The following is a 144,179-nucleotide window of genomic DNA, read 5'->3' on the forward strand; positions in this document are numbered from 1 at the left end:
CCAAGTAGTCCTTCGACTGTCACTCACATGAAGAAAGGCATTAACATGCACATGTATGTGTCCACGATACAGGAAAACCTCTGATTGGATTTTGAAAAAATATTTGCAAGAATGTCATGGTGGCATGAGTTTCAGTGGATCTTGAACTTTCACTCACCTTATTAAACCACATCTGATCTGTTGAACACACACTATCTTCCTCCACTAGGACCAAATCAGGGTCATCGCAGTTTTTCTTTTCTTCCTAAAAGCAGTAAATGATGCATTTTGCCATAATGCCCAGCCATGTCCTATTATCAGTTTTCTCATTCTCAGAGATGGGATGAGATAGAGGGACTCCCAGAGGCTCCACACTTTCCACCACTGTCTCCTTTTGATGGGCTTCCAGTGATGGATGAGGTGAGCCTGATCCAAAAGCACAGAAAATGAAGCTTTCATTAGACAGCGTAACCAAGCAGTTGTGAGCCATATCCCGAGTCCCTTTCCCAGCACTCAGACACATTACCTGCACCCAAACAACAGCACCTCTTAGATGGAATCAATGTGTTGTTCTCTTGCAGCCACCTCTGCACTTTCACACACTGAAACCTTGAGCCAATTTCCAGGGCTGTCTGCGAGAGGAAAGGAAGGAGACTGTTTAAGCTTCGCTTGCCCACTGATTTCTGCTTTGTGAGGGTCTTTAATGTTCTTCTACTGCTTGTTTTAAGCACCTAGGGACAAGAAACCTAATTGCATGTATGGCCAATGATTATTGATTTATAAGAACAAGATCTCCTTTGGGAAAACAATCAATCTGAGAGGAAGCAAAGCGTAAAGCAAACATTGGTACCTGTAAATCGAAGATAGACTAAGGGCTTAGCTTTATGTGAATTATGCTCTCTGCAGGGGTTTGAGAGCAGAACTGATGTAACCTGGTTAGGGGCATTCACACGTAAAAAACGAGGAAAGTTCACACTGTCTGGCGACACCTCTGTCCCCAGGGCTGTTTCCGTAACTCGGGTTGTAGCTGCCGACGGTTCCTCCCTTTCCGTCTGTGCACAGTTTGGGGTCATGTTTTATTACCACCTAACACTTCATGAATGAAATATTAATGCGATGTTCTCTTGACAGCCTCATGGAAAAGTTCCTTGAGTTGAGTCGCGGTCCCTATACGCCTGTATCTCTGAGTGCATCACGAGTTCAAGGTGTGTTTAGTAGCAGTTTCAAAGAGGGAGGAGGAAAGACACATCTCTAAACATCCGGGTGGACTCATTGACGTTAGAAGAGAAGAGAAGAGAAGAGAAGAGAAGAGAAGAGAAGAGAAGAGAAGAGAAGAGAAGAGAAGAGAAGAGAAGAGAAGAGAAGAGAAGAGAAGAGAAGAGAAGAGAAGAGAAGAGAAGAGAAGATGACCCTGTATTTCGGGGGATGGAAATTATAGCTGTTTAATTGCCACAGCCGTGATAAAATATTTAGCGTATTATAAAAAGGCTGAAACCACATTTAGAGAATCTCTTTACTATTCTGTCTCACTCTCCTCACTCTACCCCCCCTCTGCCAGACAGCCAATAAGCCATGCTTAAATATTGATGGAAATTTTCTATGATTTTCCTGATTTATAAACACCTTTGATCTTCGTTCATTTGCCCTCTCTTGTGCCTAATTTGCTTTGCCTCTGGAATTTGGCATTTTCAATGATGAAATATTGTACATTAACAGTAAAAGTCAGTCATGTATGAAATTTAAACTCTGTAGGTCATGTTGACATTATGGACATTTATTACTTTACTGAATTCCTCATGTACAGCTGATGCAGTGTACATTTGTGGGAGTCTTTGTGTGGGTCTTAAATCATAGTGGTTGTTACAGAAGCAATGAGGCGGTGTGGCCCTGCCTCCTCCTTATGGGTCAAACCCATTTCAATCAGACCCATTTAATCAGCAATGCACTCACAAGCAAGGACTCAGTCTGTCAACTCCGGCTATCGCAGACAAGACACCTCACAGTAGAATTACACACAAAGACTCTGCACATATCAATAACTCGCATGAACACCAGGCATCCAGACCGCACTCCACAACCATAAACAGTGTCTAATAAACTTCAAGGATACATACACTGTGATGATGGAAGTGTTATAAACCGCACCCATTCAATCGCCCCAATGAAAAGTGACGCACAGCTGCAGTTTAATGCAATGTGATGCATTGCATTTAGCAATAATGAAATAAATCTTTGCAGTGTACGGCCACCCATAGGGGCTGGATACCATGTTTCTGTAATAAGGAGTGTTTTATGTTGCAGAACAGACTATAGGTCACCCTGTGGCTGCACACATACATGCATCCACTTTAGTAATTGCTCGGAAAAAGATAAAAAGGAGGAATATACTGCCGTTGTAATAATGTAATGGATACTACATAAAAATATGTAGTAAATCAATACAAACATACTTAGAAGAGCAACCTCTCTGTCCTCATCACCAGGCTGTTGCTTTTCTCCTCTACAAATCCCAGCCTCACACCAAAAATGTGTAATAGCCATGTTGGTTCACAGCACAAAATATATAATTTCCACAAAAAAAGGTTGTGAAATTATAGTGGGCTCACAGTTTTGGCAGGACTTGTCATCCTGGCAAGCAAGAAAACCACTGCAGGTTTATGGTTAGTATCTGAAACCAACCTGTGGTGTTTTCCTTCGTTTTGAGGTGTAAACAAAAGAAAACTGTGACGGAAAATGACAGAAAAAAGCAACACAACGAAGCCCTAAAATAATCAGAAAAAAGATGGTTGACTTTTATGGACCATGTTGATGTTTTTACATGAAAGTTTAGAAAACCTGGGAGTCAGATGATGAGATTGAAGGCCAGTAGTAACAAATAGACCAAATTATTATTGCAAAACTAGTACATTTCCCACATTTTGGTGTGAGACATTGAGTTGCACCAGCTAATCGGAAACCCATTACAGAGATTGTATATGTATTCATTCTTCCGTTCTCATTGACATTTAGCTAACTTCAAACTCCTGATTTAATAATCAGGTTACACCATTTCAAAAAAAAAAAAAAAAGGACACAACTGCAGCAGGATCGACAGAGAATTACGGAGTGTTCACATCAATATTTAACTCTTTGATCCTAAATGTCACTGTTTAGGTTCAGTGGCTAATGCAAGCAGCTGTTCAGTGAAAAGGCTTTGAAAATGATACACTGTCTGCTCCGGTGGGTGCAATGAGTGAAAGGCTGGTGAACATGGTGAAGCATTTAGCAGCATAAGAGGATGATATTTTGCTCATGAGATCAAAACAGACCAGAATATTTGATTTGCATTCATCAGGTGTCCTGAGATGTGACATGTGTAGTTTGCTTTAAAGATAGCAAACATACACCTGTTTAGAGTAAACTATTCTAAAACAACAGATGCTGACTGTAAATCAAATTACAGTTGAATCTCTGTGATAAGCAAGGTACAACTGTTTAGTATATTGAGATGTTTTATTGCAAAGCTCAAATTTACAGTAAATTACCAGCAGCTGTGGTTGCCAGAACTTCACCAGAAAAAATACGCCAATGGTAATGTAGAACACATTACGGTGTGATTTTATTTTTAGCATTTTGTAACTGCTGTGTGTTTAAGGTGAATTTCTGTGAAAAATATCTATTTTATCCATTTTTAACAACTTGTAAACCCCTCTAATGCATATTTATCACAATGACTTGGTGAAGGGTCACCTTTTGAAAGTGCTTTTTAAAAAACAGGAACATTTAAAATGCTTGTTCAGTCTAATAGTCTAGATTTACAGCTATATTACAGACATACTGGAATGTTTTCTCTTTCTTTTATGTTACAGGCTGATGTGTAAATGAAATATTTAGACTGAAGAAAAGAGCCAGTGAAATCACAGGAGAAGCTTCCTGGTCAATAGATTATTTATTAATAATTTAGGATCAGGGTACACTGTAAGAACAGCTTTTCCTTTCACTCAGAAAAAGTTTGAATATGAAGGGCTGAAACTTTAACTAGAGTCTCCTGGGTTTGGTGTTTCTTTGACATAAAAGACTGACACTTCACTGACAGAGCAGCATTTTGCAGACTCCAAACTTACTTGATGAGTTGCTGAACAACACAAAGACAACACCAACCAAAAAAAAAAAAGCATCCATAAAATGTTGGTTTTCCACTATGCATGTAGTCAAAGGGAGTTTAGTTGGTTAACTCTCTTTTGTTGTTGGAATCCTTCCAGAGAAAGGTGGAGTTGGGATTGACAACAGTTCCTTCATACACAACCTTCTTGATGCTTCCTCTATCAACCTCTTGTGCTCATGTACAGTTGTTCATCCTGCAGCAAAACATGAAGAGGGACACACTTGAGTGCTAAAAAAAAATACAAAAAAAAATACAAAAGTTTGTTGTGAACAAAATCAGAAAGACAAGAAAAGGCAACTGTCCTAAAGACCTGCAAGAACCAAAGTGTTTTGACCTGAAAGTGTGCAAATCCTATGTTAAAAGAGGTCTTCAACTTAACAGGAAGGAGCGTTAGCTAAAGTTTAAATACCCATGTAGACATACATGCTAAATACCAGAGTACAAGTGAATACTGGTCAACTAAAACTTTTTATAGTTTGTATATATTTCTCTCTGAAGGTGGAGCTGAAATTAAAGTTTGGCTCGTAAAACACAAAGTTATGCAAATGTTTGAGCACAACAAAAGCTTTTGCACAACAAACTGAACTGACATTCTTTGAGATTTATACATTAATAGTTGGGTGACAATCCATTCTACAGCCATGGCCATAAGTTTGGACACAAGTACCATGATGCTTGTGAATCTTAGAAAATACCACAAAATTGTCACTTACAATACAGTACACAACTCCTGAGAACTATATTAAGTTTCATATTTTAAAAAAAAAACATCAAAAGAGTTTGGTGTCATTTTGTTATTCTTACAAATTCGGTTGTGAAAGTACTGCATTTTTTTGTTATTTTCTTCTAATATTATGTTTTGGGAACAAAGTTGTTCCAATTGTTGGAATTTATTGATAATATTATATCCCTTGTTGATTTGTTGACTAATTAAACTGGTGCTGTCAAAAAATATTAGTTATGTTCTGTAATAGACATCAAAACAGACATAGTAAGTCATGCTGTGTCCAAACTTATGGCCATGGCTGTATGTTGTATCTTCAGTTTTGAAAGGGGCTATAGGTGCTCACTGTCAGAACTGGACTTCATCATTTAGGTATCTAATAAAATAATCTATAGGATAAATTCACTGAGCTCCCAGCTGGGATACAGTGATACTGTGAGTGTAGATGTTTTAATCAGTTCATTTCAGAAGAACCCCAGCTTAGTCTGTAATTCCCAGCAGATATGTGACATTAGATTTTTACACATTCTCACACAGTATGAAGCAAATTATTAGCTGACAAGATAAATGTCTTATAGGGCCTCCTGCTTTACTACCTGATCCTGGAGATGACTCCTGTCAAAATCTCATTTTAAAGAAAGATTTTAAGACTTTCACTGTTTAAATATTTTTCTTCCATATTTAATATTATAAAATTGAATCATTTATTCAGCTGTCAGAGCATATCTAAAACCAGGTTTTATTTCAGCACAGAAAAACTGGCCCGGGCCCTGTTTATGGGGACATTTTACAGGACAGAAGCACTCTATGGATTTGAAAGGGCCAGTAGGCTTATTAAACTCATTTTCTTAACACTCAGTGCAATTTTTCCCACCACATGTGTGTATAATTGCACTGTGATCTGCCGACTAAAACCATGACAACCAGAGTGCAAAAAGAATCTTTGCACGTTGAGCAGAACGTGCAAGAAAGCTGGAACCTTCATACAGTGTCTATGCTGCAGGGACGATCAGGTCTCATAGGTGATTCTCATATTTTGTGACAAAAATAAAGTTTATGCCAAACTGCTCACAGTATAATCCTCCAACAACAAGAGAATCAGACATCATTACTAACAGGAAAGACTTTCCAGACTATACTGAAACCACTGAATGTGTTAGGATATTAGTCTGTTCAGGTCTGCTGCACTGTTTATTCAACTCATTTACAACATAAGAACATTTTGGTTAAATTCTTATAAATTCTCAAAAAATGCACAGCTTTACTTTATCATAACTCCAGTTTTAATTTCTTTTCTTCTTACATCAAAATGTGAAATGAACTAAAGTAAAGGTTGTGTCTGTAAAATCTGATGAAATGGACAGAATGTGTGAGGGCTTTTTCAAATCACAATACGATCAACTGCAAAGTGTGTCAACTTGTGGGACTGTAAAAGGATTTTGTAAAGTCAGAAGTTCAATGCATAATAATGACATTATTATGTGTATCAATGACTATCTCTAAAAAAAATTCAGACCCAAACACTGCCAACCTTCCCTGGCAAAAATAAGACTAAAGTGGACCGTCATTACAGAATTTCTGCTCAGGTGTTGGATTTGGTGGGCTCCGCTCTCCAGCTATTCACTCTACATGTTGGCAGTTTGGTCACAAATGCCTCTGTCCACCATCCAACTTACTGATCTGCCAGCAATGTCAAATGTGACCTCCAGCCCTCCGCTGAATTAGGACTGAAGTTGCTGGTGTTGATTAGAAAGAACACCAACAGTATTAGAGCAGGTTTTGATGTCCTTTGTTTAATCCAAAATGTCTTAGTCAGAGTCAGTCACAATGATCTCATGTTTTGTCCAAGTAAAAACAAAAATTTAAGGAATGTAATGAGTGATTCAAGCATAGGCGTGAGTTTAGGGGGGGACGGTGGAGACGTGTCCCCCCCACTTTTTGTCAGGGGTCATTTTGTCTCCAACACATTCAAATTCTTCACATGTAAGCCGTTGTAAACCCAATTATTTTCAGTAGTATAGAAAATTCCGACGCTCCTGAACGCACCTGATGCTAAATTTGCGCCTGTGCCAAGTGGAAGCTCCGACCAGAGGCATGCAGGGGCAAAATTTTGGCCCGGGAGAATTAGTACTATACCGGCCTACAGACCCCTCTACCTGTATATACTGTTAGCTCAACAGCTTGAGCCTCTGCCTTTGGTGTGGTGGTTGTGAGTTCGAGCTCAGCTTGTGGCATTTTGCCGCCGTTCTTCGACATTTTCTCAAAGTGCTGTGGTCTCCACCCCCCCCCACTTTTAAAAACAAACTGACGCCCTTGGATTCAAGCTATATAGTCACAAACATGATGAAAATTCTAGTTGTATGCTTTTTTATAGCAATAATTTACTGTTGAAAAAGCTGAGCAAGTGGCCACAAGGTAGCATGAATAAAAACAACAGGATACAGCTCTTGAGGAACTTCACATAACAGGGCAGTGACACATAATTACTGATGAGAACATTAATATATCTGACAGCTATGAAAACAAACAAAGCATTAGAGGGCAGCACTAGTTGCAAAGATGATCAATTAAATGTCCTCACTGACGCTGAGCGCTGACACTGGTGATGATGAATCACAGTCCAGACCATCCTGGATTCCTGTGAAGTTGGCAGCCTCACATTCTCCAACTGAAACATGCTGAGGAGAAGATTAGATTCATTTTTATTGCTTAACAATTCTACTGCTGGAAAGTTACAGGAATCTATTTTTTTTTTAAAAAGGAGCATTAAAAGGGAATGAGCTGAGATTTTTTTCTATCAACAACTGCAATGCCCCACCACCACCTGTAGACTTTAAGGCACTCAGACAGTTGTGGTGGACAAAGCACCCCCAGAGGGAAGCAATCTGTTGGTTTAAGGCAATTCTCTATAAGGATTTAAATGTCTATCCATCCATTTTCTGTGCACAACTTAATCCTCAGCAGGGTTGTGGGGGGTTGGAGTCTATCCCAGCTGACTGAAGGTGAAGGCAGAGCTCACCCTGGACAAGTCACTAATCTATCACAGAGCTACATATAGAGAGACAGACAAACAAGCACACTCACATTCACACCTATGGACAATTTAGAATCTCTAATTAACCCTTTAACCTGCGGTCAATTTTCCCCTGAAATTTCTACTGAAGATGTACAGAAAGTAAATTGAATGCTGTTCTTGAACTGTTTGGAGTACAGGCATGGTTGGGGTCTCCTTTGAAAGCTGACAACCTGCATTGTCACCCAGTGCAGTCAGAATTACTCTAGGTGCTACTGGCACAGAGTTATTTATGTTGAAACACACTGAATTAGGATGAATTTTATTCTCGCCTAAATTTTTTCCCTAATAAAACACCTGAAAATTAGTGTGGCAGCACTGTGACAGCTTGAAACACAACAAGGCAACAGCCTGGGGTCTTACATAGTTCAGGACAAAATTTCAGAGCAATATTACAAGAAATGAATGTTTCACACGTTTTTGTACTAATATGCCCAATTATGTCAATTTTGGACACCCTATGTACACCCTGTGCAAAAATGGTATATGGTCGTTTATTAGCCCTTTTTCACACTATTTTCACTCCAAAAACTCATAAAGAACTAAAAAAATCACTTCAGATAAGCTTCAGTGTGGATCTTGATCTGAATCAGAGGCACAGACGGAGACAGAGAAAAGCTGCAGCTCCTGGCCGCAGCAGGAGAGCAGGAGGTGTGAAAAAAACACACTGGGCCGCTAAAACCCGCCTCTCGGCTATTCAGCAAGCTCATTGGCTACATGCCCTGTCAGTCAAACGTTTCCTCCGACGTGTTTTGCATCAGAATTTACTGATGAGATGAGGGTCACCAGATCCATCGGTCTGGGCAACGGTTGGCTGTTCCGGGTTCGGAGGCAGCGATGAGTCACTTGATTGGTTGAAATGCGGTTGGAATCGAAAGCAGAGGCTTCAGTCGCCATTTTCTGACCGAGATCGTGTGGATAACAGAAAGCTTCATAAAATTATGGATAAAAATGCAGTGAATTATGGAACGCGCAGCGCCACCATGCGCCACGTGGACGCGCACGGAGCCGAGCTATTTGTGGATTATTTACTTATTTCTAGACATGTTTTGGACAAAATATGATACTTGCTAGTATTGTCTGGATGACTACTCTTGGATTATGGCCAGTTTTTGTGGATTATTTTCATCGTTGACCGGTAAAAGACCATCGAAAGGTGAGTTATGCCCTTTATGTGTCACTTTAAATTTTTGTTGTTTGTTTTAGAAATGTGTTTATATTACCCGCTGTGGTAATCACATCTGAAAGTGGTTTATACCGGCGAATTCATGAGACTCTAAGCTTTCCATGGATGTATAGTGTTTCTATCATCGCGTTTGAAGCTAAAAATGCTTTTGCCGTTAAACTTCAGCCGGCCATTTTCGGCCCGAATACGGGCCCGTGCAGCTTCAGCATGTTTTTGGACTGTGGGAGGAAGCTGGAGAACCTGGTGAGAACTCATTTAAGCACAGGGAGAACATGTGAACTCCACACAGAAAGACCCCAGGCCCAGATTCAAACCCAGGACCTTCCAGCTGTGAGGCAACAATGCTAACCACTGTGAGTTAAATGTCTATAATAATAAATTATATAAATAAAGAATACAATCAAAAGTAATCAATTTCTGAAAAGATTCAAAGCTGCTGAACAAAGACACTTGGATGGCAGAGACTGATGAGAAATTAAAATCACAATAGCTGGTGCAATGCCTAGATTTAGGTCCTGTTTAACATCACGGATTGTACACAATGTTTGAATACGAAGTAGCTAATGTTACTTGGAAAAAAGGTTTCAAAAGCCTCTTTTTGTTAAATTTACACACACCGAACAATACAAAGGCTTACCCCTTTCCATCCATGACAAGAATAGAATCTGATCAGAAGAGTGGACTCACAGAACACCAACAAGGTTGATGAGGTCTTTGTAAAATACAACCACTGGTAGACAGAAGAAAGAGCAAGGAGATAAAAGAAGAAAATGGGACCTACATTACATCAGCTCTTTTGGACATTTTTTAATGCACAGGTGGACTACATTTACACTCAAAAACATAAACAGCTGGGCCTCCCAAGTGCCTCACCTGGTACAACATTTAACATTTTAAATGTCACTGTACAAAAAAGAAGAAATGTCAACAACAACAAAGATTTTAAGATAAAGCTTGTTTTTAGCATTTAAAAGAATTAGAATTTCACCATTTTTATTGGTGTCACAAAGGTCAGCAAGCTGTTTTCTTCAAGTCCACTTTCTCTCATTGGAGCTTAAACGCAATGTCTAAAAGGTGGCAGGAGTGAAAGACTACCCTTTTTTTTGCAGTTACTCTAAAGACAAGATCACTTATACAAGAGCAACGTGTATAGAAACGCACTACAATATAGTTTATACCCTAAAACACCCAAACAACCACCTTCACTAAACACAACACCCCAGAAGCCGTCTTGTGCGCCTCAGTTTTTACATTAGTAAATTTGAGGACTTTCCTCAAGGCGTTCATGAGTCCAGTCATGAACAAATACTGAGTTTTGTGGTGCCCCAATGACTCTGACCGTTGACTCTCTAGATATTTAAAATCACAACTTCATCATTTTCAGTCAGCCGTCAGGTCATCCAGATAATCATGTGTAACGGTGTAAGGGGTGTATCTGTAGTATTTTTATATACATGATGCTGAGTTTCCACATTGACATACAGTTTTTGTTTTTAACTAACGTAATAATGCATTGCGCTTTTATTTCACTTATTTATTTATTTACTTACTTACTTATTCTTATTCTTCTTTTCCTTTCGGCTTTTCCCTTCAGGGGTCGCCACAGCGAATCAACTTACTTACTTATTCTGGATGTTTAATTTATCTGGTTGTTTATTGTATTAGTGGTCTGTGTTGTCTGTACAGCAGACCCCTCTGTCTAAGACAAATTTCTCCCAAGGGAGACAAATAAAGACACCTTGACCTTGACCATTTTATCCCATTAGACATTTGTGTGTGATTTTGTCACAGTGTATGCTGCCTTATATGTTTCAAGTTTTCTGTGAAATCATCATTATTTAGCAGACATATAACATTTTAAATTTCTTGTTTCTGTAGAAATGAGGACATGTTTTTGTTGAATGCGGTGAAAGGTTTTAGACTAAGTTTATTGCATGCAGTATAACAATTTGCAATTTAGACGGAGTAATGCTGTTAAATTTAGGTAATTATTCATTTGTCCCATTAATTTTACCAAGATTTTACATTTTCACTGTAAAAAAATATGTTTTCTACATCACCTGAAAATAAAAAATTAAGTCATGGCCGATATTTTGATATAGATAAGTCATTATAACTACTACGGTATTATACTATTTCGGCTTTTTAATGGCATATTACTGTTGATATTTTACATTTTTTAACTCTACTTTTCTATGAATATTTTTTACAGTGGTCCCTGCACTAATCCTAGATCCGCCCCAGTCAGGGTCAGTTGTAGCCTAGCCGCGCTAGACAACCCACGGCAACAAATTTAATTCTCTGCCAGGGTGGGTCTAGTTACCCTCCATAAGGCTCGAGGCTGGATTCTCCTAAAACTGGCCGGACCAATCACCATGAAGTGTAGAGTCAGAAGGCGGGCGTAACTAAGTGACGACAGAGGCGCGACGATTCTGACAGAAACAACCGGCGCACAATAAACAGTTATCTTTCGACTCGGCTTTGACCACAGCCCTTAAAGATTTGAAGCTAAAATTCAATTTGAAAGATAAACAAAGGACGGCACTGAAGTGTTTCATTGAGAAGAGAGACGTATTTGGACTTATGCCGACGGGATATGGCAAATCCTTAATATACCAGTTGGCTCCGCAGCTCCGCTGGTTGGGAAGCTAATGGGACTTAGCCACAATCCGCCGGTGCTCTCGGAACTACGTCAGCCTATTCGTTGCGCTGATTGGTTGTATACCTACCCAATTGCTGCAGAGGGATTTGATAGACAACCTTTTAGCCCGCCTCCCTCCCTGTCGAGCTTCCCTAGACCCTTGTGCCGTCAGAAACATGGGTGTAGCATGGCTAGGCTAGGTCAGTTGTCTGTTCATCTGTGATCCAGTGTGACATGGCTACAGCAGTCAGTTTGAAACTAGTGTCAATCAGGTTTGTGTCCCAGCTTTTAAATAAGAGTCAGGTCTGGTTTGGGTCCATATTGTAAATTTCCAAGTCATTTTGGATTCAAGCACAAATTTTTGTAGCTGTGAAGACATCTGACTGCAGTCCTTTGTAGTAGGTATTATTTATTTGTATTTACATCATACAGAGATCTGTTTTTCAGAGGTAGCAGTAGGCCAATCCCACACTTTATAACAAATGATCATGATAAATGTTTAGTATGATGTCATCAGTACTTCTAACTAATTCTGTAATTTGAGTTTTGCCTCATTTGTGTAAAATGTCATTTCAAAATATCCCAGATTTCTTCATTATGAAGCATAATTTAGAAAATGACTCCTATTTATGTTAATGTCATTGTAGCAAGCCAACATTAACTTGGAAGTCACTGAATGTAATTATTCCGTAACTGCTAATCTCCACTCAAACTCACTAGTTTGTGTTGTCACTCATTTTAATTTAGCGATGTCTATAGAAAATCTCCATTTCCGAACTGCTTGTACCCATGAGAGCAATATGTTGCACAGCTCTCTCTTTCTTTCTGCTGTGTGAACTTTTGTGGCTGTTAGATGTGAGCAGCTGGTAGAGTGTTAGACTGATGAAAGAGGGATGACAGCGGGACGGAGGGATGGGAGATGGAGGCGAAGTGGAGAGCAGGGGGGTTTGTATCAAACACTAGTCTAATGAGCCATCTGTAGTGGCAGCCCTGTGGAGGCCACTCTGACCTGCTAACTTCAAAAATTGCTCACTACCACGTTACAAGACGACACCCACACACCACTGCATGTATTCAGCGCTTGAGTTACAACATGGCACAGTGCTACATGTTAGATCAATGCATTTTAGTGCAGTACAAACAATAAAATCAGCCAATGTCAGTTCATCCATAAAGCTGACACAATTTTGTTTGCGCTTTCACTTTAATCTTTGAAGCCAATAACACAACTAAAATGTCCCTGTGATGAGCTTCAGTGATAGTGAATAGCACTGCAGAGGCTTTGTACACATTGTTTGTAGAGAAACATTACATCTTTTGTCTTTTGAGAGTGTTTAACTCCTAAATGCAAACCTTAGATTTTTGGAGATATATTTTTCTCATTTTCTTCTGTTTGCTGTAAAATTTTCTGGTGTCAGAAGGTTGAAAATACACTGACAGTCAATAGAAACTTTGAGACCATATTTTTCAACATAATTTTTATTTTGAAGCCCGAAACTGGATTTTCTTCATATGAATCATTTGTTTAGCATATTGGCATACAGAAACAAAAATCTAAAGTTTCAGGAATGATTTCAAAATAAAGAATTTCACAAAAGAAAATGGCACCTGCCAAACACAAAGTCACAACAGTCAATACCGAGTATGGCCTCCATTTGCTTCGATGCAGGCAGCAATCCGTCGGCGCATGCTTTGGACCAGGCTTCTGATTGTGGGTTGGGAACAGCCCATACGCCTGGCAACATCACTGTAGCTCAAACCGGCCTCCACCGTACCCAGTGCCCGGAGACGTTGTTCATGTGATAGACGTGGCATGATGCTGTTCACTGGACTAACAATGGTGGCCTTTTTTGGGCCTTTATATAGGCCTTCAAAACCCATTCTCAAATTGTGCAGATACTCACTGAGTATTGCTTGGTGTGTATTTGGTTCACTTTTGCAAAGTGACCAACCCATGTGCAATGAATCATGACAAAATGGCAACTCATCATTATCTCAACTACCAGGGCACTAGATCATCAGTAAATCCACAATGAATAATTACAACCCCCCTACAAGTAGAATTCTGCGTACATTTCTACCTCAAAGTTTCTACTGACTGTCAGTATACTTTCATGAAGCTATACATGGAATGTTTTTTAAAAAAATCTTTTTTTCTTGTGTGTTACACAGCATCATATTTCAACATAGATAAACAGTTTTTTTGCAAAAGTTTAGCCCCCCTGGTATTTCTGAAGTGAAAAGAAGTAAATACAGCACCCGTAACAAACACACATTAAAGAAAATAAGACACTCCTCAAATGTTAATGCAGTGTTATTTTTTTATGTCAGTAATTTCAAATAGAAGTAAATTAAACATGCAAATGTTTGGTCACCGTTCGACTTGTAGCCTCAGAACTTCATTAACTTGCTTTAATTGACTCATTAGGATTTGTCATGATGCAGGAGTGGTGGTGCACCATTGTACCGTGCACTGCTGATGCACAAACAGCGTCTACATAAAAGTGTAATCAGAAGGAAACATTAAGATGGTGAGGTCGTGGGGTTTAATTCTGCAACCTGGGAAAAGTAAAGCTTTCAAATCTGCAAAGCAACATTTGTATAAACTAGAGTCATTTTTGTAAACAAGCATTGTTAATGAAGGTAAAGACGACATTCATATTGAGCTCTCTGGTCACAATCAACAAAGTCTGGAGAAATTAAGATGCAGCATTTCAATATGAAAGTGGAAATATTCTTCTTTGGGGTTGTGTGGCTACCAGTGAAGGGAAACATGCACTAACATCTGCAAATTCGGTCTGGAAATGTAATGCAATTAGTCCAGAAAATGCTTAAAGAGACAGTCTTCAAAAACAGCATCAAGTAACACAAGCTAAAGCTTCTGGAGTGACCCTCACAGTCCCCTGACCTGGACATCACTGAAAATACAAATATATTTTAAACCAACAGTGTGGAACGTTTGTTCCCACTTTCTGGCAGTAAGATTAATTAAACAAACTCTGTCAACAGATGCAGTGATGTATGCCTGTAATCCCTCCTCTGAACGTTGAGTTTCTTTTTTATGTGGAGCATTAGAAACTTTTCTTGGATGTGTCCTAGGTTTCTCTGTCACAGAGTTGCTGGAGCCTATTCTGTCTCTGTTGCGACCACTGCAGATGCATCACAGTTGAAGCAGCACTGTAGGAGTGTACACAGATTTACCTGGTAGGCTGAATCACCAATGTGTAAGTCCATTTGGCAGGGGCTGGAATGTAACAGGTGTTTATATGTAAAAGTCCCACAGTGCAACTTTAAACATGCTTTACATACAAGAAAGACAAAAAAAACACCTGAGAACTTGAAATAATTGGGAAAGAAGAGTGGCTAAAAATTAGCAAATAACCTTCAGTAATTGAAAGCCCACATAAGTGTTGTGAGATCTGCCACAGAAAATAAAAGTTACAACACATTAAAGGGGAACTTCGTTTTTTTTCAACCTGGGGTCTGTTTTCATATGTCATTTCATGCATGTGAGTGATGGAGAAATGAATTTTCGACATACCTCCAGTATTTAGCCAGGCAGGCAACTCAGCTAGCAGCTCAGCTAGCGAAAAGTATGGGGCAACTTGCCCCCCTGCGTCAAAGTCCGCCCTAACGTACTTTTTTTCACCACACTGACAGGCTCGGATAGTCTCAACGAGTGTCCCACAACATACTAGAGATGAGAAGTGAACGAAAACCTCCACATTACTTGGCGATCGTTATTTGTTGTGGTCTGTATCCAAATCTCGGGATGCTAGAAAGCAAATCTCGTACCGAAATTGCGCGATAGCTCGCGCCAAAACACCGGTGGGGCAAACAGCTGTTTGCCTCAGGTGAGGAGAGACGAGTGGAGCGATTTTGTATCGGATAACAGAACAGTTAGTTTTTTCTAAACCTGGTAAAACTAATGGGTTGTCAGTGCGCATTTCCGAGTTGTGGCAACAGAATGGTGCGCTACACTTCGCGCAGCTTTCACAGACTACCGTACTCGGAGAAGGAAACGCTAAAGTTGTGGCTAAACGTTTTACAAATGGACCCTGAAACTCCAGTTGATGCACTTTGACGTAAAATTTCGGTAATCCGACACAAAATCGCTCCACTCCACTCGTCTCTCTTCACAAACAGCTGAAAACAGACCCCAGGTTGAAAAAAAACGAAGTTCCTCTTTAATGTGTTGTAACTTTTAGTTTCTGTGGCAGATCTCACAACACTTATGTGAGCTTTCAATTATTGAAGGTTATTCGCTAATTTTTAGCCACTCTTCTTTCCCAGTTATTTCAAGACTCCAGGTTATAAAAAAACGAAGTTCCCCTTTAAGGTTAAGAAAAAAGTCATTTTTAAAAATCTGTATGTTGCAGGATTGTATATACTTATTTGTCATAGTTTTTATACAGTTTTTACATTACTTTGCACAAAAATGTATGTATGTAACAATAACCTCTGACATTATTGTATTAAAATATGATTGTAAAATTACAAATGGAGGCAAAATGTGCTTTTAGGGTATATATCAGTGCTGACACTTTGACTGATTTTTAATTTACATATGATCAATTTAAGTAACCTAAGAAATGGGTCTGTAAAGACTGAAGGTATCTAGACATGTTTGATGAAACACACACACATTCAAAATATGGACAGTTTTTGCTCACAGTATGAGTTATGAAACTAGCTGCATAAAAATGTCATTCAGATGAAAATGCATTTTGTCACCTGTACATAAAATGACTTCTTGTCATTGAGAGCAACCCTCCTGTCGTCATTACCCAACACAATAAGGATAATGCACCAATTTATGTGAGCGTGGTGGCAACTCTATACGTTATACCATTCATGAAATCAAAGAGAAATATTACTAGCTGTAAATGACTGACTCCCTTTTCACTGTAAACCTGCCATTTTTTCCCGTATAAATGACATACATCATTTACTACCTCCTCTTCACTCCCTCATATAGAAACTACGTACAGTGTATCCATCAGTTTAAGTGAAGCAGGGTTGCAACTCACAGCCAAAGACTCAATTGCCTATTAAGGTCTTTATAATGACACTCTGGAGCATTAAGCTGACAGAACATGATATAGACAGAAAGACAATTGGTTCTCACCACACCTAAGGGCTTCTGAGAGGCTCCTGGTCAGTTAGAGCAGCGTGAACCCACCTTCACAGACTGATGGTCATGTAAGTCACCGAGTCCAAGTGGACGAGGGCAGTGGGTTAACTTTAAATGTGCCAATTTGGCAATAAATTTAAAAAATACTATTTGCTCCCTATTGTATAAGGTTTAAAGTGACTGTCCAAAGAGTGAAGCAAAGGGGAGAAAAATTCCATTTTACTACGTTATTCAAGCTCTTCACCTGGTAGGTTTCTGATGAAGAAGAGCTACTGATGCATCCAAATAAATATCAGCTGTGTCAGCCCCACTTTCATTCAAACATGGTTATCAGCCGTCCCTGCTGTGTATGTGTACAGAAGCAGAAATAAGCATCTTTTCACAGGGAAGCGAAATGAATGGAGGCCAAGCGATGCTGAGGAGGCAAACGTCGACCTCTCTGCTGATGCGGGGCTGAACACTTAATGGAATTACTGTGGTCGACGGCCTCCAAGAGCAGCCAACTGTCCCGCTATCAATGCTTAGGTTGAACAATCCGCTGCTATTTTCTGTCCAAAGGCTGAATACCCCAAAGCTATGGAAACAGAGGGGGGGATTACACACAATGTGACACAAAGGGAGTGAGAGTGTTCTCTGCTTTCATGTGGAGCCAGAACCAGAGAGGGAGAGGAAGAGGGAGGAAAGGGTGAGCTGGAGGCTAAGGAGTCGATTTGTCAATTGGAGCACTGAATGGACGCCTCATCGATTGAGGAATTGTGATGATTACAGGGTTCGCTGCTGTGCGGTAATGCAATAGGCAAAGCCGTCACAGCCTGTACTGTTATCAGGCCGAATGATTTAGACCCTGCTTCGTTAATGATGGCCATCCATCCTGTTCAAACGGCTGGGAATTTATCTAACATGAGTCCGTGTCATGTGAATAAACAGGACAACGTACACGTCTTTTTAGAAAATGAACATGACAAACGGATGCAGTCTTTCCCAGTCCACAAAGTCGTCATCAAGTTTTAATGGACAATCAGAGACATTTAAAGCAGTTTCAGGGCAGACTTGTGCGTTTTTAATCGGGCCATGTCTGCACATCCACCGAAGAACCGTCCTAACTTTGGTAACATATCAGGGTCAGGATGGAGATGAACAAACCTCTCACACTTTAACACAAGCTGCATGATTAAACACACATCCATTTCTTTAACAGCCTCCCTACAAATGAATTACACCGACCGTCAAACAGTGTAAGTGCTCCCTAAAGAAAGATGAAGGAGGTAGCAGAGTGGAGGGCGTCGAAAAAAATGACATACTTGCCGCATTGCTATTCATGGTTTTTCGCCCGTCCATTAATTACGCTCCAGAGCAGTTCTCAAAAAAACGAGCTTGCGTGAAGAGCTTCTTCATGTTCGACAAAAAAAAAAGTCCTTCTCAGGATAAAAGCATTGACTCGCCACGGTCCACAAAGTAATTAAGGCTCAGACATTAATAACTTTGGCGAGAGGGAGAAATTTAATGAAACACAGAGAGGATTTATTTTCCCATTCCAACTTACACAGAATCTTATTTAAACTCTTTCACGCCGGTGTCTATTTTTATAATTCCTCTCTCCGTTTCTCACTTCCTCTCTCATTCTGAAGCGCCTTTAAGGAAAAGCCCCAAACATTCCTGATCAATAATGTGCCAGCGGAAAAAAATTATTTATTCTTTCTTTTTCTGTTTTTCGCCTTTACTTGAAGTTTCTCTGCTCAGATCGATGGATTTCAATTCCAGCAGACAGGTGTCTTTGTCTGGGACTGAAACACTCCCACAGTGGGGCCAGCAACACAGGAATATAGTGATATTCATCAGGAGTAATGGCCACTAATATGATATAGAGCTCCATATATACTGTAGTGCCCAGTATTAGTGCAGAATAAACGAGTCGCTGATAGTTTTGCCCTGAGGGTTAATGACCAAATCTCGCCATCAACACAAATGCCCCCTCCTTACCATTACTTTCATATTCCTGCTGAAGCACCTTTATTACTGGCGGGGTAATCGAGAATAATGCCGGCAGCGATACTCTGTTGTTGCTCCCAGAGAAGGTGGGAGTCAGTTATTATTTTGGGAGCAGTCACAGGGTACCATTAGCATTCCTGTGGTGGTGCTGGCAGTGATTAGAGGTGGGGTGAGAGGGTGGCTGGGGAAAATGGAGGGGTGGCTCAGAGAGGTAATGGGTGCTGACTTACAGCCAATGATGAAGGAATGACAACATTAGCTGACAGAAGGTCTGGGAGGGAGGCCAGCTCCATCTGATCGGAACTCACATCTGGCTGTTCCACCAACTTAGGGATGTGCAGGTGAATCTGGGGAAGTTGTAGAGGATAAAATCTTCGAAAATGCTGACTTGTCTCTATACGTAACATTACGGCGATAAAATAGTCAACAAACAACTAAACCAATTAACACATTTTGTTAGTGTGCTTACATTATCCTAAAATCAATCAACACACACACACACACACACACACACACACACACACACACACACACACACACACACACACACACACACACACACACACACACACACACACACATACATTTCTTCAAGGGCACCGTTGTGCCACTACATAGTCAAAATCCCTGATATTATAATTGCAATTAAAGGCTAAATACCTGCAGGCCTATTCTATAATTCTTTAACAAAATAAAGGCATTAAGCATTTTAAAAATTCTTATTTGTCAAAACACCCTGCAGTTTTGATGTGTAAACTTTATGTCAAATTATGTAACTGTAGCAGCTGAGTGCACCCCAGTCACTGGAGGTTCATTTCCTCAGTCGCATGAGCTGCTCCACTCCCAGGCCACACCAAACATTTACAGGAAGAGCTACATCTGTTGTAAAGTGTCCCCTAACATATTTTGTTATAGATGTGACCTGGTCTACAGTGTATTTTAAACAGTACAGAATGTACTGAATGATCATAGGAATATTTAACAAATATTTTAGGAATACTGCAGGCAGCGTTGTGTCCCTATGATCCTTTTGCCCTTCTTTGAGCTACACATTGCTACTTTTCAGTTTAAACGTGAAGGTGACACTGCTCTATAGAATATATACAGTCTGCTTCAGAGCATATTGTAGATACAAGACGGAACTGACAAAAGGGTGGAACTAAGGGAAAATTGCAAATCCATCTGCTACTTCAGCACCACAGACAGTGCTGTGGATTTGTTAATACGCAGCAAAGTTATCTTAAAATAGAAACGTCAGTCCATGTTCAACCCTTTCACCTCAGTCCCCACCAACCCATCTGGTGCTGCTCTTGGGACGGTGTCACCGGTCAACACCAGATTGAAATGTTAATACATAGATGAAATTTGCTGCATGGACTAATTGCTTCCAAATGGTGAATCTTATTGACTGCATCACATTTTTATTTTAGCCAAACAGGCTCGGAAAATTCTCTGACATAAAGACTGCAGACACCCACAGATGTTTAGTTGTTGTATCACAATGGAGGGCTCATCTCATACATGCACAGTAGATCATATCAACATTTTCCACACATGCACACTAAAGGTGAACATGCACATTACTGTACTTCTTGCATAACTATCACATGGACACAGATTTTGGGCTGCAGATAAGAGACTTCTAAAGGACCAAGTCAGGCAGATGAGACTAACATATTCCACAAAACAACCTCTACTGCTGCACTCTCCCTGCTTCTAGAGGATGTGTTTGAACATCACGACTGTATGTAGATGTGACATGATGCTAAAGCTGCAAGAATCAATAATTCTAAATGAACCGAGAGATCGAATGACAATGTCAGAGGTCACTCATAATGAGAGAACTACAGAGAATTATCACCAAACCGCTGCAGCTCTTTAGCTCATTGTTTTAGATCTACAGTCTCCTCAGTGTTGCTTTTGATGCAGCAGACAGCTTTTTATCAGCCACCTTCCCTTTACTGAACAGCAGTCAGACACAGTTCACAGCTATCCAGTGAACATAATGAAGCATTAGTTACTGAAAGGCCAAAGATTAGAGCTGAAGATGCAAAAGAGATCCAAAGTATTGATATATTAATACTTATATATAATAATATATCACATATATCCATCAGGTGACAAGAAACACATCTTCAAATAAGTGCTAGCATTGTTTTCCATCTGCTGTGTAAATAGGTAACTGTTTGCTAATATTTTAAAGATTGCTATAAAACATGAAGTCAGCTGCAGGACACCGGTTTGTTTCCCATGCCCCTAGAATGGACTAAAGAATCGTTAATACATTAATGATACATTTTAAGCCCCTTTGAATATTAGAATTGGATTCTGAAGTCATTCCTATTTTTAGAAGGTTTATAGTGAGTTCACCCTGAACATAAATCTGTGAGTGGGATAATACACTCTTGCTAATAATCCGCAACATCCCTTCCAGAAAATCATGTTGTGAGGATAAACAGCTATTCAAATGAATAAATGTTTTAAAATCCATCCTTTCAGTTTGTATGAGAAGTGATACTCCTCTTCTTCTTAGGTTATACCAGTGTTTGGTAAATAGAAAAAAAGCTTCAAATCCTTCTGGCATTGATTAAACCTCTAAAAACTTATCTTTGTGAATCAAAATTACATACTTAGAAATTTATTCCATGAAAATAATCCTTCCATGCCTTTAAACAGCTTAGATGTAGCTCTACACCTTTGCCTCCTCTAGTTTGCACAAAACTATGAATATTTAAATAAGGCTGCATGTGTATCTCTAGCCAGAACCTGTTTCAGGGCTGTTTTTGTAGGGAAGTAAAAGTACCTTCTCCAGGTTAGGGACGTCTGAGCAGCCCTAAAAAAAACTGCTGAGCAGGGCCTGACTCTGATTAACTCAGGCAAGAATTGGTTATATTTGGAAAAGACAACAAAAAGCATTTTTCTGCTCTTTCAGCGTTCTCATGCAGTAGCAGTCTTCTCCACTCAAACATCACCATCAACAATATAAAATTTAATTTATAAGCTAACATACTAAACTTGTATTGTTTTATTTCTTGTGAGCCTATAGAACTGGAGTTGTATCTAATAAGTACAGTTTGTGGTTGTTTTTGGTGCACTCAGAGTTGATGTTGCAGTCAAAGCTGTCACATCTTACATCACAATGGAAACACAAAGACTGAAAGGTCTGATCAGGAAGCTTTTCCTGTAAATGTTGACACCGCCTCATTCTTGCTGAGTTAACATACAATGAAGCATCACCATGTGGGACCATCAAAAGTGTGGCTGTCACACAAGGAGGACACTTGTAAAACCAATAAGAACACATTTTATACCTCATGTCAGACATGCTACAAAATATACAGTCTAAGTTCCAGTTTTTACCATCTGCTAATTGCATAATTTCATATTGCAATTTGACTTGAAATCAGTTAGCTGTTCAGCCATAATAGATAACACAAACATTTGACTTGTCAGCACTCAACAATCAAACAGCTATAAAGTCCTGCAATTCCTCTGTTTGCGACTTTGCTTCTGAAAACAAAACACAAATCTTCTTCTTCACTACTTCTCTGAGGTGGTAAGCCCCATCCTGGAAGCTGATGGGAATAGGTCCCTAAATGCGCTACACATTAAATCTAATGGGTGTGAATCTGTGTTTATGAGACTGTCATCAATACACTGCAGTTTCAAACTGTACATGCTCAGCCATGACGGCTTATTTCAACATATGGCAACAAGGTAAAAAACTTAGTTTTCACTGGAGAGGGTCTTTAATTTAATAAAAAAGAGAATGGCCATGTCATGTGTAACCAGACAACACAGTGACTCAGCAGACATTTAAAATGAAAAATAATCCCTCATATATTCAGTTTGTCCATATGTGTTGGGTTTTCTTTGTTTGAAGCCTTAAATCCTCTCAAATTCAAGGGTAAATATCAAAGTAGGCAAACATTATCCAAGTGTGTAACTTTAGTCATCTTTTTTCTAGCAAAATCCTACTGAGCCAGAAGATAAGAGATAAATATATATGACTGCAGAGCTGTACTTTACATGCCTGCAGCAGAACCACCTGGCCTTTGTATTTGAATCAGTTTCCATCATCCTGCACTATGCAACGAGTACACTGAGTCCTCCCCTTGTGAACATCATAAAACCTTCTCATACTACAGTCCATGAGGACACACATGGAGGCATACATGCATCTTTAAGTATATCAGTCAAGCAAGAACTTCAGTCATGCTGGAAAGTCCATAAACAGATGCTTCCTCTGACACAGACATCATTTATGGAGTACCACAGTAGAAGGTGTGCTCCATCACTGAGTTGGAACACAAAGAGCACATTCACACATTTTTAAACAACAGACATGCTTCATTTCCCCCAGTTTGTCTGCTGCTTCATTGGTTCATAAAATTGCACCAATGATCACAACTACAGCTGATCAAATCGCATTAAAATTCTACAAGGTGCCAAGAATGCAGAACAGCTTAAAGTCTAATGGAAGTATTTTATAGAATATTAAACATTCCCATTTTAATATACAGTAAAAGAGTGCTTTCTTTTTGATTTTTGTTCTGGCAGAAACAATCAGGATGCATCAGCACATCACTCACCAAGACAGTTACTATGATGGTGAAATTTTTTTATAACATTGCTATAAAGTGACAAACTACATGAAGGGAGGTGGTTTGGTGGATGGAATGATCAACCAAACATATGTTCTGTTTCCAGTCAAGCCTACAGCCAACACTGTCTGTTTTGAGTTAATTATGTTTTGAGTTTGTTTTTTTTTTCCCTTTGAACTTCTGTCAATGCTGTATCATGTATTTGTATTCTCATATTTATTCTTATTTCTACTCTTGAACTGTGGTTCTTCGGCTTTGTCCCTCGGGTGACATCTTCTATTTTGTATGAAACCTGAATAGGTTTAAGAACCATGGTTTGAGAATTGCTGATATTCCTGACCAGGGGTCACCAATCTTGGAAGCCAAGGGTTAGTTTGTCAGCAGCACCAAGTTGTGAGAGAGAGAAAGGGGGGAAAAAGGAAAAAGAAGGGAAAGGGAAGGGAAGGGGAAGAGGAGGAAGGAGTAGAGAAGGGGGGAAGTGGAGAAAGAAAGGAAAGAGGGAAAGAGGGAGAAGAGAAGGGGAGAAGAAGGAAGGTGAGAGGAGGGAGGAAGAAAGGAAGAAAAGGAGGGAGAAGGGGAAAAAAGAGAGCAAGACAGACAAATAAACAAAAACATCTCTAAAAGGCTATCTGGCCTCATTGGCACCGAGTTGGTGGCACCTGTTTTAGAATTCACTGAGGATTGGGGGGTGAGGGAACAAAGGAGCGTGTCTGTCCTGTGTGTGTGTGTGTGGGTATGTGTGTTTATGTGTAAATGTGTACACTTATGTATGTCATTGTAAATTGTGTTTATATATGTATGTGTTTATGGACCCCCTTGAAAATGAGATGCTACATCTCAAGGGGCATTCTATTAATAAACTTTAAACTTAAACTTTAAACTTAAACTGCTATTACAGTCTTTCCGTGAACCTAAATCAAGCCCTTATTTTCAACAGTTTTGTATGTTGCTGCCCAATGGACACCAAATCACAAAACATTTTTTGTGTCTTCTAAGGGAAAATGACAAAACAATCTGTTTTGCCTATTTGTTGATTAGTGTAAGCGTAGGTAAACTTCTTCACATCCTACACATTTTAAAAGGAATGATTAGGCCTTTTTTACAGATTGAATATGTAACATTACTTCTTCATCAGTGTGGTTAACAGGCAGTGCTCTCTCATTTAGACATGCAGTAGGCCACTTCTATATAAATGCTCACAGCTTCATTCAGACATACCCACCATGGCGACAGAACGTGCTTTTTTGCACATATTGTGTCCAATATTGTATTTATTTGAGCTGCTTTTTTATAAACTGTGACTCTGTGTGTGACAGTTCACCTGTTTGAGATGAAGGACAGCTCACAGTGTGACTTCCTGTTAGATCCTGATTGATCCTGTCTTCATGTTGGGATCATTTATAATTAATTGAGTAAATGTTCACGACTCCCTCTTTAGAAAGTTCATATGGATCCTGCTGCTATGTGATGCTGCAGGTATTTAATGAAGTCAGAGGAAAGACTCCTGCAAACAGCTGGAAGCAACAAATAAAACTTCTCCTCCTGTTAACATTTTGTCAAAACCTGGAACAGATTTTATTACGGTGACTTCATTAATCCAAGCTGTTGATTTCTGTTTTCATGCATGCAGTTTTATATTTATGGAGAGTCATCTCGGTAATAGATGTATAATCGTAGGCAAAGTGAACAAGAAAGGTGCCCTGATTTCGTAACACAAACAGTGTCTGTTGCTCGTTATATTAGATGAAAAGCCTTCCCCAAATTGCGTCACACAACTGAAAGTGAAATTGTGATCTTGTGCATACCATTCTGTTAATGTGACAACATGCACTTCAGACTTGCGCTGTGCTAAAAGTGATACAGAAATGTTAGCTGTTATATCTAAGCTAGTAAGAATGCCATCTCAGCTTTTACAGAAAACTGACTGCGGTGCTCGTTCAGTCCTAAAGCTGACATATACAGTTGTTGTCAGCTCAGTGGAAAGGAGCACATATCTGAAGAGGCTATAGATGAGAAGATTCATACCATACACCAACAAATAGCCCCAGACATAAAACCCTGTAAAACCTCAGCCTGCCATTTCTATACTTCAGAATATTTTTTACATGAAATGCTTTAAGTTAGCTTTAAGGGTGCTTTGTTGTGCCCTTGGACACAGGAAAGCTCTCTGTGTAGATTCTCAGTCATCCAGGTGATGGTTTACCAGGACACAGAAAAGCTGCTTCCCACTGTTTATAATCTTAATGCTAAGCTATGTTAACCAGCTCCTCTGGTTATATTCCCACATGTTGATCGAGTCCTTTAAATTACAGTGTGAGCTACAGCAGGTCTAAAACTAAAATACATTATTTTGTACTTAAAGACCAGACACTGCAAATGGAGAGACACACAATGTCAATATATCTTGTGCTGTGGGGAAAATAAGTACAATAACTCCATAAATAAGTTATTACTATTGAATTGTGCAGTTTAAATAAGGACAATTTTACACCTATGTTTTTGTTTAATAAGTGGAGGAACTTGGAAGAGAATTTTACATCATTCATCATTATCTTCTAATAATTTAAGAAAAAGCTAGATGTGCTATCATCACAAGCCTTTATTCTACAGCAAAAGTCCCATGGACTCAGAATAATCCAATTTATAAAGTGCTACCGCTTCTGTTTGTTCATCGATTGTCACTCTGAACAAATGCAACTGAATTTCCTTTGACTCACGCTGGCACCTTTGTGTATGACTTCCATCAGCAGCAGGTTTTCCCTTCAGGCAGTGGCCTCTTGGCGTTGTGTCACCACAGCACAACCTTCCGCTGGACTGCAATTAAATGAAGCTGGGCAGTGCCGCAGGCTTGATGAAATCATTAAACCTGCTCTTCTCTAATTGCTAATATGTCATTAGGCTTTGCCAGCTAAATGCTGCGGGCATTGCAGCTGGGGGAGGAGAGCCAGCAAGGGTTAGGTTCAGGTCTGTGAGGATGTGGGAAGTGGAGGGATAGAATTTGCACTCATTCACTCGCTCACAGTAGCTGATATTTATTCAGATAATGTACACACGTGGACAAAATTGTTGGTACCCCTCAGTTAAAGAAGGAAAACCCACAATTCTCACTGAAATCACTTGAAACTCACAAAAGTAACAATAAATAAAAATTTATTGAAAATTAAATAATCAAAATCAGCCATCACTTTTGAATTGTTGATTACATAATTATTTAAAAAAACAAACTAATGAAATAGGGCTGGACAAAAATGATGGTACCCATAACTTAATATTTTGTTGCACAACCTTTTGAGACAATCACTGCAATTAAACGATTTCTGTATTTGTCAGTGAGCGTTCTGCAGCTGTCAACAGGTATTTTGGCCCACTCCTCATGAGCAAACAGCTCCAGTTGTCTCAGGTTTGATGGGTGTCTTCTCCAAATGGCATGTTTCAACTCCTTCCACATATGTTCAATGGGATTCAGATCTGGGCTCATAGAAGGCCACTTTACAATAGTCCAACGCTTTTCTCTCAGCCATTCTTGGGTGTTTTTGGCTGTGTGTTTTGGATCGTTGTCCTGTTGGAAGACCCATGACCTGCGACTGAGACCAAGCTTTCTGACACTAGGCAGCACATTTCTCTCCAGAATGCCTTGATAGTCTTCAGATTTCATCGTACCTTGCACACTTTCAAGACACCCTGTGCCAGATGCAGCAAAGCAGCCCCAAAACATTACTGAGCCTCCTCCATGTTTCACCGTAGGGACAGTGTTCTTTTCTTCGTATGCTTGGTTTTTGAGTCTATGAACATAGAGTTGATGTGCCTTACCAAAAAGCTCCAGTTTGGTCTCATCTGTCCAAAGGACATTCTCCCAGAAGCTTTGTGGCTTGTCAACATGCATTTTTGCAAATTCCAGTCTGGCTTTTTTATGAGTTTTTTTCAGCAGTGGTGTCCTCCTTGGTCGTCTCCCATGAAGTCCACTTTGGCTCAAACAACGACGAATGGTGCGATCTGACACTGATGTACCTTGGCCTTGGAGTTCACCTTTAATTTCTTTGGAGGTTGCTCTGGGCTCTTTGGATACAATTCCAACGATCCGTCTCTTCAATTTGTCATCAATTTTCCTCTTGCGGCCACGTCCAGGGAGGTTGGCTACTGTCCCGTGGGTCTTGAACTTCTGAATAATATGAGCCACTGTTGTCACAGGAACTTCAAGCTGTTTAGAGATGGTCTTATAGCCTTTACCTTTAAGATGTTTGTCTATCATTTTTTTTTCGGATGTCCTGGGACAATTCTCTCCTTCGCTTTCTGTTGTCCATGTTCAGTGTGGTACACACCTTTTCACCAAACAGCAGGGTGACTACTTGTCTCCCTTTAAATAGGCAGACTGACTGATTATGAGTTTGGAAACACCTGTGATGTCAATTAAATGACACACCTGAGTTAATCATGTCCCTCTGGTCAAATAGTTTTCAATCTTTTATAGAGGTACCATCATTTTTGTCCAGGCCTGTTTCATTAGTTTGTTTTTTTAAATAATTATGTTAATCAACAATTCAAAAGTAATGGCTGTTTTGATTATTCAATTTTCAATAAATTTTTATTTATTGTTACTTTTGTGAGTTTCAAGTGATTTCAGTGAGAATTGTGGGTTTTTCCTTCTTTAACTGAGGGGTACCAACAATTTTGTCCACGTGTGTACATAGTAGCCAGCCCCGTGGGAGCTGTTTGATTTGTAGGCAAAGCCATTCCAAACTCACAGGTGAAACCATTTTTCCTCGTCATCGATCCATTCGAGTGATGTGTGGAGCCCATCAATAAGGCACCACCCATCAGGTCTCCATCTGGCCCAGTGGCCTTCTGACATGGTGAGGAGGAGGCTTGTCCATCAGTGACAAATGTCTCGCTGTCACCTGCCACTCTTCAGCTGGAGAAGCAGGTGGGCTCGTATCGTGGCATTTCCACAACAAAGCACTCACAGGAATTCAAAGAAGCTCTATGTATTTAGATTTAGAGCATTAATTCAGTGTTTTCTTTCCTGTATCTCCTATGACGCTGAATGTCCTCGTGTCTAAGAGTATGAACAGGAAAACAGTTTCAAAGTAAATCAAGCAGATCACTGACGCAGCTTGCAGGCAGAATTATTCCATGAATCCTTTTCTATGCTAAAGCTTTATCTTTGGTCACTCTGAAATTGCATCTATAAAGTTCTCGGCTCTGTCTTGGCGGGTGTCCTTTGAAGAGCAAAAGATAAATGAACTAGAGCGATGCCACTGCCAGCTTCTACTCACCTCGTCTTGTCTTTATTTTTAAAATTTTAGTGTATTGGAATGTAGGCATTGCCTCTGGGATGGCAGTCAGTGTTTTGGTTGTTCCACTACTTTGGTAAAGACAGAAATGTTGGAATATCTGAACTATTTGATGAATTACTATGACTTTTCCTCTCCGTACAACATTAGGTCGACATTTCTGTGGATAGACGAGGTGGTCATGGAATTTGCTACACATATACATGTTCCTCTCAGGAGGGTATGTAATAATTTTATGATTGCAAAGAACTTTTTCATTGAGGCAATCATTGGGTCGAAAATTATTCCCATCAGTCTCAGAAGCATTTTAACCAAAATGCTAACAGGCCAAAGCAATACAGTGAACATGATAAAAAATAAAATCATCTAAACGTCACCGTCTGAGCATTGTTAGTGTGAGAATGACAGGTAGCCTCACTCAGCCACTTACAGGGCTGTAGAGTTCTAGCCTTGTTACTTGTTTTAGAGTAAATAAGCCACAGCTTTGCGCTGAATCCCCCTTTGAGTCAAAACAATATCACACTAGGCTCATCTTACTTCACTGTTTCCAGCCTCCTTGTCTCCTCCATCTGCCTGCCTGTGACCTGAAGATTAATCTCAGCACATCATTTTGAAGGATATTTCAATTCGTAAAATGCATCTGCTGGAGTGAGGAGCGAGGAGGCTTGCATCAGTAGCTATGAGTGAAGATGCACAGGTGTATGTTTTTCCCATTTGTCCAGTGTCAGATCACAGTGGCAGCAGGTTATCCCAGATGTCCCATTCCTCAGCTACATTCTCAGCTCCTCCTGTGGGATTCCAAGTCAGATGATATCTGTAATCCCTGACGTGAGTTCTGGGTCTGCCCTGTAGTCTCCTTTTAGTTGGATGTGTTTAAAATCATCCAGGAAGTTGCCTGAACCACCTCATCTGGCTCCTTTAGATGCTCTAAGGCTGACATCAGCCACTTTATGCTGGAAACACATTCTGGCCACCTGTAATCCTGACCTCATTGTTTTGGTCACTACCAAGAGTACATGACCATAAGTGAGGGTTGGAACATTGATCAACTGGTAGATTGAAAATCTGCCTTCCGTCTTAGCTCCATCTTCACCGTGATACTCTGGTGCAACGCCTACATTTACTGGTGACGCTGCACATGTCAGTCCCTCATATACTCTGTTGTCCTGTCACTTTAACCAGGATTAGAAAATACTCCTTTACTTGGAGAAGCAACTCATCCCCAACCCAGAGGGACCAGTTTCCAGAATTTGAGAACCTTGATATATCCTCTGTACAAGTCTTACCATCACCTGTTTAAATGAAGTATGACACACAGCTGGAATATACAAACCATGTCAGTAGCAGGCCTGCCAAATGTGTTTATGTCATTTATATCACTCCATAATTATATATGTCACTCTGTATGGTGTGTCACACCTCTTCTATACTTCACTGAACATGTGTCTTAAAAAAACAGCTTTGACATCCCTACATTCTTGTCATATTCTGCTATGTTGCAAATTGAATTACATATGAACATATGCTGTAAGTTATCATGAACACTATTGTGCTCATCTGACAGAGATCATACAACAAACAATGGACATATACAGCTGTGCCACATGTTGTATTTAGCTGACATGACTTCTGAAGAATAGCTCAGAGGCAAAAATGTTTCATTTAGTAAAGCTGCTGTTGCCTTCACTTCTTTCTCTTTGTGTCTTTTCTTGACCTCCTCCATTAAAATCTCTGGTGGAACAGACTAAAATGTGGGGCAAAGTGTCAAAGAAAAGAATCAAGGATATACAAACAGAGAAATGAGAAAAGTGGCATATGTGTCCTTTCCTTTTACAGATAATCCTCCAATGCAGAAGCTTTGTCCTGAAAATATCCTGCAGGCTGGACACCTAACAGAGGTCAGTGACCATGAACATGTGTGAATATTAATGCAAATGGAATAATTCTCCCCATGAATTTGAATATTTCAGAAAGCAGCTGACTTGTCGGGGTGTAATTACAGCTGAACTGCACACATTCATCTATGGTGGACTTTATGGACCTCATCCTTTCTCCATAGACACTTCACCCACCTGTCAGTCAAGCCAACCTCATTTCCAGCTTCCTCCTCGTTCCCAAGATGCTCTCCCACGTGCCTTCTCCTCTGACTCTCTAGCCTTTTCCATCCCATAAATCATTTTAAGAGTGTGAGAAAGTCTCATCTGCACCACAGACAGATATAGTGTGTGCCGCCCCCTCCATGTAATCCCCCGGTGAATGGAGCAGCGCTAATCCTGCTATTGTGCCACATGAATCGCATGGGAATTGTCCACACTATCACATGTTCAGCCCTGTGTTTCCTGTCTTTCTGTGTCTTTGAGTGAAACCATGGCATGCCTCTTATATAAATATAGTCTCAATAAGTGCTTTAAAATCCAATGCATGTGGTTTCTTGGGAACTGAGCTGATGAAGGTTCTTCATTGATCTTTATCAGTCACAGCAGACTGTTAGATCACTTCAAGTGAATGTTGCATTTGGCGGAAGAATCTGATTCTTTTATTGACATGGATCATTGAATTCTCTTGGAAATGCGGTAGTTAATATGCTGCACAAATGCACTGAGATGATATGCATGATAGAGAATTGGCAAGAGAGAAAAGGGATTGACAGACAGGCTCAAATAATTTGCTTGAAGAATGGCAAATTTGTCTTTCTTGTAGGTGATTTACAGCATAACTTGAGGCAGAAAACGGTCAGTGCTTCTGTATAACTTATTCAGATTGCAGAAGAGCGGCATTTCTCTATTCAAGCTGAAAAAGGCTCATTCTGTTGAGCTTTCCCGCCTGCAGTGCATCGTATTTCCCAAGCTCCAAAATAGTTCATTTGCAAGTGAAAAACACTTAAGGAAGCAAGTTTTTGTCATTAACTCTGCCGAGGATAGTGGTTCACCTCTCACTGGAAGCAATCATGCTAAAAATGCATGCTTTAAGGGTTCTGTAATGCCGTACTGTAAGCCACATTAAATCACACTAAAACAGTCTCTGGGTTAAAAAAAAAAAAAAAAAAAAAAAAAAAAAGCCGCTCACAAAAATGAATAGCAACCACAGAAAACTGATGCTGCTCACTTTGCATTTCCACTGATGTTTTGACAATGAAGATACCCAAATGCAGCTGTTTTTGAATAAAGCGAAGCATTAAAAAATAAGACTGTGGTTGGTATTCAACTTACAGGAGTTGCTGTCTTCCTGCCAAGTGGGACTCTTAGGCAGATTTAACGTTTTTTGACAGGCACCCCCGGCTCACTAAAAGCTGCGTTTGTTGTGCTGACACATCACTTTCCAGTTTAGATATTTTACAGCCAGCCCTACCTTTTCTGAATACTTAGAAGAAGAGTTGAAGTTTTGTTTAATGCCAAATAAAGCACGATCCAAATTGCAAAAATTTGCTGCTCTGAAGTGATTTTCAAAAATCCCAAAATGGAAGCTTCTTGAAGTGTTTGCAACCAAACCGAGTGGCTGTGCTGAAATTCCCATAAGAACTGGACTGAATATGGTCCAGGCTGGTGTTATCCTACCTGTTTATGATGCTGCCTGTCCTATAGTAACATCTGCTGCATAGGATAGTAACTCTAATGCTAATATAGATTTAAAAACCTAGCTTATTAAATATTTTTTGGACTAGACTTAATGCACATTTAGCCTGTCATGTACAAACAGAACTTTACAAAAACCAGAGGCTGTGAACTATATTTTTAGCTAACTGATTAACAGTGCATTACATGTTCTCTATTAGTTTGCATACATGGTGCTCATGTGTAGTTGCACAGTATGCATTGTTGAAGTAGTGAGTCTGAGCTCTGTGTTGTACTGAGTGAGGTACAGTGTATGCTGCTTGGGGCTACCAGATGGAGAAAGTCCTGGACCAGCCTGCCTGCTAATGAGTGCAGAGTAGCCAGAAGACACTGGCAGATGCTACATTGAGGGGGCAAAACAGTTTTGGGCATACACTTCATTTTAATGTCCCCGCATGACCGGACAGCACTCAAAGGGAACAGCAAGGGTTTGTCAGACGGGCTGGTTAAAGGGCACATATGATGCATATTTACAGATTTAGAAACTTGCTTTGGGGGTTTATTAAAATATGTTTACTTGTTTGAATATTCTAAAAACGCAGTGTTTTTCTCGTACTGTGCATTGCTGCAGTTCCACTTCTCACCCGCCATCTTAAACACTTAGTTTTAGCTCCTGTTTTCTTTTAGACTGTCCTTTATTGCTGCTTATTCTTTGTTTAAGCGCCAAACAATATAGGAGTTATGAAACTGTTACATGGTCACATCGATGCGTATCAGATGAAAAGTCTTGACTTTATGTATCCTGTCAGCAGATTTTTTGTTGTTTTTTCAATTTGTTTCTGTTTGTTAAGAAAAACTTAAGTGCATGACATCCCATCCTAATTATACACTTGGTTGTGCACATGAAGTAACAGTGAACACAGTTTTGCTTTGCTTCCTGTAGGTCCTGTGGGCTTCTGATTCCTTCCCCTGAATATTTAGTACAGAGCCCTGCATATTTCTCCTCCTCCAAACTAATGTAACAGAGAGGAATTTAATGTGGAGGAGAGGGAGGAGAAAATATATTGTTGCATATTACAAAGCTGATATGGCAGAGGGATATATTACAGGTAGTAAAGTTACTTCTTACTGTGAGCGGAGTAGTTTCCAGTGTTTCAGACTTCACTTCACTTTTCTGCACAGAAAATTGTCCAAGAATGAAAACTGAGGAGTTCATAAACTGCAGTTTGAGTGTCTTTAGTCAGGAGAGGTGCAGACACACCCCTGTAACATCACATATCAATTTTTATGTATTTTTCCTTCACAGTATGGTACAGTACATCATCGTGATGCAGCTGGACACGTCATCAGGGATGTTTTTTGGGCTCATTGGGTGTTTTGAGTCTTTCTACCTAAGACATCGTCACCCAGGTTACCCAGTTGGAGTTGGTCGACCCTCCCCTTGCATCCATGCCACCGACAGGTATCAAAAACATAACATACTAACAGGTCTGTCAGAATACAGCTATTACTGTGACTAAGACAGATCTAAAGGCAGAGCAAGTTTTATAGAAAGTTTTATTTGCATAGCACCCTTCATTTCCAAGACAATTCAAAGTGCTTTACATAAAACAGTAAGAGCATTACAGTGAGGGGCATATAGTTAAAAGATACCATGCAGATTTCATGCATAGGCGCATGAGAAAAGAAATGCTTTTAACCTGGATTGTCCACATTTGGTGAAAGTTTAATCTCCACTGGCAGTTTGTTTCACTTGTTTGCAGCATAACAGCTAAATGCTGCTTCTCCATGTACAGTCTGGACTCTGGTCTGGACTAGCTGACCTGAGTCCTTGGATCTAAGACCCCTGGTAGGTTTGTTTTCTATGAACATATCACAGATGTATTCTGGGTCTAAACCGTTTGGGATTTGTCAACCATCAGTAGGGTTTTAAAATCTATTCTGTGACTGGCTGGAAGCCAGTGTAGAGATTTTAGAAGTGGTGCGATGTGTTCAGATCTCTTAGTCCTGGTTAAAACGCTAGCAGCAGCATTCTGGATGAGCTGAAGCAGTTTAATGCTCTTTTTGGGAAATTCTGCTAAAATACCATTACAGTAATCCAGTCTACTAGAGATGAAAGCATTGTAATACTAACGTCTGAAAAAAAATGCTCTGGTTTCAACTTTTTAAATGTGTGATAAGTATATTTATACACATGACACAGCAGTGGCAACTTCATGAACACAGGATCTGGCTATAAATAAGTTCTTTAATAGATGAGAGACACAGGTCAGCTGTACTGCAAAGATTCAGGGTTCATATGGTGGGATAATTTGTTCCAAAGCTTCTCTAAATGGATCCCAAGCTCCATCAGAGGTGTCCGGACAGTTTTATTAAGATCGGCCTGTCATTATAAGTACAAAATTACATTTCAGTGTTACATCAGTGTTATGGGAGTGGAGTTAGAGAAGTGTTTTTTTAGCTGCTCATGTAAACCTGATCCCTTGAAGATTACACTTCTGCCCTTTGCTGTGGACTTTGGACTTTGTACATTAGTGGATCTTTTACATGCAGATAAAAAAAAAAGCTATAACACATGAAAGGAAATGTTGGATCAGATATTCAACAAAGCAAAAATTCCCCATGACACTAGTCAAGTATATCCTCATCTGTGATGCATCACACTGTCATGTTAAAGTGTTAATATTCTGCACACAAAACCTTATCTCTTTACATCACATACTGTTTTCATCTCCGTGCACTATCTGCAATTTGCCAAACTGGCCTCTTACCTCAGAATAAAACCGGTGGGTTCTCCCTCCCGGTGCTGGATTAGATTTAGCCCGCCATGCCGCTCCCGCTCATAAATCATTTGCTTTATCATTTCTCCAGCCTCAGTAAAACTCCTCTAAATGGAAATGCACCACCATCGTCGCAGGGGCTTACTTTACGAGAATAACCATATAAATCAAGTTTGTTTAAAAAGGGAGCGTCACAACCTGGCATAAAGTTCTCCGGCCTGCAGAAGATCAGAAGCACACACAGGAGGAGACAGCGAGTTTTCCTGCTCCAACCTGACTGACTTCCCTCTGGCATCTGTCCATACAAAAATGAATTATCTACTGGGAACTCAATCAGAGAGACAACACATGGCTACAGGGAAACTCTTATGAGTCTGTGAACGTTACTGTGCATTTGTGTACGAGAGGGGAAGAACAGAGACTATATTTAGACCCACAATCTGGCATGAGGTGGGGCAGGGTGTGTGGTGGATTGGGGTTATATAAATGATTAATATGGTCGATTATACATTGAAACTGTGCTGTAAGTAATATTCTTCAAGGCCACTTCCCAGCGATTTCCCCCCTTAAATAGATACATCCCATCTAATTACAGTTTCTGAGTAACTCATCAGATGAATGTATTCGTTCAATCTGGACCTGTCTAAATGGAAGAAAAACCATCAACTTTAATGCCCATATAAAACTCTGTTAAAATACAGGAGTTCACGATCACTCCTCTTATCTTAAATATGACTTTCCCTGTTGATGCTGAGCACAGAATGAGCTGCCTCTGCAGGGATATATACATTTTGCATATGTGGAATGAGGGATTGCAAGTGTGCCGAATGAGCCTCCAAGCACTAAAGAACCAATCAGTTAGAATGAGAGCTTAATACAGTTCTGGCATATAAGAAGAAAGATCTCCCAAAAGGGAGAATAATTCACCACTTGACCATTTATCACAGAGCTGAATGTTAAAGTGGTCAGATCGTCTCAACCGCTAAGTCCCGTCCTCTGAGTGTGCCCAATATGGAACAAAAGAGCCACTTTCATTAGGGAAAGAGTTTCTTTATTAGTACAAAGGGTCTGCGCTTGTACTTTTCCCTTGTTTCCTCCTCTTTCTCCTCTTGCTGCCCTCCATCCTCTATAGTTCATTAGGCACCGGGTGTTGATGAAATGACCGATCCAGGCTGAGTCGTGGTCGAGCTTCGAACCGGATGCTGCCAGAGGGGCTGATGCTTTCAGAAGCTGATTAGACCGGTGTGAAGGTGGCGTCTCCCAGGACTTCAGAATAGACGGTGCTTCATTAGGAGGATTGAAGCAGATGGCAGCAGGGCGATGGGCAGGCAGGTCAGGAGCTTAGAGATGACCAATCACAAGCAAATCCAAAGCTGCTCTTTGTTCTAGCTCGGGGGGAAATGTTTTGCTTCTCAAAGATGCACTTGAACAAGAGAACTTTTGATGGTGGAATTACACCGATGCACGGATTTAACGCGAAGATGAATCACTTCAGATCAAATAGGAAAAGCAAATCTCAATTCACCACAACCTAATGCGGCTTTGATATAGCTGTCAGAAAACAGGACCACCAGGCATCAAAAGAAAGTCCTTTGTTTGACAGACACCCTCATTAAACCCAGTGAGTCACTCAGCCACATGACACCGACAGTCTATTGAAGTTTGGCTTTCCGGTGCTTTACAGACAACAAAGACAAAGATACCCAGTGCATCAAAACTGGCATGGCGACACTCTGATGTGATGCAGGAAATCATTCCTTGTTTATGATCAGCAATTCTTAAGGACTTGGATGTTGCCTCCACTTGGTTCAGTTACAGTAGTGGTCCTCTCACAGAGTCAGCCAAAGGAGGTCACTCAGGGCTAGCCTCACTTGGCTGCCAAATTCCACTTTGCAATTGTGTCCCTCATCATTCACACAGTAGTCGGAGTGCAGCACAGTATATTTTACCAGTGACGTTGACAGGTTGACAGCCCGGCACACTATTTCAGCAACGTGCCTTTTAGTTTTCCTCAGTGGGTTGGAATGAGTGAAAGATTGATCGCCTGCCTCCTGGACGTCATATCTGCGCTGTTTATGACTCATAACAGACGCAGATGTACTTGTGGCAGTTAAGAACGGGCTTTGTTATCCATCATCTGCTAATGAGTACTTTGTTGAGCTTGGACACATTAAATAAGATGTACATCATCTCTGCACTGATCAATCTGATCAAGCCCAGATACTTCACTTTCTTAATTGCTTCAGCACTTCTGCTGTTTATTTGCATATTTCTGAAGGACATTTCTTCACTTAATGGAGTAGGGGAAGTGCAGAGATGTATGTTTATGGCACTAACAGGCTTTAAGTATATTGGTGCTGTATTTGAATTAAAGGCCCGAGTGCCAAAGGGAAAGTTCAATCAGTGAAAGACATTTTACTTTCAACTGCAGTCTGTCACTTAAAAGTTAAATGGTCTGCAGATATGGATTTTTTTTTCTTTGTGTCTTTCTTCTCAGGAGCTTGGGCTCCATGTGACGCTTCTCTGTGTGGAGCGGATGGTACACAACAGCTGCTACTGGACCCAAATATCACAGCCTGCGTCACACTGCTCGGCCTGTGAATAATCATGTGTGTTGCAGGTTGGAGATGGTGATGCTTCCTGTGACAGTTTTTCTCTCCTTTGTGTTGTGTTCTGTTTTATACAAAAAAAATGTTTGCAAGGTGAAAAAGAAAAATGCACGTGTGTACTTAAATTAGCACATGAATGCATGCTTTTAAAAAAATCTATTCAAGTGATACACATACTTAAATATTCACACGTCAGACTGGAGTCTTGACATAATTTTACTGTAAAATGTCATTTTTGCTTTGTCATATATATTTTTGTAGTGATATGAGTAGAAAAAGTCCTTTTTCCCATTTGAATTTAAAGTTGCCACTGCTGTCGGTCCACATGCATAAATGTGTGCAACTCTCTCATATAGATCCTGCCACTGTCTGGTGTTTCAGGTATTTAATTAACTTCAAAAGAAAGACTCTTTCAGAGGGGAATCAGGAAAGGACCCAGATGCAGACACATCCGGTGAGTAAGTTGCAGCAATAAAAAAGGACATTTTAATCAAAAACTTAGTTAAACAAGACAGATGGATGAATAAGCAAAAGTTGGCTGGTAATCCATGAAGAAAAAGTCCCTAACAGAAAAAATCCACAAGGAACATAATCCAAAAAACATGATGGCACAGAGGGCTGAACAGACAGGAAGGTGAACAAGATCCATGTACTGAGTAGACAAACAGGTGGCAATCAGGCAGGCAATCCAGAGGAGAAACAAGATCCAAAGAAACTAAATGCACAAACCGAGACACAAGCGAGGAACATAAGGGCAGGTAACAGGAAGGGAAACACGAGGATAAACAACAGTACCAACTGGCAAAAGACAAGGCAAGACACAGAACTAATAAGCAAACAAGACACAGGTGAAACTAATGTGCCGGCAGACAATCAAAAAAGGAGGGAAATCACACAAAGATCGGAAGCAGCAGAGACACACAAGGTAAGTAACTTCAAAATAAATCAGGAAGGAACTGAAAAGGAACATTGAATATAGACATAAACATGGCCTACCTGCTAATGTGACAACACAACCTAACAGGATTGTTGTTGCAACTTTTACAGAAAAGTGATCAGGGTGCTCACTCTGACAATGAGTGCACATCTGAAAGCCTAAATTAGTAGGTGCTAATGTATCTTTCAGTGAGGATGAGGATCTCACTTCTTTCTAAATCCATGATTACGTGGACATCTGTGAACAGCACAGGTTCACAGTTGTTTTAATTATACTTTCTTGTCCACTTCAGGACTCATCACATAAACGCACACCTACACATAGACACTACTGCCTTTATAGCATAGTTGGTACACAGACACAACTTAGGCTGAATTCAGAGGTCCATAGAGGAATTTGTGTGTAATTTTGCAGACTTGGGCAGATGGCAAATATACGTCACGTGGACTCTAGTGGATCTTGCAAATGTGAAAAGTATAACATTGGCCTAACTCCAGTTTCCGCCCCAGCTGACACAGACTCGAGTGACACTTGAGGACATTTATTCAACTTCTCGCATATACAGTTTTTAAACATATGCAGACACATTCCCCGACATGTGAACTGAATTTAAAGTCCCCCTTTAATGCTTGTAGCCTGGTTTCATTTAGATCCACATGCATCAAAGGGATCTGTCAATGATGCTGACCCAAATTAATGCAAAAGGCAACACAAACACAAACATAGTCTATTACTTTCTTTCTTCCTCTCAGAAATCAGATGTGCTTTGCTTATCATTATCTAGAAAGTGCGAAATCATTCATCTGCTATGAAAAGGACCGCAGCTTGGAGTTACATCTCTTCTCTCACATTTGAGTAAATCAAATTGACTTGAAAATCAATTGAAGCCTTTTAACACTGTAATCAAAATGGATGGGATTACTCAGCTCTTGTTGTTTTGCTTTCCTGTTTACCATATGCATGGGCTGGTCCTTTATAGTGCCTCCAAAGTTTTATGCGGGTTGTGTGTTCACGTTTGTCACACACAGATGGCTGAGCCCCACAGTGTGACCCTGACTTCCACTGACCTGAGCGCTCAGGTTCATCTTACGCACCCCTCCATATCCTCCTTTTTGTTCATCCCTCGCTCTGCGGTCGTCATCATCAGTATGTGTCACCTCAAGAACAATTGTCGTCCTCTCATTTTTCACTGTCGCCCACCGTCTGTGTGCATCCATCACTGTCTGAGGCCCTTTCGTCTCTCTCTGGATGCACTTCTATCCTCTTTTTGGGCGAATCAAAATCTGTGTTTTTGTCCCATTGTCAACTGAAACGCTTTCGCTCCTTTGTTCTCCAGCCAAACAAAGAAAATTATTTAGTTGTTAATGCTTCTATTCTTTCCGTCTCTCTCAGCTTCTGGACACACACACACACATCATACTGCTCGAAATATAAAGACCATTTATTGTGAGTGTGCATGTGTATGTGTGTGCATGGCGCAACATCAGAGAGGAGAGGCTGGAGCAATTCTCTGTGGCCGTATCAGCACACAACAGGCAGGTTTTAGTCAACCCCATGCTGAATAATGTCTAATAGGAATAACCTGGGGGACACGGAGACAATGAGAGAGAAAGAAAACGACAGAAAGAGACAGACAGCGACAGAGAGAGGTACAAAGAGAGGCTGGTTGGATTAAAATCAGCAGGAGAGAGTGTTTGACCTCATGGTGAACCAGGACAACATAATTACACGGTTTACCTTTTTACACAAAAAGCACGTGCTTATCACCGAATCTAAATACAGTCTGTTCTCGAATAAATTATGTAAATGATGTTGCAAATGTGGAAAAAGAACAATAATCACAGGGGAAATAGAGACAGGATGTTAAAGAGAAGGATTGTTAATGAGAGAATGAAAGATGCGGAACAATGACTAATAATTCAGAGAATGCATAGGAGTGATCAGCCCTGGAAGTGTTTCCTGTTAATTAACATTAAAATCAGTACTTCTGGTGATTAATGGCATTAGTCATCAAGATGAATGGCTACATCTTTTTGCAGACTCAAGAAGTTTGCAACAGAAGTTATGGTCACACACATTTTACATTTCTTTCTGCCTGAATATCATCAGGACATGAAATTAGTTGGCGATATTACCGTTCTCTGTTCAGTGGATTTAAAGAAAAAACCTTGTGATAATCTAGTGGCTTCTTCTGCAGATCAGTCAGTCACAACCTGTCGGCCCACTGCACTGGCCCAGAATGGCATATGTTAACAACTATTACATGGATTGTCACCACATCTGGAGTGGACACCCATTGTCCTCAGAGGATGAATCCCAACTTTGCTGACTTTTCATCTAGAGCTATGATGAGGTTTGCAATTTACTGTTAACGTCTCTACTACGCTGAAAAGAATTTCAAGCTAGTTCACCCATTGTAAGTCCTATTTTATAAGTTTTTTTCTCCATAAAAAAGCATTCTGGGAAGTCTGCAAATACGTTAATCCAAAATAATGCTTTCCATATTCACTTAATTTTATTATTTCAGTGAAGTCTCAGCACTACATTCATGCAGCTCAATATATAATGTGAAACGAGCCAAACTGACTAATTTTAACTACTTCTGAAGTGACTGAAACTAGACATTTTAAGTTAAATGAACTGAAAATTAATCAAATATAGTTTTTATGTTAAGTTAATGTGAAGAAAGAGTCAAGTCTTATAGTGTACTGATCAGACTGCTGTGAAATAATGCTCACTCCAGGATTAATTGTTATAACACTAGTATTCCCTTAATTTTTCATTAGGTGCCTTCATCAAGTCAGAGTTTATTGTGTCCAGTAATTGTGGTAACAACTATAAACCCACAAAACTGATGACACAGACATCAGCCTCAGGTGTGCTTCATCCTCTGTGCAAATTAACCTTACACTTCCCAAACCCTATGCTTCCTCAAATCAGCATATTAGTCTTGTCTTTGGAAGCATATTAGGATGCTGACATAACTGAACTGTCTAAAAGCTTCAGAGAATTACTAGCACTCCAAATCGAGTTGTTTTTTTTGTCAACAAATTGCATAAAAAGACAAAACCTTCATTTCCAACGTACTTCTCACTGCCTCATCGGTGACTCTCAGCCCAGACTTTCTGTATTTCTGAAGACATTAATCTATGAAAAACAGGTAAAAAAAAATACCAGGTGCAATCAAAAGTTTGCAAAAAGCAAAAACCATACCGGATTTAAATTTTCTCCCTGTTAGAGCAGTGTCCTTGTACGGCAACACACCGTTCCCACTGCTCCAGCTACGCTTTGATCACTCCTGTCCTGTTGTGTGAGCTTGTCAAGCACCACCTGGAATGCATGCTGGATTTCTTCCACAGTGTCAAAATGGCAACTCTTCAACTTTCATTTCAATTTAGGGAAGAGGAAAATGCCAAATCCGGTTGAATATGGCAGGTGTAGAACAACAGTTGTGTTGCTGCAGCCAAAAGACTTCTTTGTTTTCGGCACACTGCGCTTTTGTTGGCATAACGACATGTGTCACAGTTCAGGTCATTTGCACCAAATGTTGTTTTTCAGATGCCTCAAGATGTGACAGGAGAATTTGCCATTGACAGTCTGACCCCGAAGAATGAATTCACAACCTTGTGACGGTCAAACAAAAAGGCATGCATCGTATTAGTTGCACTGATGACCTCATGCACCTTTATCAGAAGACCTCTGTTTGGTTTTTGGATGATGGCCATAAACCACACTCTTGTCAGCTCTGATGATTCTCGACATGAAGACTGGGTGATTTTAGCATTGAATTTGATCTTTTATCTCTGCAGATGTTTGAAATCAGTGGTGAAATTGTAAATGCTTACCTACCAGTGGCCAGAATGGGACTTCCTAAACGTGTGTCAGGAGCATTGGGAGCAGTGTATCGCTGCAAAAAGACTACTTCAAAAGGAATAGCAGCCACATTTAAATCAAGTATAATTTTTGCTTTTTGTCTGAACTTGATGATGACACTTCATGCATAGTCTCATTGTTAAAATGCTAATTAATTTCCTAAACAGCAGGGGAGTGTAGATTCAAGCAAACAATGAGTAAATAGACTTTTTAAATGGAATGGGTTTGGTCTGTAGTTGAGTATTTATGGCTTCAGGTAGATTTTTCTTAAATATTCAGCCCTCTGTGAGACTGCTGCCAAACACTTCTATATGAATAGCTCCTACTAGTAGTAGTACTACTACTGTGCAATTGCGAGCAACTTAAGTTCAATGAAGGATGAACAACAGGGTGTTAGAGAGTGTAGGTGTGTGAAAGTGACCTGTTACATCAGAGGCTGGACTGAGGAGGCGTTTGGAGGGAGAGAGCCTTTCGATTAGAGGGCAGCGTTCAACTCACACTTTGAAGAGAGCATTGCTGCTTTGCCCGCTGCAGCTCCCCAGTGGGCTGGCTTCCTTGAATACCCAAATGCTTCCATCTCTCTCCGTCTACTACACACACATCAACAAACACATGCGTGCTGGAGCATACCGCTGTAAGCACCAAAACAGAAAGCAAAGCGAGGAGAGGAGGATGACAGGAGATTCTAATATCATGAGACAAATCACATTCAGTCACAGTGAGAAGCTATTCAGGACATGTTATCAGACACGAGTTTCGTTTTGGATTCAGCTCAGCTGTTTGACTGATTTCACACCAGCTCAAAGTCCTGTTGTTTAAACTCATCGGCACACTGGCTTTTCTTCAATTCAGCCAAAAACTGTGCCCTGTTTAGCCCACATGAGATTTTCCACGGTTAGACAGCCATGAAAAGATCAGTGTCACTAAGGCTTGTAAGTCAGGTTTGCTGCTCTGATGTGACAGTTGTAGAAAAACACACTAAAACATATGAACCAAGCAGCCCAACAAACACAGATATACATGCAACTTGACTGTATGGCTTGGCCCTGCGAATGCACTGCCGCTGCCGTCGAAAAAAATCTCTCCTCGGAGATGAACACTAGTGCTTAGTGGTCCATTTAATTGAGAGAGGCACTGAGTGACAGGTGAAAAGGATGATGGGGAGGCTGCCACCAGAGCGAGGTGGGATGTGCGGGGTTCTTTCACCACGTAGATGCACTCAATTTACTGACCTGACACTGCTGCAACACAGGGAGAAATAGCAAACAGATAGTTAGAGGCTGCTTCTCTGGCTTCTTTTCTATGTGGAGTGAATTTTTATTTGCATCATGCAAGTGTGTGTCAAGGAATGCTGAGTATTTTAACATGACTAAGTCAAAGAAATTAGTATTAAAATGCAATAAGTGCAACTAAAATTGCAAATATAGCTCCTCTAAGCTTCATAAATGATGCTAAATCCATTTTTACATGCACATTTGTGTGGAGGACAGACAAGGCACCAGCAATACAATATGGCTGATGTGGGTGATCTGTGTGTATGCTAAATTATACTACCACTCACTACATTAATGCTTGAGATAGAAAAGAGGATGAGATGAAGTGAAAAGGCCGACAGAGTGAAAAGGGCGGCTGCCAGAACACAGCTGCAGCAACATCCTTGCAGTGTCTTACAACAATAGGCCACAGAGAGCAAGACACACACACACACACACACACACACACACACACACACACACACACACACACACACACACACACACACACACACACACACACACACACACACACACATACACACTCACGTACACAAAGGGCAGTGCTGCTTTGAGTTTTTTGGGCAGCACATCAGCTCAGCAGGAAGACAAAGCCTGATTTTGAGAGAGGCATCCTACAGCAGCCCATGTTGCAGGAGGCAAATGAGCGCCGTGGTGTGTCAGTAATTTCGTTCCTCAAGCCCGTGAGTCCGCCCCCACAAGCTCAGTGCAGCTGCTTACAGTGCAGCATGGAGAGTGCATTTCTATTCTCCTGATGCTATAATTTGTGTTTATTCCTCCTGTGTGAGCACACACCATCCCAGTCTTCTCCGTTAATCCTCAGCTGCTAATGTAGTGCACATGTTTTGTGTGTATGTGTGGGTGTGCACACGAGCATTTGTAAGGCTGGAGGGAGCTTTAAAAGAAAATGATGCTCTATTACAACTTACATCTTGTTTTCATAGTTTTCTTTCCCATCAGTTATCATATATTTTACCCAGCAAAGTAAGTGTGTGGTCAGGTGGGAAAGGAGGTACAACAAATCATTATAGTTTAGCTCTTGTCTGAACTACTTCAGAAGTAAAATGTCACCGCATCCAAAAGGGAGACTGCATGATTGTACTGATAAACTGTGTGCAAAGAATAAGAAAATTAAGAAATTGTCTTAAAACTAATAAGAACTAATGGCACAGGTCTCAATGTTGGTACCACTAAATCCATCCATCCATCCTCTATACACCACTTTATCCTCACTAGGGTCGCGGGGGTGCTGGAGCCTATCCCAGCTGACTCAGGCGAAGGCAGGGGACACCCTGGACAGGTCACCAGTCTGTCGCAGGGCTACATATACAGACAAACAACCAAACCCGCATTCACACCCACGGGCAATCCAGAACAACCAATTAACCTCAGCATATTTTTGGACTGTGGGAGGAAGCCGGAGTGCCTGGAGAAAACCCACACATGCACAGGGAGAACATGCAAACTCCATGCAGAAAGATCCCGGGCCCAGGCCTGGATTTGAACCGGGGATCTTCTTGCTGCAAGGCGAAAGTGCTAACCACTACCCCACTGTGCAGCCCAGTGCAACTAAATGTGAAATAATAAATAAAATACAAGCAGAGTTCAACATTAATGATGGCATAAAACAGTCTGTGATTTAGATGGCAATGTCCACCTCAAAGCCACCCAGGTGCTCCAGTGATAGAAGTTGATATGTAATTGTTGCTCAATTTTATTACTCCTCTTCACAATTAATATGAAAAATAAACTATCACATATAATTACAATAACATTATAGTTTGAGTTTTTCTATCAGTATCAAATTAAATGAAAATTAAGTAATAAAACTGATCATATAATTTGGACTTGTGCCACTCACACACAGATTTTATTTCATTTGAGTGCAAACCAGTTGTTCTGCCATCCTAAACTGTGCTGATGAAATACTTTTCCCATCTGTGATGATACCAAAAGCTTCCACATACTATTTTTAAGACAGTTTGGTTTCAGGATTATCTGTTCAGTGTGGCCCACTAGTTCTCCATTTTACCCTCATAAAGTAGGAGTGATTTTACATTCAAGCCCTCATCAGACGAGGTCATACAATTCCAATCAAGCCTATCAGCTCCAGGTATTTCTCAGTGTACTGGAGTTTTATTAAGCTTTCTGTGGTGACATTTCAGTGCTGGCACATTGATGAATTTACATGAATCATGTGAAGAATGACTGTTTGAGAATGGAAGACGGGAGCAACAGTAGCGACAGAGATGGATTAGGCTACAGCAACCAGGACTATGGTGGAAGAAATGTTTCTAATACTCCAAGTAAAAAAGAAAACTGGTGTTCAGAGGAAGCAGAAAAGTCTAAAAAAGAATGCGACTGAGGGTAAGCCATATGTTAGCACACATCAGTGGTGTTTGTGTAATTGCTCTTACTGCCAGAAGGGAGTGACACAATGGTTTTTGAACATTTTGAATACACATTTTTAAAGAGAAGATATTTACATTATTTACGCATTTCAAATGTTGCAACCCTTGTACAAAGATAGCCATAAAGAGATTATCATGAGGTTAAAGACGAGCGGCAAACTGCCAGACTGAAAGATGAAACCAATACAAAAGTGTCAACAACTGCAGTTCCTCGAATGACCACTTGAAGCTGGCTCCTAAAGTGAATCAAGCCTCATAGACCTCTATGTTAAAATGGTCTAACTCTGCAGCTGAAAAAAACATATTTGTAACTGTCCAAAAGAAAGTAATTTTGGAATTCAAGGTTCCAAATTTGTTGCTGTTTTTTGTCTTCATTTCATAAATGTTTGAATTTATATGACTGTTAAAACTAATTAAAAATACAACAACTGAGATGTTAAGAAAGGTAAATGTACAGTTTTGGAACTGATGTTTGGCTTGAAATCTAACACTGTTTCACAATGTTCATTTCATGCAGGGGTGAAAGTAGTTTTAAATTCTTGCCGGAACTATTAGTAATAGTTCCGAACCGTTCCGGCTTACTTTCACCCCATTCCGTCGATGCTAACCATTATAAATCCTGTTGAAAGTTTTTCAGCCAATCACAAGAACGTGTGGAATTTCAGCGGTGCTTTAAGCGGCGCTTGTTGACGTCTATTGACTAGTTGTGGAAAATGTCCCAGTGCAATAAATCAAGCGCACCTATTTGCTATTGGCTGCTACTGGCCATAACAATCGCTGTGTTACGGAAGTAGATACGCATGCGCACTCACGTACTGCTGAGTGAACTCCGGTCGACATCTATGGATAGCAGGCAGCCGGGCGGCGTACCGGCGTACCCATAGATACCGGTGGAAGAGCGGCGTACCGCCACCAGATCTTTTCCTGGAACTGCGTTCCACCACCAGATCTTTTGCCGGTACGCAGTTCCGGACCCTTCCGGCTTACTTTCACCCCTGATTTCATGTAATATGAAGCAAGTCATGTGACCGCGGTTTAGTGCAGGGTTACACATTTGGGATTGTGGGTCAAATGCAGTAAGGTTACAGAGGGAAAACACCATCATTGCTACAGAGAAAAACCTAACTATTTTGCATGGTCTGAGTGAATCACACCCGGTGATGTGACATTTAAGTTTTGTTTATTTCATGTTTGTTGCCATTATCTGTTGAAGTGCTTTGTTTGGACAGTTTGGTACAGTGTTGTTGCAAGCTAGCATATGGGACCCGTCAAGCAACAGGTTTGAAAAAGACTTTTAGAATCCATCTGATTAGAGAGGTGTTTGTGAAATTTTGTGTATATTTGATATGTTTGTATGTTTTTATTTTCATAGTTTTCATGGTGTTGGCTGACTGGAGAGAAAAATAAATGTTAAAAGACATCTGTATGATGTGTCACCTTCTATACACCAGACTGGAGTAGTTACAATATTTACAGCCTTGTACAAAAAAAACTGTATTGATCTATAAGTAATTTTCCTGTTCATGATAGCTGCAGACTTGGAAAATTTTATATAATTTACCTGTTTAGATAGTATTAGTTATTTTTATACGTAACTAAGGGTATGTCCATGTTGAGAGACTGTTGGGTGCCATCATAGCACCGTCTGTGGACCAGAAACATTTGCACCGCCCACCTCAGCTCCACTCACACTCCATTGCTTTGAGCTATCAACGAGTTGTGCTGCCAAGATAGTGCCCACCTCACTGAGGTTCAAAACCCTCATCAGGATCCTGAGGGTATATCCAGCTTTATATCCAGTCAATAGTAAAAGGTGAATCAGATACTATATCAACTGTAGTAGATGGTTTCAACGGACAGCTTTGGTGAAACACATTTAGGTTGGATAAAACTTTGTACAACAGTTCTTCTTTTCTCCAGACAACCAGAATACAAAACTGTGTTTTTGTCCTCACAAAGATTTTTTCGAAGACAGTAAAATGACTGTCTTTGTGTGTGTCTGAAGGAGACTGAGTGACGTCAGCAGATGTGCCAGGCCCATCAGTGCTGAGGAGGACATGGTGACCTCTCTCCTGTCACAAACCACTGACACACTTGTGAAATGTGCACTTTCATCATGCCTTCTTTTTCATCAACACTCTCAGTCGCACACAAATTCACAATCACACATTTTTCCGTAAAAGACAAACCTGTCCACCCGATTCCTCATGACATGTCTGCATTGTCAAACAACGTAGTCACAAACACCTCTTTCAGCACCACTCCTGCTCCACTCTATGAATATTCATCAAACAGGAGAAGATGATGTCAGCCTTTTTTTTTCCCACCGCAGTCGTTTTCCTGAGTGCTTTCTTGGAGCGCTGGAACTTCAATGACATTGCACATCAAGAGTCAGAGTGGCAGAAACCAGATGCAGAAGCAGCTTAGGGGGTTTCTCTCAATCAATCGCGGCTGTTTCATCTCAGATGATCTGTGCATACTTGGAGGTTTTAGAAGTGGTGGATTTCGATACGGATTTGATAAAGACTTGGGGGAGATTTTGCAAATGCCAATTTTTGTTTGGATGGTAGATCATCAGCAGGGCTGGGCGTAAGCAGAACACCGTTTGGCTGACTGAGTAGCCCAGAAAGTGAGAGGTTTTACTTACTGGGCTATGAATCAGAGAGTTCAGCACTCCCACAGAGAATTACCTAAGCTGCTCTATTTTTTTCTGCTTGTCATCTATCACTGTAATTTCACTGCACTACAAAGTTCTACTCCTCAGAGTTCTAAAAATCAAACAAATAATTTAAAACTGAGAAGCGAATAAAACCACCTCACTGTGTTAAGACTGTTCTTTCCCTTGTCTGGGCTTTTGGTGCCAATAAAATCGATGAAAAGTTCATCTAACACACCGCAAACAACACACAAGGAGGAATAGTTTACAGTATTGTTCTTTGTAATGCATAAGAGGCAGGTCATTCCCTTCACTACACAAAGTAAACATTAACTCCTCATTAAAGTAAAGCTTACAGTCCTGATGAATAGGTGCTGCATCGGAGTCAGAAAGCTTTACCCCAATGAGGCCTGTAACAGCCTCTCATAAAAAAACAGCTATGCAGTTGTGCTCCGTGATGCAAAACGTGGCCAATTAAATTGACTTCTCCACCAAGGGAAGAAATACTCCCCCTGCGCTGTAACCATTCCACCGCCAAATCAAATCACTCAGCTCGGGTTAACGTGAGAGCAGGCGCCTGTGACACTCATTTCAACGCAAACGGCCTCCACTATACTTTTAATGTGCACTCGTAGGGTTAGTTAAAGGCAGAAGTGCTGACCGTGGTGCTGAATCCAATGGCTGTCTCATTCATGGCTTGATTCATGGTGGTCATTATTTGGGTGGACGGTGTGATTGCCTCCACGAACAGGCCGAAAAAACGGAACTGCTCTAAATCTCACCATCTCATATAGGCAAACACTTAAAGACTCCAAGATGGTATCAAAAAGTCATTTAAAAAAGATTACACAACAAAAAGTGAAGATAGACTGGAAATGAAGAGCCGCAGCACTGCCAAAATTTAAAGATGATAAAAGAAAGAATAAAGGAGGGGAGGCCAAGCTGAAAGCAGACTAAAGCCAAACAAAAGCCAGAGAGATAAGACATCCTTGTGGCTGGGGGGGGAGACTGAGTGTCTTTAATGAGCCTGTAATTCCTCAGACTCAGTCGAACACAGAGGAAGTAGTGGTAGAGACAGAGGCAGGAGACAGAGGGAGGAAGGGAGGCAACAGATGACAGTAATTGTAACCCTGACTGGACTTCTTTTATCTGCCCCACAGAGAGCTGGATGTGGACTTGTGGCTCAAGAGAGTAGTCAGGTCTGCCTCCTGCCTTCACTGATTTACTGTCCTCTGGCCTTCACCCCCACTAAGCCCCAGCAGCTACTGCAGGAGAGCACAGCTATGTACATTATATAAACTTGTTGCAACAGTGACCACTTACACACTTGCAGCATCGTAATGAAAACTGGGACTTTATTCTTCATCAAAATGCAGCATATTGATAGCAGCATGTTCTGTATATCGCCAGCTAAGCAAAAAGGAAGTGCATCATTACCATTTTTTATTTATTATTTATTCATCTCTTAACACAATTAAATTTTAAATTACATATAATGCTCAAATTGACTGCTCCAATTATTTTTTTGACATTCTCGTTTATTGTTCAGCCTCAAAAAGCTTTTATTTAGACATGTACTTAACACAAACTTTATTTATTGCTGTACTGAATGAATACGTTACATTAAATGGTTTCCACATGAAATATGTAAGTCACTAAATAAATAAATCTTAATGTGTTAGTATCGATTTGAACAATCATTCTGGGCTTTAATCACAATGTTCCAACTCTAATTTCTTATAAAACTGTACAAAACCAGCTAACCACTGCCAGTTGTGTCTTTAAAACAAAGCCTCAAAGTCAACATATTTGACAGAGAAGAAGGCTTTAAGTCATCAATTCTGAGGTTGGATGTGATGAAAATGGAATCGTTTGGACACAAGGATGCAGTGTTTTGTTTTTTTGTTTTTGAAAGAAAGGAGAAGAATTCAGTGCAAAGAACACAATCCCTACTATCAAGCATAGTGGTGAGAATGTGGTGCTTTGGACGTGTTCTTATCCACCTTGTCAAAAGCATCATGAAAATGGGGATTTTTTTTAATCATTGTATGGGAAAAACAAGACAGTTTTGGAGAAAAATCAGGTCTTTCACAGACCTTTCTACAAGACAATAATGTGAAACATAAGTAGTCAAAAGAAAATATTTTTCAACATACTGGAGTGACTCACAGTCCAGACCTAAATGCTATCAAGATATCTGTCAGGGGAACTGAATATCAGAGAAACTTTAAAATTCAAAGGCCTTGAAATCATCACAAAAGAGAAGTGGAACAAAATCCCAATGGAGACATACAGAAAGCTTGTTAGCAAACATGAGACCAATTTAGTTGCCGTGGTGGCAAATAAAGGCTTTTCCGCTGATTAATTAAAAAGAGTATGAATCGTTATGCATGCAGAATCTTTACAAAAAAATGTTGAAAAGAAAAAACATCAGAACTGACATCTCTAACACAATGTCTAACTGTCTTTTGTTATTTGTTTATGTTATTTCCATCTAGAATGAACGTACTGGTCAAATGTGAATGCAGCCAGATAGCTTGATAATTAGCCTTCAACACAACCACACAAAGTCAAAAATTAGAAAAACCTGACAAACGTCACTGCAATCTAACACAGCCAGCATCTTCTTTTGTATAATCCAACAGACGTGTGCTTTCCCACGTCTCAACAAAGCAGGCTGATGTACAAATTGCCCTTCATCAAATAGCCAGACTCAGTAAACCAATAAACAAGTGTAATTTGCCTCAGGAGAGAGTTTATTTTTTGCCCGTCAGAAGTGGCCTGTCTTTCTGCGACCATTGAAATTCATTTAGTTTAATTTTCGGTCAGTTTAAAAGCTTCATCTTCCGTGTTCTGCCATAAGAAGCTTTGAGTCAGTGAGCTGCTGCCAGTTCAGATTTACCTCATTTTCAGACGGGAGCATGTCTTAACACAAAGCTACAAATGAACTCTGAATCTGCAGCGCTGTAATGGGATTATGAGCAGGAACTCAATCATCTACAGCTACCATGTGTTGGCAGAACCAATGCATTCGCGCCTCGCAACATGTCAACAGTGGCTGCCAATCAAATTCTTCAAACTAACACGAAAGACGGGGAGAGAAAGTGGAGAAGTTTTTTGAACTTATTCCATGTATGAATTATAATTTCTCTCTTCCTCTCCCAGGTTCAATCGTACCTTCCCCTGCTGTCACAGCTCAGTACTTGTTGTATCTCCTCTCCCTGGCCACAGACCCAATCCTATCAAGCCGAAACAGGAACAAAGGCCGCTGTCCCTCGCTTCCTACCCCCTCTAACCCCGCTCCTACCCCACACCAATCTCTAAAAAATCCCCTCTTGGTCCTGGTCCTCACCTCTGAGCGACCTGCCAGAGCTCATAATCCAAAATCATTTTGAAAGGCAGAAAAGTCGTGGTAAGCTCCAATGTCACACCAAGAAATATTGGTGCGTGTAAAATATTCATGGCGGGGTGTCCTAGTGGCTGTTTTATTCTGCATTTAAGAAAGGAAATGCTAAATCAGGTTGTGGATTTTAGCAACTGTTTTGAATTTTTTCATAATCCGTTGTGGCCGTAATGCTTGGTCAGATGGAGTTCTTACTTTGTGACTAAAAGTGATAATGACTGAGCTTCATGCCTCAGCAATTTCAAATTAAATGCACAAAATGTATGAATTGTCTCGAACAACCATGAACTAATGTCCCCAGTGTGCAATATACATAAGATTATATATTTTACATCAACGAAAAAATGAATATATGGATCATAATAGAGCTTCAGGATTAGTTATTTGCTGACATTTGAACAACCGCCTCATTATTTAGCTGTGGCAGCAGACGAATCAAGATATCCGAGATGTTTTTATTCCAAGTTGTGTCCAAGAGATCGTGTTGGGTTACACTAATGGAATTCCCAGATTTGATGGGAACACTACAGTGACACAGAAAGAGATCTTGACATTGTCAGAATAGACTTGTCCGTCCTTAGCTCACAACATGTGAATGTAGATTTTTTTTAATCTTTCCCTGTTGAGCTCTGTGGTTGATAACCTTGGTTTGCACAACACAGCCACAATATTAACCCTGTAAAACACACTGTTTTTTAATCATTTTTGTCTATGTATTTGCTTTATATATATATATATACACATGTACACACACACACACACACACACACACACACACACACACACACACACACACACACACACACACACACGTATAAAAGCACAGACAGGTGAAGTGAATAGTGCTGAATATGTCATTACACTGGCACCTGTCATGGGGTAGGATATCTTAAGAAGCAAGTGAATAGAGAGTTCTTGAGTTTGATGTGTAGGAAGTACAAAAAATGGGCAGCATAAGGATCTGTGTAAGTCTGATGAGGACCAAGTTCTTGTGGCTAGACGGCTGGGTCAGAGCACCTCTAAAACAGTAGGTGGATGTGGGGGTGTTCCTGATATGCAGTGGTTAGTATCTACCAAAAGTGGTCCGAGGAAGAACAACTGCTGAAACAGCGACAAGGTCATGTTCATCCATTGCTTATTGTTTTGCAAGGAGAGCGAAGGCTGATGTGTGTGATCTGATCCCACAGAGATCTTCTGTAGCACAAACTGCTGAAAACCACAATGCTGTTTGGATAGAAAAGTGTCAGGATACATGGTCCATCACAGCTTACTGCATGTAAGACTGCATCAGTGCAGTCCAGTCAGAGTGGTCATTCTCACCCCTTACAATGGATACATCAGAACTGGACCATGGATCACTGAAAGAAGGCAACCTGGTCTGATGAACTGTGTTTTCTTTTATATCACATGGTCAGCCAGGCATATGTGCATCAGTTGTAAGAAGAAAGCAGCGAAAGTAATATGATGCTCAGGGCTCAGTTCTGTTCGGAAATCTTTGGACCTGGCATTCATGTGGATGTTACTTTGACACCTTCCTTGTTGCAGACCACGTACACCCCTTCATGGCAGCGGTGTTACCTGACAGCAGTGAAACGTGCTCTTTCAGCAGGATAATGCTTCCTGCCACACTGCAAACAAACTGTTAAGGAAGGGTTTAAGGAACATGACAAAGTGTTCAAGGTGTTGACTTAGCCTCCAAATTCCCCATTTATCAGTCTCAAGCATCTGTGGGATGCGCTGGAAAGACACATCTATCCATGCAGGCCCCACCGTGCAGTGTACAGGACTTAAAGGATCTGCTGCTAACATCTAGATGATTGATACCACAAAGCATCTTCAAAAGTCTCATAGATCCCAGGCCTCAGCTGCACGGTAGGGGTTTAATGTTGTTTCTGAAAAAATGAAAATCAAAATGAGAATTTGGTGTGCTGACCACCGTGGGCACTGACATAATGTTGTCTCTTCTGTTCTGATGTTCTCCATAATATTTTATGAAACTGCACTATATCCAAAAATGTACTTATCTCCAGTGTTTTGTAGGTAGCAGATTCCAGCGCTTTTACATTTTCTTCAAAAAGTATTCAGACTCTACATTTTTTTTGCACTTTATATGGTTGTAATTACAATCTTAAATGGATAAAATTGTAAATTTATATAACCCACAATAACAAAGTAAAGAAAAGCCAAGTTTATAGGTCTTTTCTGCCAAAGTATTAAAAATGCACCAAGCTTGGACATCATTATATTCCATAAATTTTACTGAGGAGTGAAAAACTTCCCGAGCAAATGAGCATGCTAAGTGTTTGCTAACAGTTAGAAACATCTCATTGCCACAAATGCATCACCACATCACTTCCCACACTTTGCTGCTGACATCAGTATCACACATCTAACACTAACCTGTTAGTGTGACCCTGTTCTTTTCTTTCATTACATTTCATTATATAAGCAGGGAGGCAGCAGTGAGCCGCACAGTCAGAGCGTCCTCAAATCAGTGTTAACAGATGGGACACTTCAAAGAGGTGGATAAGCTGAGCGTAACCTCCATAACTTTAGACTAATGTTCCACTTCATGGCCCCCTGCTCCCCCTTTTGAAAAATGATGACACAGACCATACAAATCCCCTTCTCTGACCCAACACAAACACGACCAGACAGACACACACACACTGAGATAAACACCGTCTCCCTTCACTGGGCTGAAGCTCACAGGAACATAGATGAACTAGAATGTCTATAAAGACATCAGATATATTGCTGATTTTCTGCTTGATCTGCGTTTAACGTCGAAAACTGTAAGGTATCAGCGAGGCCAATTTCCAGAACCAAATTACTCGCTTGGGCTGAGTCCTTTAAGTGTTTGCTGAGTGCTGAGTTTAAAGACCATTAACATTCTGTTGGCCCAGGACTTTGAGAGATCTCTGAGAGTTCCCACCGGTGTGGAAACTGTTGACAATTCAGCGGTGTGTCTTTGTGCTGCCTGGGATTAAAATTCATTAAGTAAAGCTGCCTTTGCTGTGTGTTCTCCTCTATTCAGCAGCACATTTACTATGAATATCAGATAGGAAATCACATCAGTGTGCGTCATATGCATTTCAGAAGCTCACAAGTCTCTGGGATGAAAAAAAACATACTATAGCCTGGAACATATTGTTTATGTAATCATCTGGCGTAGCCTACAATGATTTCTAGTGAGTTTGTTATCTCTTTTTTAACATATAGAGCTTATAAACACAGCTATGCCCAAGTAAAAAATCAATGTGACCTTCATTTTTATTTTAAAAAAAAATGCAAAAAAAGAGTTGGTTCAGTAGAGGGTTTAAAGATCAATAATTTATTATCATCATCGCATGTCATTGTTACTTGTCTTTCTGCTTTCTGCATTTCCATGTCTTCTCTCTTTTCAAACATTCATCAAGGACATGTCTGCACCCTGAGGGATCCTTCCACGCTTCACTTTCACCCTAATTCAGTGGCCTGCAGTAAGCATTCCTCTGTTCAGTCCAAATTTACCACCACACACTGCTGGCAACACTGTTCCATTTTTATTTCTGCTTTTTAGATAATGCTTTGACATTAAAAAGTTATTGAAGTAAAGAGCAAATAATGTGGGATCTGGACTTTAGTCTGCCAGGCTAAAAATTATGTAAATTTTATATTATTCTGCATTGTACAAATGAGAGGAAATTACAAAAGGCATAAAAAGAATCCCATTTTTAGAGTCTTAAATATCTGTTTTGATTCTTTGCCAATATTTTTTGCCATTTAAACTTTCTTGACGTTAACATGTTGTTCATATTATTGTCTTACCAATAGAAAATCTCTGTCAAGTAGAGCTTGACACCATCTTTAATTTGCTGCAACTTTTTATTACTAGAATTCTACTGTTTTTTTGATTCACATTGTCTTTTAGTCAATATGATACATTATTTTTCTAGGCCTTCTACTTTGACTGTACAGCACTTTTGGTTCAGCTCTTGTTTTTTTAATATGGGCTTCAGAAACAAATCTGAAGAAAAAAATTCTGTTAGACTGAGATGTTGTTCTGTTCTATTTTGTGCTGGAGAGACAGATTTTCTCACTTTCACATCGGAGGACTGGTGCGCATACAGACATGGTTCTGGAGAATTGTGCTGTGCAAAATCTGTTGGGAAAAAAATGGCATTTGTTTTTTTAACAAACTCTTTGCAAGTATTTGGGAGTCTTACTATGACACTGCAAGACTGAGGGCAAAATTTTGCTACATGAACCCGTTAAAACAAGAAAAATAAGACAGCCAAAAACAATAAATTATCAGCGACTTGTTCTTAACTTGAACAGCCTGCTTCTGTTTCCTGGCACTTCACACATCCACATTATACTTTTTATTTCATCCAGTAAACCCACAAAACTTAACAGCTTTAATTATTAGTTGCTTTACCTATTCATGGGAACAGTATAAACAAGAAAAGAACTTAGAGAGTGCAGTACTCTGGTAAGGCTGTTCAGTCCCCCGTTTTTCATTGTCAAAAATGCAGCATTTGTTTATTAGCTGTTGATGATGAAAAATCACGGCACTATAGAATGCGGCCATTTAATATAGATGTACCCACAAACAAAATGACCTTACTCTGAGCACAGGCATGTGTTATGTAGGTGTACGTTCTGTACGGATACCGAATCACGTGGCCTAAATTTGTAAAATATGTAGCAGGCAGCGGGAATTGCTGGGACTCGGAAACATTCCCACAATTTAATCAATTGTTTCTTGTATCGTTTCCGATGGATAAGTCCCGATAAGTCCTGAACGGTGGATTTGTAGTAGGATCACAATCATCTGATCGTCATCAGGCAGCTGACGTAGCATTCACTTGTCATAGTTACAGTGATGCTGTGCCACTTGCAATGACACAGTAATCTTTAGCAAATCTAAAAGCCACGTCACTGTCAAAATCTAATCAGGTGGTCCTTGTGTCATTTCTAACTTTCCCTGAATAATTTCATCCAAATCTGTTTGTCCGTTGTTGAGTAATGTTGCGCACAGACAGAATAACAGACAAACATACACTCATGGTCACATAACTCCACCGCGTTCCTTGGTGGAGCAATCATTTGATGGGAGTGCACAGATTAAACTACTTTAAAGCAAACAGTAAACAAACTGTTCATAGCACACATGATGCTGAAACAAATCTGGAAGCTAAAATTTTTTGCATCAGACAAGCAGTCTTTATTCAATTGAGGGGGCACCATCTTCAAGCCCAGCAGTCAGTTCTTATTATTATAATATGATGAACTCAGTAGCTGATACTTACTTAATGTAGCAGCTTTGAAGCACCACAACATTCATTCAAATGTCCACATGATTAACTAGAAAAGCACTCGGAGAGCGCGTATACCTCCGCCATGCCGTTTGTCTGTCTGTCCGTCTGTGTGTCCGTCTGTGTGTGTGTGATTACTCCGGTGATTACATAACCTCCTGGCGGAGGTAATTAACTTTCTTTTAGCTCTGTTTTTGATCTCCATTAACTGCTGTGGAGAAGATGTGACTCTTTAGCTGCTAAATGCTCCGCTGTGCTCACTAGATGCTACTTGTGTCTGTCTGCTGCTTGGTGCAGGTGACACTAAATTCACAATTCTCCAGAAACAGCTGCCTCTTGAGGACAAACTCAATGCTATGAAACCATATTTACTGTGCGACAGAAATACCAGTCATGTGTTAGACATTCATTCATGCAGTATGTAGGTGGTGTGGTAAAGGCCACCTTATTTTGCTTCAACCCTAATGTAGGCAGCAACCTCACATTGTGAAGGGAGACGTTGTTTCTTTTGACCTTTTTTGTTTGTTACATTTTCTTCTGTGAAGCACTTTGTGTTGCATTGACTGTTCCAAACCTAGCAGCTGTATTTGTTCAGTGATATTTTCTTTTTCCTGGTCTCTGAGAGTCATTTGCTACTGCGCAGTTGTTAGCAGTTGTTAGCATTAGATAGGTCAAAAACGTTCATTGTGTCTTCTTTAGAAAGGTAATCAACATCTATCCAATCATTCTATGTCTGAACAAAAGAACTCAAAACTAATACAATTAGATAGGCTTTTCCTTTTGTTTGTTTCACAGACTGAATATCAATCGAGCACGCAAAGAAACTTCAAGCAATGTTCATATTGACCTGCTTTGTCCAGACAGCCTTTCAGTCACTCCAGTCAATGTCAATGCAATTAAACACAGCTATCTTTGAGTTCCAATTTCTTTTCTTTTTTTTGGAAACTCTTTCAAAAGATGCACAACCATACCGATCAGAAGGTATAAATGCAGACAAAGAAATTAAAAATGACATTTACGGCCTTAGTATTTCTGTGAGAAATCAATGCTTTTTGAATGGGAGTCTAATGGAGCTAGACTGTTTTCAGAGCCACCGCCTACCAGCTGTTAGGGGTATTGCATTTCTGCACTGGCTTCATTTTTCAGACACTATCACCACATTTATCTTTGATGTGTAGCTTATGCACTATAGAAGTGGTAATTTGGCCAATTGGCTGAACCTGCAAGGGTCAGAGTTCAACCTATATGGTGAATATGCAGTCAAAAGGATGGAGCTTCAAGTCTGGGTCATTTTTCTATGTAGGTTATTGATACGAGCCAGCTTTCACATTGTCATCTGAGCTTGTTTTGAGAAACAACACTGAACACCTCCTCCACCACACATATTTGGTACTGTAGGTAAAAGATGAAGGTGAAGGTAGAGGCTTTATTTCCTCATGTGTCAATGTAAACTCTCCCTCGCTCTCACACTCTCAGTGAGGAGAGAGCAGTAGCCCACAGTGGTGAAGCATGCAAAAAAAAAAAGAGAGAAAAGAAACAGCACAACAGTGTTCCTCTGTAGCACGTCAGAGGCGGCAGGCTATGAATCGAGGTGCACAGCGGGGTGAGGAAAACATTTCTTGGGGACACAGCTAGGGGACAGTGGTGGTCTCCTGACTCGGGACTGACACTTCCACACACAAACACAGACACACACACTCTGGAGAGGTCCAAATCCACGGCGCACTGCAGGGAAACCATCAGGTACTGTATGCAGACTTTATCCACTTCTCTGCTCGCTTCATGCTGCGCTCTGAAACAATGTGAGGAGGTGATGGAGGGGAAAGTCAAGAGGCACGTGTTTGTGTTTGAAGTGGGGGGAAAAAACTGTTCAAAGCAGCTCTAAAGAGACTTTATCTTTGTGCAGGCGACTGTTTGCGTGGGCCAGTGTATGCATATTTAATCGATGAGTGGGCAGCAATAATTCAGAGGCTGGCTCACCAAGTGGGCAAGCTGAAGCAGTGATGATGAGAGAGAAAAGAGAGGGCTCCTGGTGACAAGTTGGTCAGATGTGCTCTTTGCTGTCTGTTGTGCTTCTAGACGCCTGGGAGAAGATGCATAGTATCGTTTGATGGCTGGTGTTTGTGATGGTAAATATGTGGGATGGAGAGGAAAGTGAGTAAAGTAGGCCAGAACAGAAAACAGTGATGTCAGGGTCCAGGGAAATCCTCTAAAGTTGCATTTATATTTTTGACAGTGTGTTGTGGAGGTGTTGCAGCCAGGTTGCCTTGCAGCCTCTCTCACTGTGGAGCAGTCCAGGCGCTCATATACAAAGCCAGCACGTTTCACTGTCTGCAGCATCCGAGCGGAGCGCAGCACCACCTCCAGCATCACCAGCAGGAGCAGCAGCAGCGAATCGGGGAGGGTTTTTTGGAGCACACTTGGAGGACCGACGACGCATATGATCGGCGCAAACCTCCACACCGATCATGATGATGATGATACTCGGGGGCTGCAGGTTGCCGGTTGCTGGTCGCTGGTTGCCGGCGGCTCGGTGGACGGAGGAGGCTGTTGAATGAGCGGAGGTGTGTCTGAAGAAGAAGAAGAAGAAGAAGAAGCGCTGTCCGGCAGAACCGTCGCTGCTGTCCCCTCCTGTTTTTGTTTTTTTCCTCTCCCACCACAGTCGAGACGATACGCATGAACTGACGTGAATGCCGAGCAGCAGCAGCACCGCTCGGCAGCAGCTCTCCGGTCCTCCGGCCAGAGTCAATGGGAGCGCAGGTCGGCCGAGCGCTAGAAACATGGAGAGAATTTTCCTGCTCGTCCTCAGCTGTCTCGGCGTCTCTCGAGTCACCGCGGGTAAGTTTTTGTGTTTATCAGAGAGGGTGGATGTGGTGGTGGATTGCAGCGCAGCCTCGGCTCTCCATCCATGCGCTGACTGGGAGGGTTTATTGCCACCGATTTAACGAGCCGAGGACGGGTTTGCATCGGCATGTGCACCGCTGCCTCACACCGACCTGGATTGTGTGTGTGTGTGTGTGTGTGTGTGTGTACAGGCTTTGAACCGGCAGTTATTGTGAGACGCTGCGCAGTGTGTTGTGTTTGTGGAGAGGCTGACTGTGTCTCCGTGCCGTGATCCAACGAAACACACATGAAGGGCTGCAGCTGGAGGCTTCGACACGTGAGGAACCACAAGCAGACACTTGGATAGATGAAGATTAATGAGGCGAAACTCTATTGTGTGTTTGATGTGAGCCAAGCTGACCTTTGAATCTCACACAGGTAAACATCCACCTGTCATTCCAGAGCTCACAGCTGACCCCAGTTGTATAATAACACAGAGCATCATTTGCACATTTGCTGACAGCCAGACCTGTCTTTTTTAAATCCAAAACGTGTAGTGAGCCACCACTGGCCACTAGGACCACATGATGGGATTGCTGAGGGGTGACAGTTGCCCTCTCCCCACACTACATCCATGGAAACACCACTGATGCGTGCTGTTTCTGTGTAAGTGCTGCTGTCCAACATACACACTGCATTTATAAAACATGCTTTTTTTATTTATTTTATTTTTTTTAGAGCTCTACCTGCAGCACACACTTGACCGCTCACTGTGATGGAGTGCCACACTTCACTCCTGACACACTCCTGCCATCCAAATGCACCTCTGGCTCACTCGGCAGCCTCCCACTCCTCAGCCTTTCCACTGGCGATGGATCACTGTGCTGCTTCTCTTTCCACACACACACATACAGTTACGCATAGTTTAATGGCATTATCTGTCCGCCTTGTGTGTGTTTTCTCTCCCACTTAAGCAAATAATTCTATACTAATTCTGTAAAAACACTAACACACAGCAGTGGACATACTCTTTAAGCACACAGCATTTCTTTGTCCACAGTCACACTGCTGTGTTTTAAGTGCATGAGCTCCACTATATTAAGTAACAGCTGTAAACAATATAAATTATGTCTCATATGTAATTTATAATTGTTGGCACCTTTAGTGTTTCATTGGTAATATATTTTAAGTCCCTATAGTTTACAAGCCATACATTAACACTAAATGAATGATTACAGTCTAAATATAGCCTCAGCTGCTTTGTTATTGTAATGTGTTTACTCCTCTTATGAAACATCCATAACTAGAGAATAGAGGGTTACTTGATAACACATAGCTGTAATTATATGCAGTGATATACAATTACACAAATGCAAATTCTTAAGCTGCATTATAAAACAAATTAAGAATTATGTGCATTCAAGGAGAGGGTATTGTGTAATTTTTAATATGTTACGTAATCAAGTATGTACTATGTGTTCATGGATCTTTTACTGGTATAGTTACAGGTGGAGATAAATACATTGAGGTTTACTCATGTCTTGTTACATAAGGAAATATTAGAAACCATTAAGTAAGATAAAAAACAGAAAGCATATGTACAGAAAAATCCATAGTCAGTAGAAGCTGTGTTTCAGCTTAGTGGCTTTTATGATAAGTTTATTTACTAAGATCCTGATTTTGACAAAGTGAAAAATGTTATTGTATTTTACACTCTTCTGATAGTGACATTTAGTAAGCATAAACATGGAAGCAAACATAAGGAGAACTCCAGAGGGGTTCTCCCACACTGGGGTCCACAGTTTGATAGATCTAAAATCCTGTTTAACTATTTATCTGATGACAAATACGCAGATATTACAACTTGACTGTGTGTTTGTGTCAGTTTTCACAGATTTTTTTTATTGCTTTTGCACTATTAAAAGATGTAAAGCAATCAGCGTGCTTTTACCGATGGATGAGAAGTGCTTGGAGTGCTCAGAAAGAGTGGCCTCGTGGGGTTTGAGAGGTCATGTATCCGGGAGTCAGGACAGGGGCCGTTGTTCAATCTGTCGCTCCCTGGGTTCCTTTCTTTTAGTCACTGAATCTAAAAAAAATAAACAGAAATCAATTACAGTTGAGCAAATGCTGCTGAATCCTCACAAGCTTCAGAACAGCTATTAAATGGACCTAAAAGTGAGATGATTCCAGCCAACTGTTGTTTTCAAGGATGAGAATTAATCCTGAATCTCAGTGAGTCCAACCAATTCAGAGACTTTACTTCTAGATTCATGATTCAATTCAAGTTTTTGTTTGCCATTTCATTTTAAGACTCACTCAGACACCAGGACACCTGGGGAAAAACCAAGCCAAATCGATGTCGAGGCAGAGAGGTGGACTGGCAGGAGTGAATGGATGTCGCACCAGTGCACCATAAAATTTACACTACGTGACGTCTTTACTGTGTCTGTGTTTATAGTGACTCATAAACAGTCTGTTGATCCCGGGAAAGGAAAGGTAATGTTTCCATTTAAAATGTAAATCGACTCTCGAACACATTCATCTAAACGAGGCCATAAATCCTTGCAGGCAATTTTCCCTGCTCCACAACAGTTCTGAGTTTGGAGAACTGGGGAAAAAAAGGAAAATCAATGAATCAATCAACAAATTGAACGCTGATGCAAGCAGTGGAAACGCTCCAGGGCGTCCTCTTTGTTTGAGAGACATTTATAATAATGAGTGAGGAAAGCAGAGTCTTTCAAGAGCTCACAAGTTATTTTTTTGTGCTGTAAACCAAAGAAATGTAGAAAAAATTTGGCAGCCACCTGCCAGGTGATAAATTCTCTGTGAGTGCAGTAAATTACGTGTCAAGTGCTAAACCATTTAGCATCCATAGAGAGAAGTTACAGGCCACATCTCTGAAAGGCAAAGTTTTTAAAAGCCACACATCTTCCCTTCTCTCGCAGCAAATTATCATCAAAGAGGGAACGGCTTTACTCTATGAATGTTTATGAGCAGACATCCGATAAGTCAGAGAAATGCAGACAGACAGAATCAAAACAGATGTGATTTTGTAAACTTTTCTCTTCCATTTGTCACACACACACACACACACACACACACACACACGTTTCTCAAATATAAATTACAAATACTTGTTTATGCTTTAAGGGCTGTTTGGCAGACAAATCACACTGCATTATTCATTTAAAAAACACAGCCTTCAGGCCTCTGATGTTATTGTTTCCCAACAGCAGTTTTTGCCACTTGCATGAAATGAGATGAGTGATTGTCGCTGAACAGACCAAAGTCCATCATCGGTGGCAGAGGAGAGGCAGGGTTCGCGTTCATATTCAACTCTGCCATCAGCATTTTGTATGAATTACAGCAGCCGAGTGTCTTGTGATGTATTTCCAGTACTTTAAATGCAACCCCGCTGCCCTGATTAATTCAGATCTGTGTCCTTTAGACCTGCTGGGTATCTGGGGCAGCCTCCTGATTGGAGGGCTGAATCATCGCTGTTTCCTATGAACAGGCGCTTTAACAGGACAGGGAGAGGATGGGAGAGTGTGTGTGCGGTATATGTGTGTGAGTCATGCGGGATGCAGAATTTTGTGTGTGATTATCTGTTCATTTGTTTCCCTCTAGTCAATTTTGCGAGTGCAATTAGCTGTTTGTAATTATTAGCGATTTGTGGCCTTGTTTGTAATCTGTATGTTTTTTTAAACAGTCTTCTGCTCTTTTTGTATGTGTGTTTATCACGGTATGTGACACAGTCTCTGTTTTTTCTTCTTACAAATACGTTGCATCAGATTTGTTGCTGCTTTTGCACATAATGCCGGATTTTTTGTGACTTTCACCAGCAGCATTTGTTCATATTTCAGTGCTTTTTCTACCGCATTATTTACAAAAAAGACATCAATGCACATCACAAAGCTTCAATTACAGTTAACTTACACTTACAGGCTGCAGTGGATGCATGCAGTCTGGATGGCTACATCTCATAAAGTCACCACTTTATTTTAATCATGAAAGCAATTGATCATAGTTTGTTGTTGATGTTTTTATGCAGAATCAGTGTGCAGTTTTGTGTCAAAATGCACAATAAGATATTCATAAATCCATCTCTGAGTTTAAAGTCCCTCCTCTGCTCTTAGCGACTCCTAACCAGTCAGATGACATTGGGGTAGGTAGAATTTTTAGACTTCCGCACCTCCTTGGCTTCATTTTCACGCTTTTAAAAGTCTCCTATTAGATGGGAGACTTCAGCCAATCACAAGGCTTTTTACCCAGAGCAGGTGAGAGATCATAAAGAGCAACAAAGTCCATGGTTGAACTAGAATGTGGGTTAATCAGTGGTCTTTCTCTCAGGAGAGCCAAGGTTTAAGCCCTGTGTGAATGTTTGACTACTTTTGCCCGTTTGAAGTTTGTGCTTGTCTGGATGGAGGGACTTGAGGGTTAGACGGGGAAGAAAGAGCTGCAAGAGGAGGGCTTTTCTTTTTCTTTTGCCTGTGCTGGAATTTTGTTAAATACAACTTTAAGAAATAGCCTCTAAAGATTTGCGTAACATATAAATCATCAGTAGCACTGTGCTTTCAGGAGCAAAGAACTGGAAGTCACTGTGGCATTACAAACTAGTGTAACTTCCAAAAAATCCAGTTGTAGAAAAGAAACAGATATACAGTACTGTTCAAAAGTTTGGGGTCACTTAGAAACGTCCTTCTTTTTGAATAAAAGGCAGTTTTTTCAATGACGATAACATTAAATTAATCAGAAATACGGTCTAGACATTGTTAATGTGGTAACAGATGGAAACAGTTGATTTTTAATGGAGTATAGGGGTACAGAGGAGCAATTCCAGTAACCATCACTCCTGTGTTCTAATGCTACATTGTGTTAGCGAATCGTGTTAAAAGGCTAGCTGATGATTAGAAAACCCTTGTGCAGTTATGTTAGCACATGAATAAAAGTGGGTGTTTTTATGGAAAACATGGAATTGTCTGGATGACCCTGAACTTTTGAATGATAGTGTATGTTTGAACGTAAAAGTCCGTCTGATATAACCCCAACACTCATCTCTGCGTATCAGTATTACATATTTAGTTTTTTTCAATAAAAACAATCCTGTCCTGCCTTCAAATGACTTAGATGTAACTCTTTACTGATGCTTCCTCTCAGACATGCAGATCTAAAAAGTCTCTGCTTCTCTGTACCCACCCCTCTCCTCTCGTTGCAGCCCAGCACACCAGCTCACCCTCGACTCTGCTCAAGCACTGTAAAGCTACTCTGCACTCACAGGGGCAAGCTGTAATATTGGACTAATTCATTCAAGTAATTGTCTTTCTGATGTATAAAACCCCTCTTAGAAAAGACTTCTGTGAGTTCAGGGCTAAGCTTGAATGTGAAAACAAGTCAGATGAGTCACTTTTAGATCAGATGTGATTTTTATATCAACAACAATAGTCATAAATCACTGAGGGAATATGTGCTGTACAGTGGAGTTGTGATCATCTCCACACCAGAATACCTCTGGACTTGGTTGAGTCATTTCATGGGAAGATGACACCCATCACAGGATTGTCCAGCACAAAAGAAAACATCGGCTAGATTACACATTCTTGTTTCCTCCTGAGTTCTTTGCTATGTAACTCCAGATCTTCTTAAAAAGCAAGATTTGCACAACTCAGGGCCAGAGTCGTGTTTGATATTCATAAACATTGTTCGTCAAATTTTAACAAAGCCTTTGTTACATGCCCTGTATATTAATGCTCTATTTTTTTTCTCATAGGATGCATGTATACAGGTACATTTGATGTGCAAGTGTATGTTTGTATACTTTCACACCCCATTATGCATTTGCGCAAGATAAAGATCAAGAACTAATTTATAAACCTGGTTTGACAGAAGTGGTGTATTTCTAGAACACATTATTGGGGCTGAAAGACAAATAAAAATGAGAAGTCCATCCTCCCCCATAGCTGTGCATTCTGTTACTGTCAGTTGTTTTCAGATAATCGTTCTTAATGCTTTTCACACCCTGTCACATTTTAATTGTCACCTGACAGGCTGAAATGTAGGAAGTGTGATGAGGAACCATTTTCACAAGGTCTCTTGAAAGCAACAGTACAGCTGAGTGTTTGTATCAACATACTGCTGCTGCTGCTCTTTCCTCTGGCGCTGTACTTGATCTCAGAAAGCCTCTCTGAGTTCTTCTTTAAGAGCTCGCCAGTGGCTCAGCAAGATGCAGATGAATGAAGCGGTGGCCTTGGGGTTCAGAGCGATGGGCTCATGTGTGCTAAAGCTGTCGGATCTGGTGGCAACATTACGATTGAGGCCAAACAGATACAAAGAAAATAATTTAGATTTGGACCTTCTTTCATCAGAAATAGTTTTTGATGTAATTTTACTTGGAAGTGTTTCTTTGAGCATGTTTGCATTTGTTCAGGGGTGAAATGAAACAGGTGTTAGAGGACAGATTGGCACAATCATGTGGACACCGAGCCTGTGAGGGAAAGAGCCGATGATGCCAAAAGACTGACGTGGCGGTAGCAGCTCTCTGATGCAGTCAGTCATCTGTCCGGTATCAAGTCTGAATGTGCGCAGGTGGAGGAGGAGGAGGAAGAGGAGGAAGGTCTGTGCTTCCTTTTGGAGGGAAATAAGAGCGTGGATGTAGAAGTGTGTACTAACACCTTCACCCAACAAACAATGATGAATTTCACTGGTTCTCTGTCCATCAACTTGTACGCATACACACTCATTTACATGCAGAAACATGCACATGCCTCATACATGTTCGGTCACCTCCTTTAAAAAGATCCAGTTGCCTTAATGTAGAGTTACTTGTTGCAGACAGTTAACATACTGCAGCAGCCACATGGAGCAAAGGACTTACGTTTGTTCAAGCATTTCTACAACATTTTTTACTTCACCAACATTCATTTGCTGCCCTAAAATCAGGTTTAAGATTAAATGTGGTTACATTGCAGGTGATTTGGTGTAAAAGTCTCCCGACTGTGAAAGGTTCGGTTTGACTGAACTGTTTTGGCTGTCGGTTCCTTCAAAACACCGACACATTTTGCCTGCTATTGTTCCATAGACGGCACTAAATGATGCGTGACTTCTAAAATTTTAGGTTGTTAACCATTTCAGTGTGACAGAAAAAAATATCTGTTCAAGTTTAATCAAATAACATGAGTGCTGTCAAAACGTAGCAACTCATTGTTAATGCAGATTGCAGCTTCAAAAAAAGAACATTTCTGTGCCTGAAATGTGTTCAGGGGTTTGGATGAATATTGGAGAAAGGAGGCTTCAAGAAATTAAAAAATGAGTTCACTGAAAATGAATGTTTAGTACCAAAAATATTACAAAAAAACAACAAGAAAAAACCCCAAACAATAATAATAAATTGGTCTTGTTAGTTTAAATGTTAATGATGACTGACAGCGATAGAAATCACAAATATAAGATCTTAGAGATGATAAGAGATGATAAAATGTACTTACCAAGCTGTAGGCTACAGGACAGATGGATGACAGCTGTGTTTCACATTGTGATGTATTTTAGAAATACAAGAACATTAAATCTGATTGGGCTGCACAGTGGAGTAGTGGTTAGCAATTTCGCCTTGCAGCAAGAAGATCCCCGGTTCAAATCCCGAGGTGGGCCTGGGATCTTTCTGCATGGAGTTTGCATGTTCTCCCTGTGCATGCGTGGGTTTTCTCCGGGTACTCCGACTTCCTCCCACAGTCCAAAAATATGCTGAGGTTAATTGATTACTCTAAATTGCCCGTAGGTGTGAATGTGAGTGTGATTGTGTGTATATGTAGCCCTGCGACAGACTGGTGACCTGTCCAGGGTGTCCCCTGCCTTCGCCCAAGTCAGCTGGGATAGGCTCCAGCACCCCCCGCGACCCTAGTGAGGATAAAGCGGTGTATAGAGAATGGATGGATGGATAAATCTGATTGTTTTTAAATATGAATTCTCTTTGAAAAATTGCACGAAATGCATCGACTCCTTCCTCGTTCCTCAATCAGAAACTGTAGTCTGATAATTCTGTCAGTTGAAGCACAATCGTAAGAACATCTATCTATCTATCTATCTATCTATCTATCTATCTTTAGACAGCAAAAATTCTCCAAAAATTGTTACCACAAAAACAGAACAATGGCTTATTCGTGGTGGTGATTTTTCAAAGATTAAGATGACGCATTTATCTTAAACTAATGCAAAATATAGGATTCCTTATGGCTGTATACATACATACACAGTCACATTACATGGCAGTATAAAGAATATGCAAGAGTATTTTCCATACACATGTAATTGTTTATTTCTGATACCAAAATGGGTGTGACTGCGAATTTCAGCACCATTTCTGAGAACTTTAAGACGTAAAGCTGATACAAGTGAATGACATTAATAAATCCTGTCAATCACAGGTGCTGTCAGCAGGGAATACTTTCACACACATACACACACACACACACACACACAAAGATATTCTTTGTTTTAAAAAAAAAATAGGGGTGCACACCTTAAATCATGACACAGTAGTTTACAATGTATTCATTGTGCTTAGATAGTTGACAGTACACTTGGTTTGAGTGTGGCTTTAGCAGTGTGGTTCTAAATATGTGCACATCCTCAAGCACATAAAGAAATTAATCAGTAACATTCTGTGCCTAGAAATTATGATTTCTGCACAAAACTGTGCGTAGGCTCCTGGATTCCTCCTACTCTCCTCAGCAGCCCAGCTCAGCATAAAAATACTGTTTTTATTTGACCAGTCAGATCCTGTGTGGAATATTTTGGTGGCCCAGATGGTGTGTTTTACATCTGAGCAGTCTGCAGCACAGGTGGGCCCCTGAGGACGTTACCTGTGCTCCCATCACCTGCACACAGACACACTTTTGCTCGTTTGTCTCCTCTTACAAAAGTTTTGCCTTCTGTTTGATAAGTTGTCTGACACAGATAAGTCAGGAGTCCTTTTCTTTCTCCTGTTGTGTGAATGTAAGTGTGTCCACATTGACAGGCATCTCTATGTGTTAAAGCGTCAACATGAGTGTGCTTTCAGTTTCCCATGATCAACCACGGCGCTGGGAGCTGCAAGTCTCCTTGTAGTAGGGGGCCTCAATCCTCAGTCAGGGGCCAGTAGTCAGTCACACAGCATGTTAGAGTCTTGGGGGAAATCTTGGCAAGAAGAGAGGCACAGAGATGAAGGGAGTGATGGATAGAGAGAAGGAAAATAAATGTATGCAAAAGAGAGATACTGCTAGAGCTAGAGCCTCCAGAGAGAAGCCCAGAGAGGGGCGTGGAGAATGCTAGTAGAGAAAGAAAAGAGCGAAAAGTGGAGGAATCAGAGCGCGAGTATTATTCACGTTCTCCACCTCCACCTGCCTATGACACCAATCCTCCCAGGCAGACACAGAAGGCGTTACTTTCCCAGCTGTGGCCCCGTCAGCAGCAGGGCTGGAGGAAATGCACAGGAAGAGGCTCCAGTGAGTGTGAAGTGAAAGACGGAGGAAGGAAGAAAGTGTATTATGAAGCACTGATATCATATTCATAACCTTATATCAAGCTGTGAGCTCCTTTAGCGTTATCAGCCCCATCCCATATTACTGCTGTTTCCCTGCCTGAGGGGGGGTGGTTGCTTCTGATTTGAGAGCAGATTTCATTAGCAGTGGGCTTGTCAAATAATCAGCCTCACGGCAATCCTTTGCCTTTTTGAATTAGCTGGCTTGCATTCTTTCTGTACACAATGCTGCATTGATTTTCATACCCTGCCTTTTGACATTTAATTAGAGAAGTGTGTGTGTGTGTGTGTGTGTGTGTGTGTGTGTGTGTGTGTGTGTGTGTGTGTGTGTGTGTGTGTGTGTGTGTGTGTGTGTGTGTGAACGTGTGTGTGTCCATCTGATGGAAAGAGAAGGAGAAAGATGCCGTTTTTCAACCCCACCCTCCCCAGCTCACTGTTCTCTTGGCCAGCGGCATTGGAAAATTCATTTCCTATGAGTAAATAACTCATTTCTCTACAAAGAGACAAAAAGACCCTTAGGTATGATTATTTGACAGCGCTGAGCTGCTGTGTACAGAAACAGAGCGTACCACAGAGAACACACATGACATGCAGAAAATATATACATTCAGGCCTCATCCAGACACACACAGGCACGGTTTAAAATAAGACATTCTAAATAAATTCAAAGTTGAACTATATGACGACTACATTTGAAGCTAAAAACAATCCTTTTCTCCTTTACAGGCAGCTCATCTGCCTACACTGTATAAACCAGCTGATCAGCAGCCAGTGCGCGAGTAGCAGGAGGCTAATCAATAGTGGAATAGCACAAGAGTGAGTCACAGTGAGGCTACCGTCTCCCCTTTTCACCCACCATCTCTTCTCTGCACCCTGATTCCCATTGAAGTGTCAGTTACAGGCAGAAGGCTTTACACACCAGGCTGTGGAGGAGCTGCCAAAAAGCCCCAGTGTAATAGCTGTACAGAAATCCAGTGAGGAGCGTTGGAGAGACAGACAGAGATGAAAATAAAAGAGAGACAAGAACAGATAGATGGTGCGGGTTTGCGTGAGGGGGAGGTTTCGTGCCGAGAGTCCATTACAGTCAGAAAAAATAGGTGTTGAAAGCAAAAGTGAACAGAGGAAGGAATGTATGAGGTGGATTTCCTCTGACAACGAGGTGGTGGCTACAGATCTAAAAGCACTGGCAGCCATATGAAACAAATGACGGAACAAAAGACGAAGAAAATCCATAGGGGAGGCTCTCTTTTGTGGAAACATTTTGAGAAGTGATATGGAAAATAGGTGGAACGGCTGTGAAACAGTTGGCAGTCTGTAATGAAAAAGGCATTACGGCAATCAATTATAAAACATGACAGTGCGTTACAGTAGGAGCATGCACATGCGTTAGATAGCACTTCTAAATTATTCACCAGATGCTTTACTTCCAAAATGAGACACTTCGCCTCATGTTCACCTCCTCTCCACGGCGTCATGGTGTGATGCCTCCAACTTATATAAATGTGTGGACGAGCGTGTGTGTGTGCATCCGCAAGGACGAAGCCACATACCAAGGTCTCCTCTGACACATGCAAGGGCGAACTCCAGATCAGCACAAAATCCTGATGGCTCTATCATGGCACATTAACTATGAATGAGGGGGAGCGTCCCTGCCAGTTGCATGTATGTTAAACCCCAAGAGCACAGCACTGGGATTTAATAAGAAGTTAGCGGGGAGAAGCAACTACAATTCCCCCTGTGCTTGCTGTTAGCTTCACTGAGAGACATCAACCGCGTTAATCAACATCTTCTAATCTATAGCTGCAGATTCCCCTGTGGACTCACAGTTACGGCTGCAGCACAAGAATTTTCATTTCTTTCTTCACATGCACGCTGCTTTGACATCCTCTCCCACCTGCTGCTTATTACACGTTTCTTACAAAGCGACTGTTTACTTACTATTAGCCGTGAAATGAGCTAAAGTGGTTTAAGTTGCTAAATGTGAACTAGTAGTCGGTACAGAGAAGCATGAAGTGATTCAAAGAAGAGAAACAAACACCTCGGGCCTGTGCTTGCCTCTAAAATGTCAGATAACAGTGGAATATGATCTAGCCAACAGGCAGTTTTCATGTTAGTTCACAAGCCTACAGACAGACTCATTAGCATCCCGGGGAGTGGAACCAGCCAAGGGGCCTGACTGAGAGAGGCTTTTCTAGGAGCTCTAATAAGTTGGTGCAAATCAGCAATATCTTCCTGTGCGGGCAGATGAAGGCTGAACACACCACCCTGCTCGCTATCATGATCTGTCAGTCTCAAAGCCCCTGATGTCTGCCCAGGTGTCTCACTGAATCACACTGCTGAAGGTGACTGAGGTCACAAGTGTAGTAGAGCTGAACAGGTTATACTTATAGACTTCATATTCAAAATGTCCACAGTGCAGGCAGAAGTTGGTCAACTTACCAATTTAACAATCAATACAGGCTGTTTTCAGCAGCTGTTTCATCTTGTGATAGATGAAAAAATTACTGTGACTATTAACCCTTTGAACCCCAATCATTACTCTGCCAAGGAACACGGTTGAGTTTTGTGGCGATCAGCATTGTTTTGTCTGTCTGTTAGCAATATTACTCAAAAAACGGATTACTGGATTTACATGAAGCTTTCAGGGAAGCTCAGAAATGACACAAGGGCCAATTGAATAGACTTTGGCAGTAATGCAGCTTATAGTCTGGATCCATGATTTATGTGTCATTGATAACATCACTGTAACTATGACAACAGTTGAACACATGATTGAGATCCTCTGCGCAGTCAGAAATGATACAAGGAATGAGCAGCCTTGGCTGAAGTTTTCTCTGTGTTTTTTGCTCCTGTGACATTTTTATTCACTGTGGGCTCATTTTTCACGGCAGTATAAAGTTCTGAAAAACAACTCAGTTCTTGCAGTATATTAAAGCTAAAATGACACACATAAGAAAAAAATATTATTTATTTAACAAAAATTGAGAAAACTTGGACTCAATGTGCACAGGATTTTTTTTTTCAAATGTCCACAGGTGTCACCATACTGGGGAAAAAAATGGTGACTCTACAGACATTTTCACTGTGTTTCTATATTAAGCTCCTGTCTGCTCTGTGAGAACATGGCCTGCAGCTCAGCCTAGTTCATTGACAAAGTCTCTAAATTTTTGTCACATGACTGCATGAACTAGTTGTATTGAATAATATAGAATTTTTAGCTTTTTAGGGTATCTGGCTTTTGAAAACATTTACTTTTTGATGAAAAATGCAGAATAAAGCCATTTTCATTTAATCATAAACTTAGATATGGTCATGGTTCCAGACAGAACAGCACATCACACGACTAATTCATGATTTGTTTTGTGTTTTGTTTTCACTTTCTGTGACTTGTTTTAAGTCATCGTTGGGTAAATGTAGGAAAAAATCATGGTTTGGGTTATAAAACAGACTTTCAAGGGCTTAATCACATATTAAAAGGCAAACGTAGCCTGAAAAGGATTAACAGCTACAAAACCACCCGAGAGCACGTCCATTTCTGACATTAATAGACTTTTATTGGTCTTTGGGACCTCCCTGCACATTGAAAAATGATTTAAAATGTACCTCGTGTGTTAAAATGTGAATCTGAAGAGGCCAGGAAAAAAAAACAAAACTGAATGCATTCATATGCTTCTACATTTTAGATCATAAAGTTTTTCTTTGTTCAACAAAAATATCCAGTTAATGTACGTTATTGTAGTGCATGTTAATATCAGGTGTAAATGATATTGCTAACACAAAATTAAACTAATCCCATAGAGACCAATGAGGAAACTTTAGCATCAGCGTTACAGAATTAGTGTTCTTTATAGCACACTACAGCATATTTCCACATCTACCCAGCCCCTGCTGTTGTGTTTGCACACTTTTCCAGTTTTATCAAATGTGCAGACACAGAACAAAGTGGGCTCCAGAGGAGAAGTCAGGATGGACAGCAGCAAGCCTGAAGGAGGAGTTGGAGGAATGATCCTGTCTTTCTGAGGAGAACGTTCAATAAACAATGACCGGCTTTGCAGACTGAGACTGTCCACTGTGTGTGTTCAAACAAGTCTCCTGTATGTTGTGAAACGGCAACTCGGTTTTCTCACTTTGACACTTTCACACTCAGACACACACTCTGTCCCAGTGAGTTCTCTAATGAAGGGGGACATTAAGGAGCTGTCACCCTTCACACCGCTCAGTGTGGGAGAGACAACTGGCTGTCACTCCGATCATCATTGGCCTAACAAAGACACACATGTACACACACACACAAACACCAGGGACATCCGTCATGGCTCAAAGTCACCCCCATCGCTCAGGGTGAGGCAGACTGTGTGCCACAGAGAGTTTATGAAGACATCTGTCTGGTGTTTCATTAGAGCTGACTCTGGTGTCATGTGGATATTTAAGGCCCACGGTCACGGCCAGCGTCCCCTCAGTGCAGCGCAGTGATGCCGGGGATGAGGAGACAGACAAAGACAGGCAAAAAGTGACCGGAAACTGTCGGACGTGAGGACACTAAAAGAGATGCTTTAACTTTGTTGGCAGAAAGCTAAGGAGAAATAACAAGGATATCTTTTTTTTTATTATTATTCCGATTGTCGCAATCCATTGCAATCTCTACACAATACTTTATCTTTTCTTCTTTTATTTGTCTCTTTTTTAGTCTCAGAGGGATCAAGGTCGGTTATCCAGGAGAGACTTAAAAACACAATCACTCATTTATGCAATGCAACAACACTATATACAGTGGAAAAATAAAGAACTAACAGAAGAAATACAAGCTGAAATTAAGTCACTAACATCAGTGAGAATGTGAGATATCGTTTTTTAAGCTCATCGAGCAGGAATGAATTTCTGATTTCAAAGGGCTTCTCAGCAGACTGTTCCCTTTTGAGGAGCAAAGAGAAAGTAGTCTGACCAGCATCAGAAATGTAGAGGCTTTATTAAAAGCTAACAAGGCTTTGTGCAAAATTATAGGATTTAAAAGACATGAGACGTGAGGAACGGAGCTTCACAGACGGAGCCTTATAGATCAGAGTGTAGCCAGGTGATTTCTGAGAGGAAGAGGGGCACAGTGACATCATCATGTCCGAAAGATAAGAGTCATATTCATGTGCTTCCTCTTTCATTTTTCTTTCAGTTCTTATATTTTTCTTTCTCCTTCTCTTCCATCCATTTGCGGACTGAATGCACCGCTTTTTCAAATGAAGATCAGTTAATCATTCATGAGAGACACAACTTGGACTGTGATTAGTTTTAAGGTCATCTGTGTCTCAGTGCCATAGTGATGAGGTCACTGTGATGTCAGAGTCAGGCGCTGGATTTTCTGAGTTAGTTTAATGTGATTCAAAAAGCTTAAATGCCAATCAATCCATCTGCTCAGTCTGCTTTCAGGGAGGTGATTGTTTAAGTGAGTCATTTAGTAACCATGGTAGCATGTGGGTATTTATCATTCAGAAAGAAAGCAGAAGTCATAAGCAGCGTGTTGTGCCCAGTCCTCATTGAATAACTACATCAGTGGTGTTCCCTTTGAACTTTGTGAACTTCAAGCAGTTTATGTATATTTTTCGCCTCTCTTACAGTTTTACTCACAGTGGCTCATTTTTAACTTCAATATAAAATCCTACGTCTCTATGGAAACCTCACAAGCATGGCGAGAAGAAGAGGGAACTCAAAAATGTCTTTTGTCCAGGATGACAAAGTTAGAATGCCACAAATGTTTTCTTTAAAAAAGATTTAATAAATGTATTTTACAAAAAAAAAAAAAAGGAATCCACATGCACAGCAAAGGACCCACTGGTGTAACTGCTACTGTAAGAACGTGGTGCCGATATTTGGCTGCTTACACTTATAAAACCTCTACTACTCAATCTGCACATCATTCTAGAAAGATGTTTCACCGTGCTGGATGTGTCTTCCTACTGCTTACAACTAGCTCCTCTATAAGTTTTAACCATGCTGCGTGCTATTTTTATCGACTGTTTTATTTTTCTCTCAATCTCTCTGGTCATCTTTCGGTTCTGTAAACACAGCCTGCAGTTCAACTAAAAATTCAGAATTTTGTCATTTAAAGCAGTCATGGCTTCCTGTTTGCAACAAGAGGTTCCATTTTTTCAAGTTTTTTACTGAATCTTGTTCGTTCATTTGGTTTACTTTTGCAGAACTTTGAATGAGGCAAGTAGAATCAAATGATTTTGATTAAATATCATGATTTTAACCTTAAATTTAGCTTTCTTTGCATAACCCCACATCACACACAATTTGCTCAGGGATTTACCCCCCTAAAATCTAAGGATTCTTTCTGTTTTGACAGTTTCAGGCTGATAAATTGCGTCATTCTGGCAGTTCTTTAAAGATAACGTGTCTTTCAAACCCACTGGCAGGTTTTTGGGTTCAGAGGGTTAATATCCTACACTCTCTTTGTGGGTTCTTGTCACAGTTTTGATTTTAGCGTGTGTAAACAAAGCAGCAGTCTGTGTCAGAGTCACAGAAATGAATGCGTTCCCCGAGGGGAATTAGGAGCTAAACGTTAGCTCTTGAGCTGGAGAGTAAGCGAGGACTAACCGAGTGATAATGAGTTTGATTTGTTACTTCTCCAGTCTCATCAGGCCCCTCAGCCCACGACGCCTGTCCCTCAGGCTTCTCAGGAAGCAGCAAGTAAACAGCACACAGTAAACAAAAACAGAGCCACTTCAAACATCACAGTCACTCCCTCGCTGATGAAGAGACACAGCGGGGCTCCATCCTGCTATCAAGCGTTAGTCAGGTCATTCATCAAAACATCGGCAGCAGGCTGAGTGGAGGCATGTAACGCTGAGGCCTGCTCTCTGTTTGGTTCACTGTTTCTCAGTGTACTGTATGTCAGTGCGTATACCAGGGCTACAGCAGCCCATCGTCATGTAATTACCAACTGTGAGATTTGTTCCCGTTGAAGGGCGAGCGTTAACCTATTCAATAACTCACTGACTGCATTTGATTGGTTGAATTAGATTTATATCCCATTAAAGGCAGATGAGTTGTCCGACTGAGAGTGGCCACCTCTCTTCGGCCTTATTCTCCTCTCTCAGCTCTGCTCCACATTAAAAATATTAATCAATCCTGAAGGACCACAGTGATTCACAAGAATGGAGGCCTGCTGTAACATATAGTAAAGTGGAGATGCATTCCTCTAATTGTTTCTATGATAAATGATACGCTGCCCCTCTGTTTCATTCAGAACAGAAGAAGAGACTTAGAACAGAGGACAGCGTGAGGCTAGCGGTTTCTGTCTGTTTCCAGTCATTATACTAAGCTAAGATAAATAGCCGCTCGGTTAAATAGGGATTTGTGAGGAAGGAGAGCTCTTGTCCAGAGAGGTCGAGGTCATACAGACAGTAAAAAAAAGGAGTTTTTCTTCAAGAAAATATGAGTTACAGTGAAAACTACATATTGTGTTCAGAGGATGTGGCCTGTCCAGAGTAACAATGGCTCTGTTCCTGGAATAAGGTGCCACAGGTGAATCTTTTAAAGGTCATTTTTTAAGCAATAAACTAAGTTCTATTCACCTCCACTGTTTGGGTGAAATGTCACAACCAAATGTTTCATATTTAATCTCAATTGCCAGATGCAGAGATTTTTATTTTTGAATTATTGTATTAATTTACTTTCTGTAGCTTTTGGTAATTTGGATGAATCAACATTTAAATGAATTTGTTAGGCTCCGTATAATAAATAGTGTTTTTATTTTTCGGGTGACTGTCTGTTGCCTTATTTTTTATTTACTTTGGTGACCAGATAAGCCCATTCATACAGTAATAGCAGGCCTGCATATTATTGCATTTAATTAAGCACAGAAAACTCCCTATAAAACTCCCTGTTAAGGATACACAATAAAAATGTTATGTTATGTGAATGTGATTCTCCAGAGCATGTTTTAGACTGTTGCTGCAAATCAAAACGGCAGGATACACCCTAAGCAGGATCGTTTTGTACCTACTGATTTCAGTGTTGAAACTGTGAATTTGCTCAGCTGCTTGCTTTTAGAAAAGCCTGTAGGATACCAGGGCTGCATTAGATCACAATGACCTGTCAGAAGATGTGAATAATTGATGAAGTTACTGCTGCTGTGTCACCTGCGTAAATGTTGCACAGTCTCTGGATCCTGCTGCTATGGGATGCCAAAAAAGCTGCTTAAAAAAGCAAAAGAACAGGGAGTGACATTTGACGTTTATCGTGAGATGCTGAGATGAACCTGAAAATGAGATTTCGATATTTGTGTAATGCTGTAAAAGTGTTAGGGTGTAGTTTGGATGCCAGGAGGCAGAGCTCCACTAAAGTCTAAAGTCTGCAGTTTAACCCCTGAGTGTAGATTCATGTTAACACACACACGAGTGGTATCAGATTCGCTGCAAGAAAGCAAATAAGCCTATTGCCTAAAACATCAATCCATATTTTTCATACATCTAGTGTGCATAAGAGGAAAACACCTTTACAAATAATGACAAATGTCCAATTGAGATTGTATAGAACTGGACTTCTGACTTGTGATTATTACGTACGTATAGTTTGGACAATGTAAAACCTTCAGAAGACTAGAGTAAGAAAACTGTCTGCATTTAGACTAGTTCAAGATCTGACAATGAAGCCTTGATTTAAATTACATGGATGTGCTTCTGCAGTTGTACAACCAAAACAGCAACAGAAAGCCCTTATGTTTTACCTGGTCGCTATTGGTCGGTTGGATTTTTATAGAAACAAGTGAAAAGTTCATTTGCAAAAGCAGGTGACTCCGTTTCCAGAAAACTCATTTTTTTATTGTTTACTTGAAATAATAATAATAACACTAATAATTTATTTTTTCTCTATTTTGTCATGTATTTTTCTACTGAGTCAAATCCACTCCAGTTTGATTGATGTTATCTCAAGAAAACAAAAAAAAGTTGTCTGAAAATGTATCAAAACGGAGTTATCTGTTTGTGCAAATGAACTCTTCAAGTGTCTACTAACATTGATGACAACACATTTTGCTTTTCTCAACACATTCTATATAATTTCTATCATATCTCTATTAAATAAAATGAGTGAATAAGCTAACATTTTTTCCTAATGTTTCCTAATGTCCTACTTCTGCTGCAGTTACTTGTATGTGCAAAGAAATAATCAAACTGTTTTTACTCCATATAAAATTCTGACTGTTGTACTTTAGCCCCTCAGTGAACATGCTTCTTTCCTCTCTCTTATTTCTTAGGAGTTGTGTTTCATTTCATGTTGGGAAACGACTGGATATTTTCAGATTTTTCTTTTAAAAAAAACAGCAATGTCAACATTTTCAGGCAGCAGGTCAGACCACTGACAGTTCACAGCGCTAATAAAATACAATTACCCCATCAGGCATCGCTTCAAATGAAATCAAAAGGAACACTTTGGGAGTGAACTGATTGCATTTGCATGAAATTATAATCAGTTTCTCGCTCCGTAGTGCACACTGTCATGTTTTTGTGTCACAAAATACCGGTCCACAGGCACAGCATGATGTTACAGTTGTGTAATGTTTTTTTTGTTTAATATGGTTGACACTATTGGCACTTCAAATGATTTTTTGGAAAAAACTAAACATGAAAGATGTGACCATGTCAAAGCCATGAAAGAATTATTAATTTCAAAGTACTGTGAAGTAAACTGATATGTTTTCCTTTTCTGCAGCTACTTAGATAATCTGATCTGCACAAATGTAACACTGTAGCCATTGGGTTCATACATGCGTGTGTGTTGTGCAGAGTTGTGCAACATACAGTAATTACAGAGTCTTATTCACCAGCAGGTGAAGCCACTAAAGTATATGAGGACACACACAAGCACACATACACTTAAAGAGGAACTTCGTTTTTTTTCAACCTGGGGTCTGTTTCCATATGTAATTTCATGGTCAGTTGAGTGACGGAGAAATTAATTTTCGACATAGCTCCAGTATTTAGCCAGGCAGGCAGCTTAGCAGCTCAGCTAGCAGCTCGGCTAGCGAAAAGTATGGGGCAGCTGGTCCCCCCGCGTCAAAGTCCGCCCTAACGTGCTTTTGCCCCACACTGACCGGCTCAGATAGTCTCAATGAGTGTCCCACAACATACTAGAGATGAGAAGTGAACGAAAACCTCCACATTACCTGGCGATCGCTCTTTGTTGTGGTCTGTATCCAAATCTCAGGACGCTAGAATGCAAATCTCGTTCTGAAATCGCGCGAGCGTCCTGAGATTTGGATACAGACCACAACAAAGAGCGATCGCCAGGTAATGTGGAGGTTTTCGTGAACAACAAGGTCACGTTTAAATTTGAATGTTATAGAACTGGTTTGCAAAAAACATAATGTTTGTAGTTTACTTTCTCTGAGTCTCTGAGACATTTAGATCTGTAATGTTCAGTTTTATTTGCTCAGATTTCTCACACTGTTTTACTGAGTGAAAGATTTTAGTATGAATTACTCTTTGACAATATCTCAGTTAATGTGGAGGTCAACCAAAGCAGATTTAGACTATTTAACACAGCTACATCTTTTTATCTTTAGAACTCTGTAATTAGAAATCCACTCAGCACAAAAAAGGACGGCTTTAAAAGGCTGAGATGGTAAATGTCAAAATGCCGTGCTCAGAAACTCCTTTTTTTCACAACTAAAATAGGCTGCAGTGAAAGCCAAAGGAAAATTGACAAGGAAATCTCATCAGTTTTGTTAAATGGGGATTAATTTACTCAAGCATAATAGTTACTTCTATGGCAGGATGGTTAAAAATAAGATAAAAAGTTTTCTGGCAAAGAAGGTAACACAGACCCATTGCTTTCACTGTGCGTGGATCAACCGTATATACAGTGGGTTGTGAAAGTATTCAGCCCCTTTGAACTTTTCAACCTTTCACCATATTTCAGGCTTCAAACATAAAGATATGAAATTCAAATTTTTTGTCAAGAATCAACAACAAGTGGGACACAATCGTGAAGTGGAACGAAATTTATTGGATATTTTATACTTTTTTAACAAATAAAAACCTGAAAAGTGGGGCGTGCAATATTATTCGACCCCCTTGCATTAATACTTTGTAGCGCCACCTTTTGCTGCAATTACAGCTGCAAGTCACTTGGGGTATGTCTCCATCAGTTTTGCACATCGAGAGACTGAAATTCTTGCCCATTCTTCCTTGCAAAACAGCTCGAGCTCAGTGAGGTTGGATGGAGAGCGTTTGTGAACAGCAGTCTTCAGCTCTGCCCACAGATTCTCCATTGGATTCAGGTCTGGACTTTGACTTGGCCATTCTAACACCTGGATACGTTAATTTGTGAACCATTCCATTGTAGATTTGGCTTTATGTTTTGGATCATTGTCCTGTTGAAAGATAAATCTCCGTCCCAGTCTCAGGTCTTTTGCAGACTCCAACAGGTTTTCTTCCAGAATGCTCCTGTATTTGGCTCCATTCATCTTCCCATCAATTTTAACCATCTTCCCTGTCCCTGCTGAAGAAAAGCAGGCACAAACCATGAGGCTGCCACCACCATGTTTGACAGTGGGGATGGTGTGTTCAGGGTGATGAGCTGTGTTGCTTTTACACCAAACATATCATTTTGCATTGTGGCCAAAAAGTTCGATTTTGGTTTCATCTGACCAGAGCACCTTCTTCCACATGTTTGGTGTGTCTCCCAGGTGTCTTGTGGCAAACTTCAAACGAGACTTTTTATGGATATCTTTGAGAAATGGCTTTCTTCTTGCCACTCTTCCATAAAGACCAGATTTGTGCAGTGTACGACTGATTGTTGTCCTATGGACAGACTCTCCCACCTCAGCTGTAGATCTCTGCAGTTCATCCAGAGTGATCATGGGCCTCTTGGCTGCATCTCTGATCAGTCTTCTCCTTGTTGGAGGTGAAAGTTTAGAGGGACGGCCGGGTCTTGGTAGATTTGCAGTGGTCTGATACTCCTTCCATTTCAATATGATTGCTTGCACAGTGCTCCTTGAGATGTTTAAAGCTTGGGAAATCTTTTTGTATCCAAATCCGGCTTTAAACTTCTCCACAACAGTATCTCGGACCTGCCTGGTGTGTTCCTTGGTCTTCATGATGCTCTCTGCACTTTAAACAGAACCCTGAGACTATCACAGAGCAGGTGCATTTATACGGAGACTGGATTACACACAGGTGGATTCTATTTATCATCATCAGTCATTTAGGACAACATTGGATCATTCAGAGATCCTCACTGAACGTCTGGAGTGAGTTTGCTGCACTGAAAGTAAAGGGGCCGAATAATATTGCACACCCCACTTTTCAGTTTTTTATTTGTTAAAAAGGTATAAAATATCCAATAAATTTCGTTCCACTTCACGATTGTGTCCCAACTGTTGTTGATTCTTGACAAAAAATTAAAATTTTATATCTTTATGTTTGAAGCCTGAAATGTGGTGAAAGGTTGAAAAGTTCAAGGGGGCCGAATACTTTCACAAGGCACTGTACTTTCAGACTCCAAAGATCCATTCTAAGCAAGAAAAGCCCTGTTTTCGTTTTGTAACATTGCTAATATTTCATGTCAAACAAGTATGAAAGAGTTAACAGTCTACAGCTATGCTAGCATATCTGTGATGCTATAATTAAGCACAGAGGGGCTTAACTACATGCTCAGATTGACAAAATTAGCATTACGAATGTCCTGATCAAGTCATTTAATAGTATCTTAATTAGGGCTGGCCCAAATAGTGGTTTCTGACCTCCGAATATTCGGGCCCTATTAAAGATGAATATCCGGATATTTGTTCCGCCCTGTAACGTCTGACCGGGGGGGGGGTTTGACAGCCCGAATATTCGGATCCATTCATGTGGTTCATGCGGCAGCGGCAGCAGAGACGGCCCGAGTAGTCAGATCCGTTCGTCTGGTCTCCCGGGTCCACATTCTGCCCTTGTTTAGTCCTTAGTTAAACTGAAGAATTCCCAAACACCGGTCTTCAGCATCTTGTCTTGTGTTTATGCAACGAAGTGAAGCGTGGCTTCAGAGTCGGCAGCCACCCGACCATTCGGGTGGTGTTTACAAACACGAATGGAGGAGCCGAAATGAGCCGAAGAACACGGCGGAATGAGCCGAAATGGGCCGAAGGCGCAGGGAAGAGATGAGCTCCGAATATTTTCGTCTGGGGGGAGGAAGGGGTGATCACATCGACATATGTGTATATGTTATAGACATATGTGTATATGTTTATGTGATCACAGGATATTCGGATACCAAATTAATATCCGGATAGTGCCGTAGCGAACGAATATTCGGATATTCGGGTCCAGCCCTAATCTTAATTTAGTATCTGCCGAACTGATATAATGTCCTTACATAATACACTCTTCAGGTATTGTAGATTAGATTATCTGTAGTACCTGTTTGCGCTGTCAGGTGATACCTCTTACTGTATGACACTGTAGCAACCAGAGGAAGTGGGTAGGTTTGTGATGGGAAGCAGAGAGCATTGTGAGGTTGTGTGGTTTAGCTGGTCAATGGGCACCATGACAAAGTTTTCTGTGAGGCTTAGTGATGTCTGGCCAGCACATGTACTACAATAACTTATTGTGGATGTTGTCATAGTCTTGTGGCATTTGTAATGGCTGTTACTGTAGCCTAATATCAGCAATATCAGGGTATGGCCAACAAAAACAGTCACATTTATATATCAAATCATCAAGTATTCATTGACAATGTTGTACATATTAAGTGAATTATTCAAATATACAACACTTGTGTGACAGCAGATGTAAAGAAAGGATCAGGCTTAGATTCTTGCCAGTACTGATAAACTAAAAATTGCTCTGATCGGATCCGAGATGAGCTAAGGATCAGGCTCAGGACATTCATATTTAGGATGCTGACATTTACCAGGTAAACTGTTTACCGTGTTCACTGTGTAAGTTTGGTGTGCTGGTATGTTTATCTTTTACTAAATGCACAGCTCAGGTTGATTTCTGTTGTTTTGAAGGTAAGTGGTCAAAAAATGAAGATCAGATGATGATGCTGGATAAAGAAAGTCCCTAGATGCGTATGAGGTATTGTAGTAAATGCTGAGATATTTCTTAGAACAATTGGAAACTCTGACCTTCTCGTGGCACCAGAGGAAAAGTCAGTGGCTCAAACTTAGTAGGCTTTATCCTCTTAGTGTTGTAGTGTACAGGTTATAGTGGTTCTCTCACCCATTGGACATGGTGGTTTAGGGGGCGTGCCTGAGACCCCCATAGTTTGTTTTTGACATTGTTTTGGCGGCATTCTGTGTGTGGCTAGAGAAGAATGAAGTTCACTCACCAGCAACTAGCTTGTGTCTCCCTCTTCTTCGCTACATTGGTGACCCCGATTTGAGCATGACTGAACCGGCAGAAGAGAGTGTTTCGTCTTCGACTGCGGCCGCGGATTCGGCCTCCTCGTCTCTCCAGCTCCCACAGCCGGCTTTGTTCTCCGCTGCCCCGGCCACCATTAAGCTTCCAGAATTCTGGCACAGCGACCCAGCGTCGTGGTTCCAACACATCGAAGCTGTTTTCCATCTACGGGGTGTGGACGCAGATGTCTCCAGGTACTACCTGGTGGTCGCGGCCCTAGACCAGCAGTCCACTCGCAGGGTTATGTCACTACTCCGTAACCCTCCTCAGAGCGGGATGTACGCGGCTCTGAAGCAGCTCCTGCTGCGGAGATACTGTCTCTCCTCGGCCGAGAGAGTGGATAAAATCCTCAGCCTGCCTGGTTTGGGGGACGGTACAGCCGTGGACCTTATGGACAATATGCTGTCTCTCCTGGGTTCGGATGATGGCGGGTTCCTTTTCCCGCACATTTTCCTGCGACAGCTCCCACCACAAGTTCGAGCGGCTTTGGCTAACTCTCCTCGTCTGGCCGCCGGCGATTACCGCGGCCTGGTGGAAGAAGCTGACCGGATCCTGTTGGCTACCAGACGTTTCGCAGTGCAGAGTACAGCGGTGGAGGCCCGGCAGAGGACGGTGGAGGACCCGGAGGTGGTGTCTGCAGTCGGCGCGAGGACTCGTCGCCGTGAGAGTCCCCTGTGTTTCTACCAGCGGAGGTTTGGCAACAAAGCAAAGCACTGTGTACCCCCATGTGCGTTTGAGGTGTCGGGAAACGCAGTGGCCACTGTGAGTGCTGATGAACGAGGTGAGCTGCTATTTATTAAAGACTCTCTGTCAGGACAGCGTTTTCTGGTTGACTCTGGCTCTCAGAAGAGTTTGGTGCACTCCACCGGTCCAGGGAGGTCGGACCGTGGAGGTGGACCACTGCTAAGCGCAGCTAACGGCTCACTGATTAAGACTTTTGGCACGAAACGGACAACTGTTTGTTTCCATGGACGTGAGTTCGAATGGGACTTTGTAGTTGCCTCTGTGACTGTTCCAATCATCGGTGCTGATTTTTTTATGTGCTCATAGTTTGTTAATTGATGTTGCTAACCGCAGCCTTATTGACGCTGTAACTTTTGCCACTGTTCCATGTGAGGCCGGGGGAGGGGGGCCGGTGATGCACGCGAGTTTTTTGGCATCTGGAGATATTTTTCAGTGTCTCCTAGCTGAATTTCCGTCCTTGACCACTCCTGCCTTTTCCTCCACAGTTGCTAAACATGGTGTGGAACATTTTATCCCCACTAGTGGTCCGCCGGTTTTTGTGCACGCGCGGCATCTTGACGCGGGAAAGCTAGCTTGCACTGAGGAGGAGTTTGCTACCATGGAGAGGCTGGGGATTGTGAGACGCTCTAACAGCCCCTGGGCATCGCCCCTCCACATGGTGCCTAAAGCAGACGGCTCTTGGTGCCTGTGCGGTGACTTCCGCCATCTGAACAATGCGACAACACCAGACCGTTACCCTATTCCTCACATACAGGATTTCTCGGTTCGGTTGTCCGGTGCCTCAGTTTTCTCTAAGGTGGACCTGGTGCGCGATTATCATCAGGTCCCGGTGCGCGCGGAGGATGTGCCAAAGACGGCGGTGATCACCCCGTTCGGGCTTTTTGAGTTCCTCCATATGCCCTTTGGCCTTAAAGGTGCAGTGCAGACTTTTCAGAGGTTGATGGACTCGGTGTTGCACGGCTTAGAGTTTGTGTTTGTCTATCTGGACGACATTTTGGTGGCCAGCTCATCCCTGGAACAACACCACGCGCACCTCAAAGAGGTTTTCCAACGCTTGGATGCCCACGGCCTAATTGTCAACCCAGCCAAATGCCAGTTTGGGATGCCGGTGATCGATCTTTTGGGTCATCGCATTTTGGCATGTGGCGCTGTTCCGTTCCCGGCTAAGGTTCAGGCTGTGGCGGATTTCCCCCGCCACAGCCTGGTCAAGTCCCTACAGGAGTTTTTGGGCATGGTGAACTTCTACAATAGGTTCATTCCCCGTGCGGCTCATCTCCTGCAGCCGCTTTATGATGCCTTGCATTCCAGGAAAGCTACTGACACTGTCGTCTGGACTCCGGACCGGATTGTTGCTTTTGAGGGGGCTAAGTCTGCTTTAGCTAATGCAGCTCTCCTAGCTCATCCTGACCCTAGTGATCCGATCGCCCTCACGACTGATGCTTCTGATTTAGCGGTGGGGGCTGTTGTGGAGCAGCGGGTGGCAGACACGTGGCAGCCTCTTGCATTTTTTAGCCGCAAGTTACGGAACTGCGAATGTAAATACAGCGTTTTTGACCGTGAGTTGTTGGCCCTGTTTTTGGCTACTCAGCATTTTCGCTTTCTGCTGGAAGGTCGCTCTTTTACAGCTTATGTGGACCATAAGCTGCTGACGTTTGCCATTGCTAAAGTAACGGAACCCTGGTTGGCACGTCAACAGCGTCACCTAGCGGCCATTTCTGAGTTCACTACTGACATATGTCATGTCGTGGGGAAGTCCAATTCGGTTGCGGACTGTCTTTCATGCGTGCTCGTTTGCCCCGTGCTCCTCAGGACGGATTTTTCAGCTATGGCCGCCGAACAGCCCGGGGATCCGGGTTCAGGCCTTAAGCTTGAGGAGGTTGTGTTGCAGGAAGGGGGTCCTACACTCCTGTGTGATGTTTCCACAGGGCGGCCTCGACCTGTGGTTCCGGCAGGTTGGCAGCGGCGCGTTTTTGACTGTTCATTCGGTTTCGCATCCATGTGTGCGCGCATCGGTTAAGCTGGTCAGTTCTCGTTCTGTGTGGCCTGGGTTTCGTAAGGACGTTAAGGGGTGGGCGGCATTTTGTGCTGCGTGCCAGCGTGCCAAGGTGCACCGGCATGCCAAAGCCCCTCTTGAACCTTTTCCAATTCCGGCCAGGCGTTTTGACCATGTGCATGTGGATCTAGTTGGGCCCCTGCCGCCTTCCAAAGGTTTCCCTCACCTGCTCACTATGGTGGATCGGACCACCAGGTGGCCCGAGGTGGTTCCCCTGTCCTCCACTGCATCCATCGATGTGGTTGGTGCCTTCCTCTCTGCTTGGGTGGCCCGTTTTGGTGTACTGTCAGACGTTACTTCTGACAGTGGCCCTCAGTTTATTTCAGAGCTCTGGTCAGGGATGGCACGTTCCTTGGGGGTGCAAGTACACCGTACTACGGCTTACCATCCTCAGGCTAATGGGTTGTGTGAACGTTTCCATTGTTCGCTCAAGGCAGCCCTGCGTGCTACGCTCGTGGGTGACAGTTGGGTGGATCGCTTACCGTGGGTCCTGCTCGGGTTGCGCGCGGCTCCCAAAGAGGATCGTAACGCGTCCTCTGCGGAGTTGGTGTTTGGCCAGCCGGTCCGGGTCCCGGGTGAGTTTTTGCTGGAGTCAGCCGCTCCGTGTCTCCGTTCTGCGGTGGACCCCTTTTCGTCCGGTGGTTCTTTAGCCCCAGGCCCTATGCACCACTGTTTCCCACGGGTCTTTTTGCCTACAGATCTCATGTCTGCCCGTTTTGTTTTTGTACATCGCGATGCCCACCGCTCGCCCCTCCAGCCTCCTTACAATGGTACGTTCCGCGTGCTTGAGCACGGTGCCAAAGGTTTTGTTTTGGATGTGGGCGGGCGCAGAGAGCTGGTGTCTGTGGATCGACTCAAGCCTGCTTATCCAGTGGCAGGCGAGGCTGTGTTGCTGGGCCAGGTTCCTCGTCGCGGCCGTCCTACTTCCCGGACTCCGGCTCTGTACGATCGTACTGATTGTGTTCCTCATCCTGTAATGGACAACGTTGTTCCTGCCCACTGTTCTGACGAGCACCTTATTTTGCAGGTTCCTTCCACTGACTCGACGGTGGTCCGGCACAGCCGCTATGGGAGGCCTATTAGGCCCCCGTTGAGACGTTAATTTACATGCCATGTTCCCTTCTGAGTGTTCAGGGGGGACTGTGTGGTGTACAGGTTACAGTGGTTCTCTCACCCATTGGATGTGGTGGTTTAGGGGGTGTGCCTGAGACCCCCATAGTTTGTTTTTGACATTGTTTTGGCGGCATTCTGTGTGTGGCTAGAGAAGAATAAAGTTCACTCACCAGCAACTAGCTTGTGTCTCTCTCTTCTTCACCACAGTGTCACAGATATCCAGTGAATAGTCAGTACCTGTTGAGATATTTGCTTGCATGACTGAACAGATTTAAACCTTAAACTATAGGATACAATGGTAAATGTTGAGCAGAGTTTTCACTTTCCAAACATGTCAACCTTTCAAATCTTGGTTATAATATTATGAATGATGAGACTGATGTAACCCCACAGACTACATGGACTCTCTCTCCAGCATACATAGTGCAGAGTCTACTGAGTCTCTGAGGAACTGCTTTCAATTTCTATACTCCATCATGAATTCCACCTTACATAATGGATTCAGCTCAGCCATTTATTCACACCACTGAATTTGGCTTCCTGCCACACTGATGGCCACTTCAGCAGCCAGTGGGAAGAGAGCTTCTCCCCTGCCTAATACCACAGAAGGTAAAACAAGCGTTTATTTCTCTCTGTGTGTTTGCAGATAGCTTGTCACCTCCTGTCAATGTGACCATCAAAGAGGTGAAAGCAAACTCTGCTGTGGTGTCATGGGACATCCCCGAGGGAGACCCTGTCATTGGGTTTGCCATCACACAGCAGGTGAGTAACACAACGCAGATACAACACATAGTAGATATATATGTAAATGCACCAGGGAGGGGGATACAGTTGTTTACGCATGTATAGGCCTTGGAAACGCACACAATAATTGAGTTGTGGTTTGTCACAGGTTGTTTCCTGCCATATCAGGTTCTCTGTAGTGTGTTACTCTGAGTCAGTATGCGTTATGGGAATCATAACAGGACGCTGGATCCTGTCGGACAGCCTGCCCACTCTCTGACATCCTTTGACAGCCATGTGAAAGGAGAGAAGTGAACATGCAAACTCACACACACTTCTCTTGGTTCACACCCCCACATTAATAGCATTACTAAACATGGAACAAGCTGCCATCTCATAGTTTTACAGACACACGCAGGGATTCACAGTATGGAAGTGACATGATAGAGGACGATGGCTGCAGGGTCAGTGTGGGTTAGCAGTGGTAGCTGAAGAAGAGGAAGGTTTAAAACAAAAAATAACACACCTGATATTATTTTTGTTCCAAAGATACAGTAACTACACAGAAAAATACTGTACATTTAGCTATATAGCAATTATTTTTGATACATGTAACTAATTTAACTCTTTTTCATCCATTCACCATATGTGTTGCAAAACTTAGATAACAGCTGCTCCTATTTTTACAGTTTGTGTTCTTTTTTTTTCTTTTTTTTAACTGTTTGGGAATATGGAGAAATACACTTTCTCGCTATCTTTTTTTTTGTCCATTAAATATGAGACTGCAGCCAGACACTTAGCTCATGTTAATTTGTGTTGGCATCAGTTGTCCAAAGGCGAGAAAGTCCATCTCCCAGCACCTAATGTGTTTGGGTACACATTAATCAGAGCAACGTTAGCTGGTTCCCGCTGCTTTCAGTGTTAATGCCATGGTTCCAGCTTCACATTTAGTGTACAGCCAAAAGGGCTTTATAAACCCTCTCATCTAAGTCTTGGCTAGAAAGATAATGTGTGTATTTCCCTCTTATATAACAGTAACATGAACCACACTTGTTATATGAAACTTCAGTTCCATTGTAGAAGTTCCTCCAGTTAGCTACATAGCCAGTTATGTGTGATTTCAAAGCCAAACTGGATCACTGCTGTGGGTGATGAATATTTTACACTCAGTGTACACAGCAGTCTGAGATCACAGGACCAAACATCTACAGTATCTATCTGCTGCACATAAAGTGTCTTATATGTCTTCTTTCAACAGAAGAAAGACGTGCGCATGCTGCGATTCATCCAGGAAGTCAACACCACCACACGCTCCTGTGCATTATGGGACTTGGAGGAAGAGACAGACTACATCGTGCATGTCCAGTCCATCAGCATGTTTGGGACGAGCCCACTGAGCGAACCGCTGCGCTTCCGAACGCCAAAGGAGGCGGAGACTCAGGCCTCTAAGAGTAAAGGTGAAGTTACACAAACAGCAAAACAAACACACAAATACACACACTTTCAAAGTCGTCTAACATATCCACTGTAAAAGAAAAATCTGTTCCTGTCTTTTTTCGAGACACAAGTGAAGAGGGGACTTGGCCTTTTGACAATATCTTGACTGATTTTGTCTAAAGACCAATAAAAATCAATAGACACACAAAGCGTGAAATGAAATTTCACAACAGAGTGCTCTTGAAGTTCACCCCCACTGACCACAACTCAGGAATAAAATGGCCGAGGGGAATGCATACTTCACCGTGTATTGACGCGGCTCTGCGGGCCTCACCCTGCATGCGCCCTGCATAACTGCACGGTAAACCAAAATGAGGAAAAGCATTTATCAGAGGCAGCGAGGAGGTAGTCAGAGCTGTGAGGGGTGGCAAATCGATGTGCTTTTGGCTGAAGGACTCCTGCATCTATTCTTCCTCTCATTTACACTCATCTCTCATGTGAGCTGCCGCTATACTCCCATACTTCGCAGGGTGTGGAGCTGGAAGGAGTCTAAATTTCTGTTATGGTGGCAATTGGGCTGGTAGAGACGTGTAGAAAATGAAAACAATCTTTGCAGTGCAGTGAAGAGATGCTCTCACTACCACTGAGGCCTAATTAGCACCGGATGTGTTGTCTGTGTGCTCTGTCTGCAATGGGGAAGAATTTACTGAAATCAATACCTGCACAGAATCCAGATAAACAAGTAAGATTTTGGTTGGTTTGTTTTGAGAGCCTTCTTTCTTTTGTGTACATGTGCATGCTCATTTTTTTGAGGTTTCAGATTAGATTTTTTTCTTCTGCTGATTTCAAAATCCATGAAGTTGGAATAATGACTCCAATACATTCACAATGCACAGGAATAAACAGAAGGGCCTCATAACCACAAACGCACACTCTTTTTTATTGAGTGGCAATCAAATTTTTATGAGGGAGAATGACAAGAGGAAAACTACACATTTACATCTATGCAATACTATACGTTCAAGCTCAATGATGTCTCACATAAACATCACAGAACTGCAGCAACAACAAAAACACATTTCATTTTCTACAAATATATTTGTAGCTAATAATGTTAAATCCCATATTTTTGAAACTGGCCTGGTATTAGGGAACTTGTTTCACATAAAATGAAGCTTTAAAAGCTGCCCATCATGTGACAATAACTGATCAAGACAATGATATTTCACTTCTAGCCAGAGCAAAGCTCACATTTTCCCCTTTACACAAGTCATTACTGTACACTGTAAAAATAAAGGAAAAAAAGGTTTTAACACCTGTGCATTTTCAATGCTGTCATTAGACAGTTTTGTTCAATTACGCCTAATATCTAATAAAATCACAGTATTCATATTTACCAAAGTGTCCACATCAAAACATGTATTTTTAAAAATCATAGTAATTTTTGAAGTTTGTAAAATTGCACTATTTTAACATATTTAAATTCACAAAAACATCAATATTTTAGAGATATTTTCCATTAATTAAAGAAAAAAATGTGTATCAAAGATAGAAAAATGGTAAATCATCTTTAAATTGTTATTTTACACATTTTCCATGTTTTGTTAAATTATATTATATAATTATTATATAACTATAATATCTAAAGTCACAGAAGAATGTGTTTTACTATTTTACAGATATGCTGTTATTTTCATGCGTCTTTTTGCCAGATTTTCTCTATTTTTATATAGATTTAATATTTTTATTCCTTTTTTTTAGAGTTTCTGTTAAGATTATCATCACCCAGCATCAGCTTTACGCTTTAGTTTTTGGGCAAATAATCAAACATGATGTAAATAGTAAGCTTTACAGGTCCTCTTAGGTTATTTTTTTCACAGAGCAAGACCTTTATATGTGCAAGTCTTCAATGTTTACTTGAGTACAACCTTCCGCTTCTTGAAATGAGGCTGTTGAGTCGAGTGCAGCTGATGCTTCTATGAATGTTTAGTTGCTTTTTGTATGTGGAAGACTGTTAGAGGAAGCAGCACTCGGCCTCAGTTCACTCATCCATTCTAGACGAATGTAAAATCTCCACATATTGGCTGGCTTAGCACACATGCATACGTCGAGTAAACGTCCCTGTTCGCTGCAAAAGCAAAAAAAGATTTCCCCGCTCCTCTGCACGTTTCCATCACAAAGCAAAGATCCACAGAGAGCTGGTCTGCGCTTCATCATCCTTCACTTGTACTCAGCAGCAACTTCACAGTTTAGCACAACAGCACACATTTTTCTCTGTCTCATTTGTGCTGCTCGCTCAAGGATATCTGTTTAATTAGCTTAGCTGAGTTGAAACAATGAGACCTTCTGATGGCAGATGAGCAGGTGTTCTTCAAGTCGACATTTTGTAATTCAGTGGAAAATCAGTGTAGTTAGGAATTTGGGGATCCACCATAGTAACACAGGCCATTTTAGTTCATTTTCCAAAAGAGTGATCTGTTTAAATCCACTAGGAAATGTTGGGCTTTTATACTGATGGGTTTTATTTTGTATGATTTGTAAGTTTTTCCAACTATGTTTGATAGAAATAATGGTACTACAGAGGTAATCACGAATTACTTTTACTTTTGTAATATTTCAGACCTTCTTTGCTCACAATCCTGCATATTGCCCATCAGCAGAAACACTACAAATCCTCTAAACTGTGGTGAAAATAAGCTGGCTAATTATTTTTAAACCTCCCTCTCACTGGAACACACTGAAAAACTGTGAGTCCAAACTCTGGGGAGAGAGCTGCGAGAATGAGTGATGGACAAAATGCACCCAGAAGGGAAAATAGAGTTTGTCTTTTACTGCAGATAATTGCACAGAGTACTTAATGTCGAGGGAGTGTGTCTCAGTACAGCTGTTAGCCCTTTGTCTCGATATGACAGGCGAACGTCCCGAGAAGAAAAGAGAGGTTTTTACCGTCCTCGCTCAACTGCTCAGCCCTTCTGTTCTGCGGTATCGTGCTGATCTCAGAGGAAAGAGCAAAGGATGAGCCTGAAATGCTGGATTATTCCGCGTTTCTTCTCATTTCCTCTTTCACAATAGGTTTAAGCTTCAGGAGATCAAAGGAAGTGAGGGAGATGAAAAAAACCCCCAGCACAACCTGTGCGCAAAACAGGATTAAGAGACAATGAATCAGAGAAAGATGAGAAGGGGGGACAGAGAATGACTGACAGAGAGGAGAGAAAGAAGTCACTGAAGGTGCAGCAATACAGGAGAATATGAAATCCTGACAATTAAATTCCGCTGTCAAAAACACACAAACTACGTGAGGTTTTGCTCAGATGTACATGTACAGCCTCTCTGAGCAAATTACTTGAATCAGACACACAAACATGGAAAATAGGAGGTACTGAAAAACAAGGCTCATTGGTCTCCTTAGATCTAATAACAGTAGAAGCTTCTCTATCTGATCCCGCAGGAAAGATCTCAAAAGCAAGGATGCAACAAAACTTCTCTTTTTTATCTCTCACATAGGATTTTGATCTTTATGTCAAAAAAAAGGGTCCGCAGGAAGTAAGATATTTCCTTAGACAGCATCCCCCAGCTGAGCTGAATTCAGAACGGACAAACAAAACTCTGAGGTTTTCTTTCAAAGCAAGTCATGTGAAGCATAGCCGAAGAATCCTGTATATGGTTTTGGCACAGTAAAGGAACAACTCAATTTCAATCGTGTTCTTCTATTAAGGAGATGAGAAAATCAATATCAATCTTATGCCTGTGTGTTAACTAAGGAACAAAGTCAGGATATTTTTAGCCTGGCTTAGCATTAAGACCTAAATCCCGTTGAAATAATTACCGTGGTTTTGTAAATACATCGCAAACACAGAGCAACACATCCTCAGGATTCCTCTCTACGCGGATGTGGGGACACGAAGTAGAGGATACATTTTATTATTGTAAGGTGAACATGGTGGGTTTTAAAAGATCTATATAAATGTTTTCATCATCCTATATTTTCTGATTAAGAAATAGAGACATTAATTTTAAAACAATTTAATATTTTGCCCATGGCCTTACTTTCTGGAGGAGTAGAAAACACACTTTGAAAAAACAGATTACAGATCATGTGGAGAAACTCTGACACCAAATGTTTTCAAATGACTCACCCATGACAAATTTATTAAGTATGTAAAAGAACAGTGGGATCCTGTTGCCCACCTCAGCAGCACTCCAGCTGTAGCGGGAAGTTTGCCAGATTACAGCATGAAACTCCACCCACAACCACAAGTTGACATGTTTACATCATGTGGAAGAATCAAAGCAACAGAGGCCAAGAGAATGTTAGCTCTTAGTATGGAGAAAAGGAAACTCTGCACAAAGATGTTTATTACACACCATGTTCAAATGTAGCTCATTTTTTAAGTGAATTTTGAGTCAATCAGTAACAGAAAATGAGAGTTAATGTCTGTTTCCATTTTCACTGAGTACAACTAAAACATAAAGGCACCAATCTGCAGACCCAGTGTGGAAAATTTAAAGTCAGAGGTCCAGTCCGAGAATCTAATTAATTAATGACAATATTTAAATTAAATTCAGTTGTATTTATGTAGCACCACTTTACAACATAGCCTATCTAAAGGCACTTCACACAGTAAGGTGAAGACCTTAAGAAAGCCAACAAATGAAAAAAAAAAAATCCTTTTAGCAGCTTTTTGGTGACAATTGGAAGAAAAAACCCCCACCTTTTTCACAAGAAAAGAAACTGCAGCAGGATCAGGCTCAGTGAGGGCAGGTATCTATTGCCACCAGTTGGGGTGAGGGGTGAAAAGGAGAGATAATAATAATGGATTAGATTTTTATAGCGCTTTTTTGGCCACTCAAAGCGCTTCACAATGGATCCATTATTCATTCACTCACACATTCTCACTCTGGTGGTGGTAAGCTACATTTGTAGCCACAGCTGCCCTGGGGCAGACTGATGGAAGCGTGGCTGCCAATCCGCGCCTACGGCCCCTCTGACCACCACCAACATTCACACGCATTCATACACCAGTGTGAGAGCAGCACTGGAGGCAAGGCGGGTAAAGCATCTTGCCCAAGGACACAACAGCACATGACTAGGCGAGAACGGGAATCAAACCGCTGACCCTTCGATCATTGAACAATTAACACTGGGAAAGTTAGTGAGGCAACTACAGATATGAAACACGCAGCTCTTTAGCCAGACATACATGCAAGGGGGATAAAACACAAAAAAAGTACAAAGGGAGGAAAAATGAAGGGAGAATTAAAATTAGAAAGGGCGTCTGCCTTCTGAAATAAAACAGGGAGTTTTTTCCACGGCGGAGGAGGAGAGCCTCTGCTCCCAATCTGGCTTAGGAAACTCTTGGGATGATAAGTAATCCTGCACTTGGAGAGCCAAGTGCTCTGTTGGGGTAATATGGTACAAGAAGGTCTTTAAGATATGGTGGCGCTTAGCTATTAGAAGCTTTGTGTGTGAGGAGAATGATTTTAAATTTGGCTACAGCGAGCCAGTGAGGAGAAGCCAATGTAAAATATCAATAAGGTTATTTTCTGTTGTCCGAGCCTCAGTGGACAGTATACTCCTGATTAGTAAGCTGATCTCATGAGCAAAATCTATGGAGTGTGCTTTTAAAACAAATTCAATACATTGCTTTTCTTTTCCTTTAAATATGCAGTTTATTGCATGAACCTTAAAAGGCTTTTTTCTGACCTGTTGTCGAATGATCTCATTGCTTGATCTAATAACATGGCTTCTGTTTTATGTCTTTACGACACATTACGCAGTAATAACATCCATGTTTGCTACAAGGTTCGTACATTATATAAGAAACCTAAATACTGGACTATAAAAGCATAAAACAGCAGAGTAGTCTTTTCTTGTGTTAACTTTTTCACAGTAGATTTTTTTTATCCCAGTGAAACAGATCAGTAATATTCCAGTACTGGAATCCATCCATTCTCTATACACCGCTTTATCCTCACTAGGGTTGCAGGGGGTGCTGGAGCCTATCCCAGCTGACTCGGGCGAAGGCAGTGGACACCCTGGACAGGTCGCCAGTCTGTCACAGGGCTACATATACAGACAAATAATCACACTCACATTCACACCTACGGGCAATTTAGAGTAACCAATTAACCTCAGCATATTTTTGGACTGTGTGAGGAAGCCGGATTGCCCGGAGAAAACCCACTCATGCACAGGGAGAACATGCAAACTCCATGCAGAAAGATCCCATGCCCAGGCTGGGATTTGAACCAAGGATTTTCTTGCTGCAAGGTGAAAGTGCTAACCACTACTCCACTGGGCAGCCAGCACTGGAACGTTAACAGTAAATGAAAATTTACATTCATAAAACCTCAGCGTCCTCTTGAGCTCGGTCAGTGAGCAGCAGAGTGGTGTTATAGTTGACCAGTTGGCCCCGGTGAGTTCGGCCAGCAATAGTGTAAGCCGCCCTGGGCTGTTGTGCTTTGATTATTTAATACAAGGCAACAGAGGCCAATCGATCAGCAGAATTGCTTGTTGCTAAAAGCTACTGGAGCGTGGGGTTCCTGCCACACTGGGCCCCTCCAAATGTCACCCAGCGCATCTAATAAAAGGATAGGAGTGCTCTCTACGCTGCAGTGAACTTTACATCAAGCCTGCGACTTCCTCAGCACTCAGCAGTGTAAGAAAAAGTTACTGCGAGGACGTGTGCCGGCAACCACAAGCAGAGACACTCCTCCTTCTCTCCTGATGGACTTCAAAGGTGGTGATGGAGTTTTATTGAGGCTGCTGTGAATTGATCCTGACTGTGGTGATTAACTTTTTTCATTCCTTTATCTCTCCATCCCGCTCTGGTACGAAGCATCCCCAGTGGTCCAGATGAAGCTTTAACTATTCCCTTCATGTTCGCTCTCTTCAGGCACTCACACAGTCAGGCCTATTAGTGATGATGCAAAGGAATGTCTTCTTGGCTGAGTCTCTATGAGTGTGTCTATACGGAGTGAAAATCATCAACTCTTTTATCCAGCACCTGTGCTACAGTTCCCTGCTATTAGTGAGCTGCAGCTGTGTTTTAAACAAAACAACAACAGCAGAAGAGTTTCTGACAAGTGCGAAGCATCGAGTGAGATCTGAATAAGTAAAAGGACTCGGTTAAGAGAACATATTGAGAAAAGGACAGCTGCAAAACAGTGACAATCCATGAAATTCGAGAGCTGAAGGCAAAACAGGAGACACTGTGCAAGGAAGTTCAACATCTCAAGAGTAGGAATACAGACCAGCAACTGTCTGAAATAAAGTCTGTCAGTGAAACCCCAAATGGATAAAACGACTGAGCAGCGTAGTTCAATCAAGTCTGCTGTTGCTCTACAGCACAGACAGCTTTAAAACTGCAGATAGAGAGAATATTCTCACCAGAAAACGGGGCGTCGATGGCAAAAAAAAAATCACTCCGAGTTGTTTATGTGGAGATGAGGCGCTCAACGGTGGTTCCGGCTTCCACCCTCGCCTCTGCTGGTGATTAATAACAGTAAAGCAGAAGCAAACGCAGTCCCTAAAAACGCTTTGAAGAATTCCTCAGATGATGACCATAAGAAAGATGAAAGAAATGTGGAGAGGAGGGGACGAAGTGAAGAAGAAGCTGCACCTGCAAATATTGAGCACAGAATCAGCGTTAAAGGAGCGGGCTGCTTGTGAAGATGTAAGCTGAGATCTAACACGGTAGCTCCGGCTATGAGATATATGATAAGTGATAATAGGAAAGTCAAGACAGCAATCAAAAGGCTCAACTTAGTGTGATATTCCCCTTTGTTCATACATGAACAGCTGTTTAGATTTAATCATATCCTCCTCCAAATGTCAGAATGTTGCAGTGTGTTGTTTTGACATTATTCACTGAAAGAGGTAGCACATATTGGATTTAACATATAAAGTCAAATCTTAATATCGTGCTTTCAGAGTTTAGTTTAGTTTATTTGAAAGGGGACAATGCAATTTCATAAAACAAATGATCACACATGGTTAAAAAAAGCCAGAATTAGCCAGAAGGCTAGTTTACATCTGTAGTCCCCTGGGGCCTCATTTATAAAACATTGCGTAGGATCCATACTAAAAGTTTGCGTACGCCAAAAATCTGAAATGGGCGTATGCCCTTCGCCCCTGATTTATAAAACTGTGCATACGCACAGCTGCACGCAATTTCTTTATAAATCACACACCAGCTGGAAGATTGCACATGTGGATCCTCCTCACATTCCGCCCACAACATACCAACATTTTACCATGAATGGTCAATGCAAAGTAACTCATGAATGTATCTGTATATAAATAAGATGCTGATTCACGGCATTTTACGCAGCGCTGGCTGGCAGTCTTTTCCCCTGCCAGCCATCTTTTCCCCACACGAAAAGATGAATCGGCTTATTAGCCAGTCATCATCATGGGCCAGGAAATCCAAATCTTTCTCCATTCTTAACGTGATCTTCCAGCAATGCCAGCTCATCCATTGTGCCACATTACGCACGACTGTCACCCGCTATTTATCCGCTTGATCAGCGATTGGACTGAATGTCACATGCCTTTTCCAAATTAGTAATCAATCAGTGCCACTCGCCGCTCTATATCATTTGAAGATGGACGTTTGATATATGAACATAGTTCTGCAAATACAGTCGTAGGCCGAACGGCGCACTATAGGAACATCTACAACAATGAGGGTTTATGATTATCAGGCTCTACAAGTCTAATATGTGATAACAATAAAGGTTTGAGATCAATCTGGTTTCAATTCACCACTTCACCCTCCGGCACTGCCGTTCCCTCTGTCTCCAAAATGTGCAAAAGCAAGCATCAAAGTTGGCGCACCGGTGCGCACATTCTCACGCCAAGTTTGTTTTTATAAATCACAACCTTTGCGTAGAAAGTGGCGTACGCCACTTTCTAGCCCTGTTTTGTGCGTACGCAAGCTTTATAAATGAGGCCCCAGGTCATGACATAAAAGAGCAGTAAAATACAACTATAACATACATGAACTGTTAAGAGAGCACAGGGCACACAATACCTATACAATATAAGATACATAATCAAACTAGAAAAGCACTCGGAGAGCGCATACCTCCACCATGCCGTTTGTCTGTCTGTCCGTCTGTGTCCGTCTGTGTGTGTGTGTGTGTGTGTGTGTGTGTGTGTGTGTGTGTGTGTGTGTCTGTCTGTCTGTCTGTCTGTCTGTCTGTCTGTTTGTTAACAGCATAACTCAAAAAGTCATGGACGGATTTTCACCAAATTTTTACAGGATGTAAATTGTCCTTCGAGCTTCAAAAAATTCCTGGATCCAGACGGTGATTCGGATCACCTCCAAAATCTAATCGATTCTTACTCTTGCTCTTCCGGACATCCTGTAAAAATTTGGTGAAAATCCGTCCATGACTTTTTGAGTTATGCTGTTAACAGTCAAACAGACAGACAGACAGACAGACAGACAGACGGACAGACACAGACACACACACACACACAGACGGACAGACAGACAAACAAACTCTGGTGATTACATAACCTCCTGGCGGAGGTAACAATTACTATACAATTAAGAGAGAATAAGACATCACAACATATCACAATGTAACATTTGATCACAACATCAAAACATCACAACAGGCTTGTCTTTTAGCGTTGGTAGGTGCTGATAAGCCACATTTTCAATTTTTTTGTGAAGGCCTTGTATGTTGTAAGCTGTTTAATCTCCTCAGGTACTGAGTTCCACTCACTAGCGCTCCTCACTGACCAGGCCGACTTACTGAAAGTACTCCTGCACAGAGGAATGGAACAGTCATCTCTGACAGAGCCTTGAGTGACACGCTCAGAGCTGTTTTTTTGGCAGATGAACTCTGCCAGAGGATCTGGAACCAAACCATGCAGTATTTAATAAATCAAATTTAAATCTGTAAATGTATGAAGACTGTCCCAGTGTAAAAGACTGTGTTTTTTTTTTTAATTGCACAGTGATGATAGTGCCTACTATAAAAGATAGTATTTCTCAATTAGCCACCAGTACAGGCACTGGTTGTGGGATATGGAGACATTCAGAGCAGGCTTCACCATCAAGGCTGCCTATGATGTCCTATCATCACCCAAGAATCTCAACCAGTGGTATGGTGAAGACCTCACATGCTCGCTGTGCCGGACTCCAGCTACACTCAAACACATCTTAGTGGGCTGCAAGACCAGCCTCACCCAAGGCTGTTACCAAGGGCGTAACTTTGGGTCTTCCATTGGGGGGTTAAACTCTGTGCCTGTTTATTGGTATTTATTGAATCGTTTACTTTTGTAAAAGGAGTCGTGGTAATTTGGCATGTCTGTATTAGAAATACATTGGTGATTTACTTGAAGTTGTTGCAGCTGTGTACTTATGTATTTATGCAACAATGACCAATTAATTCCTATTGTGTTTAAGTACTAGCTAGCAAGACCGTAGCAGCTTCCACTTAATTGATTTTGGGTTTATGTCAACTATCTATGAAAACAAAAATCAAGAACTTTAAAGATTAATCAATTGCATCACTGTACTGACACAACTAAAGTACAAACAGAAAATGTCTTATGCACAATTCATGGCAACACTCAATACATCACACAATACAGGGTGGCACACTGGAGTGCAGCTTGCACCTCTATTCTGGCGTGGAGCATGTATAGAGAAAGCTAACACAGTACAAGGGCTAAGGTATGTTACCTGGTCATTTGTGCCTCCTCTACTGCCTTTCCCTGTGCTCTCTGTCCCTCTCTTTGGTCACCTGATGATCCTCCATCACCTGGACTTCCTCTGTCACCTCCTCTCTCTCTCCTCATCTGCGACTGTGCTTCTCCCTCTCTGGTCACCTGCCTCTCTTTCATGGCCTATTCGGCAATCATATTCTTGAACCTGGTATAAAAAAAATGCTTTGTTAATGTTAAAATGGTATCAGCCCAGTTAAAAATGACCAGTAAGGTCAAAGAACAATTTGAGGAAATAAATAAATTCAGGTATTTCCCAAATTTTGTCAAGATTCACGAGATGAAGTACTTCTCTTCCCCTCCTGTCACTGTCACCGGCTGCACGCTCCGCAGCCACCCTGCTGCAGCAGCAGGGTGGATACTTAACACACATGGAGGAGCGTCTGTTGTCACCATGGTTACCGCTTCAGGCCGACGCAGACATTCCTGTTCCTTCAGGATTTAGAAATGCCTGGAAAAATGTAGCTTCTGTGTATGCTATTGCATTGTTTGGTCAGTTAAATAGCTTCACTACTGAAAAGATATTTGATGTGGAAAATAGCGACGTGACGTCCCCTGAGAAATGTAGTTTAACTACACCGCCATCCATCACTGTGTATTGGAGCAAAGTCAGCAAACAGCCCTTTAAGTTACAATTCAGTGAAAACTGACATTGGTCCTAAACAGTACATCCCCGACACTCTCTGGCTGTACCTCACAGGACAAGCTCAAACCAACTCCAGTCACAAATCATCAGCTAACTTAACAAGACAGGTAGGCTATTTTACCTCTTTTTGGTCAAGATATTTCCTTTTTTTAGTTGTTGGTGTCAACCAACAATGAAGAAATGTTGTTTGTCCTTTTCGCGCTCTTTTCATTTCTTAACGGCTCTGCTGTCTCCATCCATGCCAAATATACAGGGTCAGGGAAAAGTGAACGTTACGTAGAGGAGGCGCCGCGGGTTGGGTGATACCAAGTATTCGGTGGGGGTGTGGGGGGTTACATTAAGATGATTAAACTTACTACTGTTTTGTTGGCAAATGATATTAATAATAAAAATCAACAAGATAATTAATGCTTTTATTACATTGGAAAAATGTGATTATATTATGGGGGTTACATTAGCTGAACGTGATTTTTGCGGGGGTCATGACCCCCGTATCCCCGGTGCAAATTACGCCCTTGGCTGTTACACCTGGCAGCAAAACCAGGTGCTAAAGTGCCCGGCAGCAGTGCTGAAAAGGCAGCAGATGAGTGTCAATGCCCTTCCACCCACGTCATCCCGTTGGCAAGAAACAACATTTGTCCAGGAGGGTGAGGGTTGAGCCTGTCTCAACACATCAAGACCAGATCCAGAGGAGTTGAGACAGGCTTGCAAAGATATTGGCAGACCTGGACCAAAACCTGTTTTCCACCTGAGATCACATCCACCAACCTGCGATCAGACCTGGTGCTATGGTCAGCTTCGCTTAGGCTCGTTTACATCATCGAGATCACAGTGCCCTGGGAGAGCTCAGTAGAGGAGTACAAGAAGCTGAGATATATGGAGCTCGCTGCCGATGCAAGACAGTGAGGCTGGAAGGTGAGGGTCTAACCAGCTGAAGTAGGCTGCAGAGGGTTCGTAGCCACCTCGACATCCAGGCTTCTCCGGAAGATTGGAGTACCCGGGAAGGCTCATCGGCAGGTGATCAAGGACCTCTCCAGAGCTGCTGAAAAGGAAAGTCAGTGGCTGTGGGTGAAGAGAAAGGACTCCACCTGGGCCTTCAAGTGAGTAGATGGCAGCTAGGGGGTGAACCTGGGACACTGGGATTCACTGCTAAACCCTCTGGAGGTGTCGTGGGCCGATCAGCGAAACACCTTGGAAAGAGGATGCCCACTTGATGGAACACTCACTTGACCATCCCACAGAGTCTTAGTAAGTGTCTCATGTACGCCAGAAGGGATATCAACATGTAGTCCTGCAGAACTGAACTAGAAATTGATTCTGCGATTGTTCAAGTAAGGTCAAATGAGACATTTCTCCTAGTATCAAAGTCTGGATGCAGAGCTATGATGGATATTTATGAGAATGAAGGACAATTTCTCATATTGAATTTCCCTTTGGGGATGAATAAAATGATTCTATTCTATTCTATAGATTCATGTTTGTGGGATTTATTTGTAAATATATGGTCCTATTAGATTACTGACTACAGAGGGAGTTAAAACAGAGACTGAATTCCTCCGAAAAGGGCAAACAAAATCTTTATACTCTGCTGTACACACAAATGCATCAGTAGCAACTTTTCAATAACCTGAGACTGTAATACAATATACATTTGTGGTGGGACAAAGTTGAAACAGTCTCCACTTCTCTCCCAGAAAGTCTGCCTTCCTGCCCTTCAACAAAAAGAATAACAACCTAATATTTCATTTTTGACACACACTAATAGTTGTTGTACAGTTTCTTAATTACCATATGAAGAAAAATGGCTTTCAGATGTTGTGCACCATTTGATATCTGCGTGTGATAGCCGTCATGTCACAACTTTTAAAGTTGTTCAAAATACAAAGTTCTTCTCTGATCACAGCAACCGCATTCGGCAGCCTTTTTTAAATTTAAAGTTGTTATATGAAACTCAAAGCCTTTGCAAATGGAGCGACCCAGCAATTTAAGAAAGCTACGCTGCAAAAACACACTTAATGCTGACTTATTTACCTCCAAGCTCAGTGTTGTTAAGTGTCAGTCATTAGACTCAGTTAAAAGCCTTTATAGCAAAACATTCTGCTGATATGTTAACGTCAACCGACTGTTCAAAGTCAATTAGCTCACAACTGTCTTCCAAACAGTAACTCCTCTCAAGACTCACACTTAACAGGCTTCAGTGATGTACAAAACTTTATGGTAGGTCATCGAGTGGAAAAGAAACTTTGGGTCAAGAGAGACAGCAAAGCAATGAACAATACCTGTCATGTTGTCAACGTCAAGAGAAACATAAAGAGAACAAAATTTAGATTTATTATGAGCTCAGATCAGCAGCAAACTGAACTTGGCTCCTTTACAAACAGAGACAGAAATGTAATATAATCCTCTGATGGATTAAAGATGGGTTAGGAAATATTTTCAGGCATTACTGAGCATAGAAACAAAATAAGCTATCTGCACATTGTAATTAAAGTGTTATGAGAGGAAACTAGATGCCTGCACCCGTACCTTTGGCCGATCACAGGGATTTTCACTCAGAGCAGGTAAAACACTATAAAGAGTAGCAATGTCCGGGGTGAGTGCAGGATGTGGTGGAGTGATAGGTGAAACAGAAAACTTTCACTCAGGAGAGTATATGAAAACCAACAAGTCCTCCAATTCATACGACCACACAGGTCATATGTAACGTGCACCGGAATACGACCCATGAGAACGTATTTACGTTAGCGCCCCTACGGGGAAAAGGAACGCATTACAGGATTTAATTTGCGAAACGGCTTTTTCCTCGCTTTCCCAACACGGGTTTAGGATTATGGTTAGGGTTAGGATTAGGGATAGGGATAGTGTTAGATAAAAGTTTGTTCATGTTTGTTCAAGTTTGTTTCACCTGTGACACCGGAGTGTCGATATTTACTCAACCGCTAGAGGTCGCATAACGTCAAAACGTAATACTCGGTCGTAATACGGACGTGTACAGACGACCTATGTGGTCGTTTTTTGTTTGAGGACAGGCTCAATGTTATCTGTATTTAATGATTGTAAAACTACCGTTCATTCCTCTAATGTTTTCCAGTTTTAATATGGATTTTTGTTCTCTATTGGGCAGTGCTAATCCATTTCCACTAACTGACTGTTGCCTCTTGACTCCTTCAGACGAAGTGACAATGGAGGAAGTGGGCCAGACCACTCAGCTGAGAGCAGGAGAGCTCATCATCATCGTGGTGGTACTTATCATGTGGGCAGGTAAGGACAATCCTGCCCAGTAAAGCAACATCAGACAGGCTTCGTGTTCGTTGTTTCTTTCGAATCTAACTTAAAGTAACAGGAAATTCTGCTGTGGCTTTTCATGTGTGTTCAGAGGATAACTAGAGCTGTCTGATCATGAATGTGTTCTGTCTCTCCCCCTCCAGGTGTGATCGCTCTCTTCTGTCGCCAGTATGACATAATCAAAGACAACGAGCCCAATAACAACAAGGACAAAGCCAAAAACTCCTCAGAGTGCAGCACTCCTGAGCACCCAACGGGGGGGCTGTTGCGCAGTAAGGTATAACCCACCCCCCTCCTCCTCTCCCTGGGTGCCTCCCCCTCAGCGGCGCCGGGCAGGTGAATTGTCCCGGCCACTTCTAGACTTTTTCCACTGACACTTCATGCGCTCCCATAGAGTCATCTGAGCGTCAGCTTCAAGCTAAACTTCCACACAGCGCCAACATGACGCCATTATGTGCATGAATATGCAGCATCCAGCATCAACTGGCAAAAGCACGAGAGTCATGGCTTCTGATAGGTTCTGTTCCAATCAGTGCACAGAGCCCCATACCATATTCATTCCTTATGTACAGAAAACTAAAATGAAAAACTAATCTTTATTCCTTTCACTCTCTTATTACAAGCATCAATAAAACATCCCAGTGCTGAGGCATCCTCATGCTCATTGAAGAAGTTTATTGTGCGATTCCTGTGAGTACTCCAGCCTCTTCATACCTGTCATCTCCTTCTTTCCTCCTACAGTTCCCCAAGAACAACAACAACAACAATAGGATGCCATCTGTCAACATCATTGAGGTGTGACTGCCAGGACGTCTTCTCTTTATCCAAAAGACTTTGTGTTCTCACAAACAAACAGGCCCGTTTTAAGTCCATCTGCTTGTCAGGATGACGCTGGGACTCTGGGCCCTTCGGCAGCACCTATTCTCCTTTGGCACGGGGCCTGGTGCTGAAGCAAAGCTGCAGGACTCCGGAGGTCGGGCTCGGCCTGGCCGGTGCTGGTCTAAGAACAGAGTCAGCAGTGGAGAGACTGTGGAGAGAGTTGAGTGACTGCTCCATGCTCAATGACTACTGTACCATGGGGCAGCAGAGATTAGGGCCAAATGGGTCCGGCAGTGGAGAGACTGCAGATAAATCAACCCCAGGGACCAAAGCCGATAAACAGAGCCAGAGACCTTTTCATTCTCTCTCTCTCTCTCTCTCTCTCTCACACACACACACACACACACACAGTCTGTCACCTCTTTCCTTCGCTTTCAGTACATTATCAGTGACCACAAACCAGGACATTTCCTCTCTCTGGGTGGCACTAAGATGCACGTTGAAATAGTCCCTTCTACTTTAATCTCATCATCCATACCTTACTTTCTTCATAACAACCTGTGTTCTGTGGCTTTGTAAATGACACTAGGTTGGTAGGGAGTCGTTTTTTCAACTTTCTTTTTAAACAAGCTGCCACCAGTACAGTTTTGTTGTTCTGGTGTTCGTTTTGGTTTTGTTGACCTTCCTTGGACAGAAACTCTTTGCTGTCCTGTGGGACAAGTATTCATTCTGGCAAGCTTGTTTTCCCCCCTCAGGGAGTCCAGACTCCACCTGGCTAATTTAGGAGCCATTTCCAAGATGTGCTGCGATGACGCCAGAACAGCTTTAGAGAGATCACTCGGCTTACCATCAGAGCTGAATCACCCAAACTTGTCAGAAAAGACGAAACTCATTATCTCACTTTGAAAGGCATCTCTGATTTGAATACATAAAATGTGTAAAGTCCATTAGAGGACAGGTTTAGTAACATCTCAGTCACATTTGCTGTCACTTTCTTACTTTTTCATGCTTTTATTATAGATTTCAGAAATGTAACATTCCACGTCCAGGATGAGCCCTTTAGTATTTCCTCGTGTCTTTCTCCTTGAGGGTGATGAATTTCAAAGTGTTCTGGAGAGGAGCAGAACTGCCATAATGGAGTGTATTCATCTAATTACCGAACTTTAAAAGGGGGCTGGACTCTGTGGATGTCTATGGAGCAGTGGACCTGCCTGTGCAGAGACACTGAAGAGATCCCTTATATCAGCAATAACAGCCCTCAGAGAGTGTGGAAGCAAGGACTCGAACTCTGTAGCATCTTTGAATGAAAGCCGACCCCTCAGCATGTAGTGTTCAGGTAGATGAATGGACTGCACATCCAATATGAGGGAATAAACCTCAAAAATCCCAAGCGCTGTTGTAAAAACTTTGGTTTCTGATGGCTTGCATGGAAAAAAAAAAACTTTTTTAATGGGCCCAACTTGCAACCCTGAGACTTCTTAATGGCATCCTGAACAGATGCCACCAAGACAGAAGGGCTTCTATCAAGACTTTCACAAATCAAAGTCAACATTTGAGTTGAATCTTTAAGTTAAAGAGGCTAAATATAGTAAGGGATCACTTGTTGTCATATGGCGCATCAAGGACTTGTGCTTGGAGAGTAAATGATGTATTTGAGGGCTGATTCAAACTCAGTAGTACTGCCTTAAAAATTATTCTACCTTATGATTTATCTATTAAGAATGAAGGCCCTGTATCTCACATTTGTGTCATATTATTTACTTTTCACCCAGTATTTAATGTGTGTGCAAAGTAAAAGGATACACTACAGATTGATGTTGTGTAGTCTGAGCTGAAAACCTGGAAGAAGTGACTGAAATTTAATGTGTAAATACATTTTATATTACATTCTTGTTTGATGGTGTCACTCTAGAGAGCCTTTAATGAAACGTGACAAGACTAATGTGGAAAATGTAGTCTCCTATTGTAAGAAGGTACTGCAACTGGTGAAAATAGGTGAGATTTCTTCTGTTAATACACCGCTGTTAAAGTCCTGTTATTGAAGAGCTTTTTCATAGCCCTCCTCTACTGTTATGCATTTCTATTATACTATATCATTGTGTTGTTTATGTGCAGTAAGAAAAGACTCTTTTTGACGAGGAAAACTGTTATAAAAGAAAAAATAACAGAAACACCCATGGTATTTGAAATAATCACCCAAACATAATAGTTGAGGTCCATTCAGCCGCTGGAAATGTGTATTGCCGGGCAGGATGACAAACACCTTCAGAATCTGCAATTCACTGACTAGTCTTTTATTGTAAACAGACGAATACATGTGTGCACACAAACATAACAGGTCACAGCTCCTGTAGCCTTGAGTACGGTGAAAAAGAGAGGCGGTTAAGAGAGAGCAATGAAGGCTACGGTTGAGCGGAGTAGAGAGAATGATGACTAATGCAATGGCAGGCTTTTATCACTCCCTACCTCCCCTCCTCCCTCCCTCTCTACTTCCACTCTTATTAAGAGTGGAAAAGCTCAAGATTGTGCTCCTCCAATAAGCACTGATTCGTGTCAGAGGCAGGAGTGGGTTTCAAGTAAAGTCAGAGCGCTGGACAGACACTTGCCTGGGCCCCATGTGACTGATTAACACAGCCGTTCAGCTGTTGTCAGGACAAACTTGGTGAAATCTCGATACGGTGTCCTGCTGCAGAGTGATCAGCACTGCGCAGGAAATGTTCTGCGACTGAAGGCTGAATCCATTTCTCCCCAGAAACACTGGCCTGGTAGCGGGCTCTTCAATCGATAGGCATCTATCCCCACAGCAATGGATAATGTTGATTGTCTCCCTAGATGACTTCTTTGAACTGTCTTTAGTTTTCCAGCACTATATTTCTCTTTGGTATTTCCAGTAGTCATTTTATATTTACTTTTCTACTGCTTTTCTTAGTTGCGTAAATAATCGAAACTTCAGTTAACAGCCTAAGAGGTTACCTTTGGAAGCTGTCTGCTGTCCAGATGATAGTGCACTCCTTTGTGTTGCCAATGTAAATAATGTATTCCCTCTTACTGATATAAATGTAAGGCTATTGTGAGCATCATTTTTGTGGTAGGTTGTTGTCCAACTTAACTGTTAAATGAACAGTCTAACATTTTGGAAAATACACAGAATCTCTTTTTTCACGTTTAGATGAGAAGATCAATACCTCTCTCATATCTGTAAAGTTAAAAAGAACTTAGCTCTCTCTAGCATAAAGACTGGAAACTGAGATTCTGAATCCTACTGAGTCAGGGCAGCGGTCCCCCTAGAAGCTGCGCTAAACTGCTGCTTTCTCAAGCAACACAACATAAATGAAAATTTTTCATGTCTGAGAATGGGCCTTTTATAGGTGACTACACACAACGGTATGATCAGTCAACATACAGTACAATGAATCTTTGTCACCTTACTTGAGAGATATCTATGCCCTTATCATCTGATAAATAAAAAATTCTAGTATGCTTGAGTAAATAAAATTTCAGTAAACAAATTCATTAAACATACAAAAGTTTCTCAAAATTGTCGTCTCTTTAGGGGCTGCTGAAAATTCCCCTTTGCAGGACAAACCCTGTGCATGAGAGTGGTATCAGTCTTCTTTTCTGACCAAGAAAGTTGTCGAGTGGATTTCCTAAAGTGTTGAGCTATTCCTTTAAGGGCTGTGGCTTCAGCAGTGTGTTTGAGTGAACTCTCCCATACAGAAATGAGAATCCAGCGGCCTCAGTCTGATGGTAAAAGCTGTGGAACATCATTTGATTTTACATACAAGTGGGTTTAACCATGTTTAACAACGACGCAGCAGTCTAACACATCGGGTCAATTAGTGGAAGACATCTGGGAATCTAATTAGCCTGAATCATTTCATACCTGGTGGTGCAGTGCAGTTTGTTCAGTCAGCCACTCAAGGACTGTCTCTGCTGCTAAAGAAACAAACTGATGGTTTGGATTCAAGCTGCTTGTAAGTGTCAGGACATCCAGCACCTAATGCTTGATGCGTCCTGTTAGAGGAAGTTAAGCATACACCTGTCAAAGGCAGATGAAAAATCTGTTTCCTTAATCGCACTCGACAAATGGTGACGACTGTAAGAACTCAACATTCCACTTGATCCCTGTGGTGTCAAACCACTCTTAACATCTCACTGAGGACTTTGTTTCAGTGTGACAGGCCCAAGATATTTTCTCATGCTACTGTATGTACGATACAATGCCTGAAAAACATGCTTGGTTGCAGCAATGGACTATTTTGTGACAAGACACCAGGTCAGTAAAGAGACACTGTTTTTTTCCAAACAACTTACACAATGTGTATTTTGTACTAGTCTAGAAACATGCCTGAAAACTGAACTGAAACATTGTGACAATACAGAGAAGTTTGACTATTTCATTTTGGGGCTCTTGAAATATAGGAACGAGCTCCAACAAAGCATGGTTTAGAGAAATGAACTGCTTTATTAGTGTCATCTTGTTTATATTCATCGTATGAAGTGTACAGCAGTCATTGCTTAATGAGGGCTAGCATGGTTCAACTATTATGCACAAGGTTACACAACTTCATTTATGGAGAATATGGTGTATGCTTACTTGTGTATGCTTAAATAAAATAAAAATATCTGATATTTTCCAAAAACAAAGTCTATGTTTGCTCTTAATTGGGAAAAATAAGGTTAAACAATGGCATTTAAAACAAAGATTATATGAAGCTTTCTGGGCAAGAAAAGTCTGGGTGGTAAACTATTTTTTGAGGAATTGTTCTACAAAACCCAAGAAGGTTTTTTTTCCTTTGGTGAATAATACATGGGAAGCTCAAACTCCACAAGGGTTCTACTTTCACACGTTTTCTCCATCAAAAAATAGAGAAGACCAACAACTCCCTTCTACTGTTAGTGGTGAAGAATCAAAGTTTTACTGAGGAAGACGTCCTCCTGAAAAATTCACCCAACAACATGGTTCCAGGAAATGCATTTACCACGGCGTCAGCAACTTACGTGGGGGGAAAAAAGCACGCATGAATTTGTAATGACTTAGAAATCAATGAGACTTAAGTAGCAAAACAACAAATCACTTGAAGCTTACGCAAGTCCAACGTTAGATTGCGTTTGTTTGTGTATGCATCAATATAAGTGCAATCGTTGTCTCGACTGATTGGCTGAGCAGGCGAAATGAGACTGGGGAGATAATATAGCTGACACGCATGGATTCTGCCCTTTGTTCTCGGTAGTGCAGCCTGTTTTGACAACATTCAACACAGCAGCAGGAGAACTGAGAGGAACGTCAAGTAAACAAAAAAGCTCCATCGCTGCAAAGTCTCCTGCTCATGACTCCAGAGGGGGAAAACAAAAACACAGTTAGGTGTAGAGAGGTGTGGTGGCTGCACACGTGCCCTGCAGTCTGCACAGCGTGTGTCACGAGGCCTTCCCTGACACCCATACACCTCTGCCTTCTGGTTGGCTGGGCAGGGACAGGCTGCCCTACTGTCTGTACAGACAGGATTACTTTAACAGCTTGCATTATTCAGTGAAGACCTGTGCAGATAAGTTCCCTGTATTTGGGCCCTCTGGGGTCACATCTCTGCCTGTACCTGTGCAAAGCACTCAGAGGCTGCATGGTAGAGTCAGAACAAAGCTGACAGAGTTACAGCACTGTTCACCAAACATTTACACAGGACTGTAGAGTGAATTGAACAGCCCAAACATTATTCTGAGTACTTCATAAGCAGCTCTGGCACAAAAATACATCCTCACTCTGACTCTAGGGACTCGGTTCTCTGCTCAGTGTCTTTGACACTTTCCCAACAATGATACAGGGTTTAATGAGAGCACACTGCAGAGAATCCTCCAAGCAACTGAGAGGACACTGTGGTCAGTGCTGCTCAGCGATTAAAGGGACAGTTCACACAAACAATATTATTTGAAATCCCTCCAGTGAAAATCCCGTTTTGTTAACATGTCCGTATGATGTTTTTACAAGATACATCATCATCTAAGTAAACAGTCAACACTGGCTGAGCATTTTCACCTTGAAGCTGCAGATTCTGAAAGGTGCACCATGAAGTGAGATTAATGGGTTATTGAGGTATGTTGAGCCTAAAGCCAGAGCTCTCAACGTCACAAAGGTGGCTCTCTTTAAACCTGCTACATCACCATGGTAACTGATGCTGCACAGCTAACCTGCTCTGGAGGAGCTTCTGAACAAAGCCACGGCGTTATGTAGTGAAAACATTTGCGTTGTGTTGCTGTGCATGAATATGTTTTAAGGACTGGTTCTGATTATCTGCTGAGTGTTGCACTGCTGGTACTGCAGCTAATAAAACAGCTTTGAAAACCCATTAGTTTATCGGTATTTATCACAGAGAATATCAGTAACACTAATTTCACTCTGATGTGATGAAAATCTAGAGCGATTCTGATGCATCCTACATACTGGGACAGTATCGGAGTTAAATGCACTTCTTGAGTGCCATGTTTAAATGTGGCGGTCACATCCTGGGTTTCTAGGTTGTAAATACCATCAAGAGACACTAATGTGAAGAGTTTTGCTGGTAAGCATTTATTCTAAATGAAGTACATGATCTGCATAGATTTGTGGTAATTAGAGATGTACAATGATGTCAGAATCATTTTCTATATCGGGCGATTAAGGCGTTAAACTAAATATCGGCATCATTCCCAAACAAACACTGATGAGCAGATAAAGCGTGCCATGCTAAAAGTTTAGATTTTTGAAAATGTTACTTCAACATGTGCACATCTTTGTCTCCCTCTTCTGGCAACGAGTTAATAGACAAGCACTAATAAGGCGTCATATCTTACCCTCAATAATTATTTTTGACTGTAATCCTTCTTCTGAATGCAGAGTTTCAGTTTTATCCGAAGCATTAGAAAAATTTTACAGAGGCTTCTTAGGTGTTTCGGCTAAATATACAGCTCTGTCAGACCAATCACTGCTGGGTGACGATTTTGAGCTGCTGGACTTAATCAGCCTGTTGTGAATTAATCTGGTAAGTGCTTGAATGAAACAGACATTCATTTGTATGTAAAAATAAGTATGGAATGTTTCAAATAAAAAAATGGAGCGGTTTAATTATGCCCAGTATGTGTGTATGAGATTTTTTGACAGCATCTGCCACTGGGTCACCATGATAAAAAATAGTCACAGTATAATTCCACTTCAGGAGAACATGTGCTCAGCAATTAGGTGGAAAGAAGTGCATGTAGCTGTACTGGCAATCACCCAAAAATAGTTCAAAAATCCTGGCTTATCAGCAAAAATCCATTATTAAGAATCTTTAGTGAGAATGAATATTATCCAGGACACTATAAACAGAAACATTTCTCCAGCCAAACAAAATGCTGCACAAAACAATATTTGCCTTTTTCCATACATATAAAACACACAAATTCAAAGTTGTGTTGACTGGCATGTCATAAAAAATATATCAGTTTTCCTCATCTTGGGTTACCGAAGCAGAAATGCATGTCAGCACAAATCCAGAAAGGTTTGTAAGCAAGTCTCGACTAAACTTGTAGATGCATATTACTGTGCATTGCTCTACACCTAACCATTCACCTGAAAAAAGAAATATAAGAAAACCAAGTTTTCGTGTGCAGCCCTGGAAAAGGGATCAAATGAATCCTGACAATACTATTCCTTGTTCTGTGCACATTCTTGCTTTTGTGCACATGCAAAATAGACATGAAAAAAATTCACTGACTTTACCAAAAAATGTTTTAGATTAGAATAAATTTAAAGGCATGGGTACACTATAAAACAAATCCTTTTATATGCTTAAAATTAGAGATGGTCCAATCTGATCCTGAAGTTTGTGAATAGGGCCAATCAGTGCGTGTTTAAATGATCAGTATTGACACAATCCTACACCTGAGCCTTTGTTTATGTTAGCTGTCAGGTGTTGAAATGGAAGAGGAGCAGAATTTTGAATTATTTGTTTATAATGCAACATGATTTAAAAATAATAACTAATTGAGAACACAGCTTTAGGACACAGGACCTGTACCCTGTGCTGATATTGGTGTTTTGGTCAACAACATAGGCGGCAGGCTGCAGAGGGAACTCTGTCACATATGTCAGTGGAGCATATTAATGTTGTCCTGGTCTGTTGCAGTCTGTCTTTAATACATGAGCTCTGGCTGGAGGTCATTATGTGTAATTAAAGCCTTGACTAGCTTAAATCCAACAATGTTTTCTGATTTTCAAAAGGAACTGTCTGAAGTCCGTACCGACCACTTCTTCTGCTTGCCACAGTGTTAAACAGTAAGAGGCAAATGGTGGCGCAACCAGGTATGACAGATGCCTGGTTGTGTGTATTATTGAGGAAAATGGGATCCGATTGGAAGATACCGACTATTACACTCGAATCAGGGGCAAAAAAATATATAGAAAATAATTTGATTAGGACATCTCTGCTTAAAATGTGTGTTTGATCATTTCCTTTAAAACCTCTGAAAACATTAGTGCTGTAACTAATAATCATTTTCAATGTCAATTATATTCTTGCTTAGTCGATTCTTTATTCTAAAAGTTGTCACAAACCAGTGAAAAATGTTAACTGTTTTTTTTACAAAGCCAAAGATGGGGATTTTGTTGACAACTGAAAAATAATCAGTTTACTGTCATAGAAGGTTAAAGAAAACAAACGATAACAGAAAATACTTGGAGTTAGAACAGAATTAGGTTTTTTGCCTTAAAACTTCAAACCGATGATCATATCACGGTGCATTAATTGAACTAACTGACTAATTACTGCAGTTCTTGAAAACCTAAATTTTCATATCAAAAGGTCCATACAGGGTTTAAAGAACAAACAAAGCACCAGTCAAACCCAAAATAAAACACCAAAAAAGAAAGAAAAAGCATTAAACATTTATACAAAGCATGTTCAAATTATAATAAGGACTGGCAGTGTGTACATACACAATTGTCTAAAGAAAGTGCAAGATATTTAGCCCACCCATGAGTCCTGATTTATGAAAACTGATTCCTTTTGAAAATCTTTGGCACGCTGGCAAATCGCTTGTATGTTCGACAGTTTTTGGACTGCCACTCTTGAAGCGTCACTGATTGTTTACCAAACCATCTTTGGTAATTTCTGAAAGTGAGCACAGATTCAGAGTTGTATGTTTTGAGTCGGTTGAAAACACTCTTTAAAAGACAAACTTCTACCTACAAAAACATTTCCATTAAGACAAAATACCTGCGTGTGAGGTCAGATGGATGCTGCCACTGTGTACCACTGGAGCCGGTTGTCTGCTCGGCCACATGGCTCATCAGGTTCAGCAGCTCAGACATCACACCTTCACAAAACACAAAAAGAAACAAATATTTACACTGGTGTTCCAGACATGTACATCTGCTGTAGGGAGAAAGGAAAATGTCCTTAACAACCACAACAATGTGGGACAACACCAAGGAAATGCATTTCATGGTTCCAAAAATCTAAATTACCAAGATGTACACTTTGTCTGATGTTCTGTATCCCTGCACTCACATCAGTGATCTAAGCACTGCATTAGAATGAAAAATCCCATAAAAGGTTCTCTCAGTGTAGTTCTCTACTGTTTCTTGTAGCACTCAGGTTCCAATCAATCAATTAGTCAATCAAACACTTCATTCATTCCTCATGGGGAAAATCTTGGCAGGAGAGAACAGCATCAATCAGCAGACAACATTAAATGAATATTAATGATGATGAACTACAAGTCAGGGAAGAAAAACATAAATAAAACACAACCAAAAGAATCAGTTATTTAGAGGTCAAGTTGTTCCCCATCCCTCTGTTAGACACCAGGTTCCTACCATGATTTGCTGCTGGACTCGCAGTCATGTCGTGGGTCACTGAACGAACATACTGATTTTTTCTGTGCTCCCAGTCAACATCTCTGTTCCAGATCACAGTCCTGAAAAAGGTAATATCACTTTACAAACACACTTTACAAACTACATGCACTGATACCTGGACTAGTCATGCTTCAGCCATCTATGAATTTCAGGAAAGTAAAACCCTCTGTAGTTAACATGACAGAAACGTAGGCAGGTAGAAAAATGAACGGTATTAAAGGGCAGATATGGCTGCTCTTAAAACCACTAAGCCATGACCAAAACTTTCACATTGTGTATGATATGGTCACACTGCTCCCTCTACAGGTGACAATCACTACAGTACCTTTGACTCTCCACATGTTTTCCATCTTCCTGTACGTATTTCCCTCGAAGGGGTCGTGCTTTCTGCTTGTTGCTGGGGATGTACTGACCAACCAATTCAAATTTTGCATTGAAAAAGCACAGAGATTTTTTTGTGTAAATACATAAGACAAGGTAGGTAAACAAACATGACTGCATGTGCATTCAGCCACATCACCAGAACCAGGTTAAGTAATACAGCTGAGGCAACCTACCTGTTCATGTTGAAGTAATGTAGTAGAAGAGCTGCTGTCCCAAGTTGTGTCCAGACAGTTCTGGACAGAATCTGTTGAAGGGGACATCAGCTTCAATCTGGTTAGATGGCTGCAGTAGTCCACTACACACCCAAGGTCTGGGGACAACTCCTGGTTCAAGGCCTTTTTTATGGGAGTCTCCAAACCATAACTAGGACTGGAATGATCACATTTCCTTCTACAAGTAAAATTGTTAACTACCTCTATTCTAAAATTAATACGTGAATCAAAAAACTTTCCAGAGTTACCAAAACTAGCATCTTGGTCATAAGCGTCCAGCTTTGAGCAGACAGAAAGAGGTGCGTGTGGCCATTTAGGAAGATTCTGCCTTCTGAATGTCATGTTTCCTGAAGTTAGGTTTTATTCCATGTCTGTAGAAAAGAGAAAAAAAAAATCACACTATCTGTTAGTTCCCTGTATAAGTCTATGATTTAGCAAATATTATAAACTGGCAATATCAAAACTGACTGGCAAAACTGAATAGAAAATATTTTGCTTTTCTGGTTAAGGGACTAAAAACAAAAACTTATGTTTATGCATTGCTCAATGTTAAGATTGTGGGGTATTTTGGAAGACTATACAAGCTGTCTTCTTTTAAATAAGGGGCCTGAAAACATCAGAAATATGCAATTAGGCGTTAAAAAGTATACTTTCCCTTTTAGACTTTGATACAAAAGAACACAATTGAAGGAAATAATTAAAAACAATGGTCTTACTATAAGTAAACACTGACTTTTATCCATAAGTAATGGTTTCCAAAAGCAATGTGTGGAATTTCACAATATATATCTTTAAAGCTCTTTTTCTAAAAATGAGGGGTTTTATTGAAGATAGCTAGATACGAGGACACATCAAAAATGTTTTCAGTGTCACCCAGCAACAAGGAGCATAACTCCCATTTTGGTGTAAACTGTAAAGCGTTTTATCACTGTCCAGAATAGTTCAAGCTGCCGTGCTGTTGCTGCAAGACAATACGCCCATCTACACAGCACAGGTGGACAGCTACAGTGCCTTGTGAAAGTATCCGGCCCCCTTGAACTTTTCAACCTTTCGCCACATTTCAGGCTTCAAACATAAAGATATAAAATTTTAATTTTTTGTCAAGAATCAACAACAAGTGGGACACAATCGTGAAGTGGAACGAAATTTATTGGATATTTAAACTTTTTAACAAATAAAAACCTGAAAAGTGGGGCGTGCAATATTATTCGGCCCCCTTGCATTAATACTTTGTAGCGCCACCTGTTGCTGCAATTACAGCTGCAAGTCGTTTGGGGTATGTCTCTATCAGTTTTGCACATCGAGAGACTGAAATTCTTGCCCATTCTTCCTTGCAAAACAGCTCGAGCTCAGTGAGGTTGGATGGAGAGCGTTTGTGAACAGCAGTCTTCAGCTCTGCCCACAGATTCTCCATTGGATTCAGGTCTGGACTTTGACTTGGCCATTCTAACACCTGGATACGTTTATTTGTCAACCATTCCATTGTAGATTTGGCTTTATGTTTTGGATCATTGTCCTGTTGGAAGATAAATCTCCATCCCAGTCTCAGGTCTTTTGCAGACTCCAACAGGTTTTCTTCCAGAATGGTCCTGTATATGTCTCCATTCATCTTCCCATCAATTTTAACCATCTTCCCTGTCCCTGCTGAAGAAAAGCAGGCCCAAACCATGAGGCTGCCACCACCATGTTTGACAGTGGGGATGGTGTGTTCAGGGTGATGAGCTGTGTTGCTTTTACGCCAAACATATCGTTTTGCATTGTGGCCAAAAAGTTCGATTTTGGTTTCATCTGACCAGAGCACCTTCTTCCACATGTTTGGTGTGTCTCCCAGGTGGCTTGTGGCAAACTTCAAACGAGACTTTTTATGGATATCTTTGAGAAATATCTTTGAGAAATGGCTTTCTACTTGCCACTCTTCCATAAAGGCAAGATTTGTGCAGTGTACGACTGATTGTTGTCCTATGGACAGACTCTCCCACCTCAGCTGTAGATCTCTGCAGTTCATCCAGAGTGATCATGGGCCTCTTGGCTGCATCTCTGATCAGTCTTCTCCTTGTTCCAGGTGAAAGTTTAGAGGGGCGGCCGGGTCTTGGTAGATTTGAAGTGGTCTGATACTCCTTCCATTTCAATATGATTGCTTGCACAGTGCTCCTTGAGATGTTTAAAGCTTGGGAAATCTTTCTGTATCCAAATCTGGCTCTAAACTTCTCCACAACAGCATCTCAGACCTGCCTGGTGTGTTCCTTGGTCTTCATGATGCTCTCTGCACTTTAAACAGAACCCTGAGACCATCACAGAGCAGGTGCATTTATACGGAGACTGGATTACACACAGGTGGATTCTATTAATCATCATCAGTCATTTAGGACAACATTGGATCATTCAGAGATCCTCACTGAACTTCTGGAGTGAGTTTGCTGCACTGAAAGTAAAGGGGCCGAATAATATTGCACACCCCACTTTTCAGGTTTTTATTTGTTAAAAAAGTTTAAAATATCCAATAAATTTCATTCCACTTCACGATTGTGTCCCAATTGTTGTTGATTCTTGACAAAAAATTAGAATTTTACATCTTTATGTTTGAAGCCTGAAATGTGGCGAAAGGTTGAAAAGTTCAAGGGGGCCGAATACTTTCACAAGGTACTGTACTTTGTGAAGTATCCTGATAGATAGATAGATAGATAGATAGATAGATAGATAGATAGATAGATAGATAGATAGATAGATGGCATTGTACTTGCATTAAACTGATAATAATAATAAACTAAAAGGTGAAAATTTGTGCTTTTCTGGCTGCTGACAGTTTTTTCTGATTTCTGATGATGAAACAAGATATTCAAAATGCCCTTCATGAAAACCACACTAATGTTTACAAAAGGAAGCAAAAAAGTAACCTGGCTTTATTCAATGATGACATTTCTGTTCTAAAAATGAACGCAAATCTGCACATATTAACACATAAAAACTCCAAAAACTGAAAATAAAAAATGACTGTTTTACGACAACTTACAAACTGCGGACAGTTCATGGTAATATCTACTTGTTACACTTTTTACCTCTGTTCATCTGCAATGTCTCACATTTTATTAAAATTTTACTTTATTAGGATATGGAAGTATTTCAACAAAAGCAAAAATATTACATCATCAAATAAGTGAACCTATTCCTATGCTGCCTTTCAAACCTAAGTTTGAAGGACAGCTTTTCCTCTTAACTCACTCTGGGCTGTAGATGCCACATCCACTTTCTCTTTCATAGCGAGCTACTGTCAAAGTCAAAGATCTGAAACAGATAAAACATACAGTGTTACACAACCACACTGTCAACATCTCATCTGTTGTTCCAAAAACATGCATTTTTTCTGCTTCACGAAAAAAAAAGCATCCTCTCTCTACTGTAAACACAGTAACTTTAGATTTATTTGGTATGTCTTAGTAAATGGTCTGCCAAATATAATGCTACAGTTTAACGACAAACAGCACTGGTTGTCAGGACAAGCAGCAAAAATTACAATAATTATATATAGATAAATGTTACAACATACAGCGTGGATTTGATCGCTAAATTTAACAAGACGTGAGCACCTTTTATGGTGAAGCAGAATAAAGTTTCTGTGATGAAGAGGTCTCCGTTATTAGCTTTCAGGACACTAACTACCACAACAAATTAGTTGTTGCTAACATTAGTTAGCTAGGTGGTAGTTAGCTGCTAGTTCAACCATTTAATACGTTTGGAGACAGAACTTTAAACATTTGAGTTAAATAAGATTGGAGTGGAAAAGAAAATCAGCAGAAAGCACCACAGGTATATACAGAAGTGAATTACATTACGAAATTTTGATATCACCACTAAATGTAGACTTTTTATAACAAAATCAAAAGGGGTTATTAGCTGTCGGGTTGCTAAATCACCGCCCTCATTACAGCAACAAGTTTGTAGCTAATATTAGCTAAAGTCCAAACATGAAATATGCTTACGGACAAACAAACTTTAAGTTGCATTTGAGTTAGTAAAGTTGTAAAAATTGCAAACGATATACTGTTTTGACATTACCTGGAAAGCAGTGACCGTAAACAAACTTCTTAAACACCGAAAGTGTCTCTCAGCAGCAGAAATCCTCCCAGAGTATCAAGCTAACATTAGCTGTTAGCATCGCTATGTTCAGAGTCAGACTGAGCTGCTAACCTGGTTCTGTCCAAGCGTCACGAAGGATGCACTGTAGATGGAGGTCCAGATGGGTTGATGCCAGCAAATAACAACTATGTAAAAGCTCCAGTCTTAAAGTAAAGTCTCTTTCTTTTAAAAATCAACCCTTAATTTGCTATCTCAGACACTTGCACAGGTGCCTGACACAGGAACGCCACAGATAGGTTAAATGGCGAGGATCTGTTCAAGTTCATCCTCTGAGCTACTCCATACTGCTGTCAGAGATAACATTAGTTTATTAGCTCCTTTGAGTTCAGAGCAGAGACTCTGTTGCTCAGGCTGGTATAGACATAAATTGAAACACACAAAAAAACAGATTCTTCTAAATAAATAGTGCTGATGAGATCATGTTTTCTCTTGAACACATACTAGAAGTGAGTCATTATTTTCACTGGGATGAACAACTCTAATAGTTGTTTTCTTTTAGAAGGTAGAGAAAACAGAAAAAGATCACACTGCCTTGCTCAATTTTACATGGTTCCAAGGTGTTACATTGATTTTATCTGGCTATAACTGCACTGTATTATTAACTTTATCATCTACACTTTTGCACATTTATCTTTTCTTTGGACCAAAACTCACGCTGCACTTTGAAGTTCAAACATCTAAGCTGGAATTTAGCTGGTTAATGATTCATGTTAAGAGCCAGGTTTAGTCAAGGTTGAAGAGAAAACTATTTCTGCATGAACCAAGTATTGGTTTATATGAATACTGGGCCCTTGTGTTCTTTTTTATTACTAAAAAGCATAATGGTTCTCATGATCAAAACATGACAAGTCCTGTCATAAACTTGTGTAACTTTATTATTGTCAGCAACAACCACCTGAAAAACGTCCAGGGATTTGCAGAAATCTTCCTGAATTCTGACAAAGACAATACAATAAAATAACAGTGTCACAACTTGAAGCTGTTGAGGCAAAGCGTTTACAGTTTAACTATTTGAAACTACTTTATTCTTCACAGAAATGTCAACTTTATTAATTTTTAAGTCTAAACAGAAACAAAATGTCAAAGTTGACAATGAGAGCAATCCTCATAAATGTAATGCAACAACACAATCACCTCCGACATCAGTTTTCATTTATATATTAATGAGAAGGTGTGAACGGTTTGCAGATTTATCACCTACATTCAACTGAAGGTTCATAAAAAACTATATGAAATCTGGGGTAAAAACTTACATCATAAGTAACTCACTCACAAATCAGCGCATTGGCTGTTGAGAACAGCTTTTTTAGAACTTTAGAAAGAAAACACTGAATAAGGCAGCAAATTATAGTCAGGATGTGCTTGAGCTTCAAGGCCATAATTCAGAAAACATCCACTTAATCCTTGTGGAGCCATTGGTCACTACCTTACGGTTTAAGTACATAAATGGATATGAAAACTTCACCAGATGATGCAGATTGGTCACAAGTGATTGTCCTCAAATACAGAGAAAGTTCTATCCCTCCCACATCACAACTAAAACCATCTGGCTTCCTGTTTCTATAGCCATTTTCAAGATTCTAGCCCTTGTTGCAGTCTATGACAGAAAAAGTCTGGGGAAATGCCAGAAAACATGATGTGTTGTTTTCTGGTGGGGTAGCCTCAGCTTTCAGGTTAAGGTTGGGAATCACTGCTCCACAAAAACACCATTACAATACATCCAAGGAAGCACAATCAATCCACTGTTACAAAGTATTCTAAATGGCTATTAACTGTGTTCAAGTTTGATATTTTTAACTTCTGCTGGCTGCTGTCACTGTCATCTACAGAAACAGATGTGAGATCATTATAAGCCCCAGAGGCAATAATCAACAGGACCAGATGAGAAAGTCACTGCACTGATCATATGCAGAGCAAACATGACAACATCAAAAAAGTAGAATTCAAGTTGAAAAAGCATTAATGGGACTACAAAACACACTTCATTAAAGGCACAGTTACAATTATTCAATGAAGTCATTATGGACTCCTGAAACACTTCAGTCTTTTTTCATTAAAGTCCATCAACATCGAAATTCTTAAAACATGCATCAGCTTTTATATAAAAGGTAATAGCGTAGTTGAAGGAAAATCAGAGCAGCATTCAAATTAACAAAAAAAGCAGTGCAAACATTAAATTTTATATTTAAAGTCCAAGCATAGGTGAAAGGCAAACAAAAAAACAACATTCAAAGTACCAAAACAAGAAAAACAAACACCACAACAAAATATAAAAGTTCAATCATTTAAATGAAGCATAGGGATAATTACAATGTTGGGACTTTTTTTTTTTGCATATGCACAAGTGCATTTTTCAGTCCATCTACAAGTGTTGGTTTAAGGAAACTGGGGTCCTCTCCAAACATTGGGCACTTTGGCAAAGCGCTTGTGTGTTGCAGAATTCTTGGCCAGCCAGTACTGAAGAGTCATCCTTGGTGCTGCATTGCCAAAACGTTCTTGGTAATTTCTAAAAGCAAAAACAGATCCTTGGTTGTGTTTTCCGTTTAGGTTAGACACATCCGTCTATAACTTCTTGTGAAGTCAAATGGTCACCTACCGACAAAGAAACAGACTGAGAAAAACGTACCTGCGTGTGAGGTCAGATGGATGCTGCCACTGTGTGCCACTGGAGCCGGTTGTCTGTTCGGCCACATGGTTCATCAGGTTCAGCAGCTCAGACATCACACCTTCACAAAACACAAAGTCCTGAGATTTATTTGTTCAAACACAGCCTCAAATTTCAATGCCAGAGAAAACTTACTGAAAGTGGGTCAAACAGCACTTTTGAAAGAAACTTTTTAAATATAGAAAGTAGTTGATATTTTAAGGTAAAGTTTCACAGATACCACTTTAAACAGCCATAGTTTTATCAGCAAATCGGAGATGCACATGCAAAAGGCCCCCAGTGACTTTAGATGGAAAAACCCAAATGCCATTTATGGTTACAAAAAACTAAATTACCATGATGTTGACTTTAGGTGTTGTCCTGTATCCCTGCACTCACATCAGTGATCTAAGCACTGCATTAGAGTGAAAAATGCCATAAAAAGTTCTCTCAGTGTAGTTCTCTACCGTTTCTTGTAGCACTCAGCTTTCAATCAATCAATTAAATATTTTACTCACCTCTCATAGTGCAACTCATTGCAAGACAGACAATCATCAGTACATTCAACAATCAGCAAAACATTAAAATAAATATCAGTGTTGAGAGATAAGCAAAAGGGAAGAGAAAAATAGATAAAATACTACTGAAATACTGAATTATTGAAAAGGTCAGGTTGTTCCCCATCCCTCTGTTAGACACCAGGTTCTACATGATTTGCTCCTGGACTCTTAGTCAGGTGTTGGGTCACTGAATGAACATAGACATTCTTCCTATCCTCCCAGTCGACCTTTCTGTTTAAGGTCACAGTCCTGAAAAAGACAGCATCACTTTCCAAACACACTTAACTACGTGCAATGGACAAGTCATGCTTCAGCCATCTATGAAATTCATTTAAGTAAAGCCCTATTTAGTTAACATGACCCTATAGACCAGGGGTGTCAAAACTCATTTCAGTTCAGGGGCCACATGTAGCCCAATTTCGTCTCAAGTCGGCCAGACCAGTAAAATAAGAGCATAACAATCTAATATTAACGATAACTCCAAATGTTTTCCTTTTTTTCAGTGCACATTTAAGGAATTATCTTTTTACAAAACATTGTGAACATTCTGAAATTTCTTAAGAAAATGAGCTCAGTTCCAACAACACTATGCCTCAGTTTATCATTTACACATTACACTTACAGATCAGTGTTTCTACAAAGGAACACATTTAGTCACAAGTATCTGAACAGAACAATACAGTATTTTCGTTACGATTAAAACAACTTGGCAAGGTCTGGAAAATGTGAAGTTACAGTTTTACAAATTTACAATTTGCAGTTAATGTCTTCTCTGTTATTTTTACATTTTGCAAAGTCCCCCTATGGGCCCGGATTTTACCCCCTGGCGTGCCGGTTGTGGCCCGCCAGCCGTATGTTTGACACCCCTGCTATAGACACTGATGACAGAAATGTAGGCAGGTAGAATATGAACGTACAAAAAGGCCAGATACAGCTGCTTTTAAAACCACCAAGTCAAAATTTAAATAGTGTATGATATATGGTCACACTGCTCCCTCTGGAGGTGGCAGTCGTCACTACAGTACCTTTGAGTCTTCACATGTTTGGCAGTCTGGACAGTTCTGTCCTTATTTTGGGTTTGATTTTGGTCTGCTCAGTGTTCTGTCCTGGGGGGAGAGGGGCTACTGGTTTGCTGCTGTTGTGGGAATGACCACCTTAGATTTCACCTTGGGAAAAAAAAAACAGAGGTGTGAATGTGAATACAGAGAAGGAACGCTGTATGCTGTACAAGATGAGATCAGTAGGACACATCATCAGAACCTGATGAGGCTGAGCAGCTTGGGAAACTTACCTGCACTTGGAGAGGTAACGTAGTCGAAGAGCTGCTGTCACAGGCTGTGTCCTCACAGTCGTGGACAGAATCGCTCACATCTTTCCTGGCGTCTCCTCTGACCCCGGCCCACTGCCGTTTACTAGTATTCAACTTGTCTGTGATGGCATCACACACAGACGACTCAAATATGGGAGGACCAATATCCAGCACCTCTTCTGTGTCTTGTAAACATTCCACAGGCAAAGTTCATAGGCCCCAGCAAATTTCACTTACAGAGGGACACAAGTCATCCACTATAGCAGCTTGTTCATGACACCGGGGCTCTGATGAACTTCAGGGTGAAATGTATCCTGTGGCAGCTTAGCGTTAGCTGTCTTGAGCAGGGGGCTAGAGGAGTGTGCTGAGTCAGGGGGGCTGCTCCTTTTTTGTTTCATTAAAGGAGACACAGAGAAACAGCCTTTGTTATCTTTCACATTAAGAGACATGTCTTTCTTCAGCTCCGCTCGTCCTTCCTGCACTTGACCATTCTCCTCTGTCCTCCACTTGTCCGTGTGCCACAATTTGAAGTATGTTGCATTGGTGGACTCTTGCAGCTCTCCACATTGTCTGAAATCCTGGAGCATTAGCACTGCCACGGGGATTGATACTCAAGATGTCATCAACATTACAGTCAAAGGTGACTCCAAGATGTGGCAAGGCCGTCTCACCCTGGACACTCGGTGACACGTCTCACATTTACCTCCTGGATCTGTTGAAGACCCTATACGCTTCAGGTGGAGCTCACAGTTCACATTTTCTTTTATAGCACTCTAGTACTTGTGTCTTATGTAGGAAAGCAGAGTTAGAGGTGGACAAAGGTGAAACTGATTCCCGTCTGGTGAGCGGCTGCAGAAGTCCATGTAACAGCCGAGGTCTGGGGACAAAGTCTTTGTAATGTAGGCCTTTTTTGCTGGAGTCTCATAACCCTCGTCAACACTGGAATCATTCCTTTTCCTGTTACTTGTGGAGTTGGTAAACTACCTCAATTTAAAAATTAGTAAATGGATTAGAAAACTTCACTGAGGGATGAAGACTGGTCTTTCATCACAAGTGACTCTCCTTGAGTGGTCAGACGGAGGTTTCAAGCATGGCCATTTGGAAGGATTGATCTTTTTAGCTGTCTTAGAGTGAAGTCCTTCATCCATGTCTGCTGAAAACAGTAAATAAATAATCTGTTAATTACCTCTGTAAAACTCTGATATCACAAATACTAAAATTAATAATCAAGCTCACTTCAAAAACACAACAGAAAACATTTTATTTTGCTAGTTAAGGTGAGACACTACAAGCTATAAGATTATGTTTTTAAGCACTGGTCAGTTTTGGGTCATTGGGTTGTGAATTTGCAAGAGTTTACAAGATGTCTTCTTTCACATTGGCAGAAAGAAAACATCAGAAATACACATTTAAGTGTTAAATTATACTTTGTCTTTTAGAAATTTATGGCAATCAGCTCAATATAATGAGACAATACTTCATTTGCATATACATACACATAACATTTCAGAAAACTCTGCACAGAAAAAGACATTTTTTATTACAAATAATCAGCTGTAGATATTTTACAGCAATATTAGTTTTTTTTAAAGCATAAGCAATGGTTTCCAAAAGCAATATATTAAATTTTACTAAGCATACCTTTAAAATACTGCTGTCAAATTCAGTTTTTAGGTAGATGATAGACTAATAGAAAGACAAATAGATAATTAGATTTTCTCATACTGCAAACAAGAAATCTCCACTTGAGTAGCACTGATACTAAAACGAACCTTTCAAGATTTATTCTTGGAAATATTTTTGAGTTTTTACTGATAGGTTTGTGCATTTGTCATTCACATAGTGATTTATAGAACATTACAGTTTTAGAAACATGGTGTAATCTGACTGCTTTCCAACAGCGTTTTTTTCTGATTCAATGAAGTGATAAAAAGAGAGACTCAAAATCAAAAACATGACTATTATTTTTACAAAAGAAAGCAAAAAGAAATTAATGTAGCTTTACTCAGTGTATAGATTTCTGTACTAGAAATGTAAGGAAATCGGTACACATTTGAATAGATAATACTTCATCTGAATGTTTAAATATTAAAAAGCAAAAAATCTGGAACACAAAACCAATCTGTCTCAATGAAAATAACCCACTAGGGGAACTTCAGGGTACTATCTATGTGTTACCTTTAGACACCTGTAATTCATCCCCTAACAATAAATGTTTATTTTTATTATTATTAAAAAGAAGGGCTGCAGAGTAGCTGGTGGTTAGCACATTTGCCCTGCAGCTACAAGATCCGGCCAAAAGTTAGTATACCTGTAAAATTGTAAGCGATATCTTGTTTTCACGATATCATGAAAATGGTGACCTTGAACAAACTTCTTAAACACCAAAGGTGTCTCTCCGCAGCAGAAATTCTCGGCGGGCTGCAAGCTAGCATTAGCTGTTAGCATCGCTGTGTTCAGACTGAGCCGTTACCTTCGTTTTCGTGACTGAAGCTTCACGGAGGATAAACTTCAGACGGAGGTCCAGATGGGTTGGTGCCAGCAAAAATGTAAAAGCTGCAGTCTTAAAAAAGAAGTCTTCTTTTAAAAATCAGCAGCCGAAGATGCAACCTGTTGCTCTGTACCCGCGTTCTCTCGGAAACGCGCACAGATCCCTGCTCCAGGAACGCGCACAGAGGAGGATGTGTTCAAGTTCATCCTGTCAACGACTTTATACTGCTGTCAGAGATTACATGAGTGTATTAGCTCCTCTGAGTTTACCGGAGACAGACACTGTTGTTTTGTCTGGTATAGAGACATAAACTACAAAATCACTTCTAAATATCACTATCCTGGTTCAGATTAGCCTTTCACTGTCCAGAAGTACAAGGACGCAATAGGGAAGGCGTACCAGAGGATAACACTATACATATGCACTGCAGAGGATTTTGAAACCAAATCATCACTATGTGTCCGTGCCATAGAATAAGGAGGGCTTAATTACATTAAATTATGTTTAACTAGAATTACTTTCTGTAGGACATTTTAGTACACCTAAAATGCCAGTTACTGAACCAGGATAGTGATATTTAGAAGTGATTTGGTATACAAAAACATGATCTGAACATTTCAAGCCCACTTATAATCATTTTGTGTTACAAAATCCTGAATCTGTACCTGCACTGGTGCTGGGTTGTGGCAACATCAACTTGTGCATCAGTAGCAGGTGTCTCCACTTTGACATGCTTTTAAAAAGTTATGTTTTTGCCACATGCACAGCAAAAGGCAATCAGGAAGCTCCAAGCACAGATCCACAGAATGGACAGTACATCTGCAAAAGAAAAAGACATGGTTTAGGTATGGAGGACTGTAATAAGGGAATCTCTTAATAAATTTAGCTTATTTCTCAGGGGTAATCTACAAATGCAAATGTGCTACCTTGCACGTCTGGAGTAAACATACATAAAATAAATGCCACGTATGTGCAGCCATTATATGTAGTGCATACAAACATAATCATAATAAATATACTCGAATGAAAGTCCACATTACCGTTCCCGTTGTATTTTTATGCACAGTCGTTCAGGAAAACACACTGGTTCAGGCAGCTGTCCGGTCCTGTCTCTCTCTCTCTCCACCCCATTACGCCGAGAGCGTCCCCTGCTCCGTTCGTAGTGACCGGTAATGCAGCATTTTCATTGGAAAGATCGTTTCTTAGTTTTAAATCGTTTTTTAGTTTGCAGATCGTTTCTTGGTTTGGAAATCGTTTCATGTTCAGGAAATGGTTTCTTAGTTTGCAGATCGTTTTTTTGGTTTGGAGATCGTTTTCTCCTTTGCATCGTTCCTCTTTCAGCAGCCCGTTTTGGGGTTTTTTTTTCAGCGCGTTATTTCATTTGCACCACGATCCTCTTTTGTACCTCGTTTAAACCTGTGTTTGAGTTTGTGATTTTGCATCGTTTCTGTACTTGAAGCTGTTTTCCTGAACTGAGGAGTTTTGGAAAGTTGCAGATCGTTGGCCCCTGTCGGCCACCGTAATTAACAGTCCAATGCCAGCAGATGGCAGTGTAGACTGATTGACGCTCCAGACAGCATCCATCAGTTTCCCAAAGGAGACATTTAGTTGCCCCACATTAGTAAGAAACAGAGCCTCGTGTCCATCATAGACAGTATCCAGCCATGCAGATAGTTTAGGTTGTATTTAACGAGGACTTAAGCTATTTTAGGAATCTGAAGTTGGATTCTTTTAAGACTGCTCACAAGTCCACATTTATGAAACTTGTCATTTCCAATCCAAACACCATGAGACTCAATGCAGCTCATCACTGGCTAATAAAACAATTCCATGGATAACTCCTGAACTACAAGTAATTCATACAGATATTAAGCAGTAAAATTAACTCTTGTAAATCTGACACATATTAGATAGTTGAGAGGAAGATGAAATGTAAATACAATGGCAAAAACTGTGTGCTACAATGCTAGAAAAAATGTCCCACAATGAGAGTACTGGAGGCCAAGAGACAGATCACAAGGGTTAGTACAAAGTAAGTAAGAAAAGGAAATGTGCAACTTAAAAGAGGGAAAAATACAGTGTTCTTTCATGCGCTTATGCTATTTTGTATATTTGTTCTATAAATACCATAGAAACAATATAAAATGTGGGAAATTACATATAAACCAGAAGATACTGTCAAAACCCGGCTCAATGGCCATGACAAAAGGACATGAGGAATGCTTTTCCAAAAATAATCAGATAATTTATTACAAATGAAAATAAGATAAACAGAGAATAACTACAAGTATGGAGTATGTTTTGTTTGTCCGTAGTGTGTATGTGGGTGTGTGAAATGATGGGGTGTGAGGTGTTGAAAGGTGCACTAACAAAGAAAACTGAATGAAACGTGCATGTGGCTCAGGCAACGTTAACAGAGAGCCAAGAGCAAGGAGCCAAGACAGGTCACTGGTAGCCAGCATATATAGTAGAGAAGGAGCAGCGGGCCCCAGTGCTCCACATCTGAATGATTTTGACATAGCCAATCCCGGCACCTTGGAGAGAACAGATACCATTAAGTCCTTGATTAAATATATATATACAGGGGCCGTCACAGTACTTGAATATAAAATACTTCCATATTGAGTCAAATTGCAGGTTTTTCTATTTAATTTCCTATGTCACTGCTTTTACACCCTGCAGGGTTTTGATCATCGAAAGGTCTTCACTTCCACCTATCGCTGTTCTATGAATGACTAAAACCTTCACTGTACAGAACTGATTCACACAGGAAGTGTTACACAAAAGTTGTATCTGAGAAAACACTAGCCTCAGTTTCCGAAAAATTTGAGATTTTCTTTTTGAAGTACATTCAGTAAGTCCTCCTCTTTGTGTTTGACAGCTAGCATTTTTACTTTAGTCAGCTGGGTCTCATGTAGTTCCTCCTCTAACATTGGATGATAATGATCACCCCATTAACCCAGATGAGTCAAATTATGTTTTGCATGTTTACAGATGTTGTCATAAATTGAAGTTACTTCCTCAGACTTTGACCTGAAGTAACCCTGTGTGTTGGTGGAAGGATTTACAAGAGCAATGGGAGTGGCCGTGATACACCTACACAATCTGGATAAATGTGGCGCAGTGAGATAAATGAGTGAATTTTTTAAAGCAGGTGACTAAAACAGAAAATCTGGGTACAGATACAATGCTTAGAAAATTTGCTGGCTCACCTGTCATTTGAACAAGACAACACAAATATTTCACAAATTTGTCAAAAACTTGCTTCAAAATAAAAACTGCATTGTTTTTTATTAGGAAAATAAACTAGAGCAACTAAATAGTCTTTATTTAACATAAATTCATCAAAATCCTAGCATTTTGTATGACCTTCTTTGGCCATGATAACAGCTTGCATTCTTGCTGCCATTGTTTAATTACTGTCAACAATCTCTTATTGATTTCCAAATAGTTTCTAGCTGTTCCCAGGGGCTTGCTTTGGATGAAACTTTTGTGCCATCTATTTTTTAATTCAACAAATCCCAGATCTGTTCGATAGCATTCAAGTCTGGACTTTGACTTGGCCAGTCCATCAGTTCCAGAACTTCAGATTCCTTTTGCTTGGCTGAGTAATCTCTGCACAGCTTTGAAGTATGCTTGGGGTAATTATCTCTTGGTATATGAACCCACGCCCAAGCAGGTTCAATCCAGAAAGGATTCCATGATGCACCAAGATGTTGTGGTCGACCTTCTGTCGTGTAATATTTTTTTGGGTACGATATGCTAAAAGTAAGAGATGATATAATTATGGCAAATGCTATTAGACTGAGGACCAGAGGTAAAACATATGTATAAAAAACATAATGGTGTAAACTTAAGGTATTATAACTTTTAACATATATTAGAATAATATGCATGAAGTCAGTCATGAAATAATGAGGGTAAGATGTGGGGCAAAAGTTTAAACATGTCTGGGCATGTTCTCTGTAAAAAAAAAAAAAAAAAAAGACCTAATGATAACAGCACATGTCTTCTGTAAAGTGAGATCAAGGGCTGAAATATAACAACCTGATGTCCTAATCTGACCAATAGATTTAGAAAAGTGTAATGGTGTCAAAATTGCCACTTCTATCATACGCCCTGCAGGCATGGAAAAATGACCAATGCTCACCGCACAAAAGCGGTGCACAGCTCAGTATCTTCAGTTCTTCTTGGGGTGTTAACACTGCTAAAAATTACTCCTGGATTTTTGTCGACAAATAAATCCTGCTGCCCTCCTATAGCTGACTTCTCTTGGGGATTTTTTTTGAAGCTCTTTAAAGAAACTTTTTAGACGTTTGAACATGGTCAAGTCATAGACTCTGGCCTTGATTTGTAATTTAGTTTGCACATCAACACTACTTGTTCACGACACCATCCATTTGCCCACTAATTTGCCCATGCTGCTTCAACAAATAGAACCTCATACCATAATGGAATCTCCACCATGTTTCACTGTGGGTTCAATGCATCTAGCATCAAAATGTTCCCCAGCTTTTTTGCGGACATAAACACAACGATGCTGACTGAAGAGTTCAAATTTGGACTCGTCCATCCACAGGTGTTTTTGGATGTTTGCAGGCCTCAATAATGGATTCTCAGCAGCTATACTTCCATTTAAGCCGTGTTTCTTCAGTCATCTGCTTATGGTCATTCTGGGGACTTTCTCAGGTTCTGATCAAGAAGCATTAACCTCTGTTATGTCTCAGTTAGCGTTCATTTTTGGCCTCTTCCTTGGCATATTTTGTAAGTACCAGTCTCTGAAATGGAGACCAAGGCATACTTGACCACACTGTGAGAACTCTTTATGTCTCGCCCTATTTGTCTCAAAGATCATCCAGCATCATTAAGTGCTTTAAATCGGACTCTGTCTTTCTCAGTGAGTTCCTTACGCTTCATCATATTTAACAGGAGTGAGAAACTTCAAACTGGGGTCATGTTTTTAAACCCAAATTTGGGCCAGCACACTGGAATTCTCTGAGAAGTCAGAAATTAATCAAGAATAACATAAAGCCACAAAACAGTTACAAGCAAATAACTGTAATGTGGAATCTTAATAAAAAAATAATGTGCTTTCCTATTTCTTATCTACTTTTTGTAAAACAGTAAATTTGAAAATTCAGGGACAACAATAATTCTATTTTAGCATTGAAGGTATCATTTTGATTAGAGAGCCTTCCTGTCATTACAGGACATTAACAATACCTAAGTCACAAAGAACACACAATATCATTAACCCTTAGATGCATAAGTGGGTCAAAAATGAACAATGAGGTTGTTTTCTTGTAAAATCTTTGTAATGAAAAGTTTTTAGCATTTCATGTTCAGCTATTCCTCAAAAACATGTTTTCAATATGACAACGATTACATTTTTAAGTTCCCTTTTAAAGTTTTAAAGAAATTGTAATATTCTATCACTACCCAAAGCTCTTTATCACTGATAATATCATACAAGAGGTGATGCAACAGCTGGAGGAAAAGAGTGGAAAAATGTCAACAAAATGTTCTTCTATTGCTGTTCTGTGTAGTGTTCTTCTTTTTCAATTATCAAAATGTTCAAAATCTATTATAAAGGGGAAAATAAACATATTTCAAACAGGAATAATACACAATAATACAAAATATTATTATTAACATAAATTACAATGTTGACATAAAAACACATTGATTCCTATGTATATGGATCATTTTTGACCCACTTGTGGAGGAGTGTAGGGTCCAATCACTCGTGCATCTAAGGGCTAAGGACCACACCCACCCACAGCACACACTGTCCACACCTCTGTGGTCTGACAGAAACTACATGAGTGTGAAAGCAATAACCACAAGACTAAAAAAAACAGTTTCTATTCTCAGGCCAACAGTCTGCTAAATCACAGACTTGCCTGCAGTATCTATAAACAGCAATATTTTGCACGTACCTCTTTCCTTTGCACATATGACAGTATTGCACAAGATGCTAACATTTGCACATAGAATTTATTTTTAACATTTTTTTATCTCATTTTATTTAATTTTAATTCTGTTTTATTCGATTACTCAGAGTAACCACTGTGTTTCTGCTGTGTACATGACAATGAAGTTCTTGGATCTTGAATTAACCATTACAGAAATATCAAAAAATGTTTAGGCCATCAGTTCTCACAGTGTGGTCAAGTATGCCTTGGTCTCCATTTCAGAGACTGGTACTTACAAAATGTGTCAAGGAAGAGTCCAAAAATGAACGCTAACTGAGACATAACAAAGGTTAATGTTTCTTGTTGTACATTTACATTTGCTTGTGACCATTTGAACTCCACTTTTAATCTTTTGCAATACTGTATTCTTTGCTTTACAAGGGGAAATTCCCAGCTCAGCACCAACACCATATCTCACATAGCCAACTTCTCACATACACATTCTAACAGGAATTCCTCCCTGCTCGGAATTCCCAACAGAGTTTCCAGGAATCTAGAGCTTTTGTTATGGTAAATCACGTGATATGGTGCCACTGTGCTTCAGACCACAGCTGGCAGTGCGACGGATGGAAGATTCGACCCTGAGACAAATGAAGTCAGTTTCAAAGTCTGTACAGGTCACTGTAGTTCAATTCTCACCTCATTGTGCAACATGCACTGTGTACAATCAGGAAGCTTTGTTGTGTTTTGGCGGTGTGTACTTACATTAGTAGTACATCACTGAAGGATAAGTTTTTGTTTATATGAGTCACAGGAAATGACTGTGTGTTTGTCTGCTCATTCTCATTGGCTAGAGTGCTCACGCCATAAATCATCTGCTTACCAAAGCACGTTTAGATAAAAACAGGACTAGAAAGTTGTTGCACAGCTTTCCTTGTAAACATAAAATCGTGACCCAGTGAATCTGGGTGGAGTAGTGAATTTCATAACAACTTATGTTGATGTAACACAGATTATCATTGTAGTGAGTTTTATTTACATGTTTACTTTATGCCACTGAAAGCTAAACTCCATGAAATCATCTGAAGTTTTTCCAGTAGCTTTAAAGCCCTTCGTCAGTACAAGGTAAACCACATACTGTTGTGACTTAATTCTTTAAATGTGTAGACAGAGAAAAGGAAAGAGTATCAGGTTACAGTTCTGAATGAGCTACAACGGGACATATCAAGCAACTCGTTTCCTGTCACACGTTTCTCACGCCACAGGAGTTCATCACCGTAACTGGCTGAGAAAATCTGCTGATAATAAAGCCCACCCCTGTTGCTGTAGAAACATTGTAGCTATCAACAGCAGTGGAACACGAAAAGAGCAAATTTTGTTTGTGCCCCCCACCCCCACCCCACACGTGTTCAGCAGCTTACATACAACAACATAAATAACAAAAAGGCAGGTTAGTAACATTAACATTAAAGGTTAGTATATACTCTGAAAACCTTGCTGTAAAATACTATAAAAAACACTTCTAATTTAAAAATGTAATTAAAATTCAATATGTAGTATTTACACATTTCAAGACACTGTGATTTAAAGTGAATTTGAGTGATTTAAAGTGACTTGACAGGTAGCAGGAAAACAGTTTTATCAAACTACTTAAGGTGCATAGACATTTTACAGTCACATTGGTTCTGCTGTGAAAACACCCAGAAACATCTCTATATATTGTGTTGTATTTATTTTATTACTACCACCCCCCACTTCCCTTCTTTCTGTACGTTCTTTATTTTTATTATTCTCTTTCCATATTCCTAGGGTGACACCAACAGATGAAACCAAATTCCTTGCATGTTGTGTACGTACTTGGACATTAAAGCTGATTCTGACAAATTTTCTGACAATGTAACTCTGCAAGGGAAATCTGGACTTCAGTCCTCCCCACCAGAGGTTACAGCCATGGCCATAAGTTTGGACACAGCATGACTTACTATGTCTGTTTTGATGTCTATTACAGAACATAACTAATATTTTTTGACAGCACCAGTTTAATTAGTCAACAAATCAACAAGGGATACAATATTATCAATAAATTCCAACAATTGGAACAACTTTGTTCCAAAAACATAATATTAGAAGAAAATAACAAAAAAATGCAGTACTTTCACAACAGAATTTGGTAAGAATAACAAAATGACACCAAACTCTTTTGATGTTTTTTTAAAAATATGAAACTTAATATAGTTCTCAGGAGTTGTGTACTGTATTGTAAGTGACAATTTTGTGGTATTTTCTAAGATTCACAAGCGTCATGGTACTTGTGTCCAAACTTATGGCCATGGCTGTAGTCCAGAACTCTCATTCCTTAATGGGATGCAAAAGTTTGTTTTAAAAGAACATGCCTGAAAACACCATTTTGAGTGTTCCTTTCTTTCTTTTTTTTCAAACTTTATTTTGTAGTTTTATATTATTACAATGACTATATTTACTATCCATCCATCCATCCTCTATACAGCGCTTTATCCTCATTAGGGTCATGGGGGGTGCTGGAGCCTATCCCAGCTGACTCGGGCGAAGGCAGGGGACACCCTGGACAGGTCACCAGTCTGTCACAGGGCTACATATACAGACAAACAATCACACTCACATTCACACCCACGGGCAATCTAGAGTACTCAGTTAACCTCAGCATATTTTTGGACTGTGGGAGGAAGCCGGAGTACCCGGAGAAAACCCACACATGCACAGGGAGAACATGCAAACTCCATGCAGAAAGATCCCAGGCCCACCCCGGGATTTGAACCAGGGATCCTCTTGCTGCAAGGCGAAAGTGCTAACCACTACCCACTAAGCAGCCCTATATTTACTATATTTGTCTAATCGAAATACTTTCCTGGCCCAAATATCAGTTAGACTATTTAATACTTATACATAAAGTAACCTTAACCCCATTTGAGCAAACATTTACCCTACATTTTGCAATTTGGAAAAATCAAGTGCGATTGTCTGTACAGCCATGGCCATAAGTTTGGACATAAGTACCATGACGCTTGTGAATCTTAGAAAATACCACAAAATTGTCACTTACAATACAGTACACAACTCCTGAGAACTATATTAAGTTTCATATTTTTAAAAAAACATCAAAAGAGTTTGGTGTCATTTTGTTATTCTTACCAAATTCTGTTGTGAAAGTACTGCATTTTTTTGTTATTTTCTTCTAATATTACGTTTTGGGAACAAAGTTGTTCCAATTGTTGGAATTTATTGATAATATTATATCCCTTGTTGATTTGTTGACTAATTAAACTGGTGCTGTCAAAAAATATTAGTTATGTTCTGTAATAGACATCAAAACAGACATAGTAAGTCATGCTGTGTCCAAACTTATGGCCATGGCTGTATATGTAGCCCTGCGACAGACTGGTGACCTGTCCAGGGTGTCCCCTGCCTTCGCCCGAGTCAGCTGGGATAGGCTCCAGCACCCCCTGCGACCCTAGTGAGGACTGAGCAGTATATAGGTAACGGATGGATTTATAATTTGGTGGAGAAACATCATTTATAATCTGAACAGTTATAATTGGTAGAGAAAAATTAATAAGAAAACATAAAATAAACAATCTAATAAATCTTACAACATACATCTATTACTTGTAACAACAATGAAAACAACACTTGTTTCCAGAAAGAAGCTTTTAATTGGATTTTGACAAGAGAAAGTACATCACAGTCAAACAGCTAAAGTGCAAAGATGATACAGGAAAATGGACATGATTTGATTAAGGACGTGTGGTCTAATTTCATAAGGCAGACAGTGAACCAAAGGATTCATGCTGAATAATTTAAGACTTTATATAGTGTCTGGATACAACCACTTAATGTAATGCAATCTGGTACTACAGTACAACTTATCTGTACTGTATTTCACTCTAAAGGAACAACTGGACTGGATAGAGTTATCTTATGTTATTTATAATAAAGCTGTATAGGGTATAAATATAAAAATATACAAATATATTTATAGATGCATATAAATAATAATAGGTATATAAATATATATATTATTTATCTGAGTATTTGACTACTATATAGTATTGCTGTAATGCTACAGGACACTGAAAGGGCACACCCTGGTGCAGCATTAGGGTCTCCTAGCTTCCACAGCTTTGATTCGGAGCGCTACCGCAGGTCCTTCATCCCCACTGCTATCAGACTATATAACACTACTGTGTAGTTGTTATTATGTGCAATATTTATTATCTTGTTCTTGCACTTTCGTGACTTTTGCACTCCTCTGTTTTTTGTTTGTAAGAGCCCTGTAACAGTAAATTTCTCCTTTGTGAGATCAATAAAGTCTATCTTATCTTATCTTATTCACGTTAACACATGCATGGGGGTCCTGGCTGGACCTGGGAGATGTCACTGCATTGCGGCTGGGTCCTCAAAGTGCACTCGCTGGTGCAGCAAAGAGTCTGTCAGCTTTCACAGCCTCAAGAACTTTTCACGTTTGCATCAGTTCATCACAGTCAATCAGCTGTGGAATCACTATCAGGGCTGAGTGTTAAAATGCTGTGCTGATGAGCTAAAATTCTGCCTTCTCAAACAGAATATTAAAAGGGCGGGTAAAAATGCGTAAAGCTGGAGTACGCAGGAATCTAGAAAAGGTACCTCTAACCAGATGAGCACAGACATATTCACACTCTTTGAGCTCCAAGTTAAACATTTACTTGTGTTGGTACACAAGATTCAAACCAGCCTCCTTAATGCAAGTCCATCTAACATTGCACCATCACATCCAACTTTTGAAAAAAGGTTTCAACTGATCTGTGTGAAAAGACCTGAGATTGGTCCAAGTCTCTTGAAATGGGCTGAATTTTTACCCCCCCCCCCCCCCAAAAAAAAAAAAAAAAAAAGAAGGATGCATCAAGTTAAGGTGCAGAAGTCTAGTTTTCTCATAAAACATACTGAATGGTTAGTGTGCAATTTTTACCCAGTGATGGAAAAAAGATACTGCCAACCTCAGCTTTAAAAGCCCTCTCACTAAACATGATACTGATAAAAGGCGATGTGAGGCTACAGTTGGGTAGAAAAAAATATTTTGTGTGAGAGTTTGGCATCTTACGTCTCCCATATCCAGCCATACATATATATATATATATATATATATATATATACACATACATACAACAGTTGTGGTCTCTTTGGTCCTGAATATGGCAGAGAACAATGAGGCAGTGCACTGTAAGTAAGCTTATCCTGTCAAGATCCATGGAATTCTGTAACTTATTATTGCAACTTTAGGCTAAAAAGTGATACATGATTGTACATGCAATGAGACCGTTTCCCTGGCTTGATTTCTTGCAGCAGTGGTATGCTGACATAACGGCAGTAGCGAGTTAGGGAAGGTAGTGAGATTGTAGCCTTTTAAAAAACTATGTTGTCATGTCAATAGATATTTCAATACTTTGTTGGAGTAAAGTAACACAAATATTAATGCTAAAGATGAATTCTATGTTTAAAAAAAAAAGTATTTTAAAAGGGAAAATTAACGATCAAATGCAGAGGTTAATGTAGTAATGAAAGCATGTCCCTACTGCATCAATCCCAGGAAATCCAACGGAAAAAGCATGAATATAATATCTTGCAGAATAAGAGTATAATACGCTGAGAGACCCTTCAAATGGCACTTTTAGATGCTTTGAGGGCACTTCGAATATAATGCAACAGTAAAAGATTTTTTTTTAAAAAAAAAAAAAGAAAAACGTAAAAGAAAGTACATCTTTCTTCTTCACCTACACTTCAACTTCTGCTCCAGTGTTGTTCATCTTCACACTCCTGTAGTAGCCTCCAACCTGGCTGCAGCAGCGCATCCTAACAAAGACAACAGAGCAATATTTACAACACACTACATGAGAGCAACAAGCATCATTTTATGTGCTGACTTCTTTACACATACCTGCAAATTCTATCTCTGAATTTGTAGCAAAGGAAACATAGCACAGCTAGAACCAGCACCAGAACCGGGATGGCGACCCAAAGAGGGTTCCAGGGGACAGTGCCTGAAAAGAGAGTTTGACAGTTAACCATTTGAAGCCAAATTCATTTCAACATCTTTTAGATTACCGTAATTCTTCAATCGTTTCAGTGGAAGTTTACACAACAGGGATTAATGTAGGCCTTTTCTACACACTATCCATAAACATGTAAAAGAATATATTGGAAAGCAAGATGAGCTTGTTTACTCGCAAACACGCAATTATTCTGTATGAATTAACAAATCCACAGATTAATGTTGCAATTTATGGGCAAATTCATAAACGAATTGGGAAGGACAGGTGTAAATATAGCGTACCAAATGTGATCCTACAACATCCACATATGCCAACTCACTTTTTTTAAAGTTATTTTTTGGCCTTTTGTTGACTTTATTTGATAGCTACAGGTGAGAGGCAGACAGGAAAGTAGGGAGAAGAATAGGGGGAAGACATGCCATAAAGGGCCGTGATCTGGAATCAAAGCCAGGCCGCTGCGTTCATGGGTCGCTCGCTTGCTCAACTAGTTGAGCTATCTGGGCACTCGATTTACTTTTACATTTAATAGCTAAACTGAATATGAATTGCAGCTATCTGGAATGCCACATATACATGATGTCTTTCTTCCTCGGACATATGTCAGATTTTACCATTCATGTGTGTCGGGTTTGTCCTTACAGATATTTACAATTCAGATGAAGATGTGCACAATGTCAGTTGAGGCTATCTGCATTCCATTTTCTGATATCTACGGTTCAATAAATCTAGTTACTACTCATCCACCACAGCAGCCACTATTACTTCTGCTAACACTGTTGAAATGATTTTTTGGACCACAGTCAGATTGATCCTAATGCTATTTATTATATCTACAGCTATTATTTTGATTTGAGCAAACCGAATTACAGACCTCTAACTGAATTTCACTGGTCAGATGACACTATAGATGTCAGGAATAAAAATTCTACCCAGTGTAAATGCAACTAGCTAAAATAACGTTGTTCATATCTGAAAAGTTAATTCCAGATAGGCAAACTCAGCTGCTAAATGATAAAGCATCTTGCCTTGTCCACGTGTTGTCTCTGCTGTAGGGTGGAGGTATGTTAGACAGGTATTTTTAGCTTTTGGATAATATCCAGCATGAGGTCATGATATCAAATTACTCTCTACCGTTAGTGAAAAGAAACTGCTTTGAGGAAAAAGGTGTTGTAGTTGGCAGCTGCTGAGTGTTGTCACTCCGAGACAAAGAGGGAATAATGACACATCATGTCACCTAATGTTACTAATGTTTAACAGTACAAACAAGAACAAACAGACAGACTGATCACCTGTCTGCTCACTTCAATTCATTTCCTTTTAACTGATTTGTAGCTCTTTGTAATTTACAGTTACCATCTCTTCCGGTATGTGACCCACATCTAATACAATAATTATATATAAAAATATAAATCATGACTGAGTTCAGTCTTACTTGTGAGTGGAGACGGAGTGCCAACACTGCAGTTGGCTGTTAAAAAAAAAAAAAGATATTCTCATTACAACAGTGGATACATGAACATTCACATTTTACTGTAAAATAAAGAAGGATAAAATGGATAAGAGAATCTGGCATTATGAAAACAATAGAAAAACAAGTTTACAAGAACAGCTGAATTTCAAAGTACTCTTTAAATAAAGATACTGGGGAAAAAAAAAAAGATACTCACTGCGACAGGTGGCCGTGTATTCTGTCTTGATCTTGTCCTATAGAAAATAAACAAACACAGAAGTCTTCAGTCTTGAGCTTTGGACAGTCACAGCTTATTCATTCCATCCTCATCTGATCTCAAACAAAACTAAACTGAACTCTTCATTCTCCTAAGAACATGGTATTATTTGGACTGGAACGCTTGACATCAATGAATCTTGCTTTGATTTCAATGAGCATATTTCATGATTTGTTCAGTGTGTGGTAAAATTTTTGATATTTTAAAAAGGTTAATACCTCAGAGAAGCTGGTTGCTGTGAAGTTGACATTGTCAATGCATCTCGAACTGACCAGAGTGTCGATGGAACGATTAATCACTGGATCAATGGAGGTCTTCTCATTTGCAAGGACTGTAGACTAAAGTCAACATATAAAAAGAAAAACATCAGTCAAACTAAATAAAAAGCCAAATGCACCTGTATGTTGCAGCGTGAAAACAGTGAACAAACCAGACTGTCACACTGTAAGGAGTCACATGAGATCTGAGCTTGGAAGTAGGATTTTGTAAAGTTTTTGTGGTTATCTTTTTTCCCATTTTGACAGTTTGATTTGTTATAACTGCTGCTGTGGATGATAATCTATTGACACTGTTTATACATACATTTAAATGGAATACAGGCATTAGCTCATTGTTGTGACAAAGAAAACATCCATCATGAAAAACTGGGAGACTGAAAGTGTTTCATGTTAGAAGACACGAAGCTCAGCTGTTCTGGCTGTTTAACTTACAGATGTCCATGAGTAGTCGGAACATGAGGGGTCCGAGGGGAAATCAGCGAAGTCGTGTAAGATGCTGTACGTTGTTCGTGGACCGTCCTGATGGACAGAGCATTGGAGCTCCAGTGCACCACACAGCTGTAGAAAACCATCTGTGAAGAAAAACACATTAGAACTGATGAATATTTCCTATATTTAAATTCTGTTCAATATTTTCTAATTGTTTCTTTTTTTGGAACTACTGGATGTCATGATCATCAAATCAATTATACTTGTAACGCAAAAGAGCTCTGTCTTTATTTACATTTAAACTGAACTTTGGGTTTTTAAATATGCTCAAACATACACTGCCTACATACAGTATTTTAACCGTTATTGCTTTTAAACATTAAATCATGTGACCAAAGTTTTAGGGTGAAGGGTTTAGTTCAGGTAACTGCACTTATTCTTGTGATCTTGAAGACGTTTGACCTCTCATCCGAGCGGCTTCTTCAGTTCTAAAAGCAGTTTGGTGAGCCCCAGGTATTTAACCACTAGAGGTGAACGTCAGGCAAACGTTGTGGTGTGACTGCAAAGTCAGGCCTCTTCCTAGGACACTCTTCTCCGGTTGGCTGAGGGTCCTGTCAGAGAGATTCTTAACCCATTTGTCCCGGTAGTTGTTGTGGTCTTGTTCTGGGGTGTCTATGTCTGGAGTGGTGATTTGTAGCTCAACACAGAAGAGCCAGCACCTCAGGACAAGATTCAGCTGTCCATTTACATTTACAGGAAAAAGGCCACTCTTTCCAGGGCTCAGATGTATATGTTCTTGACAAAGAGGACAGATGGTGTGAGAGAGGAGTGAAAAAGGCCATTTATGTTCAGCTAGAGCGACCCACTCTGAACAGAAGGGGAGGCCTCAGACACCATCTCTCAGCAACATACAAAGCTGCTTTAAAAACTCTCCCCAGAATATTTCACCACTCTTCACACCTTTCCTCAGGTGAGCCTAACAACTCACATGATGATGAGTCATAGGTAGGAGGTTACTTAGTGGGTCGTTAAATCAACGAGTCATCAGACCCCCCCCCCCCCCTTATTAGCATATTAATACCTCACTGGGAATCAACACCTGTTGTTGAAAAATGTCTTTAGTCTTTCAGTAGATACCATCAGCCTTAGCCCCACCTTCACCTCTAGTGGTTAAATACCTGGGGCTCTCCAAACTAGTTTTAGAACTGAAGAAGCTGCTCGGCTCAGAGGCGAAACGTCTTCAAGATCACAAGAATAAGTCCAGTTGCCTGAACTAAACCCTTCACCTAAAGATGACCTGGAAGACAGAACCTTCACAGACACGACCAGAGTTTTAGCTACTAAATAATGACTTGAAAGGATGCGTTTTATATTTAGAAATCAGTTTTAGAAAGAGTCTTCTCTCTAAATTCTTTTTTGTTAATAAAGTCAAATTTAATTGACCCTGACTGAAGATTCCTGAAGGTCTTTAACATCGCAGATAAAGACCGGAAGCAGTGCCACAGAGCAGTTTACTGCAATTTTACAGGACAGTATTGGTATTCCCCCAAGTTCCCCATACCTCGCCCGGTGAGGTACACCGGAGTGACAACGAGCTGCGAGTGAGAAGTTTTAAAACCGATTAAAAATACATTGTAAAACGCTTTAAGGATGTTTACCGTTTTGTTTCATTTCTGACAGATAAATGAACTTTATCCGTGAATGTATAAAGTAACCCTCTCGAGCACATCTTCGTAGTAAAACAATCCGCACATGTAGCTCATTCAGTGAATGTCATCGGTCAGTAATGACACACACTTGTGAATGATGAAATCCTCTGACTCTGCAAACAAAACTTTTAACACTAAGCCCTCGTCCTGGAGGTTTCAGGCTTCACCTTCTAGCAAACATTTAACAAATTAATAAGTGTCATACTCACATAAAACCACCGCCACAGCAACCACCTTCCACTCGGAGCCCATCCTGCTTGTCAAATGAACCGGCGTCGGGCAGGTAGCGAAGTTTAATGGATGCGTCAAGTTTCTTTACATAACAACCAAGTCCGCTTTCACTTCCTAAAATAAAAGCATTCGTCATTCTATCACTGCATATTTAAATCTGCAGAGATTAGCAGATGAACAGCAACAGATTGTATAAGGAGAGGACATCCAGCCGACCTGCTGTTCAGTTTGTCAGTGCCACAATGTCACAAGGTGAGGGACACATAATCAAACATACTGCATATACTGTATGTAATGCATAGGACACACACACAACAGAAATGTAGTTTTTTATTTTCTGTTTTAACTACTAACCATCCTCTTGTACCTTTTTCATTATGTATTTAAT

At 40.6% G+C, this 144,179-nt stretch overlaps 1 protein-coding gene and 2 long non-coding RNA genes across 6 annotated transcripts; 2 read left to right on the forward strand and 1 right to left on the reverse strand.

The window, feature by feature from the left end:
* The first annotated feature begins 8,727 nt into the window (after positions 1 to 8,727).
* Positions 8,728 to 38,587, forward strand: LOC127534011 (uncharacterized). The gene is made up of 4 exons (XR_007941981.1): positions 8,728 to 9,076; positions 30,602 to 30,663; positions 33,623 to 33,778; positions 37,594 to 38,587. It is a non-coding gene; the product is annotated as an uncharacterized LOC127534011 (long non-coding RNA).
* A 20,497-nt stretch (positions 38,588 to 59,084) lies between these two features.
* fndc5a (fibronectin type III domain containing 5a) lies at positions 59,085 to 112,176 on the forward strand. 4 transcript variants are annotated; one of them, XM_022192428.2, is made up of 7 exons: positions 59,085 to 59,302; positions 59,796 to 60,397; positions 88,828 to 88,943; positions 90,163 to 90,361; positions 104,903 to 104,992; positions 105,160 to 105,293; positions 105,758 to 112,176. In XM_022192428.2, the coding sequence occupies exons 2-7, from the start codon at positions 60,250 to 60,252 to the stop codon at positions 105,815 to 105,817; spliced, it is 747 nt and encodes a 248-aa protein (XP_022048120.1). In that variant the 5' UTR covers positions 59,085 to 59,302; positions 59,796 to 60,249; the 3' UTR covers positions 105,818 to 112,176. The 4 variants fall into 4 exon arrangements, 3 of the variants coding, with proteins under 3 accessions (XP_022048120.1, XP_022048121.1, XP_051802497.1); XM_051946537.1 differs by lacking the exon at positions 59,085 to 59,302 and adding an exon at positions 60,595 to 60,820 and having other exon boundaries at positions 60,287 to 60,397; XM_022192429.2 differs by lacking the exon at positions 59,796 to 60,397 and having other exon boundaries at positions 59,088 to 59,302.
* A 9,117-nt stretch (positions 112,177 to 121,293) lies between these two features.
* On the reverse strand, positions 121,294 to 124,727 carry LOC110950045 (uncharacterized). The gene is made up of 3 exons (XR_007945772.1): positions 124,666 to 124,727; positions 123,063 to 123,889; positions 121,294 to 122,942 (listed from the first exon to the last, which is right to left on the reverse strand). It is a non-coding gene; the product is annotated as an uncharacterized LOC110950045 (long non-coding RNA).
* Positions 124,728 to 144,179: the final 19,452 nt, after the last annotated feature.

This window comes from Acanthochromis polyacanthus, chromosome 1, assembly GCF_021347895.1.
Source record: "Acanthochromis polyacanthus isolate Apoly-LR-REF ecotype Palm Island chromosome 1, KAUST_Apoly_ChrSc, whole genome shotgun sequence".
Lineage (NCBI taxonomy): Eukaryota > Metazoa > Chordata > Actinopteri > Pomacentridae > Acanthochromis > Acanthochromis polyacanthus.

What these genes read in the sequence shown, in the direction of transcription:
- fndc5a (XM_022192428.2), top strand. Translation starts at nt 60,250, where the DNA reads ATGCCGAGCAGCAGCAGCACCGCTCGGCAGCAGCTCTCCGGTCCTCCG. An exon ending in CGTCTCTCGAGTCACCGCGG is followed by an intron (nt 60,398 to 88,827) that starts GTAAGTTTTTGT and finishes GTGTGTTTGCAG; the next exon opens with ATAGCTTGTCACCTCCTGTC. An exon ending in GGGGGCTGTTGCGCAGTAAG is followed by an intron (nt 105,294 to 105,757) that starts GTATAACCCACC and finishes TTCCTCCTACAG; the next exon opens with TTCCCCAAGAACAACAACAA.